This window comes from Plecotus auritus, assembly GCF_963455305.1.
Source record: "Plecotus auritus genome assembly, chromosome: 6".
Classification (NCBI taxonomy): domain Eukaryota; kingdom Metazoa; phylum Chordata; class Mammalia; order Chiroptera; family Vespertilionidae; genus Plecotus; species Plecotus auritus.
In genome coordinates, this window is record NC_137773.1 from 112452087 (window position 1) to 112577904 (window position 125818).

General features: G+C 49.1%; 1 protein-coding gene and 1 long non-coding RNA gene across 2 annotated transcripts; one reads left to right on the forward strand and one right to left on the reverse strand.

Moving 5' to 3' along the window:
- The first annotated feature begins 21008 nt into the window (after positions 1-21008).
- On the forward strand, positions 21009-104464 carry PRSS12 (serine protease 12). The gene is given in 14 exon segments (XM_080674729.1): positions 21009-21559; positions 42351-42443; positions 42446-42488; positions 44883-45061; positions 48765-48915; positions 60801-60979; positions 62868-63009; positions 66263-66459; positions 69225-69366; positions 89575-89780; positions 92757-92835; positions 93411-93533; positions 101569-101849; positions 102463-104464. Coding segments are annotated over 14 exon segments (2622 nt in total). The 5' UTR covers positions 21009-21060; the 3' UTR covers positions 102771-104464.
- An 835-nt stretch (positions 104465-105299) lies between these two features.
- LOC308251638 lies at positions 105300-107121 on the reverse strand. Its single transcript, XR_013960953.1, has 2 exons — positions 106016-107121; positions 105300-105528 (listed from the first exon to the last, which is right to left on the reverse strand). It is a non-coding gene; the product is annotated as an uncharacterized lncRNA (long non-coding RNA).
- Positions 107122-125818: the final 18697 nt, after the last annotated feature.

Below are 125818 nucleotides of genomic sequence, written 5' to 3' on the forward strand. Positions count from 1 at the left end.
CTGCGGCCCAGGAGAGGGACAAGCCGCCTACCCTGCGGTCCTAGGCACCCACGGCTGCGGCCTGGGCAAAGCCACCCGCCCATGATCCCCTGCAGCTGCAGCTGGCCCGGGTGAAGCCGGCCCTGGTCCTGAGTGCCTGCGGCTGGCCAGAGGGAGAGAAGCCCGGGTCCTGGGTGCCTGCAACTAGCCGGAGGAGGGAATCCTGGGTCCCGGGTGCGGGGTGAGGTAGAGGTGGTTAGGGGCGATCAGGCTAGTAGGGGAGCAGTTAGGGGCAATTAGGCAGGCAGGCAGAGGTGGTTAGGGGCGATCAGGCAGGCAGGCAGATGAGCGGTTAGGAGCCATCAGTCCTGGATTATGAGAGGCATTCAGACATCCCCCGAGGGGTCCCAGATTGAAGAGGATGCAGGCCAGGCTGAGGGACCCCCCCTCCCGCCCCGTGCACAAATTTCATGCACCAGGCCTCTAGTTTAATATAATATTTCAAAATATGGAAAAGTATAGATGCAAGTATAGGTGAAAGTAACAAAATAAACTCTGGCAAAATTAAGCAAATAGGGGAGTTTATTGGAAAAGTAATGAATGGTCGCAAAATTAATGGCACATTTTTAAAATAGGTTCAGGAGTGGACAGGAGCTGAAACAGCTCTGGGGTGGGTGGTCTGTGCTCTAGAACTCTTAGACTCCCTTGTCAGCGTGCTGCACCACTGGCAGTAGGCAGCTCCGCCTGCTTTTCTGTCTTGGTTCCAGTCTGCTTAATATTCAAAAAGAAAGAGAGAGGACTCAAGGAAAATGAGAAATGAAGGTGAGCTGATACCACAAAACTGATACTACAAAAATGGAAAGGATTATGAAACTACTGTGAGAAATTACACACCAACAAAGTCAATATCAATAACCTAGAAGAAATAGATAAACTCCTAGAAACTTACAACCTACCAAGAGTGAATCATGATGAAATAGAAAATCTGAACAAGATGATTATTAGCAAGGAGATTGAATTAGCAATAAAAGAAAAAAAAAACAACTCCCAACAAACAGAATTCCAGAACCAGACAGCCTCAATGGTGAATTTCACCAACATATGAAGAGGAATTAATATAAATCCTTTCAAACCCTTCCAAATAATAGAATAGGAAGGAACTCCTCCAAATTCATTTTATGAGCCAGGATCCTCATATCGAACCAGACAAGGACAACACAAAAAAAGAAAATTATAGACCAATATCCCTGGTGAACATAGATGCAAAAATCTGCAACAAAAGATTAGCAAAACAAATTCAATAATACATTAAAAGGATCACATATCATGATCAAGTGACAATTTATCCCTTGTCACCAAGGGGTGCAAGGATGCTTCAATATCCACAAATCAGTCAATGTGATACACCACATAAATAAAATGAAGGATAACAATCATATCATCGTCCTAATAGAGAAAAAGCATTTGACAAAATTCAATATCCATTTATGATAAAAACAACAACTTTCAACATTGTGGGTATAGAAGGAATGTACCTCAACATAATGAAGGTCATATATGACAAGCCCACATCTAACATCATACTCAAAGGTCTAAAGCTGAAAGCTTTTCCTCTAAGATTTGGAACAAGAAAAGGATGCCTACTCTCACCATTTTAATTCAACATAGCACGCAACATAGCCAGAGCAGTTAGGTAAGACAAAGAAATAAAAGGCATCTGAAATGAAAAGAAGTAAAACTCACTATTTGCAGATAGCATTATGTTATATATAGAAAACCCTAAAGACTCCATCAAAACTGTTAAAACTAACAAATGAATTTAGTAAAGTTGAAGTATACAAAGTCAATATTCAGTGATCTGATGTGTTTCTATACACTAAAATAGAACTATCAGAAGGAAAAATAAAGAAAACAATCCCATTTATAATTGCATGAAAAATAATAAAATACTTAAGAATAAATCTAACAAAGGAAGTGAAAGACATATGTGTTGCAACCTATAAGACATTAATGAAAGAAATTGTATAAGACACAAATAAATGAAAAGTTATTCCATGTCCATGGATTGGAAGAATCAATATTGTTAAAATGTCCATGACACCCCCCAAAAATCTATAGATTCTAATGCAATCCCTGTCAAAATTTCAATGGTATTTTTTCAAAGAAATAGACGAAAAATCTTAAAATTTGTATAGTACCACACAAAAACCTAAATAGCTAAAGCAATCTTGAGAAAAAAGAACAAAGCTGGAGGCATCACACTCCATGGTTTCAAATTTTGTTACAAAGATATAGTAATTAAACATTATGGTATTGACATAAAAGCAGACACATCTATCAATGAAACAGAATAGAGAGCCCAGAAATAAATCCATGCATATATGGTCAGTTCATTTAAGACAAAGGAGCCAAGAATATACAATGGGGGAAGGATATTATCTTTAATATATGGTGCTAGGAAAATTTGACAGCCTCATGCAAAAGAATGAAACTGGACCATTATCTTACACCATACAAATTAATTCAAAATGGATTAAAAACTTGAACATAAGACTGAAATCATAAAACTCATAGAAGAAAAACATAGGCAGTAAACTTCTTGACATAGGTCTTGGCAATGATTTTTTTTTTTTATGAGTCTGACACAAAAACAAAAGCAACAAAAGTGAGAATAACTAAGTAGGACTATGGCCCGGCTGGCATGGCTCAGTGGTTGAGAGTCGACCTATGAACCAGGATGTCACAGTTTGATTCCTGGTCAGGGCACATGCTTGGGTTGCGGGCTCAATCCCCAGTGTGGGGCGTGCAGGAGGCAGCCAAACAATTATTCTCTGTCATCATTGATGTATCTATCTCTCCCTCTCCCTTCCTCTCTGAAACCAATAAAAATATATTAAATAAATAAGTTAATTTAAAAAATTAAGTAGGACTATGAAACTGAAAAGCTCTGCACAAAAAAGGAAATCATCAACAAAATGAAAGGCAACCTACTGAATAGGAGAAAATATTTACAAATCATATATTTGATAAGGGACTGATACCCAAAATATGTAAAGAATTCATGTAATGCAATAGCAAAAAGCAAACAATCCAGTTAAAAACTGGACAGAGGATCTGAATAGCCATTTTTCCAAAGAAGACATACAGATGGCTGACAGGTACATGAAAAGATACTCAACAGCATTAATTATCAGGAAATACAAATCAAAACCATAGTGAGATATCACTTCACAGCCATTAGGATGGTCATTATCAGAAAAACAAACAAAAAATGCTGATGAGAATGTGGAGAAGTTTGAACCCTTGTACATGGCTGGTTGTTAAATGGTGCAGCTGCTATGGAAAACAGTCTGGTTTCCTCTCCACCCCCCAAATTACAAATAAAACTACCATGTGATCCAGTAATTCTACTTCCTTGTTGGCATGATTCTGGGCTAACTTCACAGGAACAGCTTCAGGGTCATAAAATATTCCTCCAAGGAAATGTGATCTAATTTCACTTCTTACCACTACCTAGGTTGCTTCCACTTTCCTATTAGAATAAGTAGCACAGCAATGAATAACTTTGTATCTGTTGACTATTGCTGTGTAACAAACCACTCCAAAATTGTCAATAATCCTGCTGCTGCTCATAGTTTGGTTGTAATTGATTACATTCCAAAAATATATAACACTTTAAATTAAGGAGTCCTACTTTAAAATAACAATTAAAATATTAAAATACATAGCTTAAGGAGAAGACAAAATATTTTCAGACACTATGGTATCTATAAAATAAATTTTGTCTAATTTGATAATTGCGTTTAAACATAAAAGACATGAATCCAGATACAAAGAGTAACATTAAGAGAACAATGTTAATTTCTTCCCCTAAACTTTGGGAATCTTGAAGGTAGATAACTGTCCTATGTTAGAGGAAGCAGGTCTTAGATGTTCAGGTAACTTTACTTTCTCAGCTTTCTGTCCTGTGGCTGGACTGACATACCACTCCTGACACACAAACATACACACACACACACAAAGTAATACCTCTCTCTATATAAAAGCCTAAGTGACCGGTCGATTGAACGACCAGTCGCTATGACATGCACTGACCACCAGGGGAAAGATGCTCAATGCACAGGATCGGGCTCCTTCTTGTCTGGATCAGGCCTGTGGGGATCGGGCTCCCTCCTGCCTGGATCGGGCAATGGGGATCGGGCCGAAACCGGCTATCGGACATCCCCCGAGGGGTCCCGGATTGCGAGAGGGCACAGGCCAGGCCGAGGCTCTTGTTTTGTATTATTTAAGGTAAAAAATGCAGACAGTGTCGTGGAAGTTGTCACTGGCCTGACCATACTTGTGTCATGTCTTCAGATGGTCGACAGGGGACGACTAGCTCTGGGACCCCTTTGGCAGCTCTGCTCAACAAGAAAAGTGTGGGTGGTGACTGTGAGGTAAAAAGCTTTGATTCATTTCACTTTGGTTGCCATGTAGGGACACTTGTATGATTGTAAAATGCCATCTGTGGATGTAGTTAATCAGTTTTATTTGTTATGGGAATAAAAATAACATAAAGGGAGTCTCTGAAGAGGTATCAGAGACGTCAGTGCTGGCCAACTATTTCCCATCTTTCTGATTATCTTTCTTCTCTCTGTATTTGGACCATTTAATTCATTTTGAGTCCCCATTGACACTCCATCTCACCCTCTACTGTGAGCCATTTGTGGAGAGACTTCCTCTGTACAACCCATTTCGCACGATATAATGAAAGGGCTGAGCAGCAGGGACTTGTTAGGCATAATTGACATCTACTGCATAGACAGACCTTAATTACTTAGTGGCTGATTATCTTTTTTGGTGAACATAGAGCATTTTGTTTCTGCTGTGTCTCACTATTGCTGGCTGTTTAGCCGCACATCTGTCAAGAGTGGCTCGGGGAAAGAGGAGAGGATTGTGTCCATCATTTTGGTGTATCTTAGAAGGCAATAAAATCTTTAATGAATTAGGAAATTGATGCTTGTGTGTAAATCAGTGGAGTTTAATGTTTCCATTGTCCATGTTCTCTGTCTCCCAAGGACCTTCAAAAGTTCTCTATACCAGTATATGTTTTGAAATCCCTAAGAATAAGAGCATGTGTCTTAGTCATTGGGGCTGCTAAGCAAATCCCGTGGACTGGCTGGCCATAACAGCAAAGTTTGTTCTTCGCAGTCAGGAGGCTGGAAGTCTGGGGTCAGGTGCCAGCACAGTGTCCTCACCTGGTGGGAGGGGTGAGGGGTCGGTGGGGTCTCTTATAAGAGCACTGATCCCATCACTGAGGGCTCCACCCTCAGCACCTCCCGGAGACTAATGCCATGAGTGTTGGGGTAGGATGTCAGCAGAGGACTTTGTGCCCACAGAGACTCTCAGACCATAGCACCGTGGTTATGCACATTTCACTTCTTGGTGGATATTGCTACATGGGCCAAGAGAAAGTTCTACCGGTGCACACTCCGCATAGGTGGTGTATGCACGTGAGTGCCTTTCCTACAGTGAAAACTGCTGGGAGCAGGGAGAGGGAAAGACTCACCTTGTACTTGATATCTTTTACCCTTTTTGATTTTGTACTTTGAGTACTTGTTACCTATTTAAAGACATTTGTAAAAATACAGTCATGTGCCACAAGATGTTTCGGTCTGTGACGGACCACACCTATGGTGGTGGCGTGCCAGGCAGCCTAGGCGTGCAGTAGGCTAGCCATATAGGTCCAAGTGCACGCTATCATGTTCCCACAGCGATGAAGTCGACTAATGACACATTTCTCAGAATGTTGAGCTGTGTGTGACTGTAAATTAATAAATGAAAAGTATCATGTTTTTAAAATACATATATTGATTTCAGGGAGGAAGGGAGACGGGGAGAGAGAGAGAGAGAGAGAAACATCAATGATGAGAGAGAATCATTGATGGGCTGCCTTCTGCACGCCCCACACTGGGGATCGAGCCTGCAACCAGGGCATGTGCCCTGACCAGTAATCAAACCGTGACCTCCGGGTTCATAGGTCTATGCTCAACCATTGAGACACGTGGGCCGGGCATGCCATGTTTTTATCTACGCATATGCGTGCATTCTTCTGTCATTGGTTTTCAGCTGGAGGTGCTTTTGCCCCCCAGGGGACATTAAACAATATCTGGAGATATTTTGGGTGGGTGGATTGTGACTACTGGCATCCAGTGAGTAGATGTCAAGGAGGCTGTTATACGGGCTGCAATATACAGCACAGTCCCTTCCCCCCCGCCCCCCCGGCCCCCAATTAAGAATTATCTGGCCCAAAATGTCATTTGTGCTGAGGTTGAGAAACTCCATTCTAGGTATGTGTTTAAAAAGTAAAAATGTCAGTGCCTACTTGTTACTGGGCATTGTCAAGGCCCTGGGCACACACAGAGGGATCAGACAGCCCTGCTCCCCATTGGCTCACCATCTAGTGAGCAAGGGAGGTGAGCAGGTAGCCACAGGAATGCAATCCACTCCAGCAGAGCACAGACAAGGCCCTGGGTGAGAGCCGGAGCCGCTCAGACAGTGTTCAAGACCAGAGGCCACTTGTTTGAAGCTGCAGTTTGAATTGAGTAGTTGAACTGAGACATCCATTGCAGAAGTTGTTTCCCACTGGCTGGAGAATGCAGCCCTCTGTTCGAGGCGCCAGGCTCCTGCGCCCACATTCTGTCCGCAGACACCCCCGAGGGCCCTGAGTGTGGAGCTAACAACTGTTGCTCTATTTCCGTGCTGAGTAGCACATTTTGGAACCTTAAATGGACTCTGATATATTTTAACAAGAATGTGTAAGTCATGAGCAATGCTGTTGCTGTCTGAAAGAGACGGTGCCTTTTACTAGAACAACATCCAAAGGACTGTCATGTTTTGCATGTTTTCTCCCATGCATGTCTCTTTTTCTCAGAGGCTCACAAGTTCAATGCTATTTCATCACTAAAGGAACCAGATGAAGCTCAGCTCTGAAAGCCATAGGCTTTGTTAGATTCTCTAAACGTCAGGGCGCTCACTTTCACTCTGGTTTAGTTTTTGCTGGTGAGTTGGAGAGCCCTGCACACGTCGGTCTGAAAGTGAGAAGAAATCCCATGCCCTCTGCCCTGCCCACAGGCTGCCTGCACACGGCACCCCCCAACCTCAGTATCTTCATGTAAAATGTCCACTTGGAGAGCTCCAGGGTTGGTTAAGTGGGAGAACGCATATAAATTCTTTTACCATGGCAGGAGTAGTCACGTGTGGGGACTGTGATTGTCCCAGTGGCAGACTTTCAGCCACTGGTCAGACTCTGCTCCTGTGCCTTCTCCCCTGGAACTTACCATGTGTCTGCAGTCAGCATTTGTGTGGAAAAGCAGTGGCTCCCTCTCCTCACTGGGCGGCCCTGTGCTGGCGCTCACTCGGGTGGCATGAGCTCATATTGGCGCTCACTGTCCATGGCTCCTGCCTCTCTCCACTGCGCACAGAGCACAGCACCAGCCATCTTAGCTCAGCACTCTCTCTGCTTCACACCCCGTGGCTTCCAAGAATCTCCCGCTTGCCCCGTTACCACACGGACTCAGCCTCACCAGGTAGGAAGGAGCCTGGCTCTCCATATACCGGTCCGCCCTCCACAGCTGAGGGGAGCCTGCTGCTCACAGAGCCAGAGCCGCCCCACCAGACACGGTGCTCGGGTGCGGGGACCAGGCTGCTGTCTTCCCAGGTCATGCACAAGAGTGTCTGTCATTCACTCAAAGGGGTTTGTTCCACTCAAGAAGCTGGAGTTTTACATTTCAAGTTTGTGTGAAAAGTTATCTATACTAATAAAAGGGTAATATTCATATTGGTCAGGACACCCTCACAGTAATGACCAAATAGCAGACTGCGTGGAGCAACAAGACCAGCAAGGGGGTTAGTGAGGGACAACCAAATGACTCAACAGCAGGCTGCGTGGGGTGACCAGGCCAGCAGGGGGGGCAGTGAGGGGCAACCAGGCCGGCAGGGGGGCAGTTGGGGGTGACCAGGCCGGCAGTGGGGGGCAGTTAGGGGTGACCAGGCCGGCAGAGGGGGGCAGTTAGGGGTGATCAGGCTGGCAGGCAGAGGCAGTTAGGGGTGATCAGGCTGGCAGGCAGAGGCAGTTAGGGGTGATCAGGCTGGCAGGGGGCGGGGGAATTAGGGGCAATCAGGCAGGCAGGCAGGTGAGCAGTTAGGAGCCAGTGGTCCCAGATTGTGAGAGGGATGTCTGACTGCCGGTTTAGGTCTGATCTCCAGGATCGGACCTAAACCAGCAGTTGGACATCTCCTGAGGGGTCCCAGATTGGAGAGGGTGCAGGCTGGGCTGAGGGGACCCCCCCCCCCCCCCCGTGCACAAATTTCGTGCACCAGGCCTCTAGTATTGTAATAAACAATCTTCTTAGAAAATGCCTAACTAGAAGATGCAGTCCTTTTCTTGGTGTTGCTATTTTATACCCCTGTACTTTAATGAAAGCTAAAAGTTATGGCTGGATTAAACATGAAAGAAGGTTAAAGAATGTAGGCAAATTCATTATTTTTCTTTGTTATGATCGATATTGGTAATGATGATACTGGAGTAGAACAGAAATAAAAGGCAAACGGTCTTTAGCAGCTAAATGGCTTTAGACAGTTAGTTACAGATCCAGCCCCTCCGGGCGAGGAGGGACCTGGAGGTAGGGAACTTCTGAGGGTGCTTTCTGCCTCCCTCCCTGACAGAGGACGATGAGAAACAGACCAGCGCGCCTTTCATCTCTCTGCTTTCCCATCAGCCCACTCCCGAGGGGAAGTTTCAGAGCTGGCACGTCCATTACGCAAGCAACAGATTTCAAAAGAGGGATTTAAAAGATGATAGAGATGCACATGAAAGAGGAAAGGAGAGGTGGGGAGGGGAAGACATATTACCCTTTTATTAGTATAGATAACTTTTCACACAAACTTGAAATGTAAAACTCCAGCTTCTTGAGTGGAACAAACCCCTTTGAGTGAATGACAGGACAATTCCAGGCCAGGAAGCCGTGCGGGGTGTGGGGGAGAACCACCGAAGACCAGGCGGTTAGAAACGACCAGGAAGCAAAGGCCTCGAGTGGACACTTTTTTTCCCAGAGGACATGCCTGCGAGGGTTGTGCCAGGTTCTGGGGCCTTGAGCTGCGGCCACCCCCAGGAGAGAGGCTGTGAGCTCTGCTGGGCTGCTGTCCAGGGCATGTCTCAACCTGCTGCCGCCTCCACCTCTTACTGCTCTAGAATCCCCTCTGCTCATTCCTCTGGGTGACACCCCAAGGTGGATGTTACCGTGAAGAACTGCATTAGGGTGCTGGCGATGGAGAGGAGCGGGAGTGTGATTTGTTAGTTCCAGCCCGAAGGAGTGTATTAATGAGCCACTTGGGAACACTAAGGCCTGTCTTGTCCACAGGAAGTGTTGGCCCTGAGGGACTTAGGGAGGAGCACTGGGGCCCCACAGAGCCCACCTTCTGGTATGAACAGCCGGGCACCGGGCCCTGGGGCCCAACTCAGGTGGCCGGCTTCTAGAGAAGACAGAGGACACCGGACAGCGAACGGGAATAATGTGGGAAATTCCGCCCCTCGGGGCTTTTTGCAGCTCACCTGCTCACATGAGGCTAACTTGTCAGCAGCTGAGACTGGCCTGGGCCTGGCTGGGGTTCCCCACTGTCCTCGGCAGCTGGTACGAGAGTCCCATCTAAGACTCTCCCCTGGACTAGGCGGAGGCCCTCGAGGTCCTGAGCTGAGTCTGGACTGAGGCCTTAAGGATGCTATCTTCACCGCACAGCCTCTGGGAGCTGACTGGGAGCAGGGGTGGTGGTTCTAACCCACATCAAGGGCACTCGTTTGCGTCACAGTTGACTGGTAACAAACGTAGGGCAGAGCAGGGCACACTGCCGGCAGTGTAGTACTTTTAGAAACGAGGGCCGTTGTGTCCATCAATACTGTGGGCAAGGCCCTCTGGCAGGGCACTTACAGCGAGGAAAGGGCCTCGGGCACTTGGCAAGGTTTAGAGAGGGGCAGAGGGTGAGGACTGGATGTCTTCTTTTGTTCTGAGCACTGAAGACCGTGGGCACCGTGGGGACAGCACGGCGAGATTCCTGCCTCCTGGCGCTTGCCTTCCGGTGCGCCTGACAGCGGGCAGAGCAGGAGGCAGGCCATTTCAGGCAGTGGCAGGTGTGGGAGGATGGGGACGCATCTGTGGGAGAGAGCGGGACGTGGAGAGATCTGCCTGGGGAGGCGATGTTTGCTTGAGGTCTGAGAGATGAGGAGCCGGCCCTGGGAAGATACAGCCGTGGGAAGACCCGTGGGGGGACACTGACCAGAGGAGCAGCACGTCCAGAGGCCTGAACTAGCAGTGAACTTGGTACACTGGAGGGACGAAGTCAGCAAGGACAATAGAGACAGTGTGGCCAAAGAAAGTGAACAAAGGACAAAACGTCTAAGGCAGGCCGCAGGGCAGGCCACGCTCACACAGTGGCTTTTCATTGCCAGGAGAATGTAAAGGGGACGTTGTGACCTGGAGGAAATCCAGGAAAAGCCAGAGTCCCTTCATCCAGTGTTGTTCTATGTGGGTGTGGAGAGAAGAGGGCAACTCAGGCGAAAGCCACAGTGACGAGAGCCAAACCCCGGGGACACCCCATGGCCGCAGGCCTCACTTTACAAAGGAAAGGGCACGCCGCACTGCTCATCGGGGGGCGGGGGGGCGGGTGCAGTGGTCAGCCCAGACCCCAGGCTGCACTTGTCACAGTTGGTATTTGAGTCCAGAGGAAAATGGAGGCGATGCCACTGATCTTGTCATTAAAAAGCAACACAACAGATACAACTCAATGGGCTAAGTGCTTTGTATCCTATATAATAAAGAGCTAATATGCTAATAGTCGTGACGCCCTCACGCTGTAACAACCATTCAGCAGGAGGCTGCGTGTGCGGCAGGGCAGAGCTGCCACATTGCTCCGGAGACAGGGTGGAAGCGGGGAGGCACCTGGAGGAGGTGGGACCATCCCGTGGTGGGGAGGGCGGGGGTGAGAGTCCATAGCGCGCACCTCACCAGTCCTTTGCCACCCACTGCTCGCACTCAAGAGAGCCCTGCAGCCCACCTACCAGGGGAAGGAGCGCAGTGCGTGCACCGCCTGGAAGTGGCGCTCAGAACTCTGCAGTAGTCGCGAGGCTTCCACACTCTCCTCTGGCGCCATGACGGGGCAGAGCCGCTGCATTGCTCTGGATATGGGGTGGAAGCGGGGAGGCACCTGGAGGAGGCAGGACCAGCCCAAGGTGACTCACAGGACCGAGGGTGGGGCTTGAAGCAGCCAGGAGGGGTCAGGGGCGGGGCCAGGTGCACTCGAGCTCTGGGTGGAGAGGTTAGGGTGTCAAGGCAGGGCGGCAGGCGGGTGGTGGTGGGGTGCGCACGGGTGGGTGGGGCCATGCAGATTTTGTGCGCTGGGTCTCTAGTATTTAATAAAGTAAAACATGGTTACAACTGCTGCACGGGGACCAGGAGCACCTGTGCCTAATTTAGTCCTTAGAGGTAACATTTCATCTGTGTTTCAAATTGTGAACACTAATTCGCTCTAAATTTCTCAGCCTGCCAATGTAAAAGGCAAAGTTCACTTCCACAAAGAAACTGGGATTTCAATTAACCTCACATTACTTACTAGACTCCAGGCCCCACATATACCTTAGGCGAGGTGTTTTCTAAGGTGGCCCTGTTCTCCAGGGTTTGTAACCTCTTTTCCGGGCAGCGCCACTTGCCCGGCTTGGTGCAGCAGCTAGCGCAGCGTCTTCACCCTCTGCCCTCACTCACTCGCTCTGAGTGGCTTCGCCCCCTGCATGCTGCTGAGAGGAACTGGCCGAGGGCTGAGCTGGAAATGGCTGAGAGGGATTGGCCTTAGTGCCCTCGGCTGCCAGACTGTGTGCTGCCCGCCAGGCAGTGCCTGTCCCTTTCTCGATGCCACAGTCGGTGCAGAGAGCACTTTACTTCCTAATGCGGAGAGGAACTCGGAGCTCAGCTTGTTGGAATCACCTGATTGTAACAGCCCTTCTCTTCCAGCAGGAACGTCAGCTGCTAGAAACCCGCAGGACCCAGGTTACAGTTCAGTGATGGGCCGAGGAGGCCGGGAACGAGGGAAGAAAGCGTGCAGCCACGCACAGCCCTGGGCGCCCTGGGCACACTGTCCCTTGAGGGCGAGGAAAGGGGTTCTCCTCATGCCTCTGGCCTCTTAGTATTTAGGGGTTCACGTGGACGTCTAGGTGAGCACTTAATAAATTCAGAGACAAACAGCCTCTGCTCTTTTTTTTTTTTTTTTAACAACAAAATAGGCACAGAAGTGCCGGCACTCTTTCTCGTGACACCTGGGAGCCCGGACTGGCGTTTCCCTTGGTGGAGGGCGTTACAGCACCAACCTGGGAGCAGAGCCTAACATTCACCCTGTGCCTGGGCCTGGGCCGGAGCCTACCTGGTGTTGACCCTGTGGCTGCATCAAGCCGTGTCCAGAACTCAACTCTCCCACCCTTTCACCTCTTCCTTCCTTTCTCAGAAGATAGTCATCCCACTTAATTCTCATAGCAGTCTTAGGAGGCTTAGAGGGGTTATATAACATCAGGACTAAGCTGCTGAGATGGGTTTGAACCCAAGCCGTCTTGCCCCCGGGGCCTGTGTGGTGACTGCTAGATTGTGCCATTAGACCTCGGCCATGTGATAAAACCTTAGCCAGGTGAGGCGTGCAGCTCCGTGGCAGGCGGTGGCCTCTCATTAGCTGCATCGCCATTTGGTTTCCCAGGTTTCAGCAGCAGGTCTGTGTGTCAGCGGGTGCACGAGTGTGAAACTGCGCGATAAACTCAGGCACTAGACCTGACGGATCAGGGCCCCCAAGTCTACTTTTCTGAGTTGTGTGCTGTGTGGCTGCCGCTTTGTCTTTGTCTTTGCGAAATGGTCACCTGAATGTCTGCACTGACATTTAGTGTTGAAGATAATGAGGAGAGTTCAGTTGAAAACTTATTTTTTGTTCTGTAGTGTAGTGGGTGAGGGCCTGCCTGGGATCTCATCCTTCACACACACTACCTGTGCAGATTTAGGCACGCTGACTTAACTTTCTAAGCCTCAGTTTTCTTTTCTTTCAGTGGGATAATAATGCCTATATTATAGAACTTGGGAAGGATTGATAAATATGTATTAAATGGACGGTTGAAAATGTGATTAGTGCGGGAACTTGACATAAGTGTTCAATTAATGTCCACTCTTGTTATTTAATCTAAATTGCCATGCCCCTTACTTTGACTCTTCCAACCGCATTTCTTTCTGTCAGCCTATAAATTTGATGTTGCTAAAGTGAGCTTTGAATATGAGCTATGGTTCAACAGGCAGACCTGAAGGAATAAGGATGTAGCTTTCAAAGACTATTATATATCACAATCAAAAATGAAATCATGGCATCAAACAATTACCTTCTTAACCCTGATGTTATTGTTTAGGTTTTTGTGTTGCTTTTCAGTGTTTAAACATTTTAAACTCTTCAAGAGACCTGTTTCTTAGCGGATTTATTCCTTCTCTTTAGTCATTATATGCCCTGTTGAGCTAATTTCCAAAGGCTAATGTCATTCAGAGTTATTGTTGATTCTTTGAAATAATTTACCTGTAATATTTTTAGAGACAAGCATGCCACAAGACATGTGCCTTGCATCAACAAAAGCTTGCTAGTTAATATGTTTTATTTTAGGCTCCGTAAAGCTGCCTATGCCTAAACTTAGCTTGAGCTTCAACAAAACTGATCCTGTGTGGGAGTATTGTTTTCTTGTTGACTGGCTGACCTCACTTCATCTTCCTGAGGGCCACTGGATGGCAGAGGGCTTCAGTCGCATGTGGAGCGTTTTTTACAGGGGGTGGAGGTTTCTAGCCTCCTAAAAACAGAGTCTAAGGAACGTCATATTTTCAATGCCCAGGGTTGTTTTATTACACAGCTCGGTTGTACATACTGCCAGTGAGTCTCTGTTTCAAACTGTATCTATCTTTAATCCTGCAATGAGGCCATATGTCCTTCACAGTGTCACTGTTTTATGAAAGTGGCAGGAGAAAAAGAAACTCTTCCTGATTTCAGCCCCACCAGAAAATGTTGTTTCTAGTTGTTGTAGCAGTGTTATCATAAAGAGAAGCCTTTTGACGCTTTGGGGTTTTGTTTGGGTTAGTGTATCTAGGAAAATAACAGTAATATGTGTAGCATAATTTCTTGGACAAGAAACTCTGTTGCATTTCAAAATGCTGGGAGTTGTTTATCTTACAGATGATGAATATAATGTAACTGAAAAGGTTTGTAATCTCACCAGAGTGGCCGTTTTTGTCTTGTTTTTTGTCTCTCTTCTGCATGTCTTGGACAGCCTTGCAAGTGATACAGTTTCAGGAGGTATCTCCTTGTCCAAATTCCTGCTCCCCTGAGGCCAGTACAGGGATGCCTGGAATCCCATAATCCCCTTGGCCATTCCATGCATTCTTTGTCCCTGTTGAAATGTTAACTCCAGATGGTTGACACATTAAGTTTTATCAGGCAACTAGGAGTCTGGATACCTGAATTCATTGATAGAATCTATTGCTTTCTTGCACCCAGACAAAGAACAAGACTGAGCCTGCTCATGATGTAGAATAGGAGATGCAATTGTGAGAAAATTCAGACATCATTGTTCACAGCTGACCCCGTGTTACATGGAAACTTCATGAATGAGCTACTGTTTTAAAATAATGAATTTCAATTTTTAAAATGATTCTGTACCAAATAAAATATACCTGGGTGGCATGACCATCTTGCTGGCTGCTAGCTTGTGAATTCTCTTGTAGACATTATATTATAAAATTTTTTAAAAGCTGGTTTGCATTTTATTTGAAGATCTCATTTTTCAATGACTGCATATTGGCTGCCGTTTTTGTTTAAATTAAGGCTTTTTAAAGAGCAGTTTTAGCCCAGCCGGCATGGCTCAGTGGTTGAGCATCGACCTAGGAACCAGGAGGTCACAGTTCAATTCCCCATTAGGGCACATGCCCAGGTTGTGGGCTCGATCCCCAGTAGGGGGCGTGCAGGAGGCAGCCGATCCATGATTCTTTCTGATCATGAATGTTTCTTTCTCTCTCTCTCCCTCTCCCTTCCTCTCTGAAATCAATAAAAAATAAAATAAAATAAAAAAGAGCAATTTTAGGCTTAGAGCTAATCAATAATTTAATAGGGATTTGAACCCAGGTCTACTGGATTCAAACTCGATACCAAGTCAACCAAGGGTAGAACCAGAGTCACAGCTGGATGAGGTGGGTTTCTACCTGGAGGCACCCTCTGGCTGGTGGAGGGGAAGATTGCCCAACCATTTGGGTTTATAGAGAGGGATGTGCTGGCTCCCAAGTAGGAACTGCCCCCACCAACAGTTTTCAAGAAATAGCAGAAGGCCCGTATCAGGAAGTTCTGGGAAGGATTCCTCAGTGGACACGATGTCAGGGCTCTGGGTCCTCAACAGTGAGACTGAGATCCCCCCACCTTTCTTCAATGGTTAGTCTTTTGCCTGTGGCCACACCTACTTGCAACCCTGGGGTTTGAAAACCACTCCTCACACTCAGGCAGGTTCCTAGGAAAAGTGTTTTAATCCAAATACTCGTTAGTGTTCCATTAACTTTCATGGACAGAGTTGCTGAGAGGGAGAGAGAGGTCAAGCACCCACATGATCGGAGCCGGGCAGCCTCCCACTGTCCTGGATCTCAGAGGAAATTACTGAGGTGCAGTAGGAGACAGGATATGGGAGCGGGGGCGGTGGGGTGGGGGGCAGAATCGGGATAGATTTCCTGCTTCCTACAGGCGGCTTTCACAGGGCGACTGAGTGTGAGGGGCTAAGAATTCAGGCAGGCACAGAGGCTATTGTACCACACCCTGGTTGGCATTTATTAGTACCGCGTCCACAGTTTACATGCATTACATCCATTGTGCTCTCAGAGACCTCTCAGCCAAGGGTGACTACAGATGCCTTGGCCCTGGAAGGAGGGAAACTGCCAGAGACCCACAGGGAGAAGAGCGGAGCCAGGCTGAGCACCAATGTATTCCAAGGCTGAAGTAGTTTTCTTTGTGTGATGTCTACGTATATCTAAATCCAAGTCTATATCTAGCTTTCTCATCTATTAGCATGTGTAATTTGCGTGACCCTGGAGGTGAATCTGTAGAATTAATTCCCATATAGGGATTATATCAAGGTTAGAGGAATTTTAAAAAATATTATCAACACTAAAAGAGTTTTATTGCCCTGGTTGGTTTGGCTCAGTGGATAGAGCGTCGGCCTGCAGACTGAAGGGTCCTGGGTTTGCTTTCCAGTCAAGGGCACATGCCTGGGTTGTGGGCTCTAGCCCTAGTGGGGGTCATGCAGGAGGCAGCTGATCCATGATTCTTTCTCATCATTGATGTTTCTATCTCTCTCCCTCACCCTTCCCCTCTGAAATCATAAAAAAAATATATATTTTTAAAAAGAGTTTTATCAAATTCAATTTTAAACAATGAGAAAAGTAGAGATCAAGTGTTTCTCGGGAGCATAAAGGTACTATGAGTTAGCAGAAGCCATCTTTTGCTCTTGGACACCATATGCAAGGTCAGCAGCCCTGTACGTGGTTATAGTATACTAGAGGTCCGGTGCATGAATTCATGCACCAGTGGGGTCCCTCAGCCTGGCCTGCGGGGATCAGTGACCTCCGTGTCACTGCAGCCCAGCCTTACCCACCAGCTTGTTGGGTTCCAGCCCCCTGTCTGTGTTGATCCTGCACAGCATGAAGTAGTGCGTGGAGCGGCAGGTGGCCCAGGAGGAGCCCGAGCCTGGGCTGGGTGCCATGCTGCTCCTGCTCATCCCTGCCCCATTGCACCTGCTGCCGCTGCTTGCTAGGCTCACTGCCGCTCAGCTGTGGTCTCCACACCCATCCTAGGGTGATACTGGCGTGCTCATGACTGCGCAGCCACTGCTCATCATTGCATGACGCCAGAGAAGTGGCTATGGGCTCACGTATAGTCAGTCCCGATGCCGAGACTGGGAGCCATGAGCCCAGAGCCCGTTGGTCAGCTGAGTGGCGCTTCCACTGTGGGAATACACTGACCACCAGGGAGCAGCTCCTGTGTTGAGAATCTGCCCCCTGGTGGTCAGTGCATGTCATAGCTACTGGTCGACGGGTTGCTTGGGCTTTTATATATACTAGAGGCCCAGTGCACAAAAATTTGGGTCCCTCAGCCCAACCTGCCCCCTCTCACAGTCCGGGAGCCTTCAGGGGATGTCCTACTGATGGCTTAGGCCCGCTCCCGGGAGTGGGCCTAAGCCACAGTCTGGCCTCCCTCTGTGGAGGTGCCTGGGATGATCAAGGGACGGTACCACCCCCATCACCCGCTGCTGCTGCTGCTGCTGGTCACTGCAGCTGCCTGCCCTCGGCCCTCGCAGACATGGCAGCTTTGTCTGGAAGGACATCTGGAAGGACATTCAGCTGTCTGGTCTAATCAGCATATTATGCTTTTATTATTATAGGTAGACTAGAGGCTGGGTGCATGGATTCGTGCACTGGTGGGGTCCCTCAGCCTGGCCTGCAGCCTCTCGCAATCCAGAATCCCTTGGGGGATGTCAGATTGCCAGTTTTGGGCTGATCCCCACAGGCCTGGTGGGATCAGACCTAAACTGGCAGTCCGACATCCCCCAAGGGATGTAGTAGTGTGTGAAGTGGCACGTGGCCAGGAAGGAGCCTGAGCCCAGGCCGGATGTCATGCTGCTCCCACTCATCCCAGCCCTGCTGCTCCTGCTGCTGCTGCTCAGTAGCGCTTCTGCGGAGGTGGGAGAGGCTCATACTGCCACAGCTGCGCTTGCCAGCTGTGAGCCCGGCTTCTGGCGCCTGTTGGTCAGCTGAGTGGTGCTCCTGCTGTGTGAGTGCACTGACCACCAGGGGGCAGCTCCTGTGTTGAGCATCTGCCCCATGGTGGTCAGTGCGCGTCATAGCTATCATTCGCTTAGGCTTTTATATATATAGATAGTCCCACACAGGGCAGTGTTGCTGCCACAAGGCCTCAGACATCTTCATGGCCGAGGGCTGCTGAAGAAGAGTGTGGCCAGTGTAAGGCAGGGGCATGAATGTGACCTCCTGCTGACAGACGGCCTCTGCCTCTGAGTCACTGTGCCATTTATCCAGCAATTCACTGCTACTTGCTGGATCTTTTATTTATTGAACTGTCAACTAAATATTATATCTCCTTTTATTGTGCTCCTTCCTCTGATGTCCTGGTCATGTCTTGTAACCTGTCACCTCCCACAGTCCCTAGCCAGCCCTTGATGAGACTGCCTGGGACTCTACAGCAAACCTGCTGTTGTGCCATGTGTTTAAATGCTCTTGGCTTTCTTAAACGCAGGCAGCACCCAAACTGTGAATGAAACTTTCCCAGAAGTTATTTTATATATTGGTTTTTGGAATTCTGTAAAAAAAAAAAAAATGCTATTGGTTATATTTCCAAGCCATACTACACAAGAGTTCAGCCCATATGTATGTGAAGTAAGCTGATCCCCAAACCACCCTAAAACCAACTTTTCTTCTAGAACACAGTCGTCTCAGGAGAGAGCTAAGCTGATGGTGCCTACTTCCACTCCCAGACGCCCACCGCCTGCTGCCCTGGGTCTCGTGCTGAGGCTGGGTGAGTGCCTGGGTCCCGGAGCCACAGGGGTGCCTGATGGAATCCGCTGGCAGAGGGGATAGAGGGATCGCGGGGCCTCCTTCGCCCCACCCTCCCCACCCCAGGTCACTCCAGGTGGTGGTGGAGGCCTCCCATGTTTCTAGGAGGGGTTGGGAGCAGTGGGCTTCTTATAGTTCTAACAAGATTGAGTCGCTTCCCCTATTCTTTGACTTATAGGGTGTGGGAAGCTGAGGGGAGTGAGCTAGGCAGAGCCTAGTGGAAGCAGGAGTGGGGACAGGAGAGGATTTCTTCCTGCACCCCACGCCCCTCCAACACACACTGGCATGGCAGAGGCGCGTGAGATGGGACACCCTACACTCCAGGAGGCGGCAGCAAGGCTGACGGAGGAGCCAGAAGGGATGCTGGCAGAGGAGGGGTGATATGCACACAACACATCTGTGTACAGGCCATGCAGTGCCCGAGAAGTAGAGGACAGAACCCACACTGAGGGCCCTGAGCTCGTGTCCCATTCCATAACCATTGCTCTGTTTTCTGAGAAAGGGGTTGCAGTGCGTAAGTGATGAGATCCAGATGCACTGCTCTGTGGGCAGCTCCGCCTTGCACGCGGCTGCCTGAGGCCCGTTCAGTGGAGTAGCCCCAGGACCTCCAGCCCCTCTCAGGTTCTGGCAGCCTCCTCTGTCCTCACTGCTCCATTCCCCTCTTCAGCACTCAGAGTTGTGGGGCTGGGCCTGCCTGCTGCCCCAGGAGGGGAGAGAGCAGGGGGTGAAAGCCGGGGACGGGGGAGGGGCGTGTTGGGGAGGGCAGGGGCTCTGCCAGCCAGGACCCGCCCCAGCCTGTCCTAGGCCTGCAATGAGGGGCAGAGGAGGAGGGGCAGTGAAGGAAGTGTGACTCCCATTAGAACTGTCACCTGTCACACGCAGGATCTGTGACTGGTAATGCTGTCCACCCTCCTAAAATAAGTCTTCCTCCATCCTGTGCTGTACCTGCACTCCTTCCCAGCACAGGTTAGCTCGCCTGGAGCCAGAGACGTGTCAGTGCAAAACCAGAGTGGGTGCGAGCATCTCCGTGACAACATCTGGATTAAGTATGTTAGGAGAGAAACGGAGGAAATGATAGAGTTCATTAGTAGGGCTGAAGAAGCACCTCAGGAGATTATGTGCAGAGGTTACGCTGAGATGGGTGGCTGGAGCTAGGTGCAGGGAGTTGATGTGTTTTCCCTGGAAACCTAGGTTTTAAGGACCAACAGCAAGCTGTGCTAGGTTTCCTGCCTGGCTCACTGCGCCTGCGGTGGGGTGAGTCTCCCACACTGCCCAGGCCTGGCAGGAAGACATGGCCTTCCCAAGGGCCGAGCCAGGACAACCAGCAGGGGAAATCCCCAGGCAGCAGCTCCAGTGGTTTTTAAAATTCTAAGCCAGCTTTTTGTCGTAGGTGGCTCAGGGGAAGGAAGGGCGAGCCACAGGGCAGCCAGGAGCCGCTGCTCTCAGGCTTAGCTGGGCCTCGCATGGGGAAGGGCAGGTGTAGGAGGGACGGGCTGTTGGGTAGGATGCAGGCAGCGGAAGAAGTCTTAGGTTAGAGAGGAAAGTTGGTGTTAAGAGGACCTCACTGCGCCCCAATATAACCAGACAGCCGGTGCTGCCCGCCCCGGGAGGAGGGGGGTTAGAGTGGGCGGCGGGAAGTGGATGCTCGGCTCCCTTCCCAGTCGTGCAGAGTTTATCAGCGAGTGTTTACTGGGGCCTGGCGAGTGTGGGCAGCGCGCTCAGTACCGGTGTCCGCTGCAGGAAGCGCCCTGCCCTGGAGCAGCGCGGTTCCGTAAAACGGCTTCATCATCCCGCGTCAGCTCCATAACTGTATCCTGGGACTTGTCAGGGGAGAGGTACTGGACCTAAACACGCTTTTCTTGCAAAAACCGATAAAGCGGGACATGAGCAGGGGTCAAGGAGAGATGGCTGCCGGGACGGGCGCCAGGCTGGGGCCGCCAGGCGCGAGCTGTGCTGCCCGCTGGCACCGGGCGGCCGGACACACAGGGCGGCAGGACCGTCCCCCGCGCTGCCACCCTCGCCCGGCTAGGCTCGGGCGCTGCGAGGTCGCGGTGGGTCTGGGCGGCCAGGCGGGCCCATCGGAGTCCGCGCCCGCAGCCAGGGGGCGGCGTTCCGGCTCGTGCTGCGGGCTACCTGGGCTCCAGTCCATCGCTTGGCCGGTCCTCTCTGCCAGCGGCGCTCCGCGGAGCTCCAGTCTCAGCGCCTGAGCGGCAGGCTCAGAGGCGCGCGGGGAGGGAGGCGCGGGGAGGGGCGGCTGTCCGCGCAGGGGCGGCGGGGGCTCGGGTGGGGGGCTCCGGGGACGCTGAGCCCCGCCCCCCTGTCCTCCCCTCCTTCAGGACCCGCGGAGCCTGGAGCAGGGGCATGGGCCAAACTCCGCTGCTCTGGCACCATGACGCCCGTCCGCTTCCTGGTGGCTCTGATTTTAGGGGCGCTCCCCGAAGTGGTCGGCTCTGATCCAGTCCTCGTTTATCCCCTCCACTACCGCCATCGCCACCGGCCCCCTACGGGTCCCCAGTTTCCTTACCACCTTCCCACCCCGCAGCGTCCGCAGAGGGCGACCCCCTCCCCGCGGGCGCACGCCCCGCACCCACAGCCAGCGCCCGGTGCTCAGCGTCCGCTGGTCCTCCACGCGCAGCACGTCCCCCAGACGCCCCTGGGGGACTGCCCTGCGGGGGGGCCCTGGGTCAACGTGACGGACTTTGGCGCCCCGTGTCTGCGCTGGGCGGACGTGCCGCCCCTCCTGGAACGATTGCCCCCAGCGGACTGGGCTCCCCTGCGAGGGCAGCGCCACAACTTCTGCCTGAGCCCCGACGGCATAGGCCGCCCCTGGTGCTTCTACCGGAACGCGCGTGGCCGCGGGGACTGGGGCCACTGCGACTGCGGACACGGTGAGCGGCCCGGGGCGCGGGGACCCGCCTGGATGGGAGAGGGCGTGGGCGCCTGGAGAAGAGGGAGAGGGCGTGGGGCGGCGGGTGGCGTTCCCCAGAGTGACTGGGGGCTGCTCTGAGTTCCCAGCCACGTGCCCGGTACCTGGGCGTTTAATTCGCAAGGTGTGCTTTGTGGTCGCCAGGGCGATGGCTTCTCAGCCAGGTGCTGCGCTCTGGGTGCCTGGATGTGGTCTTGTTTCTGCTTGTTTCTGTCTGGCCACCGTGCGCGCGCGCGCACGTGTGTGTGTGTGTGTGTGTGTGTGTGTGTGTGTGTTCTTTGTGTGTGTGTGTTCTTTATCTAGATCTTTATCTTTATCTAGATCTTATCTAGATCAGTTTGCCTTAAAGGTGTTACAATATTTACGCAAAAGAGGCAAGTTTTTATTACTTGTTTTGGAAAGGGAAATATTAAATTTAATATGACGATCAATAACCTTTCCCCCTCCCCAGACTCCTATTTGAAAACATGTAGAGCTTTTGCCTTACTTCAAACATTGACCTCTATTGGAAAAAGTATGGCAACATTTCTGGGCCAAAATATAACTTGTCAAAATGATGTTCAGGTCTGGGGCAGAGTGTGGTCAAGATCATCAGTGAGTGAAGAAAAAAGAGGGAAAGAGAGAAACAGTCAGGGTCTCAGGGAAGAAGCAGCTTGCCAGAGTCCAGGGCAGCCTTCAGGACGCACTGCTGACTGTGTGTGCTTGTGGGAATGGGGTTAGCTGGTAAGGAAAGGCGGTAAGATGTTCTAGTTTTGTGGTGGTGAAAACACCATCTGGATAGATCTAGTGAAAGTGAATCACCTGCCTTAGCATACTGCTTCCTTTTGAGCTTGGGAGTTTAGTATGAGAGTCTCCTCCTCCTCCCCTCTCCCCCCTCCTCCTCCTGTATCTGGGAAGAAAAAACTTACGTCCTTCAAAGTTTAAATTTTCCAAGAAAGAGAGAAAGAGAGAAAGAAAGAAAGAAAGAAAGAAAGAAAGCAAGGAAGAAAAGAAAGAAAGAAAGGCTGCTCTCCACGCAAGCTGTGGGCGGTCCATGGGCTGGGGTTCTGACAGATGTGGCGCTTCGTGCTTGGTGGAGGTAACCTGGAGGTTAGCTTTCACGTGCCATCCTTTCTGACCGAATGGTTATTTATCTGTGCCTTCTATTGCATCAGTGCTCTGACTGAAAGGAGAGAGAGAGGCAGGGTGAGACCCGTTACCCTTCATCCTACAGAATGAAGTCATTGCTGTGCTCATGTTCCGTGGACAGAATGCCAATGTGGCTGTGAAGCATCTGAGGCAGTGTCAAGCCAAGCCCTCACGCTGTCCCATCAGTTCCTGAGAGAGGCTGTTCGTAGTGAAAGCTCATGTTTAACGAACAGCGACCGTTTTTCATTTTCCGGCTGCTGTTATAGTCCATAGTGTATGTACAGGTAGAGGAGGGAAGAAACGCTGGAACTCAGAGCTAGGTACTGTAGGGATCTGTTGCTCTCTTTCTGCCTTTACATTCCACCTGAGGCAGCCACTGGCCCGTGAGCCTGCTCGCTCGTGGTGATGACAGCAGCACAGCCTGCGACGCCTTACGTCCACGGCTGAATTCCACCAGACAGAACTCCAAGCCGTGGGGTAAAGGAATTGAACACAGGGAAACAAAAGAAACCACCCAGGTGGGAGGTAAATGCCCCCCATCTGCCCCCCAAACCCCCAAAGTAGGAAAGCCATCGGCTGGCTGTGTGCTTACTTAATTGCTTTTATAGACTCGGTCTTGATAACTCATTCTGTCATTTTCTCTTCACTTACTGATTGGGCATAACTCATACCTTGAAAACGACTGGCGGATCCAGAGCCTTGTGGCTTTCTTGGTCATACATTCACTTAGGAGTGTGAGCTAAGCTCGCGGGTGGTGGAAAGAATATGGAATTGTGCGTTAGAAACCTTCGTGTCTGCGGGCTCTGCGGGGAGCTGCGCAATGCTGGGTCCGTCTCTTAACCCCCGGGCTTTGGTGCCTTGTCTGGAGAGGAGCGGCTGGTAGTAGGTTCACTCAGAGGCCTTCATAGCTCTTAGCACCAGCGGGTGAAGACAGCTGGTCCGTGAGAACAGCTGGGTGAACGAGCATTCGCTCTGTGCGGCGCCGGCAGAGCGTGCTGCATGTCCGTTTCCTCGTGTAGTTCTCATGGCGGCATTACCCAGGAGCGCATCTGCACCCCCAGCTCGTTTTGCTCTCCCTCTTCAGTTATGCAAACACAGCAATGCCGGTGTGGCCTGAAGGGCCTCCTTTTGGAACCTCAGGATTAACTGGAATGAAAGGAAGGAGGAAGGGAATTGTGTTCAGTCCAGGTTATAAGATTTCTAGTCTCTTATGATTTACAAATTTCCAGGATTGCCTTCCTTTCCTCTTTTACAAAAAACAACGAGGACAAAAGGAAAGAAAATTTACAGTAATGAGATCCCACCTTTAAAAAGTAAGCTGGAGGCAGAGCCACACCTCGAGTTGCATCAAGGGAAAGAGGAAGCGGCCCAGGGGTGGAGAGCTGGCTGAGGCCGAGCTGACGGGGCAGCAGGGATCCCAGGTGAGCTGGGCAGGGCCGGGCACTCCAGGGGCAGGAATGTCTGAGAAGGAGAAAGGTGATGCCTTGGCCCCCCCGGTCAAGGGAAACTTGCCAGTTAGTATTGAAGGGTCACAGGGGGAATGGAGCACCTGCAGCAGCCCTGAGAGAGCTCTCACAGTGAGCCTGGGAGTCACCGGGGCCTGTTACGATGCACATACCTGGGCTCTCGCCTTCGGTGGCCCCAATTACATAATCCCTGGATCTGCTCAGTCAAGGTGCTTTAGATGCTGAAGACCCCTCGTTACTGTCAGGGAAAACCCCAGAGGCATCGGAGCCCACCTGGATACACGCACAGCGGTGGTCATGGTGCTGACTGAGTCCCCCATTCTGTGGCCTGCTGGGTGAGGGTCAGGCATGTTGGCTTGTGTGTGGGCTAGACAGTGGCACCCCTGGTGTCCATTTGACTGGTGTGAGGTAACGGCAGGCTGGTTCACAGGATACGGTTCTTAGCGGGAGCCAGGCTATGTCTGTACTTCTACAGGAAGAGCAAACAGCAGTGAGGCTCCACAGGAGGGGAAGTCACTCTCCGTCTCTGGCCATGGCAGGCGGGCAGCTCGCTTGACTGCGGCAGGGGGTCCTCTCTGTGACAGCGCACACATGGAACCCGGCCTGAGGGTGAAACAGGCTTGGTCCTCATAGTGCTCTCATCATTGGGATTCTACCAGGAAGAATGGTGCGTGGACCTGACTTTTTGTCACGTCGTGCTGATCGGTTCACATGTGCCTCCCCATCCACATCTCCTGCTGCAGGTGGGCACAGTGGACAGTGGGAGGAGTCAGTTCACACGCTGCACGCTTCCACACCCGTCTGGTGTTTGAGGTGAAAGCTAATTAAAAAGTTGGCTGAAATCTGTCCCTTAAAAAAACACACGTGGGTCTTGATTCCATTTAGCAGGTGCTGAAAAACATTGATTAGCAATACCAGATTTGTACATCTCCTGGCTGGATTTTAAGTTCAATCTGCTTTTCAGGCTAAGGCAGATATAAAATACTTTGAGTTCCTTGAAATAAAACCACATGTATATGGGCAAATAATTGCTGACAAAGGAGGCAAAATCCTACAATGGAGAAAAGAAAGCCTCTTTAATAAACGGTGCTGGGAAAACCGGAAAGCCACATGCAAAAGGATGAAGCTAGACTGCTGTTTGTCCCCATATGTGAAAGCTAACTCAGAATGGGTCCAAGACCTAACTACAAGGCCTGAAACAGAAACTGCATAGAAGAAAACACAGGTACTAAACTTTTGGGCCTTGGTCCTAGGGAATATTTATGAATTTGATCCCAGAGACAAGGGAAGTAAAGGCAGAAATAAATGAATGGGACTATATCAAACTAAAAAGCTTCTGCACGCAAAATAAACTGCCAGCAAAACAAAAAGACAGCCAACTACATGGAAGAGGATATTTGCAGACAGCACCTCTGACAAAGGGGTTAATATCCAAAATACATAAAGAATTCGTACAACTCAACACGCAAGCCAATTAAAAAATGGGTAGAGGACCTGAACTTTCTCTAGAAGACATACAATGGCCAACAAGTATATGAGAAGATACTCAACTTCACAAGCTATTAGGAAAATGCAAATCAAAACTAAAATGATACCACCTCACACCTGTTAGAGTGGCTATTATCAATAAGACTAGAGGCCTGGTGCATGAAAATTAGTGCACTCAGAGGAGTCCCTCAGCCCGGCCTGTGCCCTCACAGTCCAGGAGCCCTTGGGGGATGTCCCACTGACAGCTCACTGCGGGGAGCGGGCCTAAGCTGCAGTTGGACATCCTTAGCGCTGCCGAGGAGGTGGTAGAGGCTCCCACCACCGCCTCTGCACTTGCAGCCATCAGCCCAGCTTGTGGCTAAGCGGAGCTCCCCCTGTGGCAGCACACTGACCACCAGGGGCAGCTCCTGCATTGAGTGTCTGCTTCCTGGTGGTCAGTGCATGTCATAGCGACTGGTTGTTCGGGGGGGGGGGGGAGGAGGGAGGGTCAATTTGCATATTACCCTTTTATTATATAGGATAAGTAATAACAAGTGTTGGAGAGATTGTGGAGGAAAAGGAACCCTCATTCACTGCTGGTGGGAATGTAAGCTGGTACAACCAGCGTGGAAAACAGTATGCTGGTTTCTCATAAATTAAGAATAGAATTAGCATATGATCCAGCAATCCCTCTTCTGGATATCTACCTGGAAAACTCAAAAACATTTATTTGCAAAGACATATTCACTCCTGTGTTCATCACAACATTATTCATGGTGGCCAAGACATGGAAACAACCAAAGTGTCCTGTGATAGATAATTGGGTAAAGAAGATGTGATACATATATACAGTCCAACAATACTCAGTTATATATATAAAAAAAGGTGAAATACCACCATTTGCAACAACATGGATGGACCTTGAATATATCATGCTAAGTGAAATAAGTCAGAAAAAGATAAGAACCAGATGATTTCACTCATACGTGGGCTATAAAATGGGAACTCATAGACAGCAGTTATGGGTATTACAAGAGGGAAGGGGGGTGGGGAGGTAGTAAAGAGTAAAGGGGGCCAAATATATGGTGATGGAAGGTGATTTGACTTTGGGTGGTGAGCACACAATGCACTATACAGGTCATGTGTCATAGCAATGAACACTTGAAAGCCAGGAATTGTGTAGCTTCTTCAGCATCTTACTTTTCTAGAGTAGTATCTTCCTCTCCACTCCTCCTCAAATTAGCACAGTACTAATAAGAATTATTATATGCAAAGCACTAAAGTAATGTGAGTTTTTCCTCCTACAAGCCATGCATGGACATTCAGCCTCAATACTTTAGTTAGGATCACAGAGTGGAAACTGCTGATTCCTGTAACAAGGCAAGGATAGAGTCACTAAGTGTTTGCCGAGTTCACGGTGGGAGCAGAGTTTACAAGGCTGACTGAGAAATCACCCGCCCTCTGGTTGAGGACACCCACAGGCTGGCCTGTGTCAGCAGGACCCTGAGCATTTTCATGACCTATTCTGTGACAGCTACTCTGGGAGACAGGAGCGTGTGATGTCATCACCCAGTGATGGACAGTATAATGGTGACACATACCATTTGCTTATGTGTGAGTAATTCAGACACGCAGTTTGTGAAATTTTCTGCTAGGGTGGCACATGCATCTATTGTTAGTATAACCTAACTTAACAATGTGGAGAATCTCCTTCTTTTGCATAATCCTATATAATAAAGAGGGAATATGCTAATTGACCATCACTCCGTCACAAAAGATGGCTGCACCGACAGCTGAGGCCAAGTTCCCATAAGGAGCCTTAATGAGCAATCAGCAGGGACCTGAGGCTATACCCTCCCCTGCCCCCATGGGGCTTGATAGGGGACCTCAGGCTGCATCCCCCACCTGGAAGGGCTTGACAGGGGACCTCAGGCCGCGACCCCTACCCTGGTGTCAGGCTGGGGGACCTCAGGCCATGCCCCCCACCAGGTGGGGCTTGACGGGGGACTTCAGGCCACGCCCCCCCCACCCTGGCACCAGGCCGGAGGACCTCAGACCTCACCCCCTGCCCAGCGGAGCTTGACGGGGGACCTCAGGCCGCGCCCCCCACCCAGCAGGGCTTGACAGGGGACCTCAAGGTGCACCCCCAGTGCTGGGTTGGGGGAACTCAGGCTGCACCCCCTGCCCAGCGGGGCTTGACGGGTGACCTGAGGCTGTGCCCCCTGCCAGTGGGGCTTGATGGGGGACCTGAGGCTGCACCCCACTGCCGGTGCTGGGCCAGGGGACCTGAGGCTGCACCCCCCCGTCTGGCAGGGCTTGATGGGGGACCTCAGGCCATGCCCCCCACCCAGCGGGGCTTGATGGGGGACCTCAAGGCACGCCCCCCACCCTGGTCTGGGCTGGGGGACCTCAGGCCATACCCCCCGTCCTGGTTACGCTCCCTGCCCAGCGGGGCTTGACAAGGGCGAGACTGGCTGGGTCTGGATCTGGCCCAATGGGGCGGGGGGCGGCCGGGTCTGGGTCTCACGCGATTTTGAGGCACATGTGGGTGGGCGGGGACTTGACTCTGGGTCCCGTGGTGCGCCCCAGACTCTGACAGGAGGAAGGTTTTCATATACATTTTACTAATTTTCTTTCATCTCTGACACTTCTTTTATAGAGAAAGGGCAAATAGCAATATTAAATTATTTCCTCTAATTAATCCCCTTTTAATGTGCACAAATTTTGTGCACCGGGCCACTAGTACTGTATAATGTTTTAAACCAAAGAATAATTGATAAAATTTATAAGCTTCTAATAAGCCAATGTAAATGGGTAGAATTGCTGTTCAGAGTATACATTCTCATGTTGAGCTAGAGCAGTTCAGACTTTTTCTCAGTACTGATGGCATCTACATGAATAATACATGGCAGTTAGTATGAATTATCGATGGGAACTGATGGAGGCAAGTGCAGTCCAGTGGGATCTCAGCACAGGGGACTGCTCTATGTACTAAAAATAATTTTATTTCATTTTGATGTGGCATGATTTCAATAGAATCTATTTCACCATGCTTAAACAGGTTTCAGTTATGGAGAAATTTAATTGGAGACAAAATTATACCTTAGCACTGTCAGGTAGGCTGTAGGAAAAAAACAAAATACATCAAAACTAACCTGGCCCCCCCAGCTGTACTTGAAAAATCCAGCTAACAGCCCCCCCAATTCGGTGGTTCTTAGGCAATGTGAATTTTTTGTATATTTCATAATTAAGATAGGAAATTATCATTTAGCATATTTTTCCAGTGTTGCTTTTGGTATAAGACATAGTTTATGTTTAATTCATTTGTCAAATATGTGTATTAAATTATTTAACATGTAATAGGTGTTTTTTTTAATATTCCATAAACTGAAATTTCTATATCACTTTCAGTTTTACATATACTTTTATCAAGGATTGGAATAATAGCTTGATGTCACCAGCATTTTCTCTGCTTCCACCAGAACAATTAAAATGCTTAAAATTAGGAGAAACCAAGATGGTGGCATAGGTAAACACCTAAACAGCTGCCTCACACAACAATTTCAAAACTACAATTAAAAGACAAAATGGACATTATCCAGAACCACAGGAAGGCTGGCTGAGTGGAAATTCTACAACTAGAAGGAAAGAGAAAAGCACACTGAGACTCAGAGGAGCTGCAGAAGGCAGAGGTACGGAGGCGTGCGCGCAGAGAGGGCTGGCAACTGAGTACGTGGCTGGCTTTCTCAATCAGGATGGAGACAAAAGCTCCCGACTGCTCTGAACTCCAGTTCCGGGCGAGACTCTAGGGACCCAGACTCATTCGGGGAGAAACTGGACTGTCAGGAAAGAGAAAAGCACACTGAGACTCAGAGGAACTACAGAAGTCAGAGGTATGGAGGCATGCACGTGGAGTGGGCTGGTAACTGAGTACATGGCTGGCTTTCTCAATCAGGGGAGAGACAAAAGCTTCCAACTGCTCTGAACTCCAGTTCCGGGCGAGACTCTGGGGACCCAGACTCATTCAGGGAGAAATTGGACTGTCTGGCAGCGGGCAAAACTTGAGGGCGGCTTTCTCTCAGAGGTGCTTGCAGCGATTACTGTGGGACACTGAGACCCAGGGGCCTCTTAAGGCAGGGCTGATGGGAAGCCATTGCTGTCTGCTCCGCCCTGAGACTCCACCCCATTCAAGCTGAGCACAGAGGCTTTTGAAGGTCTTGTCTCATAAGGGTGTCTCCAGAACAGAAGTTCTCCCAGTGTAGACACAGCTGGTTCTCACAGCCAATTGGCCTGGAGGTCAATTTCTCCCAGTGATACCAACAACAATCAAGGCTTAACTACAACAAGACTGTGCACACAGCCCACAAATGGGTGCACCTAAAGTGTCCACCTCAGGTAACTGGGGAGGCTGAGCCACTGGGCCCTATAGGAAACCTAGAACACAAAGCCACTCTGTCAACTCAGGGAAGTAGCCAAAATGTGGAGACAAAGAAACAAGTCACAAATGAAAGAAATGGAGGAAAGCAAATGACTGGATATAGAGTTCAAAACCACAGTTATAAGGTTTTTCAAGAATTTTCTAGAAAAGGCCGATAAATTTAGCGAGACCCTCAAGGATATGAAAAAGGACCAACTAGAAATTAAGCATAAGTGTGAATGAAATAAAAAATAAGACTGAAATAGAAAATAATATACAGAGATCCAACAGCAGACTAGAGGATCACAAGAATCAAGTCAAAGATTTGAAATACAAAGAAGCAAAAAACGCCCAACTGGAAAAGCAAAAAGAAAAAAGAATCCAAAAATATGAAGATAGTGTAAGGAGCCTCTAGGACAACTTCAAGCGTACCAATATCCGAATTATGGAGGTGCTAGAAGAAGAGAGAGAGCAAGATACTGAAAACCTATTAGAAGAAATAATGACAGAAAACTTCCCCCACCTGGTGAAAGAAATAGACTTATAAGTCCAGTAAGCTCAGAGAACCCCAAACAAAAGGAATCCAAAGAGGACCACCAAGACACATCATAATTAAAATGCCAAGAGCAAAAGACAAAGAGAGAATATTAAAAACAGCAAGAGAAAAACAGTTAGTTACCTACAAGGGAGCACCCATACGATTGTCAGCTGATTTCTCAACAGAAACTATGCAGGCCAGACGGGAGTGGCAAGAAATATTCAAAGTGATGAATAGCAAGAACCTACAACCAAGATTACTCTACCCAGCAAAGCTATCATTCAGAATTGAAGGTCAGATAAAGAGCTTCACAGATAATAAAAAGCTAAAGGAGTCCATCACCGCCAAACCAGTATTATATGAAATGCTGAAAGGTATTCTTTAAGAAGAGGAAGAAGAAGAAAAAGGTCAAGGTAAAAATTATGAACAACAAATACATATATCAACAAGTGAATCTAAAAATCAAGTGAATAAAAAATCTGACGAACAGAATAAACTGGTGAATATAATAGAATGAGGAGCATAGAAAGGGAGTGGACTGACAATTCTCAGGGTTAAAGGGGTGTGGGGAGTGCGCGAAGAGACTGGACAAAAAATCATACACCTATGGATGAGGACAGTGGGGGTGGGTAAGGGCAGAGGGTGGGGTGGAAACCGGGTGGAGGGGAGCTATGGGGGGAAAAAAGAGGAACAATTGTAATATTCTGAACAATAAAGATTTATTAAAATAAATAAATAAAATGCTTAAAATTAATTATTTTGTGCCTCCATGAAGTTCAGTGATAGATGAGAAAGGACTTGTGTGATAATGTTAAATTTCTTTTACTCATTTGTCAAACTGTGATTTTAAAAGACTAAAGATATTTATTATTAATTCTATTCAGAAAACAGTATGGAGATGGGTCTTTTTTTTTTTTTTTTGCCGTTCTTTTCTTCCTCTTCAAGGGAGATAGCGCTATTCTGTAAGTACATCTTAAGAAGGTAACTAAGGAGGCACGTCTTTCCCTCTGGTTGACTATGGAAGGAGCTGGATTCAGGGAACACGATGGCTGCCCTTGGTTTCTCTCCTCCTGGTTCTTGCAGGCCTCCTGAATCTGGAGGGTGAGGGGTAGATTGCCCAGAAGTGGGTACATCACAGCTGGATGCTTGGGCTGCTGTAGCGAGTCCCACAAACTGAGTGACTTACACAACAGGAACTTTCTGGTTCACAGTTCTGGACACTCAGAGCCCAGGATGAAGGTGGCTGCTGAGCCAGGCTTCCCATGGCCCCGCAGGCTCTGTGCTGGGCTTTCTCCCAGCCCCCGCCCCACCCCCGGCTCCAGTGTCAGAGGGCACTCTCCCCTGTGTGTGTCCCCTTCTGACCAGACCTCGGTCACATTGGGTTAGAGCCCATCCTGGTGACCTCATTGGAAATGATCACCTGCAAAGACCCTGCTTCCAAATAAGGTCACGTTCGTTCATAGGTCCTAGGTGCCAGGACTTCAGCAGCTTTTTGGGGGACAGTATTCTACCCATCACAGTAGCCTGAAGAACTGAAACACCAATGAGCCCGTGAGGGGATATTTTTCTGTCCCTGTTCCTCTCTAGGGCACCTGCACTGATGGAGACGGGGCAGTGGTAAAGGGAGCCCCTGTGCAGTGCCTTTTTATTTAGGGAATTCCTGTTCTTTAGCCAAGTTGCCCATAAAGCGCATTTCTGTAACATGAATCTTTTATGTTCTCTTTGCTTTATAAACCTGGAGATATATCTACATGGAAGAAAAATAATGGTAAAGTAAAATGACAGTAAATTCCACATCTGGCAGACAGTGAAGGTAACAGAATTCTGAGCATCCTTGGACCTGGACGTGTGTCACCTTCAGTGGCTGTACCACCAGCAGACTGGCACAGTGCACGGCCTTGTGGCCTTTTTGCACCCGTTCCTTTCATGAACTCAGAGCACCTGCCATCATGTGTAGTTTTACAGTCCAGCTTCTCTCACTGGTTGGGTCTATATATTGACTGTGCCTGTTACTGTTGACCCACAACCTCCATTTGAGACTTCAGATTTTAAATTATTATTGGTTGCTACTCATTTTAAAGATGGGAGCAGTTAGAAGAGAAGAGTTTCCACCCAGTGGCACTCGAGAGACTTAAAGGCAGTGTAGTTCTGGGTCACTGGGTGTGGTCCAGAGGCCTTGGCTGAGGCTGGGGAGCAAGGCCGGTGCTCAGCTGCAGGAGCGAGCGGGAGTAAGCAAGGGGCTCAAGTTCTGACAATAAGAGATGGTGACAGTTGAGCAACATTTGCCAAACAAAAAATACTGGTCTAGAATTTATTGAAGAATTTTATTATTAGTAGGTTAGCAACAGAAGTGAGGTCACCAGGTGGTGATCCTTCTGGGTTGCTTTATTGTTCCATCCTTTTATTTTCAGGGAGCTAAGGATATGTCCCCTTTTTACCTTATAACTGTGCACTTACAGATTTGTGCAAACATTTGCTTCAGCGCCCCCTGGAGCACCCCTTGGAGGACCAGCCTCAAGCGAGAACCAGGCAGCCTCTCTGGTGTGTCCTGCACACACTCCGCTGTCTTTGCTCCTGCTGACTGATGGTCCCCAGGGAGCACTGGCGGATTGTTGTCATATTTCACACAGCATGGTGAGAGCCGGCAGGGCGTAGTGTGTGAAGTGGCTGATACCTGCAGCAAGAACAGCTGCTTGTTGCATCGCAGGCTCTTTGCTGAGCTTGGAGCTGGGTGCAGGTGCAGGGGGTCCAGGAGACAGTGCCCAGGGCTCTGCAGCTGCTCGGTGCCTGGGTCCTCAACAGTCAACCGAGGGAGATGAATGACAGTGTTTAGGGTCTCCATCATGTGGGAAAAAGGGGCCACATGCTAACCTAACAACTCAGGGGAGGCCTGTAAACTCAGAGAACTAAAGTAACTTCAAAGGATGGTCTGAAATGAAAACTTTTTTTTAAACTAAAAGCAGTTTACGGCGCATAGTCATGTTCTAGACTGGTATCTTCCTGACAAAGGTCAATCTTGACCTTAACTGAGCCTGTCTATTGTCTTTTTGCACCTACCATAACACATCATATCATTGGAAGGTCAAAATAATTTCCCTTTTTCCAGGCCCCTCAAAGCACAGGCATCCCTCTGTGGAGACCACAAAGCCCCTCGTTGTTATTGAGTTAATTGCTGACTGTTAGTATCCTGCACCCACCTAAGTAAAAGAAGTGTGTGTCTATCATTTTACTCTATCCAATCCCAGAGGTTTCCCTGCTTTGCTTCCTCCCGCCTCTCTAATCTATCACCAATGGGTTTCATGTAACCCACTTACATCTCCTACTTTGATTGCAATGTATCAAACAAGGTGAAAAACTGCCATTCTCCAGAGCATTATCCCAGTCCCTTGAGATTCTGCTTCCTGCCAGTTGTTGACAGTTTGGCTCAAATAAACTCTCACTCATTTTTCACAGGTTTGAATGTTTCTTACGTTGAGGTGACAATCACCTCAACCAGTGGTCGGCAAACTGCGGCTCGCGAGCCACATGCGGCTCTTTGGCCCCTTGAGTGTGGCTCTTCCACAAAATACCATGGCCTGGGCAAGTCTATTTTGAAGAAGTGGCGTTAGAAGAAGTTTAAGTTTAAAAAATTTGGCTCTCAAAAGAAATTTCAATCGGTGTACTGTTGATATTTGGCTCTGTTGACTAATGAGTTTGCCGACCACTGACCTCAACCATTTTAAGAGAATAAATGAAGCAAGGACAAAGTGACACCAAAAACAAATAAAAAACTACCACCTACCTTAAAAATATATAGTATAAATGGTGTGTTCATACTTTATCATATTGGAGCATATTATTATACTGATTTTGTTGTTAATCTTCACTCAAAGATATTTTTTATTGATTTTAGAGAGAAAAAAAGAGAGGAAGAGAAATATAAACATATATATATAGAGAGACAATGATTGGTTACCTCCCACACACGCCCAGGCTGGGGATCAAACCTGCAACCTAGGTATGTGTCCTGACTTGGGAATTGAACCTACAACCTTTTTGTTGTACAGGAAGATGCTTCAACCAACCAAGCCACCAAGCCAGGGCTATATTGATTAAAAAAAAAAAAACTTTTTCAAAAAATTGTTAGAAGAATTGGGAACCTCATGGAATTACATACCATTAAGAAATACTCTGGGTCCCAGGTAGATGTCTCAGAATATGTTAGAAATTGCTGTGGCCATGCATGAGGAAAGAATGAACATGTAGAGGGCGCTGCTGGGAAGGGGAGTGCGTTGGAAATGTGGTGCTGGGGATGTGTGTGCTGGGGATGTGTGTGTTGGGGATGTGTGTGTTGGGGATGTGTGTGTTGGGGATGTGTGTGTTGGGGATGTGGTGCTGGGGATGTGTGTGTTGGGGATGTGTGTGTTGGGGATGTGGTGCTGGGGATGTGTGTGTTGGGGATGTGTGTGTTGGGGATGTGGTGCTGGGGATGTGGTGCTGGGGATGTGTGTGTTGGGGATGTGTGTGTTGGGGATGTGTGTGTTGGGGATGTGTGTGTTGGGGATGTGTGTGCTGGGGATGTGTGTGCTGGGGATGTGTGTGCTGGGGATGTGTGTGTTGGGATGTGTGTGCTGGGGATGTGTGTGCTGGGGATGTGTGTGCTGGGGATGTGTGTGCTGGGGATGTGTGTGTTGGGGATGTGTGTGTTGGGGATGTGTGTTGGGGATGTGTGTGCTGGGGATGTGTGTGCTGGGGATGTGTGTGCTGGGGATGTGTGTGCTGGGGATGTGTGTGCTGGGGATGTGTGTGTTGGGATGTGTGTGTTGGCGATGTGTGTGCTGGGGATGTGTGTGCTGGGGATGTGTGTGCTGGGGATGTGTGTGCTGGGGATGTGTGTGTTGGGATGTGTGTGCTGGGGATGTGTGTGCTGGGGATGTGTGTGCTGGGGATGTGTGTGCTGGGGATGTGTGTGCTGGGGATGTGTGTGCTGGGGATGTGTGTGTTGGGGATGTGCGTGTTGGGGATGTGCGTGTTGAGGATGTGTGTGTTGGGATGTGTGTGTTGGGGATGTGTGTGTTGGGGATGTGTGTGTTGGGGATGTGGCACCAGGGATGTGTGTGTTGGGGATGTGTGTGTTGGGGATGTGTGTGTTGGGGATGTGTGTGTTGGGGATGTGTGTGCTGGGGATGTGTGTGCTGGGGATGTGTGTGCTGGGGATCTGTGTGTTGGGGATGTGCGTGTTGGGGATGTGCGTGTTGGGGATGTGCGTGTTGGGATGTGGTGTTGGGGATGTGTGTGTTGGGGATGTGGTGTTGGGGATGTGTGTGTTGGGGATGTGTGTGTTGGGGATGTGTGTGTTGGGGATGTGTGTGCTGGGGATGTGTGTGCTGGGGATGTGTGTGTTGGGGATGTGTGTGTTGGGATGTGGTGTTGAGGATGTGTGTGTTGGGATGTGGCACCAGGGATGTGTGTGTTGGGGATGTATGTGTTGGGGATGTGTGTGTTGGGATGTGGCACTAGGGATGTGTGTGTTGGGGCTTTGGCTCTAGGGATGTGTGTGTTGGGGATGTGGCGCCAGGGATGTGTGTGTTGGGGATGTGGCGCTGGGGATGTGTGTGTTGGGATGTGTGTGTTGGGGATGTGTGTGTTGGGGATGTGTGTGTTGGGATGTGGCGCTAGGGATGTGTGTGTTGGGGATGTGTGTGTTGGGGATGTGTGTGCTGGGGATGTGTGTGTTGGGGATGTGTGTGTTGGGATGTGGTGTTGAGGATGTGTGTGTTGGGATGTGGTGTTGGGGATGTGTGTGTTGGGATATGGCACCAGGGATGTGTGTGTTGGGGATGTATGTGTTGGGGATGTGTGTGTTGGGATGTGGCACTAGGGATGTGTGTGTTGGGGATGTGTGTGTTGGGGCTTTGGCTCTAGGGATGTGTGTGTTGGGGATGTGCGTGTTGGGGATGTGTGTGTTGGGATGTGGTGTTGAGGATGTGTGTGTTGGGATGTGGCACCAGGGATGTGTGTGTTGGGGATGTATGTGTTGGGGATGTGTGTGTTGGGATGTGGCACTAGGGATGTGTGTGTTGGGGCTTTGGCTCTAGGGATGTGTGTGTTGGGGATGTGGCGCCAGGGATGTGTGTGTTGGGGATGTGGCGCTGGGGATGTGTGTGTTGGGATGTGTGTGTTGGGGATGTGTGTGTTGGGGATGTGTGTGTTGGGATGTGGCGCTAGGGATGTGTGTGTTGGGGATGTGTGTGTTGGGGATGTGTGTGCTGGGGATGTGTGTGTTGGGGATGTGTGTGTTGGGATGTGGTGTTGAGGATGTGTGTGTTGGGATGTGGTGTTGGGGATGTGTGTGTTGGGATATGGCACCAGGGATGTGTGTGTTGGGGATGTATGTGTTGGGGATGTGTGTGTTGGGATGTGGCACTAGGGATGTGTGTGTTGGGGATGTGTGTGTTGGGGCTTTGGCTCTAGGGATGTGTGTGTTGGGGATGTGCGTGTTGGGGATGTGCGTGTTGGGGATGTGCGTGTTGGGATGTGGTGTTGGGGATGTGTGTGTTGGGGATGTGGTGTTGGGGATGTGTGTGTTGGGGATGTGTGTGTTGGGGATGTGTGTGTTGGGGATGTGTGTGCTGGGGATGTGTGTGCTGGGGATGTGTGTGTTGGGGATGTGTGTGTTGGGATGTGGTGTTGAGGATGTGTGTGTTGGGATGTGGCACCAGGGATGTGTGTGTTGGGGATGTATGTGTTGGGGATGTGTGTGTTGGGATGTGGCACTAGGGATGTGTGTGTTGGGGCTTTGGCTCTAGGGATGTGTGTGTTGGGGATGTGGCGCCAGGGATGTGTGTGTTGGGGATGTGGCGCTGGGGATGTGTGTGTTGGGGATGTGTGTGTTGGGGATGTGTGTGCTGGGGATGTGTGTGCTGGGGATGTGTGTGTTGGGGATGTGTGTGTTGGGATGTGGTGTTGAGGATGTGTGTGTTGGGATGTGGCACCAGGGATGTGTGTGTTGGGGATGTATGTGTTGGGGATGTGTGTGTTGGGATGTGGCACTAGGGATGTGTGTGTTGGGGCTTTGGCTCTAGGGATGTGTGTGTTGGGGATGTGGCGCCAGGGATGTGTGTGTTGGGGATGTGGCGCTGGGGATGTGTGTGTTGGGATGTGTGTGTTGGGGATGTGTGTGTTGGGGATGTGTGTGTTGGGATGTGGCGCTAGGGATGTGTGTGTTGGGGATGTGTGTGTTGGGGATGTGTGTGTTGGGATGTGGCGCTAGGGATGTGTGTGTTGGGATGTGGTGTTGGGGATGTGTGTGTTGGGATGTGGTGTTGAGGATGTGTGTGTTGGGATGTGGTGTTGAGGATGTGTGTGTTGGGATGTGGCACCAGGGATGTGTGTGTTGGGGTTGTGTGTGTTGGGGATGTGTGTGTTGGGATGTGGCACTAGGGATGTGTGTGTTGGGGCTTTGGCTCTAGGGATGTGTGTGTTGGGGATGTGGCGCCAGGGATGTGTGTGTTGGGGATGTGGCGCTGGGGATGTGTGTGTTGGGGATGTGTGTGCTGGGGATGTGTGTGCTGGGGATGTGTGTGTTGGGGATGTGTGTGTTGGGATGTGGTGTTGAGGATGTGTGTGTTGGGATGTGGCACCAGGGATGTGTGTGTTGGGGATGTATGTGTTGGGGATGTGTGTGTTGGGATGTGGCACTAGGGATGTGTGTGTTGGGGCTTTGGCTCTAGGGATGTGTGTGTTGGGGATGTGGCGCCAGGGATGTGTGTGTTGGGGATGTGGCGCTGGGGATGTGTGTGTTGGGATGTGTGTGTTGGGGATGTGTGTGTTGGGGATGTGTGTGTTGGGATGTGGCGCTAGGGATGTGTGTGTTGGGGATGTGTGTGTTGGGGATGTGTGTGCTGGGGATGTGTGTGTTGGGGATGTGTGTGTTGGGATGTGGTGTTGAGGATGTGTGTGTTGGGATGTGGTGTTGGGGATGTGTGTGTTGGGATATGGCACCAGGGATGTGTGTGTTGGGGATGTATGTGTTGGGGATGTGTGTGTTGGGATGTGGCACTAGGGATGTGTGTGTTGGGGATGTGTGTGTTGGGGCTTTGGCTCTAGGGATGTGTGTGTTGGGGATGTGCGTGTTGGGGATGTGCGTGTTGGGGATGTGCGTGTTGGGATGTGTGTGCTGGGGATGTGTGTGTTGGGGATGTGTGTGTTGGGATGTGGTGTTGAGGATGTGTGTGTTGGGATGTGGCACCAGGGATGTGTGTGTTGGGGATGTATGTGTTGGGGATGTGTGTGTTGGGATGTGGCACTAGGGATGTGTGTGTTGGGGCTTTGGCTCTAGGGATGTGTGTGTTGGGGATGTGGCGCCAGGGATGTGTGTGTTGGGGATGTGGCGCTGGGGATGTGTGTGTTGGGATGTGTGTGTTGGGGATGTGTGTGTTGGGGATGTGTGTGTTGGGATGTGGCGCTAGGGATGTGTGTGTTGGGGATGTGTGTGTTGGGGATGTGTGTGTTGGGATGTGTGTGTTGGGGATGTGTGTGTTGGGGATGTGTGTGCTGGGGATGTGTGTGTTGGGGATGTGTGTGTTGGGGATGTGTGTGTTGGGGATGTGTGTGCTGGGGATGTGTGTGTTGGGGATGTGTGTGTTGGGATGTGGTGTTGAGGATGTGTGTGTTGGGATGTGGTGTTGGGGATGTGTGTGTTGGGATATGGCACCAGGGATGTGTGTGTTGGGGATGTATGTGTTGGGGATGTGTGTGTTGGGATGTGGCACTAGGGATGTGTGTGTTGGGGATGTGTGTGTTGGGGCTTTGGCTCTAGGGATGTGTGTGTTGGGGATGTGGCGCCAGGGATGTGTGTGTTGGGGATGTGGCGCTGGGGATCTGTGTGTTGGGGTTGTGTGTGTTGGGGATGTGTGTGTTGGGGATGTGGCGCTAGGGATGTGTGTGTTGGGGATGTGTGTGTTGGGGATGTGTGTGTTGGGGATGTGTGTGTTGGGGATGTGTGTGTTGGGATGTGGCACTAGGGATGTGTGTGTTGGGGATGTGGCGCTAGGGATGTGTGTGTTGGGGATGTGTGTGTTGGGGATGTGTGTGTTGGGGATGTGTGTGTTGGGATGTGGCACTAGGGATGTGTGTGTTGGGGATGTGTGTGTTGGGATGTGGCGCTAGGGATGTGTGTGTTGGGGATGTGTGTGTTGGGGATGTGTGTGTTGGGGATGTGTGTGTTGGGATGTGGCGCTAGGGATGTGTGTGTTGGGGATGTGTGTGTTGGGATGTGGCGCTAGGGATGTGTGTGTTGGGGATGTGTGTGTTGGGATGTGGTGTTGGGGACGTGGCGCTGGGTGGGTTCTGAAGGAGAGTGAGTTAGTCACTGACATGCAGGTGCATTGCAGAGCTGCCCGCACTGTGATCCCTGGTTGAAGGGAGGCGGGTGAGGTTGCAGGTGTCCTGCTGTCAGCAGGTGCAGCTCAGCGCAGCCCGGCTCTCGGCCGCTGAGAAGCGCGGGGACGAGATGGCTGGAGGCTTGCCAGTGCTGCCTCTGCCTTAGACCATGGCGACCACTATGCGTGATGCAGTGTCCTCCTTCCCACCTCTAGTTGCCCTGATCCTTAGGTGGCATGCATGCATCCTTTCTCCTTGGTAGCGGTGTGGCGACCTGGTCACTGTTTTACATGCACTGTGGTTATTTCACCTGCGTAAGTAGAGGTCCAGTTTGTTGTCACGACCAGACCTTCCTTCCGGCCTTTTTTTTTTAAAATATATTTTATTGATTTTTTTTTACAGAGAGGAAGGGAGAGGGACAGAGAGCCAGAAACATCGATGAGAGAGAAACATCGATCAGCTGCCTCCTGCACACCCCACACTGGGGATGTGCCCACAACCAAGGTACACGCCCTTGACCGGAATCGAACCCGGGACCCTTGAGTCCGCAGGCCGACGCTCTATCCACTGAGCCAAACCGGTCAGGGCTCCTTCCGGCCTTGGACATGCGTAATTTGGTGGAAGTGTGTTGGCTTAATAAAGAGATAATAGATTAAATATCTCTCCCAAATGTCTGTTTGAGGTGAGCAAATGGATTCCTCGGAATGAAATAAGCTGCTGGCATTTGTAGTGTGCATGCTACCATGTCCTCTGTGGGTCTTTAGAGGAGAGATTTTGTGATTAAAACATATTGAAGCTCAGCAAAGCTCTCCAGACAGAGCTCTTTCAAAGTGTCTGTAGCTCACACTGGCAGGGAGAGCCGCTCCCCCTGCTCAGCCTGAACTGGGGTTGGAGTGTGATGGTGGCAGGTTACCCGCCAGATGCGCACCGGTCCATGGCCCCCAGTCAGGCCTGGCCGCGATGCTTGTCTCCGTGTATTGCCGCCTTCTGTGTGAGTGGAGTGACCATGCTGTCATGAGGAATTGGATGTGTCTTTTAGTTCCATGTTCAGGGATGCTGGTTGGGAGGTAATGGTGGTCGGTGACTAGGCTGGAGCAAACGGAATGTGAACCTGATGTTTTTGGGAAGTTATTTTAAATCGCCCTAACTGGTTTGGCTCAGTGGATAGAGCGTCGGCCTGTGGACTCAAGCTTCGATTCCGGTCAAGGGCATGTACCTTGGTTGAGGTCACATACCCGGTGGGGAGTGTGCAGGAGGCAGCTGATCGATGTTTCTAACTCTCTATCCCTCTACCTTCCTCTCTGTAAAAAATCAATAAAATACATTTTAAAAAATAAAAAATTATTTAAAATCCACACGTAATAACTTGGACATATGCAGAACATCATGCAGAATTTTTGGGTGGGATTTAATTTCTTCATTTCCTTACCTATGAAATAAAGGCCTTTCTAGGTGACTTTTCACAGGATTTTGTGAATTCCTCAGTTGTCTGAGTGGGATTCTCATTTCAATGTCCCAGTTGCTCTCCTTAGTACCTGTCCGTCCGCCAGGACCAACGCGAAGAGAAGTCTAGGCCTTGGCCCACACTGCATGGATGAAATGCACTTAAATTTCTGCTCCTTTAAAGACGGAAGAGAATGATGCAAACAGTGGCCTCTGGAGCAGCGGAGGGGGTGTTCTGGGGGGAAGTGGGTTCGCAGGGACGTCTGCCACACCAGCCACCCCACCTGGCGACAGCCCCGAGGCTGACAGTGGCCACTGTTTGCACACACAGGGTTTTGGAATCACAGCATGATCTTTAGGTCCTGCTGCTTGAGACTAAAGGGGAAAGGCTCTTACTCTTTCTGGGGAGGAGGAGCCAGGGAAAGGAGCTGCGCCCAGGCGGGGAGGAGGGGCCAGGGGGAGGAGCTGCGCCCAGGCGGGGAGGAGGGGCCAGGGGGAGGAGCTGCGCCCAGGCGGGGAGGAGGGGCCAGGGGGAGGAGCTGCGCCCAGGCGGGGAGGAGGGGCCAGGGGGAGGAGCTGCGCCCAGGCGGGGAGGAGGCGGGCTGGGCACTGGGTTCGTTTCTCTTGAGCTCAGGGAAGGCAGGAGGGACTGTGAGTGATGAGAACGTCCCCCCTTTGTAAGTCCCAGCTGGACTTCTGTCGGCCCAGATCAAACTCGCTACAGTTAGCTCTTCATGAGGATGTGAATTACCAACACAAAACAAAACTAAAACCACCCAACCCCTGCGATCCCTCATGTAAGGGCAGAAGCCTGAGCAGCGGGGGCCCAGTCCCTCTGACTGCACGCGCTGGCGGAGAAGGGATGCTGAGCGAGGACGCGGGCGTCCACAGGGTCATTGCATGAAAGGGCTTGGGGTTCTTCCCACTGCAGGGGCCGTCAGACTTCGTGGCAGCACCGACGAGGTGGAGGGCACAGTGGAAGTGTATGCCAACGGCGCGTGGGGCGCAGTCTGCAGCAGCCACTGGACGACGCGGTCACCGCGGTGGTCTGTCACCAGCAGCAGCTGGGGTGAATCTGCCATCCTCGCCGGGGGAGGGGGCGCATGACCAGGAGCGAGTGGGCACCATGGTGATTGTGGGAAGGTTCGTCCTCCTTCCTCATTCTCACTCTCCTCAGCAGAGTCCCTGAGAAGGGCCGGGAGGGAGAGCGCTCTCGCACCCTCACGCACTCAGTGTGCCCACGTCACTCCCCTGCTGGCCACAACGTGGCCTGCTCAGCGGTCAGAGGTGAAAAGCACCTCTTGGTCTTTGTCTTTAAGCAGATAGTTGTTTAGTCCTGGGAAGCGAGGACTTTGATTCTAAGAACTGTAATTCCTCAGGGGCCTGTAGCCCTGGGTTGCTGCCCAAGCTCCGTGCTGTGTGGGAAGGACGTGACCTTCACTGTGCTCTTGTCCCTGATGGGTCGGGTGATGTGGGCCATCCCGAGGAGCTGCCTGCTCGCCGCAGCCCTGGCACCTCACTAAAACGGATCAGCGCCCACTGCCCCGGCCCAGCCCTCTGTGCCTTTGCCGAGGGTCTCATCAGGAGCGGGGCTCCATTTTGGAGCAAAAGTTTTATTTTTGTTGTTATTCCTATTGTTCTGTTTTTGTGCCTGATTTCTTTTTTCTAAGGTCACATGCCATATGTTTGGGCTCAATCCCCAGTAGGGGCGCAGGAAGCAGCCAATCAATGATTCTTTCTCAGCACTGATGTTTTTATCTCTCTCTGCCCCTCCTTCCTCTCTAAAATCTATTATATATATATATATATATATGTTTTTAAAAAAGAAAAATGCAGGTCTAAAAGACTAAAAGAAAGTTTTGCAATTTAGAAATATTTTGCATTAATCATCAGTGAGTGATAACCTGTAATAATAAAAGCATAATATGCTAATTAGACCAGACGTCCTTCTGGATGTCCTTCTGGATGAAGCCGGGGCTGCGAGGGAAGCCCGGGTCCTGGGTGCCAGAGGGAAGCTGGTGCTGGCAGCCGGGGGAAGGAAGGCCTACTCTTGCATGAATTTTGTGCATTGGGCCTCTAGTGTCTAATAGGATGATACCAATGAAAAGGTTAGTCAACTCCAGTGAAACCAGTAAGATTTTTGCCAGCTTCCTCCTGCCTTCCCATGAGGAAGGTGAGGAATGAGTATTCAATAGAGGCAAACCTTGAAGGCAAGTTTTGTTCAGATTTTTGATTAGAGCAGCAAGTAGGGTTAATGTACCTAGTTACTTACTGATTTTTAAACGAGAGCATTGGTCTGAATTAGGAGGAGAGGCGCAAGCTGGGGCCTGGAAGTGTGTGGTGGTAGGAGTGGTAATTACTGACTTTATCAATGAGGGTTCCGGTGGGTCTCAAAGAATGTTGACTTGAGCTTCTCTTGGGAGAGCCTGAGGGTGTCAGCATTGGGCCACTGTGTCAGCATCTTCCTTCAGGCACATCTTCCTGTGCTTTGGTTCCCTGAGAACCAGGGAGGAACCGTGTCCTCTGAGGCTCTGCCCTGGGGAAGCAAGAGCGCCAGAGTGGGCATGGACTCCGTGAGCTTACCTGTCCGCTGCCGGACAGACAAGTGGCTGACCTCCGTTCCGCAGACGCACACTCGGGCAGGCTCGTGCTCACAGCCCCCGGGTGCCTGCTGTAAACAGCGCCCAGGAGGGCGAGCAGAGCCCAGACTCCTTGCTGGCGGGACAGTCATGATGCAGACATGCTCCAGACATGTACTGCCACGTGGGTGGAAGCTGCTGCGTGGAGACAGTTCAAGAGAGTACCATGTTAATCAGATAACCCTCATCTATTTTAAATGTAGCATCAATCTGTACATATAAAAGCACGGCCATTAGATGTGTTAAACGCAGAGCTTATCTGCATGTTATTGATTTATTACTTGGTTTCAAAGGTGTGTGCTGGCATGTACTGTATAGAAGGTTTTGAATGTGAATGGATTGCCTCTCTTGATACATCTTGCTTAGATACAGTGGTGACAATCATTTTGAAATGCTGGGCTGAAGTGCTGACGTGAGAAAGACTCTTCAGGTCCCACTTCTCCTTTTCCTCATCGGAAGGCAGATTGTGGGCAGCCCAGCTGAGTGATCTGAGCTGAGTCAGACTGGGCTCCAGGCCTCACGTGTGTGACCTGCTCCGCCCACAGCCCCCGGGCCCCTCTTTATATCGGTGTGTCTGCCCTTTTCTTCTAAAACCTGCCATAGGCTTTAAAGGCACACGCATACGGGGGGTTCAAGATTGACTGAGAAGATGGCCATGGGTAACGCACCCGGGTTGTGATTTCCTTGACACTTGTGTAATCCACATGCTTTTCTTTCTCTTCCACATCCATCTTTATGGATTTCTTCCATTTTTTGAAATCCAAATGATTTGGTAAAAGTGCACCCACCTTTGATAAACCTAACATCAATCATTGTACTTCCAGTAGAAAGGGAGTCGCAAAGCACACCCCGTTGTCTGGGCTGGGCCGCGTTCCCGTTCCCTGGCGAGGCGTCCACTGCCGAGGAGACGAGGAGAGCGTCCTGCTCTGTGCCAAGGGCGCCTGGCAGGGCGGGGTGTGTCCTCAGGAGGCAGCGGCCGCCGTCAGGTGCAGCGCTTCCCACGGTAAAGGTGTTCACACTCGTGTTTGCCTTCCATGGAGTTGTCATCCTGACTCCAGGTGATGACTGTGTCTTTGTTACACCGCTTCCCGAGAGAATGAGTACAGACGTGAGCCAGGCATCACCCTCTTCGGTCACAGTTAGTCTTCACTGGGAGAGTGTCTCTTTGTGAATGCCATTCGGCCTCACACTCAGCATGTTTTCTGTTTTGCCTGATTTGCTGACAGAAAGAGTGTGTGCTGTGTAGAAACACTTACTTTGGTGGTGGGAAATCATGATGGATTCGTGATAGAAAGTCAGCTTGAGACCAGATGTGACATGCAGCAACCACACGCTATGCTCACTGTGGGTGAAAGGTGATGATGGTACCCGTGTTCCCCTGTGGGTTTTACAGCATGTCTTGCTCCCGTGGTGCGGTCTTCGTTAAGTACCAGGTGCTGGGCACGAGGCGACCGACAGAATGGTTTCAGTCCACACAGGCATGTGCTCGTAGGGACGGAAGTAGAGGCGGGAGCAGCTGCCGTCACAAAGGCTGATGGGTTTTCTGGGGACCAAGTTGTATTTTAATGGGCGATCACAGCCCAGGCCGCCACACCATCACAGAATCCCTTTCTGATTGTCCTGGAGACAGCAGCATGGCAGATGCCCAGGGCAGTGGGTCTGTGTGAGTGCAGGTGTCAGGAGGAAGGGCAAGGCTCTCACCCAGAACCACAGAGACCCAGGGAGGGCCTCCAGGGAGCTGGCTGGAAGCTGAGGCTGTGGGGGGCCATGCGGGGTGCGCTCTCAGCCCTGCAGCCCTCTCCTGGCGGGTGGGTGCACGTCTGCCTGGTGTCTTGTATCTTCCCTTCCCTTCCACTGTCCCGCCTACCGGAAGGCTGCCCTTGGCCTAGCATGTGTTCGCATTGCTGCCTTGAGCACGGAGTGGATGGGGCTCCACAGAGCACTGCTCTTTCCTAGATTATTGCTTGCATTCTGTGCTCACCCAGATGGGTGAAATGTTACATTTTCAAGTAGTGAGGTAAGAAAATCATAAAAACGATAATTCTTTTTCTTTCAGGATATTTCTCTACTTCTTAAAAAATTCTTCCTACTCTCTATAAGCAATCCACTTGTTTAAATTCTGGTTGCAAAGATAGAGTTAAGGTCATTTATCGCCATATATGAAACATAGGAAGTTGAGATGAATTTGAAGTGAGAATGAGAAGAAGATGCTCTTATGGTAAACTACAGGAGACTGTGAAAGCTAACAGCTCGAACCAGGAAACACTGAGTTCACCTCAGGCCCTTGGCAGCCCTTTCCTGCGTGTTTCAGTTGGGAGAGTACATTTGTGTCTTGTCCTCTCAGACCTGCCGCCTTCCTGACACGTGTGGAGGACACTGTGTGGGCACTGGCACGGAAGCAGCTGCCTCCATGAAACCTCCGGGAGTTTTATTTGTCCGCAAGTCCAACATGAGCCAGCTGCCTCCCGGGAATTCTCTTTTCAGTGATGTTTTGTGTGTTTGTTGGGAGGATGTGGGATGTTGACTCCCCTTTGTCCTTGAGCTTTTCTCTGTTTTCACAATTACTCATACAGCCAGGAAAACCACATGCTTTCAAATAAAACACGACATTAAAAATGCAAGGGAACGTGCCATAATGGTCCTGGGTTGTGGGTGATTTTAAATTTCCTCTGAGAATGTTTTGTGTTTCTGTGTCCTCTAAGCTTACCACAGTGCGAGGGGGCGGGGAGGCAGGGGAGAATACAATAACTTAAGAAACTTACACATTTTAAAATTATTTTTCTGTATTTTTCAAGCTTTTTAAAGGAAAAATACACATAACTTAAGCAAATTTGTTTCCTACCATAATTGGGCCATCAGTTAATTATAGGAAGCAATAAGATGTTGAGAAAGCTGTGCTTATTAAGCCTGTCTTTATTCTTTTGCAAATAAGAGCCCGTGACCTGCATCAGTGCACACAGTAGACACGAGTGTGTGCCGAGCGCATGGGCCGAGCCTGCTCCGAGCTCAGCTGGTGCTGGACGTGCACTCATCCGGGTGCCGTGCAGAGAGCCTCGAACCCGGGCCAGCCAGTGTCTCCTGCGGCTCAATGGTTAGCATTTGGCAGGAGGTGCAACTAAGCCTCCTAATAGGGACCCGGCCTGTTCTGACCCTTTTACCGCATCACAGCCTTCATTCCAGAAACAGTAGGCCGCCTGCTGTGTCCCACCCGCCGCCTGCTGTGCTTTGCTCGCACTGCTCCCTCACTCTGCTCCTCCATGACTCTGAAGTCCCGCACCCACCGTCCCTCAGCCTGGCTTCTCTGCAACAGATGCCCGCTGCCCCTCGGTGAGCAAGCTCTGGGCTCGACCGCCTAGGGCCTTCCAGACGACTCTGGCAGGAAGCCTGGAGGTGAGGGCTGCCCAGGGTCCCAGGGGGTGCCCTGCAGCACCTGGGCAAACCCTGGCACAAGCAGGTGCCTCCCATCTGCCTATGAAGCAGAGCTGAGTGAACGACAGTGCTGGCATTTTCCCTGCTCATGTCCTTCCTAGACGCTGTGCTATCACATGTGGGTCCAGCCAGTGCGCACACGTGTTCCGGCCCCTGGGTGCTGGGTGCCTGGGTGCACGGTGACAGAGAGGCACTCAGTGCTGTGCACCACTTGACGGGTGACCATCACATCATGGCACTAAGGTGAAGGTGGCCCCGAGGGAGAGCGGGGCAGGCAGTGGGGCTCTCGGGGGAGCCGGGTGGGCAGGTCTCAGGGAGGCTCCTAAGGAGGACGTTGGAGTGGAGGACTGACGGAGAAGGGTCCCCTGTGACGGCCTGTGGGGACATCACTCCCACAGAAGGAGCAGGAGGCCAGGGCCAGTGTCAGGAGTTCCAGGGAAGGGAGGAGGGCAGTGTGGTCAGACCTGACCGAGGCAGGAGTGGAGGGAACTTCAGAGCGGATGGGGCCAGCTTGGGGCACGGGCTAACGAGGAATCGAGGGGAGGACCATGGTTCTAGACACAGGATGTGAATCTGAACCGGCTCCTGCCCATGACCTCCACAGTGTGTCATGGTGTCATGTGTCCACTTGGACTTGGTTTCTGCAAATATCAACGTATTTCTGTACTGAAAACAAGGATGCTGCAGACGTAAGTGCCTTTCGTGGTAACTCCAGGTTGGTAATGCTCAGGTTTCCAGAAGAGCAATGGCACCACGGCAATGCCATGGAAACCCGGCGTGCTCCCAGGCACGTGCTCCCAGGCAGGCGGTGGTGAGGGTCTCCTCCGGTTTCCGCGGCTGCTGGGAACTATGCACAGAGAGGACTTCCTCTTCAGAGCTGCTTGTGTGAACGGGAGTGTGTCAGTGGGGAGTGTGTCAGTGGGGAGTGACTCAGTGGGGAGTGTGTCAGTGGGGAGTGTGTATGTGGGGAGTGACTCAGTGGGGAGTGTGTCAGTGGGGAGTGTGTATGTGGGGAGTGACTCAGTGGGGAGTGTGTCAGTGGGGAGTGTGTCAGTGGGGAGTGTGTCAGTGGGGAGTGAATCAGTGGGGAGTGTGTCAGTGGGGAGTGTTCTAATTGGTGAGATGATCATGAAATAGATGAGTTGTCTGTGCCGCCTCACTGAAGTGCCTTACTAAATATTCCTTCGTTACTGACGCTGGGAAGCAACTAGGATAGACCTAATCTTACTGCTCGGTGTCAGTAGGTGGTGTAATTGTCTTTGATTTCCCAGGTGCAGGCCCTGCCTCCCCTGTCCTGCGCCTCGCAGGTGGGAGTAGCGAGCACGAGGGCCGCGTGGAGGTCTACCATGCTGGTCAGTGGGGGACCATCTGCGACGACCAGTGGGACGATGCCGACGCGGAAGTGGTCTGCAGGCAGCTGGGCCTCAGGTTGGTTTTCCCGGTCCTTGTTCCGTTTTGCTTTAATGTTTGAACCCAGTATTTCCTTGCCCATCGTCAGGTGCCGTGTGTTCAAACTGCACGTCCTTGAGCGAGTGGGCAATGCCAACTTTGAGCTTCCTAAAGGCCGCGGGCTCCCCACGGAGGACGTGTGTCCGCGGTCCCCTCTGTCCTATCAGAGGTCCGTGTGCTGCTCCGTGGTCCCCCATTTTACCAGAGCTCCGAGGATTTTACTACATGTACCTGTTAATAATGTGGATTTTTTTTCACTAGATGGAGTTACACATATGTTGATATAGATGCGATTTGGTATGTATGCTATTTTGTTGTATTGACAGCAAGCTTCAAAACTTTATATGTCAAATTTGCTGAAGGTGTTAACATCATAGGTATTTTTACGCTTAAAAATGTAGAATTTCGTGCCAAAAAAGAGCACTTGTGGGAAGTTTTAATTCATTATTTTGAAGAGAAAGTTATCATATACTTCTGGAAGCTTATGGTGAACATGCTCCATCTCAAGATACTTGTGAACGCTGGTTTAAATGCTTTAAAAGTGATGATTTCTATGTGAAAGACAAAGAATGTCCAGGTCAACCGAAAAAGTTTGAAGACCAACAATTACAAGCATTATTGGATGAAGATGTGTGTCAAACTCAAAAAACAACTTGCGGAAACATTAAACGTTGCTCAGTAAACAATTTCCAATCGTTTACAAGCAATGAGAAAGATTTTAAAGGAAGGAAAATGGGTGCCCCATCAACTGAACGAAAGATAAATGGAAAACCAAAAAGTCATCAGTAAAATGTTGCTTCAGTGGCACAAAAGAAAGTCTTTTTTGCATCGAATTGTGACTGGCGATGAAAAGTGGATTTATTTTGAGAATCCCAAATGCACAAAATCATGGGTTGATCCAGGTCAACCACCAACATCAACTGCAAGGCCAAATAGCTTCGGAAAGAAGACAATGCTCTGTGTTTGGTGGGATCAGGAAGGTGTGGTGTATTATGAGCTTCTAAAACCAGGTGAAACCGTTAATACTGATCGCTACAGACAACATATAATCAATTTGAACCATGCTTTGATTGTGAGATGACCAGAATGTTCCAGAAGACACGGCAAAGTAATTTTGCTTCATGATGACACACTGTCACACACTTCAAAACCAGTTAAAGACACGTTAAAAGATCTTGCCTGGGAAGTATTATCCCACCCGCCGTATTCACCAGACGTTGCTCCTTCAGATGACCACTTGTTGCAATCGATGGCACACGCACTTTCTGAGCAGCACTTCAAAACGTACGAAGAAGTGGAAAACTGGGTCTCTGAGTAGTTTGCCTCAAAACAAGAAAAGTTCTATTGGGACGGTATCCACAAATTACCTAAAGATGGGGGAAATGTGTAGCTAGTGATGGACATTACTTTGAATAAAGCACTTTTGATGTTTTTCTTGAAATTATCGTGTTTCCTTTGATTACAAAATCTGCCATTATTAACCGGTACACCTGGTACACCCAGAGAAGCTAAGACTTGCACTGCTTCTCACAGTAGTTTGCGTTGATCCTGGCAGCCACAGAGACCTGTCAGTCAGAGACCTGTCAGTCACAGAGACCTGTCAGCCACATGATGACAGCTTCTCCCCCAGACGTCTGAACTTTTGACCTCTGCTTCCTTGTTTGTCGGTGTGTGTAGAACAAACGATGTTGGTTGATGTGCGAAGGAGATGGCTCCCAGGGCAGGGAAGCGCAGGTGTGCCATAGAGACCGTGACAGTCCGTGCTCCCTGACCCGCGGCGCGGTGGTGACTGTCCGGGACACTGTGCTGCGCCCCAGGTCTGCCAGCCCCTCTCCAGTGGTTCTGGACGTAGGTGCAGCGAGCCTGAGGTGTCTCTGAAATTCTGTTAGGGGGGCTTTTAATATTTGATATTTTTCCTGATATTGGGCTTTTTCACTGAGCCCTTGGGGGCTGTCCGCACAGCTGTCAGGGACTGTCCCTGACAGTGGTTGTCTTTGGAATGTGAACTGTGTCCACTCGTTTGTTTTTGGCAGTTGTTTTTGTAAATCAACCGCCTCTTTTTAAAAACTCTGTGTTTATTTTAAAGTAAAATACAGACATTTTACCTCTAAATACTCCTGCATGCATCTCTTACAATAAGAACATTGTGCCGCTTAGCCAGATGACCCTTATCACAAATGATCATTCCTGACGGTGTCTGATGCCGTCACACTCAGATCTGGAGCTGCCCACACGTCCTGACACATGGTGGCTGGTGGGCAGTGTCCTTGTCCTGGCTGCATGGTCCCTGAGGTCTCTCCCAGGCCAGAGCCCACTCAGTGACAGTGACAGTGATTGTGAAGGGGACCCGCCTCGTGTGCTGCAGAGCGTCCACCTCCTGGGTCAGTGTTAATCCCTTAACAGGAGCCTCGGGCTGAAGGATCGATCAGCATGTGTTGTGGCTAGAAGTCCCCCCAGGTGACATGCTCTCCTCTCGCCTCCCTCCAGGACACAGGAGCAGCTCTGGGCCGCCTGGAAACGACACTGCCCGCCTTCCCTGCCCTGCTGACCTGGGGCCTCAGTGTGGTTTCCCAGTCCACGTGTGGACTGGGACAGCGAGACCAAGCCTGTGTCTGTAGGACTGAGTCTCGGCGTGTGGCGGGCACTGTGAGGTCATTGTGGTCACTGTCTTTGGATGGGTCAGGAATGAGGTCAACTAGCTTTTCCTGAGAAAACTTATTAATCCTTAAATTTTTAAGACTAGATGTAAAAAATATTTTTATTGATTTCAGAGAGGAAGGGAGAGGGAGAAATAGATAGAAACATCAATGATGAGAATCATTAAATGGCTGCCTCTCCTGCACGCCCCCTACTGGGGATTCAGGGATTGAGACTGCAGCCCGGACATGTGCGCTGACTGGGAATCGAACCATGACCTTCTGGTTCATAGGTAGATGCTCAGTCACTGAGCCACACGGGCCGGGCTTAACACTAGATTTTGAAACTTCTGATTGGGTGTCAGTTTCAGGACCAGTTTTTCTCAGATTTTAGGTGTTGGTGGAGTCAGCATAGCGCGGGGTTGGGTGTGGGCCTGCGGTGGGACCACCTGGAGACAGATCGGCACAGGATACCTCTCAGCGGCAGTGCCCTCCTCTGTGATGCGCCTCCTCACGTGTGGAGTTCAGTGCCTGTAATGCAGTTAGCGCACGTAGCAAGCACGCAGCATACTTTGGCAATGGAGGGCAATCTATTAGGGACTGTTACTGTTGGAGGATGTTATTAAACATTCAAAGTAAATTGACCTTTTGGTGGTGAGTTTATCAGACACCATTCCTTTATGCAGAACTCCTATTTAGTTAGGTGTGGCTATGGAGGTCCCATTTTAAAACACTCACTAATGTGTGTATTCACTGCGTATCAATCACGTGGTCAGTGGAGTGCTAATTGGTTTTCATGTGAGTTACTGAGAAACCTATGTCTCTGTCAAAAGTGGTAAGAATTTTGAGGGTATAGTAAGTAATAGCATATTTAGCATTACCAATTACAGTATGGATTAATCTAAATTTAAGCTATAAGGCATTTTTTAAAAAATCACTAATATATTTCTGTGGGGAAAAAAGCAAGCTTTTTTTTTTTTCTCAGAAATATACATATAAAATTTAAATGACACACTGAATATTAATTATATTTACAGTTATAGAAGTGATTCTAAAAGGGCAAAGATTTTTTCACTCACATGAACAGCTCTTATACAAAGACCGTGTTGACAACAGTCTATACAATAGAAAGAAAGAATATACAGATAGACTCACAAGGACGTCTCTATTAATGCTGAACACGCATGTGGGTTCTTTCTCACGTGTTTGCACGTGCTTACATCTTAAGCATTAGCTCATTGCTGTCTTTTGTATGAGGACTCATGTTTGGGAGAGTGATTCAAAGGGAAACTATCTCCAAATATACACGCAGCAAAGGTCGCCCACAAGCCTGCAGCACCCATCAGCCTGCGAGAGCGTCGCTCCCCCTCTGAGTGCGCCTGCGCTCTGAGCTGCCGCTGCCACTTACAATTCTCTCACAAACGTGCATTAAAACAGCATTCTGCTCTGCTCTAGAATTTGTTTGCTTCACTTAAAGGCACAGTACTTTTTTTAAGGTGGATTGTTTTTAATGGCACTTGACGGTAAGCAGACAGCAGATTGTTGCTTGTCCACATTTATGATTTGTTCTTGAGCAAATTGCGTTTCAGGCTTGTTGGCTTCGTTGCTCCCCCGAGGGAGACTACGTCATGCCTGCCTGCGAAGAGGGCTGCTGTTTCTTTGTGAGATGCTGTCGTTGTGCACCCTCCTCTTTCCACGGTGTCTGTAGATTTTGCTCGCTGGCAAGCTTCCCAAGTACCAGAGGAATTGCTGTACTCAAGATACTGAGGTTTGATTATCCCAGAGCTTGGAGAACAAGGGGGGATAGGAAGGGAGGCAGCCAGATGTTAGCAAATTGAACCTGAGAATGCATCTGTACATGGGAAGTTCCAGGTGGAATCTTAACAGAGCGCCTTTCATGCACTAACATTAAAGCATTTCTTACACCTTTCAGAACCCTTGAAAGCATAGCTTAGGACTGTGACATCATACTTTATTGTGTGGATGTGCTATAATTTGAATAGGAATTTAACAATTTCAAACAGTTATTTCCTCTTAGTTTTTTTTTTCTGCTGAAAAATTATCATACAAAACCATATTATTGAGTAGTCAGAATAAAAATTCTTCTCGTCCAAATTGCTTTTTGAAAGTTTTTTTCTTTGCTCTTTTATTTTACTGTTCTTTTGATTTTAAATATATTTTATAAAATTTACCATAAAGATAGCCTGGTATATGGAATTATTGAGAAGAAAGAGAGGTGAGGGAGTGAAGCCGCTAAGATGACCCTAAGTCCAGGAGTCTGCTGTTAGTGAGAGCCAGAATCCTGGCGTTAGAGGCTCCCAACGTAGAATTTCTTTCTTTCCCGTTACACTGTTTACAAAATAGCCATGTGTTAATCAGAATAAATACAAATACGGGCTGAAAGAAGTAGGGAAGTCAAGAAAGAAAGGTTAACTAATGGAGGAAAATGAATATGCTTTAGATAGAAGTGTGTGAGGGGCCACGGCACCTCATTACAAAGGCCCAGGAGGCTGGGAGCCAGCAGAGCGCCTCAGACTGCTTGGGGCCAGGCAGGCTTTCCATGCAGCGGTGGTTAACCCTGGGCAAACGAGTTAACACCTGGGCCTCAGGTTCCTCGTCTCTAAATTGGGGAGAGTACCTCCACGGGGTTAGAGGGAGGATTGAATGAGGTAACGCCTGGGAAGCTGGGAGCCTGGTGCCCAGCAAGCAGTGAGCGTTCAGTGTCCGTCAGCTCTCATTCTTGGAGATGGAGGGGGTTGCTTTCTAGGGAGAAACCCAGGCTATTGAGTATTTAAAGCAAGTTCTTTCATCCATAGGTTACTAGTGTCACAAACTGATATTTGTAGTTAAAGGACCAATTTTTCATAATTAACAAGTAACTACCTTGCACAGTAGAATTGCCTGCTCAAAGTAGTTGCAGGGCCTGAAGACTGAGTTAGTTCAATGGGCTATTTATTTGGTCTTTTTTTTTTTTCATGAAAAACCAAAACAACAAACCTTTATACGAATATAGTCTGATTAGTGAAATAGGTTTAGGAATGTTCAGGCTAAGGGTCAGACATAGAATCAATTCTGTGTTTTGGGGGATTGCTGTTCTTTCAGTCAAATAGCTCTACAGGAAATGCTAGTAACTCTGTATTCTATCAGAGCACCCATTTCCCAGGTTTACTCTGTGGTCAGAGGGTAAGAAGGTGGCAGCTCTGGGCTGTCAGCACTGAGGGAGCAGAGACCAGGCAGCTTTATTGAATTCACACGGCACGTGACTGTCACAGCCATCGGTTTTGTGTTGCACTGCCCAGTACTGCACAGTCTCTTTACGGGCAGGATCATCAGTGCCTTTGGTGGCCCCCTGAAAGCCTAGGGCACAGGGACCGGGACTGGCCGGAGGAATGTGTGTGTGTCAATAGCATCTTCTTCATCTCAGTAGCCTCCCATCAGCTGGAAACTCCACCCCACCCACCGGACCGCACACCAAAGTGCTGACAGGGCCCGTCCACCTCCTGCCCAGCCCCAGCCCCGGCTCCTGGATAGTCTAGTGCCGTGGTCGGCAAACTGTGGCTCGCGAGCCACATGTGGCTCTTTGGCCCCTTGAGTGTGGCTCTTCCACAAAATACCACAGCCTGGGCGAGTCTATTTTGAAGAAGTGGCTTTAGAAGAAGTTTAAGTTTAAAAAATTTGGCTCTCAAAAGAAATTTCAATCGTTGTACTGTTGGTATTTGGCTCTGTTGACTAATGAGTTTGCCAACCACTGGTCTAGTGTCCTGCTGCTTCCGCCTGTGCTACGGGTGGGGAGCCGCAGCTCAGGCCCCTCCCTTTGGGTCTCTCCAGGGTCCCCACCTGTCCTCACCCAACCGGAAGCCCTGGCTTTCCCAAGGGAGTGGAGAGCTCAAGTCCCCTGGGCCTTTTTGGTTGTCTGTCTCCCCTCTGGGGTGGGGGTGGGGTGGGCTGGGGTGCGCGATGCAGGGCCTTGGGGCCGGCCATCCTTCCAGCTTCCGTTCCTCCCTGGTTAGTTCATCCATTGCTGTCTGTAACCAGCTAACCATGATGCCTTAACATGTGGAACGTGTGCTGTGGGGCCGTCACTAACCTCTAACCCTGTGTCTGCATGAGCATGTGGTCTCTCAGTCCTGCCACCCCATCTGCAGTCCCCGTGGCCAGGAGGTGTGGACACGCCGCTGCTCCCTGAGCCAGGGCCTGGCCAGCCCCCCCTTTCCCCCCTCTCGCCCCCGACCTTCGCCCCAGCCAGGGCTGAGGGGCAGCTCCCGGGGCCTGAGGAAAGCCAAATTGCCAAAACAGAAGTCACCTCCAGCACCATCTGAGAGGCTGGGTGTCCTTACGCCTCTTCCCTCTCTGTCCCAGTGGGCAGCACCAGACCCAGGTCCACAGCAAAGAGCCCTCATCAAAGCCAGTGGCCAAGCCTCACTCACCCACCTGGGCCCGCCGACCTGGATGGCATGCCTGGCCTGTCGGTATTTATTGCCTCCATACGTGCCGTCCTCAGGGCCCGCTGGCCTGCTGCCTCTGCCCCCAGGCTCCATGCCACCATCCCCAGGCCCTCCCGGACTCAGCCAGGACAACTGTGGGACCAAGTGTGCACAGTTGGAGCTGTCCCCTGTGCCTCCTTCACCCCTCCCTCCCATTCCCCTCCCCCCCCCCCCCCCCCAGGTCAGGCCCAGGCTGGAATGCACAGGAGCCTGTCCCTGCTTCTCTTCTGACCGGGAAATAAACTCCCCGCTAAGGAAAAAAAAAAAAAAAAAAAAAAGCCCACCGCACCTCCCTGGGGCACAGTCCTCCTTCAGTGAACTCACAGCTTCCAGCCCTCACTGGCCTGGTCTGCATCCTTGGCCTCAGATGGGCCCCACCTTTATGCAAGTTCATGGCACATCCATCCTGGCCTCCTTGCTCCACTAGCTCCTAGACCAGTTCTCTCTCTCTCTCTCTTTCTCTCTCTCTCTCTCTCTCTCTCTCTCTCTCTCTCTCTCGGTCTCCCTCTCCTCTCTTACTCTAGTGCATCCTTGGGCTGGATCTGGTCTCTGTCACAATAGGCCTCTGCCCAGCCCCTACCCAGGCAAGCCAGTGGGTGGGGTGCAGCTGCCCCCCATACCCGTCTGCCCTGCCCAGGTCTCTCCCCTGAGCCTGGGCCTGCAGGTGGCAGGTGGAGGTGCTGTACCAGCCCACACTCTAGTCATGAGGGGAAGCACTGGGCTCAGTCAGACCCTGGAAATCAGGCCCCCAGGAGGGGCCCAGCATCCCACTGGAGTTCCAAGCATGCTTTTCATTGTCCCCCTTCCCCCATGATGACTAGGTCTGCCCACCCCTACCCCTACTTCGCTACGGGCCCTTGCTATGGGGTTTCGAGCAATCATGTCCAGCTTGAAGAAGGGCTGCTTCTGAGGTCAGATGTTGTCTTTAAATTAAAGAAACACTGCAAAAAAAAAAAAAGTTTTTTCTAATTTTTTTTTGTCCTTAAGTTTATTGTGTGTGTTTTTTTCTAATTAATTAAACACTTTTTGTGATCTTTAAAAGAATGTTTATGAACAATGGAAAGTATGGGAATATATAAGGAAGAAAATAAAATACCCAGTGGTCTTTGCACACATATCATCTTTCAGGTTTGAAATACAATGTATCCAAGGTACTCTGCCCAGCCTGTTGAGATACAATGTATCTCAGGTACTCTGCCCAGCCTATCTTGAGTCACTCTCAGCCAATGGGTAATTCTAGGTTGGGTTTGTTATTTTTGCTTGATGATAAAAAGATTTGAGTTTGTAACCTTTGAGCCTAAACCTTGTGTGAAAATGATATTAATCTTTAAACTCTCTAAAAATGAAATAGGGAAGAATGCATTATAATTGCTTTAATCTGGCCACTGTAAGGTTGTGCCTTTTCCCACACGGTCAGTGACCATGGACATTGCTTTCTATGTGAACAGCTTGATCTTTTCCATTGCCCCATTTTTTTTGGTGTCTATCAGTTGTTTTGTCTTTCATTACAATATTAATTTCTAGGAGTTTTTTTTTCCTTTGGTTGCTATTACATAGTTCAGTGGTCGGCAAACTGCGGCTCGCGAGCCGCGGTTTGCCGCTCTGTTGACTAATGAGTTTGCCGACCACTGACATAGTTCAAATATTTCTTCCAGATTGTCACTTTGCCTTTTGATTCTGATTAGGACAGAGTACCTGAGATACATTGTGTTTCAACAGTCTTGCTCTACAGAAGTTTAACTCTGTATGTGGTTCAATTTAACTCTTAGTTTTAGTTTTCCGACTTCTGGGTTTCTAATAGTGTTCATATTCTAATATTGTTCATAACTCCCAAGGTTATGAGAAGTGTTTTTATTCTAGTCACTTTTTAACCTGTCTACTGCCTTCTCTTTGTCCTCCCTCCCTCCTTCTCCCTTCCTCCTTTCTTTCTTCCAATATGTGGGTCTTTGAACCTTCTGGAATTTATTGTTGTTTCTGTTGAGGTTGGGATCAAATTTTATATTCTCCCATATTGGTCCCTGGTGTTCTTACAGCTCCGAATCCTGTCTCAGTGAATTGTGCCATTGAAAATGTTTTAATACATCTTTCCCTTTCCTAGCATCTGTCCCAGGGCCAAGGTCCACAGGCTCCTAACCTCCTTTCCCCGCAGCTCTCCAGTCTGGCCTCCCCTGGCCCAAGTCGCCTCCATCAGCCTCACCCCCTCCGCCCTGCTCCGCCCCACTGCCTTCAGTGTGCTCTGAGCTGGCTCCAGGTCTGCAGGCATTAGTCCTTTACCTCGGGACTGGGGGAGGAGGGTCGCAGGTTGGACTGGAAAGGGCCAGATAGTAAGTCCTTGACTTTGCAGCTGCGCACTGTGCCTCTGTCGAGTGCAAGCTTCCAGAGCCCATAGCTGTGCGTGGTGTGGCTTGTTCCAATGAAGCATTGCTTCCGGGTAGTGGAATGTGAATTCCACGTGATTTTCACACGTCACAAATTAGATTTTTGTTTTGAGTTTCCCCAACCATTTATATACTAGTAAGGTAGAAAAGGCTGCCAATTACTTCCACAAATGTGTTATTTTAAAGGTTACTTTAACTAAACAAATAAGGAAAAAATATTTACAACATAAACCCAGGAAGTGCTGGGATTTTAATGGATTCTCTTTTCCTCACCACTTGCCCAGCGCTGCCTTTGTGGAGTGGGGAGAAGGAAAACTGACGTTTGTTGAACTCGATACCCAGTGCGTTGTAGGCGCATTGCTCAGCCGTGAGGGATGTTACTCAGCAACTGCGGGGGCACGGCTCACAGTGCCATCGGGGCCGGGACCACACTGCCGAGGCCCTGCTTCAGGTCCCTCCTCACAGCCGTGCGAAGGAGCAGTCCTCCCCCGTGTTTACTTATTTATTACTTACCCCTGTGTTTATCAGAAGCCTCTTGGGCCTGGAAAGTTTATAAGTTCCGGAGGGAGCCCCGCCAGAGCCCAGACTTCACCGGAAGGCCCGTCCCCACATCGGCCTTTGCTCTGCAGACTCAGCCGGAGCGTCGGCTTTGGCCCAGTCAGTGAGCGTGGGCATGTGATGGCTGCGGCTCTCTTCTGTGGGCACACAGACCAAACCACAGAGCCACCACCAAACGCGTGGTTCAAAAGCCCCGTTAATCGGACATGCGTGGCTTCTGTCCCGGAGACTAAAGACGGCGTTCTCTCTGTCCTTGTGTTCCCCTTAGCAAAGCAAACACATCCAATCATGAATCATGCTGTTTTGACAATATCACTCGAGTTAGGAAAATGTCCTTTCCCCTTTGAAATCTGTCCACTTAGCTGTAGACGTTAACCTTTAATCTTTGCTGGGGCGGACTCTCAGTGTTCACTACCTGACAGATATCAGCTAGCAATTCAGTGTCGGGACTCTCGGCTGTAAAATTTTAACTCCGCCAAAACACCCTCTTCAGCCTGTCGCTCCTTTTGTCTCTGTTTCCTTCACCTCCTGTGAATCCCTTCCTTCTCCCTGAGGCACGCCATCTGCATGTCGCACAGAGTGGGCCGGGTGATGTGGAAGCAGTAATTTGCTTTGATGGTATCTAAAGTGTTTACTTTCAGATTATTTTATATGTGTTCTCTTAAGAGAAACTTCCATAGTATCTAGTAAATTTAGTCAAACAAGTTCCTCTTTAACCATAAAATTTACTCTGTGAGACTTTACCATTACTGGGGTATTATAGCTGTTTAGTGCACTTTTATTCAATACATTTGGTTGTAAATTCTCAAGGTAGGTGGAATGCTATGGGAAAAGGGCGGCTGAAACAATGGGGGGTGGAGTGCAGCGTCATTAAGAAGTGAGCCAGCAGGGAAGTGCTGTGGCCTGAAGTGCAGAGGCCAGGAGCTGCGTGTGCAGTTTCCCAGTCACTCTCATGCTGACAGGCAGGCCTGGCCGGCATGAGAGCGGTCCCCGGTGCCGCGCCGCTTTGTGGAGAAGTACAGTTAGTACCAATGACCTGAGTGAGGCGGTGTTTCAGTTAGAAATGCGTTTGGCTGTAAGAACTGAAAACAGCAGTGGCTTCAACCAGTTTCTCTCTCAGGAAGGGACCAGAGGCACCACTTAGGGCTGGCCGGCTCCGCAGTCCTCGGGCCCTGGCCTCCTCCTCCTTGCAGTTCTGTCTCATTTGGCCCCTTAGGGCCCTGATAGTGCTGGGAGCTGCAGCCTCGCCCCAGCCTGGGTCAGCGGGAGGAGGGGCTCATGGCACTCCCACCCAGTACCTCTGGGCCAGCCGTCCTGCTTGGAAGTGGTGGGAGTCCACGTGGGAGTCCACACGGGATGCTGGCAGGGTCTGCAGACGGTGGTGTGGCCTTGCACAGTGTGAATGTGTTAATGCCACTGAAGAGCACACTTAAATGCTCAAAATGATATGTTTTATGTTACGGATATTTTACAACAAATAAACAAGCAAGCAGATGTAGTCCTCCAGGAGGGGAGCCGGGAGTGGACTCTTCCCCGGGACAGTCTTGCGCGCGAACAGCCCGAGGTGTGGTTCCTGTGAAAGAGAGTGAGGTTGTGTGTGACCAGGGCCTTTGGAACACTTGTCACGGCCATGAATATACAGAGCCATGGCCCCGGTGCAGGAAGGTGTGGGGACCTGCGGAGCGACTGCTGAGGGAAAGTGTGGGTCCATCCCTGGTGAACTGTCACCAGGAGCAGAAGAAGGACGTCAGACCCTCTCTCCCCGCTCCCCACCCCCCATGCCTAACCCCGAGTTCTTGTCCTGCCAGTGGCATCGCCAGAGCGTGGACTCGGGCCTACTTCGGGGAAGGGTCCGGCCCGGTGCTGCTGGACGAGGTGCGCTGCACCGGCAACGAGCTGGCCATCGAGGAGTGTCCGAAGCGTCCCTGGGGTGAGCACAACTGTGGCCACGGAGAGGACGCCGGGGTGTCCTGCACCCCTCTCACGGGTAGGCTTCCCCCGCCCCCCGGCAGCTCTGGCCCCGCTCCGTGTGGGCTGCTCTTTCCTTTGTCTCAATGTAGGTAGTATTACTAAATGAGCATCAAAATAAACACGCCCACAAAACCTAACAGAAATTGTCTGTGAAAACTCTATCCCCTTTCTTATAGACATTCTGAATTTTCACTGAAAGAGTATACAGTACTGCCTGGCTGGTGTGGCTCAGTGGTTGAGTGTTGACCCATGAACCAAGAGGTCACCAGTTCGATTCTCAGTCAGGGCACAGGCCTGGGTTGTGGGCTTGATTCCCAGTGGGGGGCGTGCAGGAGGCAGCCGCTGGATGATGTTTCTCATCGATGTTTCTATCTCTCCCAATTCCTTCCTCTCTCTTTAAAAATCAATAAAAACATATTTCAAAAAATAAAGGGTATACAGTCCTGTAAAGCTAGATCAGAAGACATGATTTTGTTGAAGAATATGACCTTGTTTTATTCTATAGTACCCAACAATGAAAATCGCGTGCAGTGGCAAATTTCACATTTTAGGTATTAGACTTCTAGTCCATTCCTCTTTGAACCTATATTGACCCTCAGAATGTGTTTGCAGCTGGTGAAACTGCAGGGGTGTGGTTCTGAGTCAGCACTGTCAAAGCAACCAAGGCAACCGTGGTGTGTTCCACTGTCAGACTGCGCCAGACCGCAGCGGCTGCCATTGCCACGTGCTGGAGAGGGCGTGCTACAGGGCTGAGGCGTGCACGCATGCACACACACACACACACACACACACACACACACACACGCTCTTATATGTCCGGGGGGCAGAGGAGGGACGTGCACACCAAGGGAAGGCAGGTCATCACAGAGCCACTGTGTCTATAGTAAAGAATTCGAAAATGTGGGTTTTTAAACTGTTTAAAAGAAAAAAAAGAAACTTAGGGCCTGCGCAGTGCTGAAGTTATAGTTTTTCATTACCATGGTTCTGTGCACGCTATTGTTTTCATTAGCAGAACAACACGTTTACTAAACACAGAAGGAGCACAGCATTCCGCCCAGGCCAAGCCAGAGCGCCTGCCTGTCTACGCGGCCTGCCTGTGGTGTGGCCGCGAGGCCGCAGCGCTGTGCGGACTGTAGTGTTACACTAGGTCCTTCTGTTCTAAGAGACATGCTTATGTTTTAAAAGATCCCGAGATTCGTGAAAAGTATGACTTTTGCCCAAGGTTATTTATATGTTCCATTTGGGACAGTATTTGGATTATTTTAGGTGGAAATGGCTTTTAAGTCTACTTTTTGGGGTAAATTTATCGTATTATGAATCCACTAGAACGTAGTAACAGGGTTCTCTGGGAATTAACACTCGTTGAGTTCATAAGGTTCAAATTCAAATCTGTGTGATGAGGAGGCGCCCGCAGGCGTGCCCTTGCCGGGCCTGAGGCTCATGGCGCCTGCAGCAGCCAGTGCGTCGCCAGGAGCCTCCTCTCCAGCCACAGTACTGTTCGGGCTTCGTATTTTAATTTTCTTCACTTGCAGTTAAGGTTTTGAACCATTTCCAAGATACTTTGTTTTCTTACTTTTGAAGTTTAAATGACAAATACTGCTCAGACTTAAGGCAATTGAAGCCACAGGACATTTCCCAAATATTACTTAATTCAGAGAAACCTAAACAGCTACTATGGAATTATATCAACGTGTTTTCCCACTTGGAGAACGAGAGCATAGAAAGAAGGGAGGGGTGTTTCCTTAGGACAGGGATGTGTGTGCCATACTTAGAAACACCCAGCGGCCTCAGGTCACTGAGTCAGAGAGACCTAAATCAGGTGATATTTCTAGTGACATGGAAACATTGTTTTGCTCTTTTTTGAGAATTGTTTTGCTTATGTTTGTATCTCCTTCTCATCACAGATGGGGTCCTCAGACTTGCAGGGGGGAAGGACAGCCATGAGGGTCGCCTGGAAGTGTATTACAGGGGACAGTGGGGGACGGTCTGTGACGACGGCTGGACGGAGCTGAACACGTATGTGGTGTGCCGGCAGCTGGCGTTTAGGTGAGGCCCAGTGACACGGGACCCCAGCGGCCAAGTCCTATTTAAGCTGATTAAGTCCTTGCTTGTAACCTCTAACACCAGGAACGCACGTTCTATCATCGGCCTGCCCACTGGGCCTGTAAGCAAGTAGGAAAAGAGAAACAGCACCATTTTCTCTGCTGATAAAGAATGTGTCTTGCTGTTTATCTCCCTCGCCTTCCCTGCCTCGGCCCTTTCCTTGGATAATGGGTAGAGGCGGGCTGACTTCATGTCTCTTTGTGTCTGTTCGAGTTGGCCGTGCGCTGTGGATGCTCCGTGTCACCCTGCACGCCCCTGCGCTGGATGCTGCCAGTTCTGACGTCATTGCACCTCAGTGGCAGAGCAGCCATGCAAGGGCTCTGGGCTTCCATTATTCCCTTTCTCAGAATGCGAGGACAATTCCCACTTCTGTTGAGGAAACAGCCTTCTTGTCATGAAGTGACCTCTGGAGCTCACCCTCGACCTCACTGTAAAAGCTGGTGTCACACTTGGACGACATGCTTGGTGTCCCTCCCACGATGCACTCCAGGGCAGGTGGCGGGAGTCCGCAGACGGCGCCTTACTGACATTGAGCTCATGGAAGCCCGCTCTGTCCTCTTGTCCAGATTCCTGTCGTGCTCAAATCTGGCAGAATCATTTCATTGCGGCTCAAGATAGAGCTAACTGCAAACATGCATTAAACATTAACATGTGCTTTCATTCAAGCCAGACATGACCACGGTTGATACATATTTTTTAAATTTGTGAAAGTAATGTAAAATATTAGCAAGTTTGAAGAAGAAAATAAAAAGTGCCCATGCCCTAACCGGTTTGGCTCAGTGGATAGAGTGTCGGCCTGCGGACTGAAGGGTCCCAGGTTCCATTCCGATCAAGGGCTTGTACCTCGGTTGTGAGCACATCCCCAGTAGGGAGTGTGCAGGAGGCAGCTGATCGATGTTTCTCTCTCATCAATGTTTCTAACTTTCTATCCCTCTCCCTTCCTCTCTGTTAAAAAAATCAATAAAATATATATTTTTAAAAAGTAACCATAATGTTCCCATTCCAATATCAGTGTCATCAGTGTAACTTGCATGCATAACTTTATAATCGTTCTAGTAGTGGGCATGGGATTTTTCTATCCACATTTTTACCATTGTTTTACTACATAGTCATAATTTTTAGTGACAGCATAATTTCCACTGAATGTTTATACCATGATTTATTTAATATTTAGGCTCGTTTTTTTCTGTTATAAATACTATCATACTATAAATACATGTTATTGCCCAATATTTTTGTGGGCACTATAGTTGTAATTATTGGGTCAAGGGGTATGACATAGCAGCCAAATAAATAATGATATTTAACAAATGAGAAGTACTTAATAAATGTCATTTCATCTCCAAGGTAATTTGTTAGACTGAGGGCTATATGTCGTTTTCATATATTTAGAAAGATTCATAAAAACTTCTATTTACTATTTTTATATTTTTCTTTCTTAGGGTAAACAATTGAGTGACACTGATTTTTTTCTCCATATTTCTTTAAAAAATATATTCTTGATTTCAGAGAGGGAGGGAGAAGTAGAGAGAGATAGAAACATCAATGATGAGAATCATTGATCCGCTGCCTCCTGCACACCCCCTACTGGGGATCAAGCCCACAACAAGGGCATGTGCCCTTGACTGGAATTGAACCCCGGACGGACCCTTTAGTCTGCAGGCCGACGCTCTATCCACTGAACAACACTGGCTAGGGCTCTCCATATTTTATTTTATTTTATTTTTATTTTTATTTTTTTTTAAATATATTTTATTGATTTTTTACAGAGAGGAAGAGAGAGGGATAGAAAGTTAGAAACATTGATGAGAGAGACATCGATCAGCTGCCTCCTGCACGCCCCCTACTGGGGATGTGCCCGCAACCCAGGTACATGCCCTTGACCGGAATCGAACCTGGGACCCTTCAGTCCGCAGGCCGACGCTCTATCCACTGAGCCAAACCGGTCAGGGCCATATTTTAATTAATTAATTAATTTATTTATTTGCATCTATAGCGTTCTAAAATGTTCTCAATAGTATTTGTAAAAGTTCTGGTGACTCTGTTAGAGTAGGCATGTTGTGCTATGTATACCTGCAGTTTACCTGGGAATCGCTGGAAGAAAATATTGGTCAGGGGTCTGAGAAGTGTTGGGTTGGGGTTTCTCTGTGTACATTGATCTGTTGTATGGTTGCTGTGGATGGGGGTGATCAGATGGGCGCACTTTGTGGGAAAGTGGTGTCTGTGGACAGTGATAGTGAGGCAGGATTTAGGCTAATTTCTTTCCTAGCCAAGTCTTGATGAGTTGGCAAAATAGGAGGTCTTAGAATGAGTAATTAAAAGTTTCATTTTTTTAGTTTGTTCAAATGCTGTTCTTGTTAAGCAAATGCGATGACTAAGTGCACAGGGAGAGGATGAGGAAGATTCGGGCCATATAGAGAGGTGTCTTCATGTTCTCAGTACAGACATGACCACGTCCATGTGTGAGTGAGTTTAGTTACATGGACTCAGCCGAGAGGCGCCTGTGCCAGCTTCAGTTGGTGACTTCTGGCAACTTGCGCTTTACAGAACGAAAGGAAGCGCTGGGGGAGGGTGCGTGAGCGCAGGCCGAGCTAGTGACCAGGTTCTAGTGCAGGTGCGTTTATTAGAGCGTTAGGTTCCAGTGGTGCAGGGTTGCAAGTATGGTCATCTGGGACACAAGCGTCCCCCATAAAAACTTAAAAAATCAAGTTCATGTGACCTCACGAGCCTCTGAGAACATGGTCAGTGTCCTTGTTGATGGGCATGGAGCCTGAGGGGTCGCTGAGTTACTCCCACTTTTCCTTCTTGGGGAGAGGAGACCAAAGAGGCCGGCAAAGTTGATGGGACCCATGAGTTCAGAAGGCTGGTCAGAGGCCCAGGTGCGGCCGGCGGCCTCAGCTCCTGGTCCAGTGCTCTGCCTGGCCAGGAACCCGAGGTTAGCTCTTTGTCTGCATTCTCTCAGTTGGTGGGTTAAAGGGCAGACAAAAGCCAAGAATGGGCATGGAGGAAGGGTGATGGTCCGTTCGCTGTACTGCGCAAGCCAGCCGGCACGAGGCTGGAACAGTGTAGGCGCGGATAGTGCTCTTCGCGGAGTTATCAGGAGCTGTGTCCTCTGGGTCAGGCACCTGGCTGGCTGCTTGCTTCCTGGGGAGTGGGACAGGCGAAGTCCTCTGCACATGTCTGTCTCGTTGTGCAGGTACGGCAAGCAGGCCCCCGCCAGCCCCTTCGGGGAGAGCGCCGGGCCCATCTGGCTGGACGAGGTCAGCTGCTCTGGACGGGAGACCAGCCTCCTGCAGTGCTCCAGGCCGCCGTGGGGGCGCCACGACTGCAGCCACCGTGAGGACGTGGGTGTGGCCTGTGCCCTGCGCGGCGAGGGACACCGGCCATCTCTGGGTGAGGACACAGCTGCGGCGTTGCTGTCTGTCCCAGGCACAGGGGAAGCCTCCATCTTGGACCTTTCACTCTGTTTCCTGCATGTTCTCATGGTCAGTCATTTCCATTAAAAAATTAATCTTCAGAGTCTTCCCAGCAATGTTGTAAAATATCTGCTCCTCAAGTTACTTTTCTTTACCCAGAAGCCAGGTTTCCTACTCAGCGTGTACAGCCAAGCCCTCTGAGAGAGGGAGAAGCGAGGCTGCCATGCCCCCTCTCCTGCCGGTGTCAGAGATGCTGTGATAACCAGCGGTTCTCACTTCTAACCTTGGGCTGAGTCAGCCCCTTGGCGTCCTCCTGCTCCAAGACGGGGAAGCTTAAACTTCATGCTGTAAAAGGGCAGGACCGTGGTCCACGGTGTTCACCACGTTGGGCACTTAGGTAGTCAAGTGCACGGCTTTGCCTCATTGGACCTAACGGTGCAATCCTGGTGCCTCCCTGGCCCCTCGGTCCGGCAGGGGAGGCGCGGCGCCCTCCTGCGCCCTCAGAGGACATGCTCCAGTTGTCTCTTTCCTCTGTTCTCTGTCTCGCTCCCTTCTGCACACAGGGTCGATGTCTCCCAGGCTGAGTGATGAATAGTCACCGGTGTCAGGAATCAGACCTGGTTCTGGAAATGGATCCTCTCGGCCCGGTGGCAGGTGTCTGGGCGTGGGGTGGTCTACTCAGTCCCGCTGCGTCGGCCCAGGTGACAGAGTCCGTGTCCACACGGGTGCCGTCGCCCACCGCTCTGCAGGCCTGTGTGGTTAAATAGGCCCTGGCTTAGGACAGCTCATCTTCTCAGTCCTCCTGAAGGTCTTTCAATTGTCGGATTCTAGGCACATTGCTCAGAAAATCAGAAAGCTGAGGGTGATCGTTATTAGTAAAATAGGCGTCCTAGTGACTCTGGGCTGCTTCGTGATGTGTCCATTCTCTCTCCATCTGTGATGAACGTCGTTGGAGCCACAGCTGCTCTTTTCATAGACTGACAGGCCTGTTTATTCTCTAAGGAGGTCCTTCCTCCCACGTATGACAAAGAACTGCCTTTGACAGGACCTCCGGAGACCGTGGATGGCGCAGTGAACAGCATCTTGGGCCCCGAGATAATGAGCGCAGGACTCTTCCTGTTTGAGGGGTGACTGTGCACCTCAACTTTAAATGTGAATAAGACGGTTCTCAAAATGAGCAGTCGTTCAGTAGACACTTTCTGCCTGGCAGTGTATGACGGAGGGAACGTTTAACAGCAGTGGCCTTGGTTAGTGAAGTAGCTCTGGGAGGAAGGCCGGTGAGGCGGTGGCTCGGGGAAGTTGGTGGAGCTTGGTTCTGCTGCGATGCCGGGCCCAGCAGAGCACAGAGCAGACAGGACTGGAGAACCAGTCACAGGCACACAGGAGGGGGGCGAGGACGGATGGAGGAGCCACCAAGCGCTTTCTGTCATTAGCAAACGTCTCTTCAGTGCTTCTGTGTTGGTGTGGAACACCTACCGAGTGACCTTCCTTCATCAGCTGCGTCCCCACTGCCGTAGTCTGCAAGCATGCATCATTGTGTCCCCTGTGGCCTCACTGTGGTCTCAGGGCCTGATGCCAGAGACCCTTCTAGTACTAGTAACTAGGTAACGGAAAGCGTGTGCCTGGTTCGCTGGGGCTGCCGTAACAGGCACACTGCCTGCGGGCTTACCCAGCAGGCAGCTGTCTCAGCATGGAGGCTGCAAGGCCAAGATCAAGGTGTGGGCAGCAGTGGTTCCTCCAGGCCTGGGAGGGAGCGACTGCGTCAGGCCTCTCTGTGGCTGGGCACTGCCGCTTGTCCCTGTGTCTCTGCCTCTGGGTCTGTCTGTCCACATTCCCCTTTTTATGGGGACACCCGTCGTATTGGATTAGGGCCCACCCCACAGCCTCACAGTTTAACCCTGAGAACATGAAAGCACAGTGGGCTAGCTGCACACCACTCCCGGCATTGGCAGACACGGGAAACCACTCATGTCTGCATTTGCTTGAGGTCAGGCGCTCAGCTCCTGCAGCCTGCCGTCTGTATGACGTAAGCCTCCTTTGGCAGCAGCAGGAGGAGGTCTGAGGTGCTCCCTGTGACCGCCCTTGTTTTCCGCCTCGGCAGGCCAGCGTGTCTGTTCATGCTTTCTGAAGGTCTTAGCGGAGCTGTTCACAGTGAGCGAACAGGCACGAAATAGCACAGCTTCAAGTTAATGTCTTACTACTTAGAAGTTAGTGGTAATAAAATCAGGCTCGACTTCATTTTATTTTATTTTTTAAATATATGTATTTTTTGATATCAGAGAGGAAGGGTTAGATAGAAACATCAATGATGAGAAAGAATCATGGATTGGCTGCCTCCTCACACTGGGGATTGAGCCCGCAACCTGGGCGTATGCCCCCTGACCAGGAATCAAACCGTGACCTCCTGGTTCCTAGGTTGGCACTCAACTACTGAGCCACGCCGGCGGGAGATGCACGACTTTACAGTGTCCCTCCCGCCCCCCCTCCCTACCTCCCTTCTTCCCCAGCAGCTGGCGCCTGCCCTCCCTCTGCTGCCGCTTCAAGTGCTGGAACTGCAGAGCTGAGCAATGACCTCACAGCTTCAAAGGATAAGCCAGAGTGGATAGTTTTTGTTGTCCCTTCTCTCTCCATTGCCCAGCTGACTGAGAGCTGCCTTTAAAAACAAGTAGTGTTTGGGGAAGTCTCTTGCGTTAGTTCCGTTTGCGTGTTTGGCTTCCCTGATACTTTTGGTTCATGCCCTAGGTTTTCCCATCAGACTGGTGGACGGAGAAAATGAGAGAGAGGGGCGAGTGGAGGTTTTCCTCAAGGGCCAGTGGGGAACCATTTGTGATGACGGCTGGACTGACAGGGACGCGGCTGTGACCTGTCGGCAGCTCGGCTACAGGTAAGGGAGCCTGATTACTCAGCTGGGCACTTTAAAGCCTTGTTCCAATGAGTTATTTCTTGAAAATTAATTTACAAATCTCATTCTGAATTGTAAAGAATACTAAGTAGAGTATATAAATATAAAATTTTCTGTCTTCTCACAAGAGACATACAATATGTCACATACACATGTAGCTTTTATTTAATAACAAAGCTATATATATAAAAACCTAATATGCAAAGTGTCTCCTTGGGAGTTCGACCGACCGACTGGGTGTTCGATCGCTCGCTGACCACCAGGGGGCAGTGTGGAACAAAGGAAGGCCCCAGCCGGCAGGTGGGGAAGGGAGGCCCCAGCCGGCAACCAGTAGCGCTAGAGACCCAACCCATGCACTGGGCCTCTAGTCGTGTAATAACTCTTGACTCCATATACTGCTGTCAGCAGGGGCTAAGCTAGCCTTTCCTGCGTGGTGTCTGTCTCCTGCTGTCGCTGTGAGAGGCTGTGGAGTTAGTGAGAGTGAGTGGCTCTCAGTGTACAGGGCAGTGACGCTCTGTAAACTCTCTGACAGCAAGCCCTGCACCTTGGCTTCCGAGCTGAGGCCGAACTAGATGCTGCTCTGCCTTCGTCCAGCTCCCGGGCTTGCAGACGGCCAGCCTTGGCAGTCTCCAGCTGCCTTTTGTCTTTGCCTTCCCTGTGCGTTCTCTGTGGGCACTTTCACCGCCTCGATGGCCCCACGCTGGTGCCTAGCTTTCCTGAGTGCAGAGGCTGTGCGCGTCTGCTGGAGCATCCACGGGCTCCCAGGCTCACGCAGCCCCAGGCCCAGTGATCACTCGGCCCTCACCAGCCTGAAGGAGGATGCTTGTTCCCACTGTGAGAGCTGACATGAAGAGGCAGGTCCCCTCCTGTGGCCTCCTCCAGCCATGCAGGGGTTTGAGGCTTTGTGCACGTGTACAGTGAGTGTGCAAATATCTGGAACGTCTTCCGTGTAGAGGGCTAGGATGTTTCAGCTAATGCACACACACTGTCCAGCTCATAGTAGGTTACGAATAGTGGTTTGGATTTTAAGCTATACCCTTTTTTATACATCTGTGTATATAAATTTAACTAGTTTTTCTATGCAGGATACATTTTTATTTTTTAAAGTATTTCTATTTTATTTATTTATTTTGTTAATCCTCACCTCAGGATATTTTTCCCATTGTTTTCTCAGAGAGAGTGGAAGGGAGGGAGGGAGGGAGGGAGAGAGAAACATGGATGGGAGAGAGACACATTGGATTGGTTGCCTCGAGCATGAGCTCCGACTAGGGTTGGGGAGCGAACCTTCAACCCAGGTACATGCCCTTGACCAGAAGCAAGCCCTCCACCCTTTGGTGCATAGGCTGATGCTCTAACCACTGAGCAATGCCAGCCAGGACTAAATTATTTTTATTTTAATAAAAATTCAAAATTATTTTTATAATGTTTTAATTCAAAGTTTGTTTTCTGTTACTCAGATACTATAAGTGACTGCTCAGTTTTGGACCTAGTTACAATTCCAGTTACCCCCTGGCCAGTGAGTGCATTATTGGTAATGACATTCTCAGTGTCCACAATTGCAATGTGACATGGATTTCCAGCTTTGAAAATGTAGTCCGTAGAGGCAAGTAGGACAAGCCTACCTTAGATGCCCACTTGAACTTTGTCAGTGATTCATTTTGTTTCCTTTCTCACACTCCTTCCTCCATTTGAACACATACACACACACACATATATATACATTACATTCCCAAGGAATTTCCTTATTTAAAATCAGCCATTAAAGAACATTGCTGTTTGAGACTGTTATATTGTTCATACTTTAGTTTTCCTTTTCTTTTCTTCCTTTTCTAAAAAATAAAACAACAAGCTGATTATTAGAAAGAGAGGAAGGGAGAGGGAGAGAGAGAGAAACATCGATGTGAGAGTGAAACATCAGTCAGCTGCCTCCTGCACGCCCTCCACTGGGGATCAAGCTGGCAACCTGGGTATGTGCCCTGATCGGGAATGGAACCGTGACCTCTTAAGTGCACAGGATGACGCCCAACCACTGAACCACACTGGCTAGGGCCATACTTTAGTTTTTCTGTAGACATGATCCAGGAAATCTCATGGTATGTTGGAAATATGAAGGGAAAGGCCAAGTTCGATCCTCACATTGTGTTGGAGCCACAGTTAAGGAAAGAAGAAGTCCCTAAGCACACCCATCAATGCATTTTCACTTCCATCTACGTTTGTCATTGCTTTTTACTTATCACTTAGTCCATTCTACGTTCAACTCAAATGGTGAACTGAAGTTAGAAATAGTCCAGATTAATGAACATTAATGAACGTCTGTAGCAATTTTCCATGGTGTTTCTGTCACAATGATCAAGAAAAGCATTGAAAGAGTATTTTACTTTGTAACAGCTTTTTTCCAGTTTTTTTTTTTATTGTTTAAAGTATTACATATAGTAGTACATATATCTCCTTTTTTTTCCTCTCCATTGACCTTCCCCCAGCCTCCCACCCCCTATCGCATGCCCTCATCCTACTCCCCCAGTGTCTTGTGTCCATTGGTGTGCTTATATGCATGCATACAAGTCCTTTGGTTGATCTCTTCTCCTCCCTCCCCAACACTCCCCAGCCTTCCCGCTGTAATTTGACAGTCTGTTCTAACCACTGAGCAATGCCAGCCAGGACTAAATTATTGAATCTATCTTTTTGTTCATCAGGTTATAATGTTCTATATTTTCCATAAATGTGTGAGATCATGTGGTATTTTTCTTTCATTGCCTGGCTTATTTCACTTAACATAATGCTCTCCAGGTCCATTCATGCTGCTGTAAATGGTAAGAATTTCTTCTTTTTTATAGCAGCGTAGTACTCCATTGTGTAGATGTACCATAGTTTTCTAATCCACTCATTTGCTGATGGGCATTTAGGCTGTTTCCAAATCTTAGCTATGGTGAATTGTGCTGCTATAAACATAGGGGTGCATATATCCTTTCTGATTGGTGTTTCTAGTTTCTTGGGATATATTCCTAGAAGTGGGATTACTGGGTCAAATGGGAGTTCCATTTTTAGTTTTTTAAGGAAACTCCATACTGTTCTCCACAGTGGCTGCACCAGTCTGCATTCCCACCAGCAGTGCACAAGGGTACCTTTTTCTCCACATCCTCGCCAGCACTTGTCGTTTGTTGATGATAGCCATTCTGACAGGTGTGAGATGGTACCGCATTGTCGTTTTGATTTGCATCTCTCAGATAGATAATTAGTGACTTTGGGCATGTTTTCATATGTCTCTTGGCCTTCCTTCTGTCTTCTTTAGAAAAGATTCTATTTAGGTCCGTTGCCCATTTTTTTATTGGATCATTTATCTTCCTTTTATTAAGTTGTATAAGTTCCCTGTAGATGTTGGAAATTAAACCTTTATCAGTGATACCATTTGCAAATATGTTCTCCCATACAGTGGGCTTTCTTGTTGTTTTGTTGATGGTTTCTTTCACTGTGCAAAAGCTTTTTATTTTGATGTCGTCCCATTTGTTTATTTTCTCTTTAGCTTTCATTGCCCTAGGAGTGGTATCTGTGAAGAAATTGCTTCAGCATATGTCTGAGATTTCGCTGCCTGTGGATTCCTCTAGTATTTTTATGGTTTCCCGTCTTATGTTTAAGTCCTTTATCCATTTTGAGTTTATTTTTGTATATGGTGTAAGTTGGTGATCTAGTTTCATTTTTTTTGCATGTATCTGTCCAATTTTCCCAACACCATTTATTGAAGAGACTGTCTTGACTCCATTGTATGCTCATGCCTCCTTTGTCAAATATTTATTGAGCATAGTGGTTTGGGTTGATATCTGGGTTCTCTATTCTATTCCATTGGTCTATATGTCTGTTCTTGTGCCAGTACCAGGCAGTTTTGAGAACAGTGGCCTTGTAATACAGCTTGAAATCTGGTATTGAGATCACACCTACTTTGTTCTTCTTTCTCAGGATTGCTGTGGCTATCTGGGGTCTTTTTTTATTCCAGATGAATTTTTGGAGAGTTCTTTCTAGGTCTGTGAAATATGCTGTTGGTATTTTAATGGCGAGTGCATTGAATCTATAGATTGCTTTGGGTAGTATGGACATTTTAATAATGTTGATTCTACCAATCCATGAACATGGTATGTTCTTCCATCTGTTTACGTCTTCCTCTATCTCTTTTTTCAGTGTCCTGTAGTTTTCTGAGTATAGGTCTTTTACCTCCTTAGTTAAGTTTATTCCTAGGTATCTTAATTTTTTTGGTATGATGGTAAATGGGATTGCTTTTTAAGTCTCTCTTTCTGTAAGTTCACTATTGGTGTATAGAAATGCCATAGATTTCTTGGCATTAATTTTGTATCCTGCTACCTTGCCGAATTCATTTATTAAGTCTAATAGTTTTTTGATGGAGTCTTTCGGGGTTTATGTACAATATCATGTCATCTGCAAATAAGGACAGCTTTTCTTCTTCTTTTCCAATTTGGATGCCTTTTATTTCTTCTTCTTGTCTAATTGCAATGGCTAATGCTTCCAGTACTATGTCGAACAGGAGTGGTGAGAGTGGGCATCCCTGTCTTGTTCCTGTTCTTAGGAGAAATGGTTTTAGTTTTTGTCCATTGAGTATGATGTTGGCTGTGGGTTTTTCATTTATGGCTTTTATTATGTTGAGGTATGATCCTTCTATTCCCACTTTGCTGCGAGTTTTTATCAAGAAAGGGTGTTGGATTTTGTCAAATGCTTTTTCTGCATCAATTGATATGACTATGTCAGTGGTCGACAAACTGCGGCTCGCGAGCCATATGTGGCTCGCGAGCCGTGGTTTGCCGCTCTGTTGACTAATGAGTTTGCTGACCACTGACCTAGACTCTCGATTCCAATAATTACAGGCTATTGTTGTTCCTTGTGATTAAGCCCCTATCCCAGTGGTCGGCAAACTCATTAGTCAACAGAGCGGCAAACGGCGGCGGCTCACGAGCCACAGTTTGTCAACCACTGGACTATGTGATTTTTATCTCTCAGTTTGTTTATGTGATGTATCACGTTTATTGATTTGCGGATATTGTACCATCCTTGCATCCCTGGGATAAATCCTGCTTGGTCATGGTGTATGATCTTTCTGATGTACTGCTGGATTCGATTTGCTATAATTTTGTTGAGGATTTTGGCATCTATGTTCATGAGGGATATTGGCCTATAATTCTTTTTCATTGTGTTGTCTTTATCTGGTTTTGGTATTAGGTTGATGCTGGCTTCATAGAATGAGTTTGGAAGTGTTCCTTCCTCTTGAATTTTTTTGGAATAGTCTGAGGAGGATAGGTTTAGTTCTTCCTTGAATGTTTGTTAAAACTCCCCTGTGAAGTTGTCTGGCCCCGGGCTTTTGTTTGCTGGAAGCTTTTTGATGACTGCTTCAATTTCTTCCATAATTATTGGCCTATTGAGATGTTTAGATTCTTCCTGATTGAGTTTTGGAAGATTATATTTTTCTAGGAATATATCCATTTCCTCCAGGTTGTCTAGTTTGTTGGAATAGAGTTGTTCATAGTATTTTTAAACAATCCTTTGTATTTCAGTGGGGTCTATTGTTATTTCACCTGTTTCATTTCTGATTTTGTTTATTTGGGTCCTCTCTCTTTGCTTCTTGGTGAGCCTGGCTAGAGGTTCATCAATCTTGTTTATCCTTTCAAAGAACCAGCTCTTGGTTTTGTTGACCTTTTGTATTTTTTTTTGGTCTCAATGTTGTTTATCTCTGCTCTGATCTTTATTATTTCCTTCCTTCTGCTTACACTGGGCTTTTCTTGTTGCTCTCTTTCTAACTCTTTGAGTTGTAGGGTTAGGTAATTTATTACCATTGTTTCTTGTTTTTTTGCAGTAGGCTTGTAGAGCTATGAACTTCCCTCTCAAGACTGCTTTTGCTGTGTCCCATAGATTTTGGATTGTTGTGTTTTCATTGTCATTTGTTGCCATGATGTTTTTTATTTATTCTTTGATCTCTCTGGTAACCCAGTCATTGTTTAATAGCATGTTGCTTAGTCTCCATGTGTTTGATTTTTTTGGATTGTTTTTATTATAGTTGATTTCCAGTTTTATGCCACTGTGATCTGAGAAGATGCTTGATATGCTTTCTATCTTCTTTAATTTGAAGAGACTTTGCCTGTGACCCAGTATATTGTCTATCTTTGAATATGACCCATGTGCACTTGAGAAGAATGTATATTCTGTGGCTTTGTGGTAAAATGTTCTGAAGATGTCAATTAATTCCATCTGATCTAGTGAGTCATTTAGGATTAATGTCTCTTTGCTGATTTTTTGTTTAGAGGATTTGTCCAATGGTGATAGTGGTGTGTTAAAGTCTCCTACTATGATTGTATTGCTGTCAATCTCTCCCTTGATATCTTCCAGGAGTCTTTTTATGTATTTGGGTGCTCCTGTATTGGGTGCGTATATGTTTACCAGGGTTATTCTTGTCTGATTGCTCCCTTTAGTATTATGAAGTGGCCTTCCTTATCTCTTTTTATGTCCTTAATTTTGAGATCTAATTTGTCAGATATAACTATTGCTACCCCAGCTTTTTTTTCATTTCCTTTCACCTGAAAAACCTTTTTCCACCCCTTCACCCTCAGTCTGTGTGTGTCTTTTGTTCTGAGGTGAGTTTCTTGTAGACAGCAGATGTATGGGTCATGTTTTCTTATCCAATCCGTTACCCTATGTCTTTTGATTGGGGCATTTAATCCATTTACATTTAAAGTTATTATTGATACATACTTGTTTGTCGCCATTTTTATTCTTTACCCCTGCGTTCCTTCTTCGCTTCCTATTTCTTTTTTTTACAGCAGACCCTTTAGCATTTCTTGCATTGCTGGTTTGGTGGTAATAAATTCCCTTAGTCCTTTTTTGTGTGTGAAGCTCCTGATTTCACCTTCAATTTTGATTGATAGTCTTGCTGGGTACAGTATTCTTGGATTAAGACCCTTCCTTTGCATGACTTTGTATATTTCATTCCATTCTCTTCTGGCCTGATGTGTTTCTGTTGAGAAATCAGTCGCTATTCTGATGGGGGATCCTTTGTAGGTAACTTTCTGTCTCTCTCTGGCTTTTAAGATTCTTACTTTGTCGTTGGTGTTTGCCAATTTAATTATAATGTGCCTTGGCATCAGTCTTTTCGGGTTCATTTTGCTTAGGACTCTGTGAGGTTCTTGGATTTGTGTGGGTTTTTTCTTTCCTATATCAGGGGAGTTTTCTGTCATTATTTCTTCAGACAGGTTTTCTATTCCTTGCTCAGTTTACTCTCCTTCTGGAACCCCTATTATGTGGATGTTGTTTTGTTTCGTGTTGTCCCAAAGTTCCCTTAGGCTCTCCTCCTGCTTTTTAATTTTTTTTTCTAGAAGCTGCTCTACTTGGGTATTTTTTCTACCTTGTCTTCTAGCTCACTGATGTGGTCCTCTGCTTCTTCTAGTCTACTCTTGATACTTTCTATTGAGTTCTTTACAACAACGATGTTATTTTTCATTTCTTCTTGGTTCTTCTTCATTTCCTTTTTGTTCTTCAACATATTGTCGAATTTGTCTTCCATTCTTTTCAGCCACCTTATGACCATTTCTCTGAATTCTTTCTCTGACAGGTTGCTTGCCTCCATTTTGTTTACTTCCTTTTCTGGTGATGCCTGCTTTTCTTTCATATGTGGGCTGTTTCTTTGTCTCCCCATGATCTCTGTTTTCTGGGTGTCTGGTTATGTAGTTCTCTCTCTCCTGCGTTGATTTAAAGGACAAAATACAACACAACAAGGTACAATGCATAAGGCTCTGAACACAAATGTATTCATGATATTAATAACCCCAAATAAAGGTGACCACTAGAGAAAGGCGAATTAGAGGATAGGAGAGAAAGGAGAAGAGAAAAAGGAAAAAAGAAAAGAAACAGAGTGTAAAAATGAAATTGGGTAGAGGAAAAAAAAGTAAGAGAGAAAAGAGAGAGAATAAGAATGAAGATGGGAAAAAAACTATATATATATGGGGAGAAAACTCCAATAGAACAGCCACTAATTCCAACACATGCCAGCAACAAGTACCTGGAGATGAATGCATACCACAAACAACAAGTAATATCAAGTGAGGTGAGGGAAAACAGAAGCAAAAAACAAACAAAAAGAAAAAGCAAAACAATTTCACAAACAAGCATAAACAATCGATATAATCAACAATCAAGCAAACAACAACAAAAGGACAGAGAGAAAAAAATAAAAAAATAAAATAAAATTTTTTTTTTGATAGTGAAGAAAGAGAAGAGAGAGGTGTGTATGGACTTGGAGCAGGGGATTGGAAATTAGATATATAAGTAGGGTGGAATTTTAACAGGGGGTAAAAAGAAGGAATAGGGAGAATCTAAAGCAAGAATAGGGTAACAGAAACAGGACAACAAAAGGGGAAAAGTGAGTAAGAGAGTGATGGCATAAAGGTAAAGTTGAGATAGAGTAAAATGATGCTAAAGGAAAGATGAAAATAGAATGCAGAACACTAATCCCAAAGTAAAATAAAGAGAAAATAAAATGACACTTAAAAAAAACAAAGGTAAAATAGTAATAGTAATAATACTGATTGAAAATAAAAATGTAATAATTAAAAAGGTAAAATCAAGCGAGGGAAAAAAATTTAGTTTCTTAAGTAAAAGATGAAAAAATAAATAAAAATGTGCAGTAGTGAAGGTCATTCACTTCCTCTGCTGTTCTGTTTGGCACGCCTGTTTCCTAGTCAGAACAGTATTGAAGTTCCCTGCATTCCACTGCTCCTCAGTGTTGTAAGACAGTCCTGATTTTTAAGCAGGCAGTACGTCCTTATTTCTTCTATGCCTTTATTTGTGTTTACACAAGAGTCAATTTGTGATTCAACCCCTGGGTGGCAGTGTTTCTGGATTGACCTCCAGGTCTATAGGCCCTCTCTAGCTGGTGTTTAGATTTGTTTTCCCTATGGCACTTAATACCGGTTTGGGGGAGTGGGTTGCCCCAGAGCTGGTTCTCTGATGGCTATTCCCTGCTCTGATCCCCAGGTTCCAGAAAAACAACTTTCTCCTGCAGTCTCTTAGATTGTCCCCAATTGGGTGATCCTATGTATTGGGCTTAGTAATCAGAAGCAAGGATTTAAAGAGGAAAAAATAATAATTAAAAAATAAATAAAAAAAAGAGCCTGAGTAAGGGTGCGAACTCCGGGGCTGTGCACAAGTCTGTGCAGTCTTTTTTCCCCTTGGGTCTAAGCAGCCGGCACACTTTTAAAATTTTTAGGCTGTCCTTTTGCGCCCAGATCAAAGTGGGTTGCTTTTTAGGGTTCCCTTCTGTTAGCAGCTCTGCGGACCCCCTTCCACATTCACGGATCATGCCAGCCCCAACAGCCACGGATTTTTCTAGGCACAGACTTCCCCCCGGTCCTCCAGCTCCCATGTACGTGTTCTCTCTCCTGCCAGGACCACAGACCTCACCTTATCCCAGGCAAAAGCTGACCTTTCTGTGAGGGAGTGTAGAGCTCCTCTGAATCGGCGTGCTTATGCCACTTGGTGTTCTCAGGTTCGCAGCTGTTCAGTGGGTGCCGTATTTGTAGATTCCCTGGGCTTTTCAGGCCTCTGATAACATCCACTTTCCCCTTCAAGATGGCGCAGTCTCCGCGTCTGAGCGGGTTGCTCTGGAGGGAACCCAGCAGCAGTGGGGGCTGCCCGGTCAGGGGAGCCCCGTCCAGCAGTCCCCCACAGTCTCCTGGAATATAGCTGTCCCTCAACTCACCAACAAACACTCCCCATGCGACCACACACTCTCCCTTTGTTTTCTCACTCCACACTATCTTGCAGTCCGCCTTCCTGTCGGCAGCTATCTTCCTCTCTCTGTAATAGTTTTTTTTTTAAAATAAAGTCTCTTAGTATGAGTAAAACAGTAATTTAATGTTACTATAATCACCTTCTAGTGCATAATCCACTCTTTCCCATTAAATAGTATTTAAATGAGAATCATTTAGATATTTGCTCTGTGAATGTACTTGAACATTTTAATGTCTTCCCACTAGGAAATGGGATTTCCTGGGAGAACATGCACATAATTGTGAATGGGTTGTGACTAGAGCAGGGTGTCTTTTACCTGTGTTTGAATAGTTAAAAGTCTTTGATAAAGCATTTATTTGTAGATACTGTTAATGTAAAAAATCTATTGAAACTTGTAAAGAATTTTTGTGAGTTTATTTGAGCCAAACTGTCGACATATGCCGGGAAGCAGAACCTCAATGAGTTGAGATCATGCTCCAGAGAATGGCGGGTTACATTTGTAGTTATACATTGCAATCAAAGCAGGAAATAGGTGGGTTACATGAAATTTATTGGTGATGGATTAAGGAGGTGGGATAAAGCAAAGCGGTGGGAAACCTCTGGGATTGGATAAAAAGTAAAATGATGGACACATACTTAGGTGGGTGCAGGAACAATCCTATATAATAAAGAGGTAATATGCAAATTGACCATCACTCCAACACACAAGATGGCTGCCCCCATGTGGTCAAAGATGGCCACCCCATGTGGACACAAGATGGCTGCCACAAGATGGCTGGCAGGGGAGGGCAATTGGGAGGGACCAGGCCTGCAAGTGAGGGCAGTTGGGGGTGATCGGGCCTGCAGGGGAGGAGAGTTGGGAGAGACCAGGCCTGTAGGGGAGGGCAGTTAGGGGTGACCAGGCCTGCAGGGGAGGACAGTTAGGGGCAACCAGGCCAGCAGGGGAGGGCATTTAGGGGTGACCAGGCCATCAGGGGAGGGCATTTAGGGGTGACCAGGCCATCAGGGGAGGGCATTTAGGGGCATTCGGACCACAGGGGAGCAATTAGGCGTCGATCAGGCTGGCAGGGGAGTGGTTAGGAGGTGATCAGGCTGGCAGGCAGAAGCGGTTAGGGGCACTCAGGCAGGCAGGCAGGAGAGCAGTTGGGAGCCTGCAGTCCTGGATTGTGAGAGGGATGTCCGACTGCCCATTTAGGCCCGATCCTATCAGGATCGGGCCTAAATGGGCAGGTGGACATACCTCAAGGGGTCCCAGATTGGAGAGGGTGCAGGCTGGGCTGAGGGACACCCCCCCCCCCCCGTGCACGAATTTTGTGCACCGGGCCTCTAGTTAACATGATAATGAAGGAATTTTGTGGTATCTGTCCTGGCACCCACCACATTTGGTTGTGCCCCAGGGGGTCCAGAAAAAGGGAAGTTACAAGTTACCCAGATAACAAGGGTATGTTATCATAGATGCAAAAAGACAGATAGGCTCAGTTAAGGTAAAGGTTGACCTTGTCAGTGAAGATACCGGCCTAGGATGTAACTGCCCACCATAACTGCGTTTAGGTAAAGTTTAATTTCAGACCATCCTTTGTGGTTACTTTAGGTCTCTGAGTTTGCAAGACTGTCATGCAGGCCTCCCCTGAGCTTGTCAGGTCAGCATGTGGCCCCTTTCGTCCACATCACCAATCAAGAAAACCTTAAAGCTGTTAAGGCTTGGACCTTATTAGTAAGAAGTCTGGAGGCCCGTTCCGAGCCAGCTCTATGCTAGTGGAGGGTTAGTCCTTGGAAGCACTCTCCTGCCTGAGAGTCAAAATGGCATTATAATGTACTTCCTTAATGGGAGAAACAGAACCGAAGTGACAGAACCAGGAAAGGTGATGGTAACTAACCCAGACGTGCTTAGAGTCACCAGCAAGTCTCTTGAGGGGTCACGTGATGTCTGGAGGTCCAGCACATGGGATTATCTCCGAGGCCAGAGAGAGATGTGCTGACGTCCGCTAACTCGCTAAGGTAGACTAAACAGCCCGAAGCAGAAGGACGATCCATTCCCTTTGAACTTCCTGCCAGTCCGTTCGCATAGGCCCCCATGTGGCATTCTTCCAGAACTGCACGATTATTAGCGCGGTCTCCCTCAAAATAACTTAGAATCTGTGGGCTTTTGCTGTTTAGGCAGAGACCTAATATCAAGTATATCCAGTGTAGGTGTGTGTGCTCCCAGACCATGTGCGTGAGCACCCTCCTGCAGGAGAGCTATTTGTCTTGCAAAAAAAAAAAAAAAAAAAAGTATATCTAATTGTGTCTCACCTCAGAAGCTGCACAGGGTTTCAGGTCTGGCATATTTGTACATGACATTTAAAAATAGACCAGTCACATCCCTCTTTAGTCACATCCAATGAAATATAAATATCACAGGGAGTGACATTTTGTCACTCAGTTTAAAAATAGACGAGCAAGCTCTTCTTTGACCTTCACAAGTTTCACATAGCTTTTCTCCTTAAACTTGTAATTTATATTGCTTTTCCCCCAGAATTCATTATGCTTTAAAAAATGTGTGTGTACATTTATATGCATATATACACATGTCTGTGCGCACACACAGAGAGGGCAAGAAAGAGAAATTAAATCCTTCTAACAGGTTCCTCTCTGGATTTTAAAATTTCTAGTACACAACTGATTAAAAAGAACTAATTATTAAACATAGGAGATAAGAATTGACTCAAGCCCCCACTTAATTAGACCAGTGGATTAGCTTTGTGGTGCTTGTACTAAAGAAGAGACCATTGCTATCATCTATTCTGAACTGTTTGGCCACTTTAGAGGCTTAAATCTTGGAGAAACATGCTACAGTAGGATTCTGGACGGTGAAAGGTATGCCTTTCTCTTGTGAGGAGGAGAAGGGACATTTTGAAAGAGAAGTTCATCTTGAGTTCAGCAAGACCAGCTTTTAGGGAGACTAAACATGAATTTGAGGATCTGAACATTGATTCCCGCAAAGCCCTGACACCCAGGTTAAGGGTGAATGTTAGAGCCTCCTGTCTCCTTGAAGTTCCCTCCATGCATCACTGCCACCCCCACCTGGGGGTGAGGGGAGTGGAGTCTCTTCTCTCTTTCCTACAGATAACACAGTCCTTATTTATTAAACAAACTAGTGGCCCGGTGCACAAAATTAGTGCATGGGGGGTGGTGTCCTTCAGCCTGGCCTGCACCCTCTCCAATCTGGGACTCCTTGGGGGATGTCCGACTGTCTCTGTGGGATCAGGCCTAAATTGGCAGTCAGACATCTCTCTCACAATCCGGGACCACTGACTCCTAACCGCTCACCTGCCTGCCTGCCTGATCACCCTAACCACTCTGCCTGCCAGCTTGATCACCCCTAAATGGCCCCCGCCGGCCTGCTCACCCCCAACTGCTCCCCCCGGCTGGCCTGCCTGTCCCCAACTGCCCACACCCCTCCGCTTGCCTGATCACCCCTAACCACCTCTGCCTTGGCCCCACCACCATGGCTTTGTCTGGAAGGTCTCCCGGTCTAATTAGCATATTACCCTTTTATTAGTATAGAAGTCAGCCGGGCAGGGCACATGCCCAGGTTGTGGGCTCGATCCCTGTGTGGGGCGTGCAGGAGGCAGCCGATCCATGATTCTCTCATCATTGATGTTTTCATCTCTCTCTCCCTCTCTGAAATCAATAAAAATATATTTAAAAATAAATAAAGTAAAAAAAATGTATTCGATTTCACTGTATCATTGAGAATGTCTTTATTTAATCATGTACTTTTAATAAATATGTTCTCTAATTCCTACTTGTTGAATGCTGCATTCTTTTTAGTCTGTAAGTTGATTGATAAATTACTAAGAAATTATCCTTTTGTTTTATTGAGTCCTAACTTTATTTTCTACCTGTTTAGTTTTACTTGCCACGTTTATGCTACATGCCATGCATTATTGTCTCTTCTTTCTGTACCCTTCTGCCTTTTTATTTGCAGACAATAATTTTCTATTTTCTCTTTCCTCTAACGCACCAAAGTTCAGCATTCTTACTGTTTTACTAGAAGTTCTCTAAATTTTTAGCAAACATACCGTCATGTTTTCTTACCCATTTCAAAAATTATTACCTGTAACTTCTGCTTCCTGAAAAATATCAAGACATTTAGCATCCTGTTATTTACTTTCTACCTCCACTTATCCTCACTCCTCAAACTCATGAGAATCATCTGTAATATTAGTTTCTGCCTGCTAGTAATTGTTCAATTTCAAGTTATGCCTATTGGAATTTCAAATTGCTGCACATTACACATCCACATCACCAATTAGTTTCTCTGTCTCTATTTTTAGTTTAATTTTTTAAAAAGGTTACTAAGCAACAGTTTCTCACAATTCTGACCAAGAAAGGAGGAGCATGCAGTAAACATTAGAGATGAGAAAAGGGATATAAACCCAGATAAACAGAAAGTCTAAAGATCGCAGAATACTATGAACTACTTTTAGCTAATACATTTGGAAATCTAATGTTACCTAGGAAGCTACATTTTCAACAATAATCCTACATAATAAAGCTGTAATATGCAAATTAACCCTCACACCCTCACAAGATGGCTGCCTACGACCAGGCCGGCAGGGGGGTTAGTGAGGGACAACCAAATTAGTAAACAAGCAAGCTGCATGGGGCGACCAGGCCGACAGGGTGGTTAGTGAGGGACGACCAAATGACTGAACAAGCAGGCTACGTGGGGCGATGAGGCTGGCAGTGGGGGGCAGTTGGGGGTGACCAGGCCAGCAGGGGGGGGGGCAGTTGGAGGCAACCAGGTCGGCACACAGAGGTAGTGAGGAGTGATCAGGCTAGTGGTGGGTGGGGTAGTTAGGGGCGACCAGGCAGGTGAGCCATTAGAAGCCAGCGGTCCAGGATTGTGAGAGGGATGTCCGACTGCCGGTTTAGGCCTGATCCTGGGGATCGAACATCCCCCAAGGGGTCCCGGATTGGAGAGGGTGCAGGCTGGACTGAGGGGAGCCCCCTCCCCAGGCTTGAATTTCATGCACCGGGCCTCTAGAATAATTATCAAAATTGAAGCAGCAGATAGGAAACCACATAGATGACTTGCCCTGGGAGATATGATTCTGATCTGCTACTGGAGAGTTGACTGTCTTCAAGACAGAGTCCCATAAATTGTTGCAGATCAAAAAATAAAAATGAAAAAAACAAACAAAGACAGAAACATTTCCATTCATTTGATGAGGCTGTTATGACTTGCTTTCAAGACAAAGTGCACATAGACAAAGAAAACCATAACCCAGTCACATGGATTTACATAAAAAATTCTACACAAGATATTAGCAAGTTTAACTCAACAGTGCAAAAGAACAATTTAGCACAGACAACTGGGATCTGTTGAAGAATATGAGCGGTTAGAGCTGAGACATTCAGTTAATATGCTTTAGTTGTCTATAAATAAAAATAAATCTGATCATCTTAATAATGTTGAAAAGTTATTAAAAATCAGTAATACTGCCAAAACTGGTTTTGCTCAGTGGATAGAGCGTCGGCCTGCAGACTGAAAGGTCCCAGGTTCGATTCCGGTCAAGGGCACGTACCTTGGTTGCGGGCACATCCCCAGTAGGAGGTGTGCAGGAGGCAGCTGATCAATGTTTCTCTCTCATCGATGTTTCTAACTCTCTGTCCCTCTCCCTTCCTCTCTGTAAAATATCAATAAAATATATTTTTAAAAAAAATCAGTAATACTTATATTGCTTAGGAATCTGAGAATAAAATAAAACCACCTTAATTTTATTTTTATTTATTTTTTAAATAAATCTTTATTCAGATTATTACAATTGTTCCTCTTTCCCCCCCCATAGCTCCCCACCCCATGCCCTTACCCTCCCCCCCCACTGTCCTCATCCATAGGTGTACAATTTTTGTCCACTCTCTTCCTGCACCCCCAATATCCCTTTCCCCTCGAGAATTGTCAGTGTACTCCCTTTCTATACCCCTGATTCTATTATATTCACCAGTTTATTCTGTTCGTCAGATTTTTTATTCACTTGATTTCTAGATTCACTTGTTGATAGATATGTATTTGTTGTTCATAATTTTAATCTTTACATTTTTCTTCTTCTTCCTCTTCTTAAAGAATACCTTTCAGCATTTCATATAATACTGGTTTGGCGGTGATGGACTCCTTTAGCTTTTTATTATCTGTGAAGCTCTTTATTTGACCTTCAATTCTGAATGATAGCTTTGCTGGGTAGAGTAATCTTGGTTGTAGGTTCTTGCTATTCATCACTTTGAATATTTCTTGCCACTCCCGTCTGGCCTGCATAGTTTCTGTTGAGAAATCAACTGACAATTGTATGGGTGCTCCCTTGTAGGTAACTAACTGTTTTTCTCTTGCTGCTTTTAATATTCTTTCTTTGTCTTTTGCTCTTGGCATTTTAATTATGATGTGTCTTGGTGTGGTCCTCTTTGGATTCCTTTTGTTTGGGGTTCTCTGTGCTTCCTGAACTTATAAGTCTATTTCTTTCACCAGGTGGGGGAAGTTTTCTGTCATTATTTCTTCTAATAGGTTTTCAGTATCTTGCTCTCTCTCTTCTTCTGGCACCCCCATAATTCGGATGTTGGTACGCTTGAAGTTGTCCCAGAGGCTCCTTACACTATCTTCATATTTTTGGATTCTTTTTTCTTTTTGCTTTTCCAGTTGGGCGTTTTTTGCTTCTTTGTATTTCAAATCTTTGACTTGATTCTTGTGATCCTCTAGTCTGCTGTTGGATCTCTGTATATTATTTTTTATTTCAGTCTTATTTTTTTTATTTCATTTACACTTATGCTTAATTTCTAGTTGGTCCTTTTTCATATCCTTGAGGGTCTCGCTAAATTTATCGGCCTTTTCTAGAAAATTCTTGAAAAACCTTATAACCGTGGTTTTGAACTCTATATCCAGTCATTTGCTTTCCTCCATTTCTTTCATTTGTGACTTGTTTCTTTGTCTCCACATTTTGGCTACTTCCCTGAGTTGACAGAGTGACTTTGTGTGCTAGGTGTCCTATAGGGCCCAGTGGCTCAGCCTCCCCAGTTACCTGAGGTGGACACTCTTGGTGCACCCCTTTGTGGGCTGTGTGCACAGTCTTGTTGTAGTTAAGCCTTGATTGTTGTTTGTATCACTGGGAGGAATTGACCTCCAGGCCAATTGGCTGTGAGGATCAACTTTGTCTACGCTGGGAGAACTTCTGTGCTGGAGACACCCTTATGAGACAAGAGTGTGTCCCTTATGCATCTGAGGAGTTGTAATCTGGATAGTCCCACTCTGATCCCTGGGTACACTGGCTCTTGGATCTCCAAAGAAGTGCTAATTTAGCCTCTGCCTGAGGCCACCCAGCAGGAGCTATGGAGAGAGCTGCAGATTCCCCTTCTTTGTTTGGGGGTTAGAGTTGCCCAGATGAGGCTCAGTTGTGAAGCAATGCAAGCTGCTGCGGGGCCTTGGGCCTTCTTTTGGATGTTCTGGGTCTCAATGACTCAGCTGCAGTTTGTTAGGTAAGATTAGAATTCAAAGGACCAGGCTATTTATATGCAAAAGCCTCTGTGCTCAGCTTGGATTGGGTGGGATCTCAGGGCGGAGCACACAGCAATGGCTTCCAGTCAGCCCTGCCCTTAGAGGCCGCTGGGTCTCAGTGTCCTGCAGTAATCGCTGCAAGCACCTCTGAGAGAAAGCCACCCTCAAGTTTTGCCCACTGCCAGACAGTCCAGTTTTTCCCCGTATGAGTCTAGGTCCCCAGAGTCTCACCCGGAACTGGAGTTCAGAGCAGTTAGGAGCTTGTGTGTCTCCCTCCCGCTTGAGAAAGCCAGCCGCATACTCAGGTGCCAGCCCTCTCCGAGCACGCGCCTCCGTACCTCTGCCTTCCACTGCTCCTGTGAGTCTCAGTGAGCTTTTCTCTTTCCTTCTAGTTGTAGAATTTCCACTCAGCCAGCCTTCCTGTGGTTCTGGATGATGTCCATTTTGTCTTTTAGTTGTAGTTTTGAAATTGTTGTGTGAGGCAGCAGTTTAGGTGTTTACCTATGCCGCTATCTTGGTTTCTCCCCAAAACCACCTTAATTTTATGTCACAAACACACATCAAATACAGCAAAACAAGAATGCCTACTATAACTGCCATGACCCAGGAAGTCCTGGTCATCATGAGTAAGTGAGGTATCGGCCTAGCCGGCGTGGCTCAGTGGCTGATCGTCCACTGTCCACCAGGAGGTCACAGTTCAATTCTAGGTCAGGGCACATGTCCAGGCTGCAAGCTCAATCCCCAATAGGGGTATGCAGGAGGCAGCCAATCAATGTTTCTCTCTCATCGATATTTTCTTTTTTTTAAACCTTACCCAAGGATATGTTTCCATTGATTTTTAGAGAGTGGAAGGGAGAGGGAGAGACAAGAGAGAGAAACATCAATGTGAGAGAGACATTGATTGGTTGCCTCCTGCACAGCTCTGCGAACAGGGCCAAGGATGGAGCCTGCAACCGAGATATATGCCTTTGATCCAAATTGAGCCTGGGACCCTTCAGTCTCCGGCAGACACTCTATCCACCTAGCCAAACCAGCTAGGGCTCTCATTATTTTTATCTCCCCCCCGCCTCTGAAATCAATAAATACATATTTTAAAAAATAGAATTGAGGTATCAGTATTAAAAAGGACTTCAGAACTGTTATATAAATAACTAGAGGCCCTGTGCATGAATTCGTGCACGGGTGGGGTCCCTGTGGGTGGCCTGCAGGGATTGGGCCGAAACCCAGTCCAATGCTGCCTGCAGCTCCTGCCTACCACTTGCGCTCATTCCGGCCCCACTTGCCTGCCGTGGGCTTATGCCCAATTAGTCCTGATCGGGAGAGGCTTGTGCTGCTGCAGCAGCGCTTGCCAGCCATGAGTCCTGGGTCTGGCGCCCTCCCAAGGGGAGTGGCCTGTGGGATCAGGCTGAAACTGGCTCTCTGACATCCCTTGAGGGGTCCCGGATTGCGAGAGGGTGCAGGCCAGGCTGAGGGACCCCACTGGTGCACAATCAGGCCGGGGAAGAACCGCAGGAGGGCTCCAGGGCATGTCCAGCCCATCTCATTCAGTCCCGATCAGCCGGACCCCACAGCAAGCTAACCTACTGGTAGGAGTGTCTTCCCCCTGGTGGTCAATGCACGTCATAGCGATTGGTTGACCAGTTGACTCTTTGCCCGCTGGTGGTCAGTGCATGTCATAGTGAGCAGTTGGGTATCCTTAGCATATCATTAGCATATTATGCTTTGATTGGTTGAATGGATGACCCAATGACCGGACACTTAGTATATTAGGCTTTTATTATATAGAATGATTGTCTGCCTAGAAAACCCAAGAGAATCAACTGGAAAGACACTATAACTAGTGTTTATTAATGTAAATTATAAATTATAAATATTTTTTAAAGCATTAATATTCCTATGGGTTAGGTAGAAAATAAAAATTAAGAAATCTCCTATATAGAAGGTACAAAAACAAACAAAAATCTAGGAATACACTTGGAAATAATTGAGACCAGTGTGAAAAAAACTAGGTCTTTTCTGAAGGTAGAACACCTAACAAATGATCCATCACAGCCCTAATGGGAAGACAAATTAGAAACAAATCTGTGCATTAAAGCTATCCTCATAAAATCTTGTTTCTTGGTGTGAGGAGCAGGGAGGGGCTTGATTTCAGGATTCAACTGAGATGAAAGCCTTGGGCTGCGGGCACAGGCACAGAGCCAGCGACACCTCCGGCAGCAGCGGCATTGGCCTTGGTCGTCCCCTTAAATCACAGGGTGACATAGAAACCCTGCCCAGGCCTGGCCCCATCCACGATTCTCCTTTAATGCGGACAGGTGGGGCCCAGGTTTTGCTAAATTTTAATTTTTTTCAGTTACAGTTTGCATTCAGTATTGTTTTGTGTTAGTTTCAGGTGTACAGCATAATGGTGAGACAGTCATCCACTTTATAACCAGGCCCGGCACCAGGTATGGTTATAGGTTTGGTGTATTTTAAAAGCCCCCAAAGGTCATTCTAATGCGTTGCCAAGGGGGAGTCACTGAGCTATGAAGACTGAGAAGTGGCTTCAGTCCTTGGAGCTTGATAAGCGAGGAAAGGAGAAAGCCTTCAAACAGCAGCAGTTAGCTACTTGGACGGTCACTTCAGGGACTAACGTGAAGCTGACCCCTTGGGAACACTAAGCAGAACACCTTCTGGATGGAGGGAACTGTGATGACACAGCGAGAGAGTGAGAGAAGCTTTTCCTTCAGCTCGTTCCATTGCAGTCATCTGCGTTGCAGATGCACAGCTTGCTTTCCAAGGACGTGCCCTGGTCAGGGTACCTGCCCAATCCTTAAGGAAAGCACCTGCTCTGGCCTCCTGAGCTGTGTGGCGGGCGCCTCTCAGGTCTCGTTGCTCTCTTGCAGGGGCCCTGCCAGGGCGCGGGCCATGGCGTACTTTGGGGAAGGAAGGGGGCCCATCCACATGGACAACGTGGCGTGCACAGGCAGCGAGCGGGCCCTCGCCGACTGCCTCAAACAGGAGATCGGGAGGCACAACTGTCGCCACAGTGAAGACGCGGGCGTTATTTGTGATTATTTTGGCAAGAAAGCGCCAGGTAACGGTGATAAAGGTAAGTCCCCTTCTGGCCCCTGGAGCCCCCAGTCATGACTGGGAGCAGTACCCCCATAGCCGAGCCCCAGCCCAGGAATGCACGCCGCCCGGTGCTGCTGGGAGGCGTGTCCAGGGAGCCAGGGCGCTCCTGCCCGAGCCGCTGTGGAGGCAGTAACCGTCCGAGTCGTCTGTGTTCTGAAAGCCCGAGTTGACATTTATTTCATAAAAAGAAATGAAAATATGAAGATGAATGCCAGAAGGGCACTTCTACTCATCCTGATATTTAAAACAGGGATCATTTTTTAAATAGAAGAAGAAATTATTTTTTGTAGATTTTATTTTGTGAAATTAAAAATGTCAGGAAAAGGAAAAAGAATATTTTCATAGGAGGCAGTCACTGATGTGTTATGCTTAAATAGAAGAGTTCTTGAAAGCTCCGAGTGTAATTTTTATGAAACAAGTACTGCTTTAACCAGTTAACTGCCACACGTCCGAAACGGAAGCCACCCTTGCGAATTATAGCCGCTTATGGCGTGCACCCGGGTAAGTGAGTAAGCGGAAGCACTCGCTGTTTGGAGAAAACTGGCCTGTTGTATGGAAAGAGCCATCACCTCTTTGTTTACACAGACTGAAGTTCACAGTCATGACATGCTGGGTTTTCTGCAAAGCAGGTGCCTCAGCACTTGGTCATTGTCCTCTCACATCACTTCATAGCTGCCCAAGAGCAGACGGTAAATAAGCTGGGTCTCGTTCATGTAGTTCTTCACTATCTGAGGGGCTTTTGAATGTAGAGAGAAACATTTACAACCCTTTGTGCTCGGAGACACATGTATTTATATGCGTGACAAATAGGAGTTGGCAAGCCAGTTCTTCCTAAGTGTTGGTTATAACTTATTTTATTAAATTCCCTTCAGTGATCCAACCTCCAGTTACAAGTGGAATATAACTAGTAGAACATTCTTTCAATTATTCCTTAAGCAAAAGAAAAACACAAAAACCCAGTAATTGTAAAATGTTTTACTGTATTTACTATATTCCCATGTAAACCTATTTTAAAGTATGACATAGATTTATTTCTCCATGATTTATGCATTTGTTCTTATGCCTTCTTAGAGTTAATCCTCACCCAAGGATATTTTCCCATTGATTTTTGGAGAGAGTGGAAGGAGAGAGGGAGGGAGAGAGAGAGAGAGAGACATTGATGTGAGAGAGACACATTGATTGGTTGCCTCCCGCACATGCCCAGACCTGGGGCTAGGATTGATCCTGCAAGCCAGGTATGTGCCCTTGACTAGAATTTAACCTGGGGCCCTTCGGTCCATGGGCTGATGCTTTATCTACTGAGCCAAACCAGCCAGGACAGGCCTTCCTAGAGTTGTAGCAATGTTTATTTTGATACATTTCCATGGTTCCAGTGCTACTGTACGTCAAATAAAAAGATTTTTTTGCAGACCCCCCCAGATGCAGAGTATCCCTTATTTACCTGTTGCTTCTGTGTTGAGGCTCGAGACCTAGTGACCGACTGCTAGAAGGTGATTCAGACTTCAGCCGTTGGTCATCTGAGGAGATCCTTTTATAAATGAGCTTCATAGCCTTTTAATCATTGTACCAGTGGACTTTATGGCCTTTGATAGATTTTCCTTCCTTGCAAGCTGGTGCTCTGCTCAGAATGAGGTCAACGCCAGCCCCGCTGGCTCAGTATTACCTCGTCCCTGCTTGGCAGCATCCCGCTGGCCTGGCTCGGAGGGTTCCTGCAAACGTATGTTCTCCCATATTTTACAGTTGGCAGTGCCAGTGAGAGGCCTGGCATCCTGCGGTGAGGACCCAGCCTGAGCATGAGCTCATGTGGCACTCATTCCTCTTGGGGACCTTGCGGGACCTCCTCCATAGGACATGCCAGTGCTGACTTCCTGCTGGGCCACCCTCTACTGGTTACCAAGGCAACCATTGGTGCTGACAGGTCTCCATGTCCTCACCCAGAAAGAAAAACAGTCTCTACCTACCCTTTATACACATGTACTTCCCCAAAGAGCAGAATGCTCACCTGTCAATTCTACCTTCTGAAACATCGAAAAATTAGCTATACCTTAGATTTCATCTGCTTTTGCACACCACTTACCATATATTTTTAATTTGGCCTCTTTTTTTATGCTCTTGCTGTAAAGTTTGTTATCTTGGAAGTGTGATTAAATACAGTTTGCCAACCCAGCCAGAGTGGCTCAGTGGTTGAGCGTCGACCTATGAACCAGGAGGTTGCAGTTCGATTCCCAGTCAGGGCACATGCCTGGGTTGCGGTCTCTGTCCCCAGTGCGGGGCGTGCAGGAGGCAGCTGATCCATGATTCTCATCATTGATGTTTCTATCTCTCTCTCCCTCTCCCTTCCTCTCTGAAATCAATAAAAATATTTAAAAAAAATATTTAAAAAGTGCTCACAGCTCTTCTTGAATTGTCTAGCAGGTCTTCCGTTTTTTACCAGAAGGCCCTAAAAAATTTAAGTAAACAAACAAACAAACAAATAAATAAATGAATAAATAAATAAATAAATAAATAAATACAGTTTGCCACCTGAAGGGGCGCAGTAAGCCCTTTGGTGTGTTGATATGGGAGTCGGTGTGCATGTGGGTCAGCTGCCCTCTGAGGGAGGCGCTGCCCCTCAGAGTTGCCTGTGCACACAGGGCTGGCAGAGGGCTTTGTGTGAAAAGCAAGGGACTAGACCACTGTGGCCTTTGGTTAATGTTCCCGAAGCCCTAACAGCCTCTCCCCAGCAGAGGAGGCGGTGTAGGTTCTGATGGGTCAGATCCGGAACCGGGAAACCCGAGTGCCCCGCTCTGCCGTGAGTGGCGCTGCCTTGGGGCTTGAGAAGGCACCGTTTGGCTCCTGTCAGAAAAGCAGCCAGTCGTTTGAGGAGGAGGCATTTGAAACGGAGCAGGAGCAGCGGGGTCTGTGTGACTGTTTCCCGCCCTCGATCTGAGAGTAATTCCTCGTTTCTGCCCAGCGCCCATCCCGTCCGGCTGTGGGCTCCGACCGCTGCACCGTCGGCAGAAGCGCATTGTTGGCGGGAAGAACTCTCTAAGGTAAAGGTCCTCAGGGGAGACTCTCAGGTCAGAGGTACTGGGATGCACTCGGGTACAAACTGGGTCCGTGATTTACTCGTGGTGTTTTCCAATCAAACCCGGGCCACACTGTGCATCCAGGCCCTGTGTGGTTTTCACGTCGCTGTCCTGATTCCGAGCTGCTGAGCGCACGCGGCAGAAACCAGCTCCACCCGGAGAGCAAGCGCAGCTGCAGAATTCACTGAGTGTGGCACCTGTTCCTTCTGGACGTGACTCCTGTTCGCAGTTACTTTGCTGCTGGACATGCTAATGGAAAACCAGCGCTTTGCCCAGTGAATGCTCTTCAGGCTGCTTAGGGGAGGGGCGTGAGGAGGGTGAAAGGCGGGGAGCACACTTCTCATCCCGAAGCACAGAGGAGGCGCTGGTTTCTGGAATGGGGTGCCCAGGTGCCGGTCTGTGCGGGGCCGGGGGCACCGTTCCCACGGCAGGAGGATCTTTCACCCGGGCCCTTTGATGCCCCCAAGCCTGCCAGTCGTTGTCCTAAAGATGCTCCCCTGCCTCTCCTGGGCCTTGATGAGCCGCCTGCTTTCTTCCAGGGGCGGCTGGCCCTGGCAGGTGTCGCTGCGCCTCAGGTCCCCCCGCAGGGACGGCCGGCTCCTCTGCGGGGCCACGCTGCTGAGCAGCTGCTGGGTGCTGACGGCCGCGCACTGCTTCAAGAGGTACGTCCACTCCAGACAGCCCTCCCTCCAGTCCCTTCCCGCCCTTCCTCCCCCAGCACCGAGGCAGGGCCAGGTCTGTGTGGGCACCTGGGCTCCGTGGGAGCGAGGGAGGGGCCCAGGAGTGAGGGCCCTCAGGGAGCTCCCCGCTGCCCTGGTGTTAGAGAAAGCCTCAACTTAGGAGAACAGAAGATGGTGTTTGGGGGAGGCAGCTACGGTAGTGCTTCCCGAGAGCATGCCCGAGGGTGACATGGTGCCGAGAGCTAGCGGAGACCCCTGGTTATCTGGTTAGGAAGGCGGGGGAGGGTGCAGGCTCGGTGTTCTGGTCCTTTGGGTCATGGTGTTTGTGTGTTTTAGTTTCTCTGTTTGTACCTTCTAGAGAGTCAGATGGCATCCTGATTATTTCCTCCTGTCACAAACATTCTTGGTCCCAGCTGAAGTCTCCCAGTTCAGAGGCACCCCTCCCCCCACCTCCACACACAGGAAGTCATGGAGTAGGGTCCCAGTGCTCAGGTGGGGGTTTGCTCTGCAGCCCGCTGGCCTTTCCACTGTCCCTGCTCGAGGTCCCAGCCCACTGGCCTTCCTGTTCCTGCTTGGGGTCCCAGCTTGACCCCCTTCCTCGCTGTCCCAGCTCGGGGTCCCAGCCCACCGGCCTTGCCCCCACCGGCCTTCCCCCCGTCCCTGCTTGGGGTCCCAGCCCGACCCCCTTCCTCCCTGTCCCTGCTCGGGGTCCCACTTACGGCCATTTCCCAGCTTGAACTTGGCGGAGTGCTGGGAATGACTGAAGCAGGTGATGGGTGTGGAGTCCCACTATGCGCACCTCATCTTGTGCATTTGAAAGTGCTTCTAGTCACGCTTTAAATAAACTGGGCACCATGTTGTGAAAAAGTTCTCCCACGCAGACCTTTGATGTCTGGATTTCCACGAGCTGTGCTGTGGCCTCCTGTAGATCCGCATCCATCGGTGGGGACTGCTTCCTTCAGCGGAATTCAGCTCCTGCTGAGAGGAACGCAGTTGCCCTGTCCCCCTGCGACGGCTGGCTGGTGGCTTCCATAGGCGCGGGGCTGCCGGGGACACCCTGCCCGTTTCGCAGCGACACGGGGCAGGCTGGCTGGTCCTGGCCCAGGGCGTCATATCCGTCGCTGAGTTCTCAGGCTGCGCCCGGGCTCCGTGGAGTTACGGCCGGAGGTGCCAGTGCTGATGGTGGCACAGTGACATGGCCGTGCCTCACACCCACCCCCGCGTGATGCTGCCAACATTTTTAATTCTGCCTGTCCTCAAGGGCTGGGATTTTTTAAAAATCCATTTGCCTGACGAGTGTCATCTCTTTCATGAACTCTTTGCTTCTGTCCTTGGCCTGCTTTTCTATTGGGTTATCTTTTGTCATTGCTTTTTAAGTATTTGACTGTGTTCTGTGAACACAGTCCTTGTCATGTGTCACAAATACCTTTTCTCAGTCAGGGGCGTGGCTTTTCTTAGGAAGATATTTCAATTTTAATCTGCCTAAATTTGTCTACCTTTTCCCTTAAAGTTTATAAATGCTTTGTAGATCTTATTTTAAAAATCTTCCCTAGCCCCATATAATGAAGGCATTCTCTTATTTTTGTACTAAAAATAGTTAGTTTTTATGTATAGATTTTTCCTGTTTGCAGTCTATTTTTGTGTATAGCGTATGGGTGGGGAGGGGACCTGAGTTAATATTCTCCTTTTGGATAGTTCCCAGCACGTTGTGTGAACATCGATTCTTCCCCGCCGTCATTTCCGTCCGAGTTGTCGTGCATCTCGTGTTAGGTCTCTAGTCACCGCCTCTCGTCTGTTGTGTGAATATCTGTGGGCATTGCCACATTGAAGGAGCTGCAGAGGACGCTCCGTCTTACATCGCCTTGTCATTCCCGGGATGGCACCTGAGTGGGGGAGTTTGAGAGCCACCTGTGCACCAGGTAACACAACATATTCATGTGTTACCCGAGTGGCACAGATAAAAAAGACTAGTCATTCAGTAACAGCTGATTATTGAGCCCCGATGTTCCCAGGCTCTAGAGTGAGAGTGGAGGACAGACAGACAGGACCCCTGCATTCATATGCGTTTTCCATGTAGCTGTGAGGTCCTGGAGGAGGGAGGCATGAAAATTGCTGATGTAACAGGATCAGGACAAGTTTGGGGCTTCCCTTTACAAATGTGGTCTTCTTATCACAATGTTATATGTTCAGTTTCTTAAAACTCCAGATTTCTGCCCTGGCTGGTTTTGCTTAGTGGGTAGAGTGTCAGCTTGCGGACTGAAGGGTCCCGGGTTCGATTCCAGTCAAGGGCACATGCCCAGATTGCGGGCTCAATCCCCACTATGGGGTGTGCAGGAGGCAGCCAATCAATGATTCTCTCTCATCATTGATGTTTCTATCTCTCTCTCCCTCTTCCTTCCTATCTGAAATCAATAAAAATATATTTTAAAAAAACCCAGATTCCTAGCCCCTTCCTTTAGATCCGCTGTCTCTGGAGCTGAGACCCCCAAGTTTGCACTTTTCCAAGCATCTTCAGCGATTGTATGTGCACCGAAGGTTAGGCCCCACGTGCTCAGTGCAGAGAACAGAGTCTGGGCTGGACATTCGAAGAATGATGAGGAGGAAGGACTTAGGAGGCGAAGGACACTTGTTCTTGTCCCAGTGAGCATGTTCGTCCCGGAGCTGGGAGGGTGGCAGGAGGGTGGAGGGACAGGAGGCTGGAAGGTGGCCTCATGTGGCCAAGGACCTGGATGGCTGACGAACAGGCCGTGCAGAGTGAGGAGGAGCCTACTGCGGCATTTAGTTCCAGGATATTTGCTTAAATGCAGACAAATGGAAAGGCCCTGTGGGTTTCAGTGTCATTGGCCTTCATGTAAGTTGGTGATGTCATGCGGTTGCCCCCGAGCAGCGACGGCAAGCAGCCGAGAGCTGTGCTGTACCATCTGACGGTGCCCGGCAGTGTCCCTGTCACAGCCCTGTGCCCAGTTAGGGCGCCACAGCACGAAGAGGGGCAGGTGCCCCAGGAGGGAGCAGAAAGGGGAGAGGGTGTGGAAGCTGATTAGATGTGTGCCACAGATGTCATGGAAGGCAAGGGGATTTTTGTTTTAATGTAAGAAAGGTGTTTTTGTCATCGTTGATTTTTATTTCTTTAGCCCTGGGATAGCTCACAGATGGCGTTGGGGTGGGAAGAGGACGCAGAGAGGGTGGCTCCCTGTGAGTGGAGGCTGGGGTGACGTCCGATGGGGAGGGCCCAGGGGTGAGGACCACAAGGCATGTCTGAAGGGAGGCAGCTCTCAGTTAGGATTGTGGGTCTGGAATCCAGGGCTTGGAGAGAAGCAGGCCAGGCCTGGGGCCCAGGGTGTGACTTCCTGCTTCATTCAGTGGGTGGTGTGGCAGCACTGGAGGTTTCTGAGCCTTGACCTGGGCTGAGAGGAGTTGGGGAGGCGAGTCATTGGAGATGTTTGGGGTAGACCTGAGTGGGTAGAGTAGAGCAGTTGTTCATCCAGGGTCCGTGATGAGCTCCACGTGCATGGGGAGCCTTCGCACATGTCAGGTTGTCATGGAGACAGGAGTGGGAGAAAGGGGGAGGGGGAGACACTGGGTAGATGGTACAGCTGGTGCCTGTCACCAGAGACGTGGACCTGCCACTGGGACCTGCACAGCCCCCGCCCCTCTGGGGCTAATTGCTGAACTGTGTGGGGATTTACCTCGCGGAACCTGGTCTTCAGCCGCACAGTGAAGGCCGGATGGTCCACCGTGAAGAGTGATGTGCCGTGGGAGCAGCTCAGAACGACGCTGGCTGGCAGGGTGTCGGGGCTCGAGAAGAGGAATCAGAGATGATTGTTAGTGAAGTGGGGGATCCGGTGGTCTTGCTCTATGAGTGGAGGAGGGGGTGGAGTCAGCAAACGCTTCAGCACTTCACTCCGACCCTCCTGTTCAGTCTCTGCAAGAAGTCACAGGCTTAGGGTTCATTGCTGAAAGCACGGGAAATGGGGAAATCGCCCCCCAGTTCTCCTTGAGGTTGAAGATTTTGATCCGACTCTCGGGTTCCTGGAAGGTCTATGAGCACGTGTTGGGGTTTGTCTGTGTACACGGCATTATGTACATTATGCTCCCTCCGGATCGCTGCTGAAAGCCAGCCATCTCTCCCGTGTGTTTGTAAACCAGTGTCTTGTCTATTACTCAGCGCGGCGTAGGGGTTCCTCAATGGTTTCTGCGTGACGACGGGGTTCGGCTGCCAGGCGGTGGGTCTGGTTAAGATGCTGCACTCTTGGTGGGCAGTGCACTTTACGCCCGGACTCACTGCCTCCTAGTCACTCCGAGTGTCTCCCCCACGTGCCCGGAGGGTGCATGGGTGAGGGAGCAGGGGCGGATATAGGCAGGGGCCCGGTGGTGGCTTCTGACACAGTGCCCACCCTGACTGTGAGCAGGGAGAAGGCTGTTTTGCAAATGGACCGCCTTATCTGTGGGACGCCGTCCCTGACCTTACCCGGGTCCATGGGCCTCCGGTTCGAGGTGCCCACGGCAACTGCAACTCACATCTCCAGTGCAGTGAGCTTCCTAGAGGCATAGACAGCGTCCAGGGATCAGAACAAGCTGCAGCTTGTGTTCTCCTGGGTTCGGGGACTTGGGGTGACACAGCCTCCCTTTGACCATCGGAAACTCTGAAAGACGCCCGCGGAGACAGGGTCCCCCAGGACCTGCAGAGACTGCAGTGGGGTACCGAGCGCTCGGTTCCAAGGGGTGGCCTTTCGGGTTTATAGAAGTGATTTAATTCCTGTTTAGAAGTTAGCTCTGCCCCCTCTTCAGCTACATCTCCACGGCTGAACTCCTGGCCTTCCGTGTGCAATGGGTCCCCACTCGGCCTGTGTGATGGGTCCCCGCTCCGCATGGGTGGCAGGTCCTTGCTCCACCGGTGTGATGGGTCCCGCTACACAGGCCACTTCTCTCCAAGCCATTGGAACCGTTCACACAGCAGCGTGTCAGCCTTCGGGTTTATCCGACAGCAGAGCCCAGTCGCAGCCGTGCATGGGCCGATGGAATCCTGGCCTTTGAGGAGATGGAGAGGGGTGCGCACAGATGTGACCTGCCCCTGCCTGACTGGCTCTGTTCCTTCTCGCCGCCTGCTGCTGTTGATTGTCACGTGGACTCTCAGAGGAGGTGGGGCTGGGTTTGCTGAGCTGCTGGGTTCTCCTGCTCATGTGTCGGATTTCCTCCAAGTTTTATTTGAGGGGGAGTCGAAGACATTTCAGCAAAGGGTATCATTGAAGGGTTCTTAGTCTGTTTCCTTGCGAAGCCAGAACCACAGTGAGCGCTGTGCACATCCAATCACACTGGGACCTCGGCCCACGTGTCTCTCGAGTGGTCAGCACAGAGAGCGAGTAGGATGCGGCCCTGACACGAGGGGCCTGTAACGCCTTAGCAAGTCCTAGAAACGGGCATAAACACTAAGGGCCTGCTGCTGGGAGTGCGCAGAGGACTGGCCGGTTTCCGGGCCAGCAAGGGCTGCTCGGGTGTTCTTGATGTGAGACCTGAGAGATAAAGTCTGTCTTGTCTCAGGAGGATGCGGGCACTATTGCAAATGGTTTGAATGAAGAGGAGGCTGTGAGGCACTTTTTTTAATTTTAAATTTTTAAATGTTTTTATTGATTTTAGAGACGGAGGAAGGGAGAGGGTAAGAGAGACATCAACAAGAGAATCATTGATGGGTTGCCTCCTGCACACCCCTTACTGGGGATGGAACCTGGGACCTCTCCACTCTTGCACAATGCCCCACCCGCTGAGCAGCCGGCGGCTGTGAGGCACCTGTTTAAACAGCTGAGACGGCACAGGTCCAGGCTGGAGGCGGGGTGGACAGGGCCTTTCTTGGGCGATGGGTTATCATTTAAGGACCGTGGGAACCTCACGAAGGGTAGTCAGAAGGGCAGTTGCTTTGTCTGTGGGAAACGTCACTCTGGCCGCAGCGTGGAGGATGGATTTCAAGTTACACTTGAACATGATGCTCAGGTTAGAGCCTGAAGAGGAAGACCATGTGGTGCGCTGTTGCCATGGTCCAAGCATGAAGTGACGCGAGAAGCAAGGTTGCTCGGGACTTCACGCGTATTTCAATCATGAATCTCCTTGTGCAGCGGTGTCCTGCTGCTGCGGCCCCGGTGTCTAGACCGTGTGGGACTTATTTATGCGGCCAGTTCAGATGCAAGGCATATTGCAGCTAAGCATCAGCTCCTTCTCACGGACTGGCTGGGAAATATTGCATAAGACTGTTTTTTTAGGTTGAACAGAATGTAATTATCTTAAAGGACATAAAATGTTGTCATGTGAAGGGAATGTCTCATAACTCAAGCTTAAGTTATAAACAGCCTAGGAGACTGCGTTAAAGATATGTCATAAATGGGATGCCTAGTTTATGCCAACCTCTTTCTCTAGGCCAGTGCTGTCTAGTAGGAATATAATGAGCCACAAATACAAGTCATACATGTAGTGTTAAATTTATTTTCTAGTAGCCACATTAAAAGATTAAAAAGACCAGGTGAAATTAATTTTAATAATACACTTTAACTCAGTACATCCAAAACATTATCATTGCAAAATATAATATAAAAATTGAGATATTTAATTTTCCTATTATCCATAGAAACATTATATATATAGATAGCACCCTTTTTTTTTATACTAAATATTTAAAGTCCTGAGTCTCTATACTTTTAGCATGTATCCATTCAGGCTAACCACATCTCAAGTTCTCCCACAGACACAGGTGGCTACTGGCTACTGCACTCAACAGACACAGGTGGCTGCTGGCTACTGCACTCAACAGACAGGTGGCTACTGGCTACTGTACTCAACAGACACAGGTGGCTGCTGGCTACTGCACTCAACCGACACAGGTGGCCTCTGACTACTGTACTCAACAGACACAGGTGGCTGCTGGCTACTGCACTCAACAGACACAGGTGGCTGCTGGCTACTGCACTCAACAGACACAGGTGGCTGCTGGCTACTGCACTCAACTGGCTGCTGTACTGGCCAGTGATGCTCGAGATGGTTTTTAAATTCTATTCCAAAGATACACGAAACATTTCAGCAGTACTTTCAAGGGTGCAACCACAGTTTTTCTCATTAGAAAAGTAATAAATCACTTGGGGTATTACTTTAAAACATGAGTGCATTAATTAGACATATTAAATCTTTATAATAGTAGTATCAGTATATAGAAAATGGGAGTTAAGTGAGAATTATCTAAATATCTGATTATTGTCCACTATTGCTTTTTATAGTCTCGGGATATGAGATAATCCTGACTGTTGCTTCCATTTTGAAGTGGAGCCCAGCAGGTGATATTCTGTAGGTGCACCATGTAAAAGGCCTCTGGGTGTTAAAAATGGAGATGAATTAAGGCTGGAAATGGAGACCCTCGGGGAAGCACAGGTATTACAGGTCTGTGGTAGGTGGCTGATAGCGACATCATCTCTGTAGCGTTGTTTGGTGTTTTGAGCTGGACAGGTAAATTACCTTACACACTGCGGCGTTGTCAGGGCCCTGCATAGCCTGTCGAATGTTTGGCAGTGTCTAGCTTCCAGGAATAGACAGGAGCAAGTGGGAGGTTATGCTCTACAGGTAGGCACTGGAGAATGCCAACTTCTCTAAGTTCACACCCAAGGACAGGTCTGGTACCCAGTGGACGACTTTCATGTTCCAGGAAAAAGTTAAGATGAGAGCTGCTCAATGTCATTTCCCCTTTCCACAGCCTAGGAAGTGGTGCCCATGAAGCCGGAGCCAGAGGTCGGCAGATAAAAGGACAGCGGGATTATGGGATGCAGCCTGGGGAGAGGGAGGTCAGGGTCAAGGGACTGAGGTCCCTTGGGGTTGAAGGATGACTTCCGCGTCCCACAGCAGTGGGGGCAGAGCAGTGGAAGGAAAGGGGGATCTTAGGGGGGCGGATGACATGGGACACGGGCTTGCAGTAGCTCTAGAGGCTGTCACTCGGGCCACGACCACCTTTCAGCATCTGAAAGGCTGACTAGCTCCTGCCTCTCAGGTATGGGAACAGCTCTCGGAACTATGCTGTCCGGGTTGGGGATTACCACACGCTGGTGCCTGAGGAGTTTGAAGAAGAAATTGGAGTCCAACAGATTGTCATTCACGGGGCGTACCGGCCGGACAGCAGTGACCATGACATCGCCCTGGTCAGGTTACAGGGCCCGGACGGGCAGTGCGCCAGGCTCAGCAGCCACGTGCTGCCCGCCTGCCTGCCGCTCTGGAGAGAGAGGCCACAGAAGACAGCCTCCAACTGCTACATCACAGGCTGGGGAGACACAGGTAACAGAAATGACAGATTGGGAGGTGGGCTGAGTCACCCGGCCCATGGCTGCTTGTACGGTTGGTTGTAAAATCTTAGTGGATTCAGGTGAGGTCATGAACTTGGATTCACATCCTGGGTGTTGAACTAAAGCCCGTCATATATGGGACGCTGTTGCTTCATCTGTATGAAGATACGGCTTCTGTTTAGGACAGTTATTGTCACCTACGTGCTGACGGTAATTGTCACTTGTAATCAGTCCTCAAGTCAGTGAGGCAGATGGATTTTAGAGGAGTGGATGTGCTAACCCAAACCAGCCCGAGCAGCCCTCATCTTTCCTATATGGAGTTCAGATGCTGACGCCTGCATTCCTGCTTTCTGTGGGGCTCTGTCTGTAGCGAGTCCGTAATGTTGCTAGTTCGTCTTCCAAACTCAGTGCTGAGAAGCAGGTCAGTGGAGGGTAAGAAGGTGCCAACATGACAAAAGGCAGGTGGTGGCACTGTGTGCCATTTAAACTGCACTAGCGTCCCAGGAGGGCTTTTATTTGAAAGACGGTTAGTGTTCCTGAAACTGCCCAGTGCAACTCTTTCTGCAGGACCATAGCTGGAAGTTAACCCGACATTTGGTTTGCAGGCCGAGCCTACTCCAGAACCCTGCAGCAGGCCGCCGTCCCCTTGCTGCCCAGGAGGCAGTGTGAGGAGCGCTACAAGGGCCACTTCACGGGGAGGATGCTCTGTGCTGGGGGCCTCCATGGACACGGCCGTGTGGACAGCTGCCAGGGGGACAGTGGAGGGCCCCTGGTGTGTGAGCGGCCGGGAGCCAGCTGGGCCGTGTATGGGGTGACCTCCTGGGGGTATGGCTGTGGAGCCAAGGGTTCACCTGGCGTTTATACCAAAGTTTCAGCCTTTGTACCTTGGATAAAAAGTGTCACCAAACTGTAACTGGTGGAACACTCAAGGAAATAGTACTTAAAAAATGTGTTGGAAACTTTCAACCTCAACATTGGTCCTCAGCCAGCGATGCCCGCCAGTGGGGACTGAGGTCCGCATGTGTGCAGTTGTGACAGGACTGTGTACCCTCTGCTGCCTGGGAGAACTTGTGGTGTGAACGGTTTTGTAGATACCTCGATGTGGTACTGATTATCCTTAATTAGCATTGTTGCCTCCCAAGTTAGTTTCACTGGAGACTAACTTTATTCTTATTTGAACCTTATTTAACTCTATTTCTCATAATCCTCTGGATATTATTGTATATAATGATTGTGCAATAATGTTTTTACCTTTATTTGGAGAACTTATAACTGAATCAGTGATATATGGATTCATATTATGTGCCCACGTTTGACGGAAAAAATACTCATTACCTCACTAAGAGTAAGAGTGCCATTGTTTCCTGTTTACATAAGTTTCAGCTCAGTTTCTGCTCCCAGAGGCTGACAAAGCTTCATGTGTTTGATCTCTGTGGCCTTTGTCAGGTGCGATAAGGGCCGAGGTAAGGGACCGTACTGGATAGACTGTCATAGCACATTCATGAACGAGGCCTCTGTACCAGGCACATGGCAATGACCACAGCATTCTACCCACCTTGCATGTTGCTAGGAAAATGTGGAATTCCTGCTAACACAGTAAAGAATGTCTTCAATTTGTTGGATGCACAACCTAATTTATCCACCAGATTTGTTAGCATATCTACTCTAGTTACTTTTAACCATGTCACATAACTGGGTAAACATGTTTGTTCCTTAGCATTATGCTGTTTCCTGCACCATGACCTAAGAGGGCCATCTGCTGCCACTTTACCTGTAGATATCCTGAGACCAGCCCGATGATCCCGTTTAATAATACACTAAAATGCTTTCCCTGCCTGCGTGGGGAGCTCTAAAGGAACTGCATCCCGTGTAATGCATCCACCAGTGTGTACCCGGGCACTGTGTGTGCCCAGGCACCGCACTGCTTACAAAAAGCTGATAAGGAAACAGGCCTGGAGAGCAAGTGAGGCAGCTGGTGGGCCTTGAATCCAAACTCCAAAGCGGGTCCCAAAGCTGACCGTGGCATTGTGCCCCCATGTTCTCCTGCCCAAAGGGAAGTTTCCTTCTGGCTCATCTCCCAAAGTGCTAAGGCCTGCCTTTCAGGACATTCTTGGTGGCAGTGTGGTCTTTGCCCAAGTATGAAAGGTATGCCCCCAGGATACTCCAGTGACCCTGTTCAGACATGCTGGAGTCCTTCCCCAACCCCCAGGTCTAGTTCTCCTCTATCCCAGGAGTCTAGTCATAGAAACAAGGGAAGAGGTCAGTGCAAACTTTAGGCTTAAGAATGGCTAAGTAATCCTTTTAAGGAGGGACTTCTCCCTTTCCTTCTGCGTCAGATTGTGTCCTGTTTTGCAAATCCTCAGCTTGGTAAAACTGGTGCTAACCTAATGGTGCTTTGCTTTATTGTAGAACTGCAATGCTGTATCAAGTAGAGTAACATTATCAAAAGCCTGAGCTTTTAGGAGTGTTAAAGGAAACTTGAGTGGCGTAAAGTTCCTTCAACCTCCAAGTCAAACTTTTGGTTCAAAATATGCTTTTTTCTATCTAACTTGTTGACTATGTGACTTCTGTTAAGATGCAAATGTGTAAATAAAGTGCATAGCCTTTCACCTTGTGCAGTTGCCTAATATGTGTGACGTGACTCCTCTCCCCTAGAGGTTGTTAGACATGTACAGAGCAAGGATGATGGGCCAGGTACTCACCAGGGAAGAGCTCGGGATGCTTGGGGTTGTGGGCTAGTTCCCTGAATCCCTGGTGCAGGAGGCAGCCAATCAATGAGTCTTTCATCATTGGTGTTTCTCTCCCTCTCTGAAATCAATGAAAATGAACCCCAGGGTAACCACACCCCCCTCCCCCAGTATATCACTGGTCATGAAGTTTGGACCCCCTGACCTTTTTCTCCCTAAAGATATTACCAGGCCTAGAAAAGCAAAACTAGACAAGTGGTACACGGCTGCCTCAGGACCCCCTGCCCTGGCACCTACCAATCAGTGGAGATCACACCTGGAAAGCTGATGAATATTCTATTAATACTCTCACCTAAGAGTTCCACCTGCAAGAGCTAAATACGCTCAGGACAAAGGACCAGTGCACACCCTCCACCATGGAGCACATCTGTGTCATTCCCCCACAGGCATGTACCCCCACCTCTAAGGGTCCCATGAGACTTCATCCAGGGGAGCAATGGGCAGCAACACCTCCTCCTGGGCTAACCATCTGAACCTGTCTCCAAGGCCCCCTTTCTCCTTAAATAAACTCAATTTTCTTCAATCACTGGTTGAGATGGCTAGCCCACACACCACTGACCTTTCAGGGGCTACCTGGTTTTCATGTATCCGTTTCCCCAAATGCTCACCTCTCCCACCTGCACATGCTCTCCTGACAGAGCACTAGCACCTGTAAGCACCTTCCCACTTAGTGATCAGCCAGGGCACACTGAACATCCAGACGAATCAAGCACTTTATTTAATTATAACCACACCCTCATTCGCTACTTAAAAAAACACATTCAGGTCTATACTGAAAATACTTCCTCTGTAGTTTCCAGAACATTGTTTTGTTCCCATCACATTTCCCACTCATTCCTGGAGCTGCTGACTTGAAATCACATTTGTCCTGTGCACTGCAGGAAGCTCCAGGAGACTTCACTCACGTCATGGATTTCTCGATCCCTGCAAGGGAAGAACAGCTTTATAAAATTCCGATCTGTGTACTTAACTCACAGGGCGGAGACCTTAGCAGGTAGTTCATTTACTCCTGACTTAGTTGGCTAATTATTCCTTTGAGTTACATAATGCCAGCAGTACGGGCCAGTTTTGGCCTTCCACTTCCTTTGCAGTTAAGACTAACTCAAATACGGATAAAAAGGAACGTACCTTGTTTTCCATCACCCATTGAAACAATTAGTTCAACTTAGCAGAAACATTTGAGAAATAGATCTTTGCGCAATAACCCAGCACCCTCCAGGGTTTTAAAAGTGAAGAATGTTACTTGTGCAAGTCAGAATCTGATACCAATTAAATGGTGACAGCTTTGCCAATAAACAAGAAAATGCTCTTCCATGGCTAGGAAGGGAGACTGCCACAGTGACAGGTCCCAAAGACACATGGAGATCCACGACCGCGAACCGACCAGCGACCACGAGCACACACTACTCACCCGCTGTGTGCAGGCGTCCCGCTTAGTGGCGGGGAAGCGGATTCACGATGGCCAGTGGGCACCCAGTGGACCCGACCGTCCTGGACTCGCCCGGCCGCAGGGCGCATGCGCGCCGCCTGGGACTCAGCACCCAGGGTTGCACGTGGCGGCCGCGCGACCTAAGGGACACCGAATCCGCCCAGGCCTCCCAGCCCGCAGGCTGCCGAAGCCGACCTCGACCTGCCGCCGTAAGACCCTCGAGTCGGCTGCATTTTGACTAGGCCAAAGGGTTCCGTCCTAATCATCGCTTTAGCGCACAAATCACGACCACACACCAACCTACAAACGACACTGCCCAGATGTGAAAGGCCGCACGCTTCTGCGCACGCGCTCTTATACAGCGGATGACGCCCTTCCGGGGCGCGCCGCGAGGGGCGGGGCTGGGAGGGAGAGAGGGCGTAGGCCCCCCCCAGCTCCTCCCTCTCCTTCCTGATGGCTTCCGCCTTTTTTCCACTCCCTTGGCAGGTGGACAGCTCACTTGGCTTCCGAGTCTGACGCATGCGCATACAGGAGAAGCCCAAAAGTTCTCGCGAGAACTGGAAATCCCGACGCGGGTGGGCGCTCGGCTGACAGATGGAGCGGTTGAGTCCAGCTTCTTCCGGGTAGTTACCGTAGAAGCGGCAGGTTGGCGAGTCCCCGCGAGTTCACCTTTGGGTGGCTTAGGCCACACGGGACGCGGTGGTCGGTGTCCCTGCCGTGGCTGCCCCGGACGCGGGGCTGGGCTCTAGGGGATTTGCAGGTGGCTCGTCGCTGACGTCACCAGGTTAGAAGGAGCGGGGTCAGGCTACGCACTGGCGGCCCCGCAGGTGCGTCCCCGGGGGGTCGCTGTCGCCACCTCGCCCTCCCCGTCCCCCTTCTGCAGGCCTGGCACTGCCGGTGCAGGTGCATTACTCCAGGGCTGCCGCCTGGGACACGTCGGGCGCTGGGCTAGTGCTGAGGAATGTCGCTTCCGGCCGCCTGCACTTCGGGCCCCGAGGCCGCGGAGCCGCCCGGGGATCTGGGGCGGGGGCGGGCTCGGGAGCGCTCTCTGAGCGGTGCGCACTCTCTCGGGGCAGCACTGCTGCTGTGGGCCGGGCCTCGGCGGACCAGTTTCCGGGAAGTGCGGTTTCCTTTGGAGGAACAAAGCTCTCTCCGGGCTCCCCCTGCGACCCCCCCCCCCCCCCCCCCCCCCCCGTCTCACTGCACTCAGGAATGAGTGCAGAGGCCTGGTCCTGACCGTGGGCCGTCTGCGAGCTGGATTTTATTTACAGTCTCTAGCCGGGCTGTCTTAAAAGCACGAGACTGGGTGCTTGACAGCAGGAATGCATCTTCCCACTGTTGGGACACCGGGGTCTGACGTCATGGTGTCCCCAGCGTCTTTTCCTCTCTCCAGCCTGTAGATGTTGCCCCTCCATGCGTCATCCCTCCACCTGGGTTCCCTCCATCTGTGTTCCATGCTCTGGTAAAGACTGCAGCCATATGGGATTAGGTCCATCCCAATGACCTCATTCAACCTTAATCCTTAAAGACCTCCTCTCCAAATATAGTCATGTGGGCGAAAGGGGTCACTTGCTGACTTGACAAGCTCAGGGGAGGCCTGCATGGCAGCCTTGCAAACTCAGAGACCTAAAGTAACCACAAAGGATGGTCTGAAATTAAACTTTAACTAAAAGCAGTTATGGTTGGCAGTTACATCCTAGGCCGGTATCTTTACTGACAAGGTCAACCTTTACCTTAACTGATCCTGTCTTTTTGCATCTATGATAACATACCCTTGTTATCTGGGTAACTTGTAACTTCCCTTTTTCTGGAGCCCCTGGGGCACAACCAAATGTGGTGGTCACCAGGACAGATACCACAAATTTCTTCATTATCATGTTAATTGTTCCTGCACCCACCTAAGTATGTGTCCATCATTTTACTTTTTATCCAATCCCAGGGGTTCCCCTCCCCCCCCAGCTTTGCTTTATCCCACCTCCTTAATCCATCACCAATGAATTTCATGTAACCCACCTATGTTCCTGCTTTGATTGCCATGTATAACTACAAATGTAACCCGCCATTCTCTGGAGCATTATATCTCAATTCATTGAGGTTCTGCTTCCCGGCATATGTCGACAGTTTGGCTCAAATAAACTCACAAAAATTCTTTACAGGTTTCAATGTGTGTGTGTTTTTTTTTTTTACGTTAACAGTTCATGACCTGAGGCACTGGGGTCAGGGCTTCCACAAATGAATTTGGGGGTCAGGGAGGACAAGGCAGCCCATGACACTATCAAACACTAAGCCATAAACACTACTGGAGATGTTTTAATGGATGTATCCACTGGGTTAAGGAGCTAAAACACCAACCAATGAGAGAGCAAGACAGAGCCCCCATATTTGGTGTGCTCTTTTCTCCATCCTGAAAGTCTTCCCATCTATTTTCTTTTTTAAAAATTGAGATATACTTGGCTTAGGACCTTCTATTAGTTTTATGTGTAGACATAATGATTGGTATTTTATATGTTGTGAAATGATCACACTAAATCTAGTTAAACTCAGTCCCACACATAGTTATAATATTTTTCTTTTAAGAGGACTTTTAAAATCTACTCTCTTAGCAGCTTTCAAATATGCAGTATTATTAATTGTAGTCGCCATGCTCACATCTCATCCCTGTGACTGACTGTTTTTTTAACCAGAAGTTCCGGGGAAAATGTCTTTGGCCTTCCCTTGGCTCCTTTCCTGTTTCTAATAGCTAGTTAATTACAACGATCTCAGAAGTTTGTACCTTTTGACTCCTGCACCCCCGCCCACCACCACTGATTTGTCTCCATCTGTGAACTTGCTTTCCAACTTTTCTGTAAATATAAAACTTTGAAAATAAAGCTAATAAAAAAGCATTCATAACTTTGCACTCTATTCTGTTTTCATTTTAAGCAATGCTTTAGTGACCGTTTCTATCTACTGGTAGTGTGAAATGTGTGGCTTAGATAGCAATAAATTTGTGGGGTTTGGGGAACAAAGCTAATGAATTTTTCCAGTGTGAAGCCTAATCTTTGAGACTTAGGATACTCAGGAGAGATCATGTGGTATAATAAACAGGAGAATAAAAAAATTGACTGTAAATAAAGGTTGGCTTAGGGGTTTTACATGCAGCGCGCAAGGCAAGCTGTAGAACTGGTAAAGTGAAGACTGGTCAGGGTTTCAGCTCTGCATTTGACACAGGAACTGGAGCAGCTCAGTGCAGAATGCTTGTTTTTCAGCTACCCTGCTTCTCCCCACTGGCCTTTCGTGTTTTTGTATAGAGACGCCGGTGCTTATCAGAGGAACAGAATAAACGGCACATCTCTCAGGAGAAAATAGACAGGAAATGGCCTGAGGGCTTTTTTTTTTTACTCGTGCCTTGTGTTTCAAAAAATTGTTCATCCATAAATAATGCGTTCCTACTATACACCAGGCCCTGTTCTGGTGTGAGGGCAAGAGCAGTGAACAAAACGGCCAACACGGTTTGTTTCAGAGCTTGTATTTTAGTGGCGGGAATAGATGGAACCAGGCCTGGGAGACCTGGGAGAGGAAATCCCCTGCGAGATGAGACCTGTGATAAGGTCAGCTGTGCGTGAACCGGATCCTGAGGTGGCCTGGAACCTGCACTGATCACTCCCTGGGCCCCAGGCTCCACCTGATGTTGGAGGAGATGCCAGGAGGAGGAGACACAGGGAGGAGCTGGTCCCCTGTCAGACCAGGCATCCCTGAAGAGGGCAGGGGAGAGGCAGCAGCTGAAGCAGGCGCAGACCTGGCTGGGGCCCCACACCTGCCGGCCGGTCAGGCACAGAAGGGACAGGTGCCTGGCCTGCAGTTGCGCCTCACGCCCTGTCTGACCCTGGGGCGTGAAGAGTCTCTGACATCACTGGCTTTCCTTGCCTGTCTCATGCAGAACGTCTCTGTGGCCCATTCAAACTTGCCCCTGTCCAGGGAAGGGGATGGGAACGGAGCCCCAGCCCACGAAGTTGTCAGTTACATGGTGCAGCCATCCAGGGCTACAGAGGAGAAGAGTGAGGAAGGGGAGAAGTATTGGAGCGTAGGGGTTGAAATGTTAGGAGTGTCCAGGGCCCATGAGAAGCTGCCATTAGGTCACAGTGTGGAGAAGGTGAGGATACCTGGAGGGAGAATATTCTGAGCAGCTGTGCATCCCGAGGGGCCACACCTGCTGCGCTAGACAGCTGCTCTCAAGGCTCCCCATGGTCCCACCCCCTGTCCCCTCCCTTACTAACACCTTCCCTCCGGTGGCAGAATGATGAGCTGTTGCTCTGAGGGGACATTGCAAAGGACTCTGACTTGTGTCTGCGGCCATTCTTCGTCTCCCACCTTGAATTGCTTTGATGAAGCAAGCTGCTCTATTGGAGAGGCCTCTCCTGACATCTGGTGAGGATCTGAGGCCGCCAGACCAGCAGCCCATGAGGAACTGAATCCTGTCAGCAGCCAGTAAGTGAGCTGGGCGTGGGGCCGAGTGGACCAGGGCCCCCCGTTGGTGGCAGCCTAGGGAGACCTGCACCGGAGAGCCTGCTCAGCCGCACCCGGCTCTGGGACCTGCGGGGAGCGTGTGAAGTATTGTTAAAGCCAGTAAATTCGGGGGTGATTTGTGACTCCGCATCTGTAACTCACATACTGGGCATGTACAAGGAGCGCAAATGAGGCCAGTTTGGCTGCAGTGAAGTAAGCAAGTAGGAAGTGAAGCCAGAAAGGAAACGGCTGCTGAGGCCTTTTGGTCCTTGTGCGGTTTTGAGGGTTTTTAGGAGTAAGCGTGGCAGCCGCTTGGGCAGTTTTGAGTAGAGGAGTGACAAGATGGGACCTGAGGGTTCCATGTTCCACAGCTCTGGAGAGGAGCCCCAGAGCAGGGGTGGGCTGGGGTTAAAGCCAGAACCTAAGAGAATGGGTGGGCTCACTGGTACCCGGGGAGGAAACTCATGATCCATTCTGGGTATGTTTTTGTGTGGAGCTGACCATATTTAATGGTGGATTGGCTATAGGACATAAGGACAGGATATGGGAAGGTGGCCTCAAGGCCTCTGGTCATTGGCTGAGGCGAGGATGGTGGAGCCGCAGCTGGGCCCAGGCACGGAGCACAGTGCTGTTCAGAGAGCTGGAGATGCTGCTGAGACAGCAATGCACATAGGAAGGTTGAGCGGGGGTCCAGTCTGTGAGCCTGGCGTGCTAGGGAGGCTCTGGGCTGGAGAAACAACATGGGAGCTGTCAGACTGCACGGCACTCAAAGCCATGACTTGGCACGCTCGTACCCAGGGGCCCCATGTAGACGGAACATGGGACCAAAGACTGAGCCCTCGGGTGTGTCGACATTGACCTTCCAGGAAAACCAGCAGGAAACGGCACAGACGGTTAAGTGAGGTCAGGAGGAAAGCAGGGGAGTGTGTCCTGAAAGTCAAGGAGGACATATTTCAAATCCGAGGAAGTGACCGCTGTTCGTGGTACCAGTGAGATGGGGGTGGAGATGTGACCTGGGGTTCAGCAGGGCAGGGCACGTAGGATCCTGTTAAGAGCAGTTTCAGAGAGAATGGGAGGGGGACAATTGGAGACCATGGATTTGGAGAACTCCAAAGAGGACGAGAGATGGGGTGGTCTCCAGAGAGGGGTGTGGGATCAAGAATGGGTTATTTCTGAGCGGAGAACGTAAGGCACATTTGTATTCCGATGGGAAAGACCCAGTGGAGATGGGTGCGGGGAGACTTGGTGACTGGCTTGGTGAGGTGGGTCTTGGGCGCACAGTGGGAGTGGGCCTGGGACCGGTGAGCAGTTCACCTGCCGAAGCAGCAGTCCAGGGCCCAGATGCTGGCAGGGGAGGCTGTGTCCTGGGACCTTTTTCATCTTCTCATCCATTAATCCAGCCCTCCCTGCCTGAGTAATAGAAAGCAAGTTCATCAGCAGAGTGAGGGTGAGGAGGGAGTGTTGGATGTTGAGAAGAGAGGAGGAGGTGGAGTTAGGAGAGTGCGAATGCATTGAAGGGCAGTAGGATCCCCGGGCCACACCAGGGCCTGCGTGGGGTCTTGTAATGAATTTAAGTTCATTTCCATTTGAAAAGGAGCAGGACTGCATTTTCTGCACACCAAGCTCAGCTGCACAGGTGCAGGTGTGAAGGCGACGAAGAATTGGAATGAACTAAGGTTGGGGTTTGCCAGGAGAGTAAGCAAAGTGAGCAGGGAAAGGGGTGTGGGCAGGGACGAGATGAGGTCTGTTGACCTGCCATGGAATCTGACCCAGGGAAGGAGGGGTGATAACACCTGAGAGGAGCAGGGGACATTGGAAATGTAAGATTCGTGAATTTTGAGGTCATGGAGGGTGAAAGAAAATTTGGAGCTGAGGTACTATAGTAAGTGCCTCCATTAAATATCCATAACATATATATTCATTAGCAAGAATCATGCTGAGCCTTGTATGGTTTAGCATAGACATGGAGCTGCCCAGGCATCCTGTAATCCTAACCTGGTTTCTCCGTGTCACCTGGAGAGGGTTGGCCGGCTTCTCCGTGTCACCTGAGGAGGGTTGGCCTGGCTTCTCTGTGTCACCTGGAGAGGGTTGGCCCGGATTCTCTGTGTCACCTGGAGAGGGTTGGCCGGTTTCTCCATGTCACCTGAGGAGGGTTGGCCTGGCTTCTCTGTGTCACCTGGAGAGGGTTGGCCCGGATTCTCTGTGTCACCTGGAGAGGGTTGGCCGGCTTCTCCGTGTCACCTGAGGAGGGTTGGCCCGGATTCTCTGTGTCACCTGGAGAGGGTTGGCCGGCTTCTCTGTGTCACCTGCGGAGGGTTGGCCTGGCTTCTTTGTGTCACCTGGAGAGGGTTGGACGGCTTCTCCGTGTCACCTGGAGAGGGTTGGCCGGCTTCTCCATGTCACCTGGAGAGGGTTGGCTGGCTTCTCCATGTCACCTGGAGAGGGTTGGCCGGCTTCTCCGTGTCACCTGGAGAGGGTTGGCCGGCTTCTCCATGTCACCTGCGGAGGGTTGGCCCGGCTTCTCTGTGTCACCTGGAGAGGGTTGGCCTGGCTTCTTTGTGTCACCTGGAGAGGGTTGGACGGCTTTTCTATGTCACCTGGAGAGGGTTGGCCGGCTTCTCTATGTCACCTGGAGAGGGTTGGCCGGCTTCTCCATGTCACCTGCGGAGGATTGGCTGGCTTCTCTGTGTCACCTGGAGAGGGTTGGCCGGCTTCTCCGTGTCACCTGGAGAGGGTTGGCCAGCTTCTCCGTGTCACCTGGAGAGGGTTGGACGGCTTCTCCGTGTCACCTGGAGAGGGTTGGCCGGCTTCTCCGTGTCACCTGGAGAGGGTTGGCCGGCTTCTCCGTGTCACCTGGAGAGGGTTGGCCGGCTTCTCTATGTCACCTGGAGAGGGTTGGCCGGCTTCTCCATGTCACCTGCGGAGGATTGGCTGGCTTCTCTGTGTCACCTGGAGAGGGTTGGCCGGCTTCTCCATGTCACCTGCGGAGGATTGGCTGGCTTCTCTGTGTCACCTGGAGAGGGTTGGCCGGCTTCTCCGTGTCACCTGGAGAGGGTTGGCCGGCTTCTCCGTGTCACCTGGAGAGGGTTGGCCGGCTTCTCCGTGTCACCTGGAGAGGGTTGGCCGGCTTCTCCGTGTCACCTGGAGAGGGTTGGCCTGGCTTCTCCGTGTCACCTGGAGAGGGTTGGCCGGCTTCTCCGTGTCACCTGGAGAGGGTTGGCCGGCTTCTCCGTGTCACCTGGAGAGGGTTGGCCGGCTTCTCCATGTCACCTGCGGAGGGTTGGCCTGGCTTCTCTGTGTCACCTGGAGAGGGTTGGGCCGGCTTCTCCATGTCACTGGCTTGGCTGTAAAATGCGCTTGTTGGTGGGAGATGGCCTCACAGTTCATTAAATATCACGCTGAGTGAAATAAGCCAGTCTGAGAAAAATATCACATGATCTCACTTATTTGTGGAATCTAATGAACAAAGCGAATTGACCAACAAAATAAGACCCAAAGCAGGGAGGCATGGAACAGACTGACAAACCTTGATGTCGGGGAGGGGGGCGAGAAGAGATAAACCACAGAACTTATATACCAACTAGAGGCCCGATGCACGAAATTCGTGCAAGGGCCTTGGCTCTCTCAGCCGTGGCTTTGTCCGGAAGGACATCCGGAAGGCCGTTAGGCTGTCTGGTCTAATTAGCATATTATGCTTTTATTATTATAGATATGCATAACCCATGGACACAGGCAATAGGGTGGTGAAGACCTGTGGGTTTTGGGTAGGGGCTGGAAGAAGGGGAGTGAAGGGGGCAGAAATGAGAGACATCAGTAATACTATCAATAATAAGATATATATTAAAATATATTTAACATCTCAAAAGCTTGACTTTTAAAAAATATATTTTTATTGATTTCAGAGAGGAAGGGAGAGGGAAAGAGAGAGAAACATCAATGATATGAGAGAATCATTGACTGGCTGCCTCCTGCACGCCCCCTGCTGGGGATAGAACCAGCAACCCGGGAATTGAACTGTGATCTCTTGGTTCATTTGTTGATACTCAACCACTGAGCCACACTGGCTGGGCAAAAGCTTGACTTTCTGTTTCTTCTCAGAGGATTTGTGATCCTTAACCTTTGGTTTAATCTATTTACTACTGAGGCCTTTTTGTTTGTTTTGGTTTGCACTACTTTATGTAAAAGATTGTTTATTTAATACTTAATATAGTAATATATTACATTAAAATGGGAGATCTTATTACTGTTTTAGAATATTTACTAACTATTATTTGTAAAATATTTAATGCTTTTATGCTAGACATTAAAATAATATGAAAATTTAATGATCACTTGCTAAAATTCTCTTTACTTGTGTTTCTTTGCTTTTCTCTATAATATAATATATAAATATTTTATGATTTACTCTAATACTCAGATCCAAAATTCCTCTGATCCACCATCTATAAGGATTATAAATATCTATATATTTTTTAAGTGAAAATTTATTTATTTATTTTATATTTTTATTGATTTCAGAGAGGAAGGGAGAGGGAGAGATAGAAACCGCCTGCCTCCTGCACGCCCCCCACTGAGGATCGAGCCACAACCCAGGCATGTGCCCTTGACCAGAATCGAACCTGGGACCCTTCAGTCTGCAGGCCGACGCTCTATCCACTGAGCCAAACCAGCTAGGCCCTAGCTGCTAGGGCATAAATATCTATATTATATAAGCTTATATTTATATAGAACAAAGGAATGAAAATTAGAAGCATCTAATTTTCATGAAGCCACTAGGTGGCGATGTTACACTATTATTTAGGTCTGTTTAAAACCTTAAGGTTTAAAATTAAATCCACTCATTTATTATTGTGCATAAATGTTTTGTAAATAAATATGTGAATAATAACCTGAAAAAGTCAGCATATATAATGATTCTAGCAACCTACATCTCGACTCCCGTTTTATATGATCAGTATCCGTAGTGAATATTGAAAACCTCTGGTTCCTCTGGAAAGGAATCTAATAAAATCGGAACACCACACACCTTTTTTGCATGGGAACTTGATATGCAGGTTTTTAAAACACTAAATTAGCCAAGTAGAGGTTTAACGCTCTTCCTGATATGAGGTATTTAGGTTGATACTTTTTTCCGACTATTTTATTTTAAATCTTGATTGTTGAAAGTATTACATAGGTCCTCCTTGAGTTGCTACTTTTGATGTGGGGTGTATCACAGTCCACGGATTCTGTTGGGGAAATGACACTTCTGCCCAGTCCACCCCAGGACAAGGGTGACCGTGCACGCGTCTCCCCTGGCGCAGTGCTTGCTGCGTGGTGCGAGCTCAGCGAGTGTTTGCCCAGCGGGGAAGCGGGCTGATGCAAGTAAAAAAGAATTCTGGGAAATTACAGTCTTTGTTCAAAAGGAAAAATGAACTGCAAGGGAGTATATTAAAGCAAAAATGACTAATGTTTTTTGACCTTGGGCACATTTTTACCTCTGTCTTTGCCAAAGTTTTAAATTGAGTTTTTTCCCCCCTCCTGTGAGAATACATTTCAAATTTTATAATGGAAATCATTTCACAGAGAAAATTTAATGGCCCATTTTGGAACTGATTCCTGTTAGTCAATATTTATAATTGGAATAGATTTTCAGTGTCTTGAATCTCAGGCTTAGAGGTTTATATTCTCCATGAGACAGTAAGGACTATAGTGATCAATTTCTATTTGATGCTCTCTGAAAAACTTAGGCTTGCGCTGAATCTAGAAATAACATTCTTTTACTTTAAAACAAAAATAAAAGACTTCGAATGGTATATGAGAATAGTTCAATTTAATATGTAAGATGTTTGAGTAGTTATTTCTTAATTTTACCCAAGTAAATGCATAGAAAACCAAGTAGAATTAGTGAAAGGGGGCAGAAATAGAATGTTGGGGACTAGCTAGAAGTGTAAGGAATATCAATCCTGCTCTGTTAGCCGTGACTGTGTTGTTCTGATTAAAGAAAGCACATTCCACCCTGGCTGGCAGCCACACTCAGGACCTGGGGGCTCACCTGGAGATGCAGCCGCCCTCCCCCTTTGGAGCTGTTATCACTTAAAGAAACAACTTTGCTGCAGAAACCGGAATCGCCAGCCCTTTGTGCATGCCTGCAGGCCTTTGCATGTCTCCAGCCTGCTTACCAGGTAACTGTCCATTTGGCCCGTCCTTTGGCTCTTTCCCCTGTAGCCCCAGCCCCTTTGCATATCTGTAAACTGCCCTTTTGCCCTTTTGCTCACTTTCCTTTGTCCTACCCCAGTGGTCGGCAAACTCTTTAGACAACAGAGCCAAATATCAACAGTACAACGATTGAAATTTCTTTTGAGAGCCAAATTTTTTAAACTTAAACTATATAGGTAGGTACATGGTTATTAACTTAATTAGGGTACTCCTTCAATCGCACTGTACGTGCGCGCCCGCACAATGGATTTTGTGGAAGAGCCACACTCAAGGGGCCAAAGAGCTGCATGTGGCTCATGAGCTGTGGACCACTGTCCTACCCCATATAAGCAACTGGCTTATGGGGGTGGGCGGGGCGGGGGCAGAGCAGATGTCTGTGGGTGACCTGCTGCTCTCCCTGCTGCTGGCAGGATTGGAATAAACGCTCACATAGGATTCAACCCTGTCTCTGCTGAATTGGCTCAGGTAGTGACAGGCAGCTGGACCCATGGATTGTCCAGTTACATTAGGACCAGAGAAGTGACTCTTACATTTTTCTGATTTAAAACCCTCCCATTTGTATGATAATTTATGTAAATGGAGAGTATGCCTTAGAAATCCAGAGTCCTGAAAGAAATCCCAGAAATTCAGTCAGTTTGATTAAAGCGATTAGGAAATGTGGACACTCGTCATTCCTTAGGGCCCTGAGCAGCAGTGGCCGAGAAGGTCTGAGGAGGGAATTGATGGGAAATGGGCAGATGCCTCAAGGATGTAATAATAAGACAGCAGCTGATGGTTATTGCACACTTTTCAGCACATTCATGAGCACATGTCCTCCTCACAACGGTTGTGTGAGGATTCCTGTCATTATCTCCATTTACCAGAGGAGCAAATCGAAGCCCAGAGAAATTCTGTGATTGACATGCGGACAGGCCTGGGAGTGAGTGGATCCCACTGGCTCAGTCACCTTCTTGCCTGGAAGGAAGAGGAAAGTCTTGGGGAAAAGGTGAATATAACTCTGGGCTCAGATCTCAGATCTTGACTTTGCTTCCTGTGAGCCTTGGGAACGGCGTCCATTCTTCCCACACCCGCTTCTTCGTCTGTAAAAGGAAGCTGTCATGTCTCCCTTTGCTGTTGTTAGATAATCCCTAAGAATCTCCTCAAGTAGAAAGCTCTCTGTGAAGGTTTGGTGGAGTTTTTGTGTGTGTATTTTTTTTTTTGTCTTACATTTAAAATTATTTTGCTAATTTTAATTCTTTACTAGGAGTTCATGATTATTTGAAGTCTGAATTTGTTTCTTGTTACTTAGAAGAAAGAGAGTTGTAAATCTTTGCATGATTGGGGAAATATACACTGAGTGGTCAGATTATTATGATCTCTGAACGCATAATAATCTGGCCAATCAGTGTATATCCTTTATAATAAAAGGCTAATATGCAAATTGTCCCCTCAACCAGGAGTTTGACCAGCAGGCAGAACGGCCAACCGCCCATGTCCCCACCCCCTGGCCAGGCTGGCTGGATCCCACCCATGCATGAATTCATGCACCGGGCCTCCAATATATATATATATATATATATATATATATATATATATATATATATATATATAACCTATCTAATAAAAGAGTAATTTGCAAATTGACCATCACTCCAAGACACAAGATGGCCACCCCCATGTGGTCAAAGATGGCTGCCCCATGTGGACACAAGATGGCCACCACAAGATGGCCTGTAGGGAAGGGCAGTTGTGGGAAGTTAGGGGTGACCAGGCCAGCAGAGGAGGGCAGTTGGGGGTGACCAGGCCAGCAAGGGAGGGCAGTTGGGGGGACCAGGCATGCAGGGGAGGGCAGTGGGAGGGACCAGGCCTGCAGGGGAGGACAGTTGCAGGCAACCAGGTCTGCAGGGGAGGACAGTTAGGGGCAACCAGACTGGCAGAGAAGGGCAGTTAGGGGCAATCTGGCTGGCCGGGGAGCAGTTAGGCGTTGATCAGGCTGGCAGGGCAGTGGTTAGGGGGTGATCAGGCTGGCAGGCAGAAGCGGTTAGGGGCAATCAGGCAGGCAGGCAGGCGAGCAGTTGGGAGCCAGCAGTCCTGGATTGTGAGAGGGATGTCCAACTGCCCATTTAGGCCCGATCCCACCAGGATTGGGCCTAAATGGGCAGTCGGACATCCCTCAAGGGGTCCCAGATTGGAGCGGGTGCAGCCTGGGCTGAGGGACACCCCCCCCATGCATGAATTTCGTGCACCAGGCCTCTAGTGTGTGTGTATGTATGTGTGTGTGTGTATACTGAGTGGCCAGAATATTATGTGTTCAGAGATCATAATAATCTGGTCACTCAGTGTATATCTTTGTTAATTAAATGTATTGATTTAAAAAATTTATACTTTTTTGATACTTAAATGTAGAAAATATGCAATGTCAAAACTTTTATCCTTTGCCATTTTTCCTTCCCCATTATTATTGCTAAATCAGCTCATTCATCCAACAAGTATTTATTGAGCACCTGTTATGTGTCAGAGACTAGGCACATCGATGTGAGGGAACATTGATGAAAGAAACAAATACACCTGCGTTCAAGAAGCTTATTTAAGAAGGAGACTCAACTGGGGGTGAAAAACACACACTACAATATGCAGATGATGTATTGTAGATTTGTATACCTGAAACCTGTTTAATTTTATTAACCAATTTCAACCCAATAAATTCAATTAAAAATTATTTATCCCAAAGCTTTCAAAATGATCTATTAAAATTGAAAGACAAAAAAACAAATTTTAGTGCGGCTGGAGTGTTGTCTCTTACACTAAAGGGTTTTAGGTTTGATCCCTGGCCTTGGTCGAGTTCGGGAGGCAACCAATTGATGTGTCTTTCTCATACTGATGTTTCTCTCTGTCTGTCTCTCTCTCTCTGTGTCTCTCTCTTTTGTCCCTCCTTTCCTCCCTCCTTCTCTCCCTTCCACTCCCTCTAAAAATCAATGGGAAAAATATCCTCGGGTGAGGATTAACAACAAAAAAATAATTAAAAATAAAAAAGAAGGAGCTTATTTGAGTAGGAGACCACACATATAATGAAGTCAGTAAATTATGTAGTTATAAGGTTACTAGTGGCCTGGTGCATGAAATTCATGAACATTAAAAGGGGATTAATTAGAGGAAATAATTTAATATTGCTATTTGCCCTTTCTCTATAATAGAAGTGTCAGAGATGAAAGAAAATTAGTAAAATGTATATGAAAACCTTCCTCCTGTCAGAGTCTGGGGCTTACCACAGGACCCAGAGACAAGTCCCCACCCACCCACATGCACCTCAAAATCGCGTGAGATCCAGACCTGCCTGGCCCCCCCACATTGGGCTAGATCTAGACCTGGCCAGTCCCATCCTTGTCAAGCCCCGCCTGGCAGGGGGCGTAGCCTCAGGTGCCCTGGCCCGGCACCAGGACAGGGGGACATGGCCTGAGATCCCCTGTCAAGCCTTGCTGGGTGGGGGGCATAGCCTGAGGTCACCTGTCAAGCCCCACCAGGTGGGGGGGTGCAGCCTCAGGTCCCCCAGCCCAGCACCAGGAGGGGGGAGCAGCCTTAGGTCCCCCATCAAGCCCCACTGGCAGGGGTGCACAGCTTCAGGTCTCCCGTCAAGCCCCACTGGGCAGGGGTGCGGCCTGAGTTCCCCCGACCCAGGACTGGGGATGCACCTTGAGGTCCCCTGTCAAGCCCTGCTGGGTGGGGGGCACGGCCTGAGGTCCCCTGTCAAGCCCAGCCAGGGAGAGGTGCACAGCCTCAGGTTCCCTGGCCTGGTGCTGGGGCGGGGGGGCATGGCCTGAGGTCCCCTGTCAAGCCCCACCGGGTGGTGGGTGTGGTCTGAGGTCCCCTGGCCTGGCACTGGGGTGAGGGGAGCATCCTGAAGTCCCCTAGCCCAGCACCAGGATGGGAAGTGCACCTTGAGGTCCCCCATCAACCCCCACCGGGTGGGGGCCGCAGCCTGAGGTCCCCTGTCAAGCCCTGCCAGGTGGGGGGCATGGCCTGAGGTCTCCTGGCCTGGTGCTGGGGCAGGGGGAGCAGCCTGAGGTCCCCTGTCAAGCCCTGCTAGGTGGGGGGCACGGCTTGAGGTCCCCTGTCAAGCCCTGCTGGGTGGGGGGCATGGCCTGAGGTCCCCTGTCAAGCCCTGCCAGGCAGGGGGGTGCAGCCTCAGGTCCCCTGGCCTGGCGCTGGGGCGGGGGAAGCAGCCTGAGGTCCCCTAGCCCAGCACCAGGATGGGAAGCACACCTTGAGGTCCCCTGGCAAGCCCTACCAGGTGGGGGGCATGGCCTGAGGTCCCCTGTCAAGCCCTGCTGGGTGGAGGGCATGGCCTGAGGTCCCCTGTCAAGCCCTGCCAGGCAGGGGGTTGCAGCCTCAGGTCCCCTGGCCCGGTGCTGGGGTGGGGAGTGTGGCCTGAGGTCTCCCAGTCTGGTGGCAGGGCAGGGGGCGAGGCCTGAGGTCCCCGTCAAGCCCCATGGGGGCAGGGGAGGGCGTAGCCTCAGGTCCCTGCTGATTGCTCGTTAAGGCTCCTTAAGGGAACTTGGTCTCAGCTGTGGGTGCAGCCATCTTTGTGATGGAGTGATGGTCAATTAGCATATTCCCTCTTTATTAGATAGGATAAGTGATACAGCAAAAAATAGATCAGGTAGCAGGAACCAGCAGTGCAAGGGAGTGGGAAAGGGTGAATTTTCATATCGATTGTTGGTGTTGGGCTTTCAAAAAGATGACATTTGAGCAAAAGCCAAATAAATTGCAGGAGTTAGTGATGTGCACATCTGTGGGAGCTAGGGCTCTGAGAGTCGGCAAGGATGCCAGTCCACCTGTTGCAGACAGAGAGGGGGGCGGAGCCAAGGTCCTCAAGTCCAGGGACATCAGAGCTTTGAGCTCTGGCTGAAGGATTGGTAATCAGAGACACCGGGGCCTCAGCCGTGGTCTGTCCTCGCCCCACCTGATGAACCGCCTCCCCTCCCGTCTATAGTGAGCGGCCCCTGGGCTCGTCCTCGCAGACCTTCAGAGTCTGTGAGGTCAGAGGGCCCCCAGCCCACATCCCTGCGGCCCCAGAGGCCTGTTCCTGGTGTTCCTGCCAAAGCCCCTTTTCTATGTTCTGTGCTGCTTGCCTGCGGTGGGAGCTTGGCCTTTGGAACTTAAGCTACTGGCACCTCCTGTGCCTGTGGCTCTCACACCCTCGGTCCCAGGAGCCCTCTCCATTTAAAAGGGTTACGAGGACCCTACAGGGGTGTGCTCATAAGGGTGATGCTGTCAGTGCTCACTGTATTAGACATTGAAACCGAGGCATTAAAAAGATTAAGTGATGTAAAAATAATAACAGCAAACCCATAATAATACTGTACTTTTAATGAAAAATAACTGTTTTCCAAAACAGAAATTAGTGAGAAGATTGGCATCGTGTTACCTTTCTGCCAGTCTCATTAATGTTTGGCTTAATAGAAGATAGCTGGAGTCTGATATCTATTTTCCATTCAGTCTATTTTGATGTGTTGTCCTTGTTGAAGTATATAAAGGACATGTGATCTCACACAGATATGTATTTGGGAAAGGGGAGGTGTATCTGTGACCTTTCAGATAGCAGTGGCTGTTTTCCTTGGATACTACACGAAACCGTGACGCATGGTATTTCCCGAGAGGAAGTCTGTAGTGTGGGATCTGAAGCCAGGGCAATGAACTTTTCATATTCTGCTCTAGTAAAAGCTGTGCGTTCCTCTTGCCCTAAGACGGGACCGTTCCACATTAGAGTGTACTCTGTGCAGCTATTTTGTAGCCTCATGCACTGGTCCTTTGGAGAATGTGGGCCCATCGGTAACTGCCTTTCCCCTTTTATCATGTTATTGCAACATTGGACTCTCTGAAATCAATAAAATATATTTAAAAAAATAAAAACATCAGTGATGAGAATCATCAATTGGCTGCCTCCTGCACCCCCCACTGGGGATCCAGCCTGCAACCTGGGCATGTGCCTTGACTGGGAATCCAAGCGTGACCTCCTGGTTCATGGGTCCACGCTCAGCCATTGAGCCACACAAGATTGGCCAGAGAACTCTTACACAGGCCCAACTGGGGACAGTGAATGGCAAGAACCAGCAGCAGGGCCAGGTGGGGAAGTGGCCCCGAATTTGCTCAGCCCCCGCGCCACAGGGCAGAGCTTGCTCACGGTGGGGCCTAGGCTTTCCTGGGAAGGGCATCGTGTCAGGCTGTCTAGTTTTCATCCTCACAGCTGGGAAGCATGGCTGGGCCGTATGAACTATAGTCTGCTCATAGGTAAAGTAAGTGAGAGGAGGAAAACATTTCAAACCAACACAGTCCTTTCCTAGGATTATCCCCACCAGCATCCACTGCCCCCGCCCCCCAGGCCTGCTGGCTATTTGGGGTGGTTGTGAGTGCATGTGTGGGGTGTGCATGCATGGGGGGTGTGTGCATGGGGGGGTGCATGTGTGGGGCTGTGTGTGTGCATGGGAGATAGGTGTGTGTCGGGTATATACATGCATGTGTGGGGGGTGATGCATGGGGGATGTGTGTGTGCATGGGTGTGTGTGGGCGGGTGCACATGTGGGGGGTGAGTGCATGGGGGATGTGTGTGTGCATGGGTATGTGTGTGGGGGTGCGTGTGTGCACAGGTGTGTGTGAGTGCGTGGGGGGTGCGTGCGTGTGGGATGCATGTGTGCATAAGAATGTGTGTGGGGGTGCACGCGTGGGGGTGCATGTGGGGGGGCGTGGGGTGGGCTGGAAGAAGGCAGTGGCCGGGTTGCAGGTGGGAGCCGAGTGGACTCAGCTCTGATGGCCAGAGCTCAGCCGTGGGGTGTAGTTTGAAATGAAAAAACCCCCTCCCCATGAACAACTGAGCAGCCGGTGCCTCTCACTAGTGAGCCTTCGGCTGAACCGTCTCCAGAAAGGGTGCGATGACGTCATAAAAGCCAGGGCATGGACGGCTGGCGTACTAAACAGCACCGCTGAAGTCCGGGAGATGTGTTTCAGATGGAGAACTCGGGGGGCACCCAGCAGGGGGTGGACCCAAGAGTGTCTGATGTCCCGGACGGGCAGGGAGCGGAGGAGAGAAGAGAAGTCGGTGGGAAATGTGGCTAAATGTCCAACTCCCACCCCTTTCCCGCAGAGTTTTAATACAAGAGACACCAGCGAACACGTGGAAAGCTCAGAGCCCGTGGGGGGCCGCAGGGTGTCTGGGGAGGAAGCGCCCTCATCTCCCGGGTCTGGGTGCCCAGCCGTGGGTTCTCTCTCCTCTCAGGGCCCCGCGGAGCTGCCCTGCGGCTGCTGGACCTGAAGCACTTGATCTACCAAGTGATAGTATTAAAAGCAAACGTCCTTATGTCGCCCTCGGAAGTTCCACACATCTGTCCGTTTCCAATCCTCGTGGCCACCTCCTGCCTCCCAGTCTGTCCCCCTGGACACGCCTGGCCGAGGTGCTCCCTTTTTGCATCACAGTTCATTGTTGCGCCTGTGAGCGCCATGCTCCTGTCGGAATTCTAGCCAGGTTGGTTTGTTGTTAATTTTAAAAAACTCAGAGGAAAAAATGTTTCCAGTCACTTCATTCAATGTGAATGACAAGAACAGTGCAGCTATAAACACTGAGATGCCCCTTCGCTTCTTCCTGCGGGAGTTTCGTGTACCAGCAACGCGAGAGGAAGTCTATCCAAAGCTAGTTTTACATCACATGCTCTCTCACTCCTTTCCCGTGTGTCCTGATGTCACTCTCAGATACCGCGGCAGCCAGCGGGATATAGGACGCGGCGAGTGTGCGTGTCCTGAAAATTCCACGCTGCCGCCCGGACACGGAGCGGCCGGAGTCCTCGCCCAGGTTTCCTGCTCCAGGTGGCACGGTCCCTGTGCTGTGAATGAGGACATTGTGGTGTGCGCCCCTCCTTTTCCTTTCATTACACAAGCATGTGTTTAACCTTTACCAAGGCTGAGCTGGTCAGCTGACCCAGTTTACCTGGACAAAATCATGCTCTTGGCAGTTGTTTTCAGAAGTTTAAATGCACATCTCGTCATTAAAATATCAGTTTATCAGTTTTCTATTCTTGTTTCTTTTATCACAGAAATGTCCAGTGAAAACATGCTACTTATGTGGTTGCTGGGCCTAGTCTCACCATGTTTGCCCCTTGGCCAGGTTTCCTAGGGGGACAGCATCATTTCCCTGCACAGCGAGGGAGGCAGCAGGAGGCCTGGAGGCCCCATCCTCCACATTGTCCAAATGACTCTGATTTTGCTCTTACAGCCAAGGTCTTCAAAGCTGACTCTTTTGCCAGTTCTGTCTGCTAATAGCATGTTTGTTTAAAAATTTGTGTATTATTTGGGCATATACAACTTTAAGAGACATTTCTATGTAATAAAAGCCTAATATGCAAATTGACCAAACAGTGAAACTACCTGTGGAACGACCAGTCATTATGACGTGCACTGACCAGCAGGGGGCAGACGCTCAACCCAGGAGCTGCCCCCAGCTCGAAGGCCCCAGGCCAGCCAAGGCTGGTCCTAGCAGAGGTCCCCCCAATTGCCCCACCAGTCGCCCTGCAGAGGGAGGTGACTGGAGGTGGTGAGGGTGGGGGGTTGGGCTGGCAAGTGGGTGGTACCAGGCCAGCCAAGGTGGGTGCCAGTGGGCCCCCCAAACCCCCGATCACCCTGCCAGTCGCCCCACAAATTGGCCCTGATCACTGGCCAGGCCTAGGGACCTACCCATGCACGAATTTCGTGCACCAGGTCTCTAGTTCATTCATAACTATCATGTAATTTGAAAAATTTATAGAAAATGGAAGGAGCTCAAAAATTAGTTTCTAATTAGTGAATAATAACAGTTTCACACATAACATCAATAAAATGTGTGGGCTATAGATTTGCCTTGCACATGTATATTTTTTCTAGTCATACTTTTGATAACATTTTATAAAAGCTTTCATAACCATGGCAGGGAATTTATTTACTACTTACATTTTTTATGGGGAGTGCACATTTTAAAAATTAAGTAAAGATAAGCCCAGGAAAACACGTGTGACATTCTTTTCTTTCTTGAACACTTTGCTACTCGTACAGTCATTTAAAATGTAAGTGTTAGTATATGTTAAGAACTGCGCCTGGCTCATC